A 144,179-nucleotide genomic window follows, 5' to 3' on the forward strand; every position below is an offset into this window, starting at 1 on the left:
TTGTGTTCACCGTTCCCACAGAAAGATTGGACTCTTGTGAAATTCCTTGACAGGTTATGCATCAATCATCTATCGTTGAAATGTTTACACTATTTAAATGTCTTACTGCGGCTGAGCGTCCCATCACCGTAATGTGCTTGAAGTCTTCTAAAGATATCAGCGGGTTGTATGCCTTTGTTCACAAGCAATTTCATCAGCACACGCTGTTCCATGCACACACTATCGCTGTTGTCTGCCATTTTGATTAACGGTCTCTAGATTGCCCCATGACATGTGCCTTCACTTATCAGTAATAGGAAACACTTGACACTTACTACTGCATGAAGTACCGCCATGCTAGCATCCCTTTTTATACCTGTAAAATGTAAAAGTCCCAGTTTGAACCCGGTGAACATCCCTTGTGTGTGTGTGTGTGTATATATATATATATATATATATATATATATATATATATATATATATATATATACTGTAAGTATATTTCTAGTTAGTTAAATGTAAAATACAGCAATACAGCATACTAATATAAATATCCAGCCTGCAAGCAGATATTTAGTCTTTTTAGTCATCATAAGCCTCAAAGCTTATAATGTTTTCAACAAAGTGCAAAGGCTTCAGTGGTGAAGCATTGGGTTGAAAAACCATTCACTATCAAAAACAATTTTTTTTTTATATACTTAAAATGCTGGTCAACTCCCTCACATCAAATTTAAAAATGAAACACCACCTGAATTCAAACAATTTGTCAAAGATTTACTGGGAAATTTGTCAGTGAATATCCACTCAAAAGATTCTCCCAAATGTATTTTTCCCATTCATTTTTTGATGACATTTATTGTATTTATTATTGAATATCTAAAATACATAGGAGAAAAGAGCATTCCAAAATGTATACATGAACAAGGCAGTGTAGACTGCAATTTATCATTAAAAGATAAGGCCTATAAGACCTGATTACAACTGTCTTATATAACTGGAATCCTTTCAAGTCATGCTAAAAAAGTGTCTGGATTCATTTACAGGTAAAAATGTAAGGGTTAGGACAACCGTCCAATTATTATTACTGTCTATATCTTTCTGTCCTGTTCACAACTGATTCCCCACATTTAATTTTTTTTCATGTTGTCACAAGGGCAGAAAGTGAGGTGAAAACTTTCTAATTGGGAGGACAGTCTGACAGAGGGTTTAACCCTACCCCAATCAATTCAAATAGGATAAAAATATATTGACTGTAGTTAGACTACCTGAAGTTTGTCCTGTTATTAAAATTGCAATATCAGTTCTCCCATAATATTACTAACACTAAATTAAACCTAACGTTGCAAGTTAAACCAGAATTAAAGAGAGGTCTAGGTGCCATTCCAAAACCCTAGGTGAGGTGTAGGTCTAGGTTGGGTTTTAGAAGGTACATTTTGCAATCCTAAACTGAATCGGCTATTAGCCCAAATGGCTAAGGTAGTAAGGAATTCTGGAATCATTGTAAGAGCTAGAGAGTTACTGCACGCATGTGCTGCAGCTCTGCAACAGTTTTCAGTGGGCAATGGCCAGCCAGACTGTGGGTCCAAGAAATGTTGAATTGTTGACTTAAAGTGATTGTAAACGATCACCTTGTAAAACAACCCATTCAGTTTAACATTGAAACAAAAGGCTAAATATTTATGTATAGATATAAAAAATATATAATAACCCTTTCTTCCCCTTTTTTTATAAGTGATCACATTCCCTCAATACAAAGAGAACAGGATACTTTCTCATATAAGTACATTGTACAACAGGCACATATCAGGAATATGAAATGCTGGGGTAACAAAGGAATATAGGATGAGAAAGATGCCATCATGATTCTGAAGTTTTCAGGACTGCAGACTCCCAGCCTGTGTGGGACATTTTGGTGAAGCAGTGATGCCTTTGTTATAACATTCTTGTGTGGAGGAACTGTAGGCTCTGCTGCCAAGTGAGGCATTTATTCCCCTTCTGCTTTATTTCAAAATCCCTGTTCTCGAGTAAGCTGGAGAAGGTCTAATCCCTCCTAGTGTGTTCCACTGGAAAGACTGTTTCTATTGCCCCGTTGTTGACCTACAGTAGTCCACCCCCCAATTATCAGATGCTGTTGTGTGGCTTGCTTAGGTAATAGATGAAGGTGCAGTTCAGCTAAAGAAGAAATGATAAAGAAACTCTCACTGAAGCTGATCATTTCCCAATTACTAACTTAAAGAGGTAAAGACAGTGAGCAGCATGGTAGGAAGGTGCATAGGACACACGCACGGGATTCCCGGCAGAAAAAAGTCAGCCGAGAATCCCAAGGGGAAAACCGAGAACCGACAGGAAAACTGCAATGGAGCTTTGGTCGGGAATCCCGGCCGCGTGTATGCTCCATCAGTTTTTCACATAGGAAAACTGCCAGGAAAAAGACCGCCAGGAATCCCGGTGGGATAAAAGAGAGCTGCGATGGGGAATACATACGGCCGGTTTTCCCAGCCAAAAGCTCTCATGGCAGTTTTTCCAACCGGAAAACCCGTCGTGTGTACGAGGCATGAGACTAAGGCCCCGTACACACGGTCGGTTTGGTCCGATGAGAATGAACCGAAGTTCATTTTCATCGGACCAAACCGACCGTGTGTATAGGCTATCGGTCTGTTTTCCTTCGGTCCAAAATTTTAAAACATACTTCAAAACCGAACCGATGGACCGCTGCCCCATCGGACGAAACCGATGGTTAGTACAGAAAAGCATCGGTTCAAAACCCGCGCATGCTCAGAATCAAGTCGACGCATGCTTGGAAGCATTGAACTTCGTTTTTTTCAGCACGTCGTGTGTTTTACATCACCGCGTTCTGACCCGATCGGATTTTGAACTGATGGTGTGTACACACATCAGACCATCAGGCCACTTCAGCGGTGAACCGATGAAAACGGTCCATCAGACCATTCTTTGTCCATGGTTTCTGCCATCAGAGATATTTATCCCAACAAGTGTTTCTCCTTTTGCCAGCTACCCAGTCAGTGTGTCTTCAACATCTGTTCATGTGACCTGGTTTAGCACTGGAGGAATATTTCTGATGGAATGATGGTGAAAGGTATTTTTCATCTAGATATATATGGACTTTGATTTAAGAGAGATTTCACGTTTTGGCACATTGAACACTGTTTACTTATTTATTATTTATTTTTGTATGTTTTTGTTATATTCACTGGCATTTTTAGGTTTGGATATAGCAAACTTTGTTGGCCAGCAACCACGCGTGGTATTACAATGTAGATTCATTGCAATACGTTTATTATTCCTAATTATATTTCCTGGTCAAGCCACCCTATTGTAAGTGAAATTTAAAAAAAATGTATTTATTAAAAAGTTGTTGTAATCTGCACAATCTGGTGAACTCTGTTTTGTGTTTCTATCAGAGGCATTAGTACCTTGGATTTCACATATCATATATATATATAGCTAGTTAGCTGAGCATCCCCCTGCCTATCTGGTAAAAAGTCAGCAGGACAGTAAGTGAGCAGAAACCTCTCTAACAGAATCCCAAAATGGCAGTAAAATTAAACAGCGGTTTCAACTCTTCTGCACTCTATCCAAAACTAAGAAAATAAGTTAGGGCTAAACTTACCCTTTAAATATACACTCACAGGCCTCTTTATTAGATATACCTGTTCAATTGCTTGCTAATCTGCAAATCACATAGCAGCAACTCAAAACATTTAGGCATCTAAACGTGGTAATGACTTGCTGAACTTCAGCTGAGCATCAGAATGGGATTTAAGTGACTTTGAACATGGCATGATTGTTGGTGCCAAACGGGCTGGTCTGAGTATTTCAAAAACTGCTGATCTACTGGGATTTTCACACGCAACCATCTCTAGGGTTTACAGAGAATGGTCAGAAAAAGAGAACATATCCAGTGATCGGCAGTTGTGTGGACATAAATGCCTTGTTGATGTCAGAGGAGAATGGGCAGACTGGTTTGAGATGATAAAAAAGCAACAGTCACTCATATAACCAATCGTTACAACCAAGGTATGCAGAATACCATCTCTGAATGCACAACACATCGAACCTTGAAGCAGATGGGCCATGGCAGCAGAAGACAACACCAGGCGCCACTCCTGTCAACTAAGAACAGGAAACTGAGGCTATAATTCGCAAAGGCTCACCAAAATTGGACAACAGAAGACTGGAAAAACATTGCCTGGTCTGATGAGTCTCGATTTCAGCTGCAACATCCATATGGTAGGGTCAGGATTTGGTATAAACAACATGAAACATGAAACATGGATCCGTCCTGCCTTGTATCAAAGGTTCAGGCTGGTGGTGTAATGGTGTGGGAGATATTTTTTTGGCACACCTTGAGCCCCTTAGTAGTAATTGAGCATCTTTTAAATGCCACAGCCTACCTGCTGACCATGTCCATCCCTTTATGACTACAATGTACCCATCTTCTGAAGGGTACTTCCAGCAGGATAATGCATCAGGTCACAAAGCTCAAATCATCTCACCACTGGTTTCTTGAACATGACAATAAGTTCATTGTACTCCAATGGCCTCCACAGTCATCAGATCTCAGTCCAATAGAGCACCTTTGGGATGTGGTGGAACAGGAGGTGCGCATCATGGATGTGCAGCCAACACATCTGCAGCAACTGTGTGATGCTATCATGTCATGACCACAAGCTGTGAGGAATGTTTTCAACACCTTGTTGAATCTATGCCCCGAAGAATTAAGGCAGTTATGAAGGCAAAGGGGGTTTCAACCCGGTACTAGCAAGGTGTACCTAATAAAGTGGCCGGTGAGTTTATATTACCTACTGTATCTTAAAGATAATAATTATGGTTACTAATTTCTATTCAATCAACACATTTTTTTTTATCAAATATTGTGTTGTATGAAGTTTTTTATGTGTGAATGTTGATTGTTAAAGGTCACATATGTTTGTGTGTTATTTTTACTTACAAACAATTATTAAAAAATGTTGGTTGTGCACACAATAAAGTGGCAAGTATTTTTGAGTCCACTGATCTGAACTTTCGTCTGAATTCTTTAAAGGTTTCTCGCTCAACTGCCCAAACCTGTGAAGTTAGCATAGGAAGAGTAACCATAGCAATCAATATTATCTGTATCCTCCACAAGTTTCCTTCTTCCTCTCATTGCCAGTAACACTTCTTCCCATTTGGAAGTAGAAAGTTACATTTATTTTTGATGGATCTTTGATGAAGTTGTTCACGAGATTATGAAACTCATCTGATGCAAAAATGTTTTTTTGGATATGTTCATCTTTTTTACAGAAATGTTACTTTTGTGTTTCTTTTCTCATTATTATGATGGAAAGAGAAAATGTTGGTGCAACCAATTCTTCAGACTCCAAACTGAAAAGCTCCTATAGTTTTGGCAAAAGCTTTCTTGGACTGGACAAATGTAATGCTTGCATTGGAACTTCTGCATGCAAGAAATTCTTTAAAGAAGAAATAAGGTTAGCAGCCTACTCTATCTATCTATTTATCTATCTATCTATCTATCTATCTATCTATCTATCTATCTATCTATATTTCTTCTATCTATCTATCTATCTATCTATCTATATTTCTTCTATCTATCTATCTATTTATCTATCTATCTATCTATATTTCTTCTATCTACCTACATTTCTTCAATCTATTGATCGATTTATCTATCCGCACAATATATTTTATCTAACCTCTTTATTGTTCTGTCTCTCATTTCATTATGTGTCTATAAAAATATCTATCTGTATAAACTACAATATGTTTCTTTTTTCTATCTATCTTTCGAATTAATATATCTTATCTAACCGATTTACCAATTATGGTTTAGTATTGTTCGAATAAGATATCTATTTGTATAATGTACAATATTTTTTACTTTTACTATCTATCTATCCATCTGTTTCATATACAGTGCCTTGAAAAAGTGTTCATACCCCTTGAAATTTCCCACATTTTGTCATGTTACAACCAAAATTGTAAATGTATTTTAATGAGATTTTATGTGATAGACCAACACAAAGTGGCACATTGTGAAGTGGAAGGAAAATGATAAATGGTTTTCCATTTTTTTTCCAAATAAAGATCTGAGAAATGTGGCGTGTATTTGTATTCAGCCTCCTTTACTCTAATACCCCTAGCTAAAATGTAGTGGAACCAATTGCCTTCAGAAGTCACCTAATTCGAAACTAGAGTCCACCTGTATGTTATTTAATCTCAGTAAAAATACAGATGTTCTGTGAAGCCCTCAGAGGTTTGTTAAAGAACCTTAGTAAACAAACAGCATCATTAAGGCCAAGGAATGCACCAGACAGGTCAGGGATAAAGTTGTGGAGAAGCTTAAAGCAGAGTTTGGTTATAAAAAAATATCCCAAGCTTTGAACATCTCACAGAGCACTTTCAATCCATCATGGAAAGCGTATGGCACAACTGCAAACCTACCAAAACATCCACCTAAACTGATAGGCCAGGCAAGGAGAGCATTAATCAGAAAAGCAGCCAGGCCCATGGCAACTCTGGAGGAGCAGCAGAGATCTACAGCTCAGGTGGGATAATCTGTGCACAGGACAAATATTAGTCGTGCACTCCACAAATCTGGCCTTTATGGAAGAGTGGCAAGAAGAAAGCCATTGTTGAAAGAAAGCTATAAGAAGTTCTGTTTGCAGTTTGCAATAAGACATGTGGGGGAACCTTTTGGCCTAAAAGCAAAACGCTACTGTATGTGTAATGGAACACTAACACTGCACATCACCCTGAACACACCATCCCTACCATGAAACATGGTGGTGGCAGCATCATGTTGTGGGGATGCTTTTCTTCAGCAGGGACAGGGAAGCTGGTCAGAGTTGATGGAAAGATGTATAGAACCAAATACAGAGCAATCATAGAAGAAAACCTGTTAGAGTCCTGCAAAAGACTTGAGACTGGGAGAGAGGTTCACCTTCCAGCAAGACAACAACCCTAAACATACAGCCAGAGCTCACATAGTTAGTCAGGTTAAAAAAAGACACAAGTCCATCCAGTTCAACCACAAAAAATAAAAAAACAAAATAAAAAACACAGTAAAATCCTATACACCCAACTCCATACCCACAGTTGATCCAGAGGAAGGCACAAAACCCCAGCAGAGCATGATCCAATTTGCTACAGCAGGGGAAAAAATTCCTTCCTGATCCCCCGAGAGGCAATCGGATTTACCCTGGATCAAGTTTACCTACAAATCTTAGTACTCAGTTATATTCTGTACATTTAGGAAAGAATCCAGGCCTTTCTTAAAGCAATCTACTGAGCTGGCCAGAACCACCTCTGGAGGGAGTTTGTTCCACATTTTCACAGCTCTTACTGTGAAAAAACCTTTCCGTATTTGGAGGTGAAATCTCTTTTCCTCTAGACGTAAAGAGTGCCCTCTTGTCCTCAGTGTTGACCGTAAAGTGAATAACTCAACACCAAGTTCACTGTATGGACCTCTTATATATTTGTACATGTTGATCATATCCCCCCTTATTCTCCTCTTCTCAAGAGTGAATAAATTCAGTTCCTCTAATCTTTCCTCATAGCTGAGCTCCTCCATGCCTCTTATCAGCTTGGTTGCCCTTCTCTGCACTTTCTCCAGTTCTCCGATGTCCTTTTTGAGAACTGGTGCCCAAAACTGAACTGCATGTTCCAGATGAGGTCTTACTAATGATTTGTACAGGGGCAAAATTATATCTCTGTCTCTGGAGTCCATACCTCTCTTAATACAAGAAAGGACTTTGCTCGCTTTGGAAACCGCAGCTTGGCATTGCATGCCATTATTGAGCTTATGATCAACTAAAACCCCCAGATCCTTCTCCACTACAGATCCCCCCAGTTGTACTCCCCCTAGTATGTATGATGCATGCATATTCTTAGCCCCCAAGTGCATAACTTTACATTTATCTACATTAAACCTCATCTGCCACTTAGTCGCTCAATTAGACAGAGCATTGAGGTCGGCTTGTAAATTGGAGACATCCTGCAAGGACGTTATTCCACTGCATAGCTTGGTGTCATCTGCAAAGACAGAAATGTTACTTTTGATCTCAGACCCAATATCATTTATAAATATATTGAAAAGTAAGGGTCCCAGCACTGAACCTTGGGGTACACCACTGATAACCTTGGACCATTCAGAGTAAGAATCATTAACCACGACTCTCTGAATTCTGTCTTTCAGTCAGTTTTCTATCCATTTACAAACTGATATATCCAATCCTGTAGACCTTACCTTACACATGAGCCGTGTGTGCGGAACTGTATCGAACGCTTTTGCAAAATCCAAATATATCACGTCCACAGCCACTCCTCTGTCCAGGGTTTTACTTACCTCTTCATAAAAGGAAATCAGGTTTGTCTGACAACTTCTGTCTTTCATGAATCCATGTTGTCTGCTGCTTAAATAGTTTTTTTCCAGCAAGAACTCATCGATGTGGTCTTTTATTAAACGTTCCAGTATCTTCCCAACTATAGAAGTTAAACTAACAGGTCTATAGTTACTTGGTAAAGACTTTGTTCCCTTTTTAAATATGGGCACCACATTGGCCCTGCGCCAATCCAGTGGTACTATTCCTGTCTTTAATGAGTCCCTAAATATTAGATACAGTGGCTTTGAAATGACAGAGCTAAACTCACCTAGGATCCGTGGATGGATGCCATCAGGTCCAGGTGCTTTATCCACCTTTATTCTGTCTAAATATTTCTGGACCATATCACTTTTGAGCCATTGTGGATTTGAGGCTGTGTCACTCCCACCCCCATTTTGGACATGAGCTCCCCCATGCTCCATTGTATACACAGAGCTGAAGAAAACATTTAATAAATTTGCCTTCTCTTTGTCCCCAGTCACCCACTCTAGATTATTTTGTAAGGGGCCTACATGCTCAGACTTCACCTTTTTACTATTAATATATTTAAAGAATTTTTTGGGGTTTGTCCTACTATCTTTTGCAATCTGTCGTTCGTTTTGAATTTTTGCATCCTTGATTTCCTTTTTGCATATCCTGTTATATTCTTTGTAACATTTAAACAACACTAGTGTTCCTTCATTTTTATATTTTTTAAAAGCTACTTTCTTATTGTTTATAGCTTTTTTAACTTTGACCGTGAGCCACATAGGTTTTATTTTTAGCCTTTTAAACTTATTGCCCATGGGAACATACTTTGCAGTGAGGTTCCACACAGTCTTTTTGAAGAATTCCCATTTCTGTTCTGTGTTCAGCTGTGCCAATAGTCCCTCCCAGTCCAAGTCCTGGAGAGCAGCCCTCATCCTTGGAAAATTTGCTCTCTTAAAATTTAGTGTTTTAATATTTCCTGTATGTATTTCTTGCTTATAGTTAACATTAAATGAAATCATGTTATGATCACTGCTACCCAGGTGTTCCTTTATCTGAACATTAGTAATAAGCTCTGCATGGTTTGAGATTATCAGGTCCAACAGGGCATCATTCCTAGTTGGGGCCTCAATAAATTGCACCATAAAATTGTCCTGCAATAGGTTTTTAAATTTTTGTCCTTTAACTGTCCCAGAAGTGCCATTAATCCAGTCAATTTCTGGGTAGTTAAAATCCCCCATTATTATCACCGTCCCAGACCTTGCAGCCCTTTCCATCTGTGCAAGGAGCTGAGTCTCCACCTCCTCATTAACATTGGGTGGTTTATAACAAACTCCAATGATTAATTTTGAACTACGCACATCTGTATGCAGTTCCACCCATAATTCTTCAGCCTCATCACACTCTCCATCAACCAGGTTCTCTTTCACGCTTGCTTTGAGGTCACTTCTCACATAGAGACAGACCCCTCCACCTTTCCTTTTTACCCTGTCTTTCCGAAAGAGAGCATAGCCAGGAATATTAATAGCCCAGTCATGTGAGGATTGAAGCCAAGTTTCAGCAATACCGATTACATCATAGCTCTCCTCATGCACCAGAGCTTCCAGCTCACCTGTTTTGCTTGGCAGACTTCTGGCATTGGTGAACAAACACTTAAATGTATTGTTACATTTTTCTCTGGTGTTTTTCATATAATTTATAGTAGTACAAATGGCACTACAATGGAATGGTATAGACCAGGAGTCTCCAAACTATTCAAAGGGCCACTTTATTGCCCTTCAGACTTTAGGAGGGCCGGATTGTGGCCAGCAGGGGAAGAAAATGTCACGGGCCTGGAATCAGTAAGAACAAATATGGCCTCAGGGTTGGTGGTCAATAGGAGGAGGAGTATTCCCCCTATTAGTAGGAGGAATAGTATCACATCATTGGTATCGGTGGACGATATAGTGCCCCATTGTTGGTGTCAGTGGGAGGAATAGTGCCTCATATCAGTTGGAGGAATTGTGGGAAGAATTGTGCCCCAAGGACCAGATAAAGGCTAGCAAAGGGCCACATCTGGCCCTCTGGCTGCAGTTTTGAGACCCCTGGTTTAGACTAAAGCATTGTTATGTATTAAAATGGCTCAGTCAATATCTAGACCTAATTCGAACTGAGAATCTGTGGCAAGACCTGAAAATTGCTGTTCACAGATGTTCTCCATCCAATCTGACAGAGCTTGAGCTTTTTGCAAAGAAGAATGGGCAAAAATGTCACTCTGTAGATGTGCAAAGCTGGTAAAGACATTCCCAAAAAGACTTGCAGCTGTAATTGCAGCGAAAGGTGGTTCTACAAAGTATGGATTCAGGGGGGCTGAATACAAATGCACACCACACTTTTCACATATTTATTTGTAAAAAAAAATGAAAACCATTTATCATTTTCCTTCCACTTCACAATTATGTGCCACTTTGTGTTGGTCTATCACATAAAATCCCAATAATATACATTTACATTTTTGGTTGTAGCATGTCAATATGTGGAAAATGTCAAGGAGTATCAAGGAAAATCAAGGCACTGTAATTTAAAGTAGAACTCCATCTAAATCTTATTTTTAGCTTTATATAGTGTGCTAAAGGATTATGGTCAAAGTCAAAAAGAGAGGGGAATTGATGATTTCTTGGCATTTTTTCAGAGAATATGAATTATAACACAACAACATTTCTTTTACTCATGGTTAGTGTTTGGCTAACACTAAATGACAACAGATACTACCCAAATTATCCCGATCAAAAGTTTACATACCCTGGTGATTTGGGCCTGATAACATGCACACAAGTTGACACAAAGGGGTTTAAATGGCTATTAAAGGTAACCAAACCTTGCATCTTTCATCCAGTGCTGCAATGACGTTTATTGATTCAGAGTCATGGGGAAAGCAAAACAATTGTCAAAGGATCTGCGGGAAAAGCTAGTTGAACTTTATAAAACAGGAAAGGGATATAAAAATATATCCAAGAAATTGAGAATGACAATCAGCAGTGTTCAAACTCTAATCAAGAAGTTTAAAATGAGGGGTTCTGTTGAAAGCAAACCATGGTTAGGTAGTCCAACTAAAATTTCAGCCACAATTGCCAGGAAAATTGTTCGGGATCCAAAGGAAAACCCACAATTAACATCAGGTGAAATACAGGACTCTCTGAAAACATGTGGGATGGCTGTTTCAAGATGCACAATAAGGAGACACTTGAAGAAAGATGGACTGCATGGTATATTCAGCAGAAGAAAGCCATTACTATGAAAATGCCACAAAGTATCCTGCTTACAATACATCAAACAGCACAGAGACAAGCCTCAAACCTTCTGGCATAAAGTCATTTGCAGTGATGAGACCAAAATGTAGCCTTTTGGCCACAACCATAAACGCTACATTTGACAAGAGTCAATCAGGCCTATGATGAAAGGTACACCATTCCTACTGTGAAACACGGAGGTGGATCGCTGATGTTTTGGGAATGTGTGAGCTACAAAGGCGCAGGAAATTTGGTCAAAATTGATGGCAAGATGAATGCAGTGTGTTATCAAAAAATTCTGGAGGAACATTTGCATTCATCAGCTAGGAGTCTGCGCATGGGACGTACTTTGACATTCCAACATGACAATGATCCAAAACACAAGGCCAAGTCAACCTGTCATTGGCTACTCAGAATCAAGTGAAGGTTCTGGAGTGGCCATCTCAGTCTCATGATCTCAATAACATTGAGCCACTCTGGGAAGATCTCAAACGTGCAGTTCATGCAAGACAGAACAAGAATTTACAGAAACTGGAGGCTTTTTGCCAAGAGGAATGGGCAGCTTTACCATCTGAGAAGATAAAGAGTCTCATCCACAAAGACCACAAAAGACTTCAAGCTGTCATTGATGTTAAAGGGGGCAATACACGGTATTAAGAACTGGGGTATGTAAACTTTTGATCAGGGTTGTTTGGGTAGTTTATGTTGTCATTATGATTCAGCCAAACACTAACTATGTGGAAAAAAAAGTTTTTGTGTTATCATTCATTTTCTTTAAAAAAATGGCTAAGAAATCATTAATTCTGCCAGGGTATGTAAACTTATGGGCACAACCGTAAATGTGTGTGATTCTGCACTCCCGCCTTGGGGGCGTGTGCAGCACCCAGCTGGCCACTCCTACTCATGATTACTCACAGCAGAAGACGATCTGTGGGTGCCGGGCAATGGATGTCCGCCAGCACCCACAGAAGAGGGGCAGATACACAGTAAACATGGTAGAGCTTTGTTCTGCTGGGGGAGGGGAGTAATCCATAACTATCCTTAGTAAAAGCACCTAACACAGTACACAAAACACTGGCTAAGCACACAGTTAACCCTTTGATTGCCCTAGATGTTTAACTCATTCCCAGCCAGTGTTATTAGTACAGTAACAAGTGCATATTTTAGGCACTGAGCACTCTATTAGTGTCACTGGTTCCCACAAAGTTTCAGTTAGAGTCAGCCTCAATATCGCTATAATGGCGCGTACACACCATCACTTTATGTGATGAAAAAAAATGACATTTTTAAAAACGTCATTTAAAATTACCGTGTGTGGGGAAAACGTCGTTTTATGTCTTCTGAAAAACGACAAAAAAAAATTCAAACATGCTTCATTTTTTTGTTTCGTTTTTTGTGTCATTTAAAGTGATAGTGTGTGGGCAAAACAACGTTTAAAACAACGTTTTTAAACCCGGCGCATGCTCAGAAGCAAGTTATGAAGCGATCTTGAATGGAACAGAGTGCCGTCGTACGTGCTGAACGTAACCACGCTTTGCTAGAGCATTTTGAAAAAACGATGGTGTGTATGCTACGTCGTCAGGGCCGATCCCAGACGGGGTGCAACGGGTGCTCTGCACCCAGGCGCCAGAGGGGAGGGGGTGCCAAAGTGTCAGAAGCATCAAGTGACACCATCAAGTCGGCACTGTGCTTTCCCGCAGCAGCAGCCGCTGTATCGTCCGGGGCTCCGGGCGTCACTAAATGGCGCCCGCAGCCTCGCCTGTGTGTCCTCTCTCGCCTGCCTGTCGCGCCCGCTGCCGCTATATACACAATAGCATAGCAGGCGCGCCTGGCGCGGCAGATCCATTTGTGTACACTGACTGTCCCTTCCCCACACTACCTACATGACCGCGCTGGACAATGGGCGGGACTTTTTAAGTTAAAAAGTGGGTGATTGGTTGCTAGGCAGCGGGGCAGTCCCAGCAATAAATCACTCACTTTTAATGGGAAAAGTCCCGCCCATTGTCCTGAGCGGCCACGCTTCATGTCCTGTGTGAGTAAGGTAGGTTTTCTGTGGGGAGGGGGGCTGTGCTGTGCAGGATAAGGGTTTGATAATGAGTGAGGACTGCGATGGCAGGGGGAGTCAGTCTGCGATTATGGTGGGAGTCAGTCTGCGATGAAGGGGGGGTCGGTCTGCGATGGGGGGGTCAGTCTGCGATGAAGGGGGGTCGGTCTGCGATGGGGGGGTCAGTCTGCGATGAAGGGGGGGTCGGTCTGCGATGGGGGGGTCAGTCTGCGATGAAGAGGGGTCGGTCTGCGATGGGGGGTCAGTCTGCGATTATGGTTGGAGTCAGTCTGCGATATGGGGGGAGTCAGTCTGAGATATGGGGGAGTCAGTCTGCGATATGGGGGGGAGTCAGTCTGCGATGAAGGGGGGGTCGGTCTGCGATGGGGGGGTCAGTCTGCGATGAAGGGGGGTTGGTCTGCGATGGGGGGGTCAGTCTGCGATTATGGTTGGAGTCAGTCTGGGATTATGGGGGGAGTCAGTCTGCGATATGGGGGGAGTCAGTCTGCGATTATGGTGGGAGTCAGTCTGCGATGAAGGGGGGTCGGTCTGCTATATGGGGGGGAGTCAGTCTGCGATATGGGGGGGAGTCAGTCTGTGATATGGGGGGAGTCAGTCTGCGATATGGGGGGGAGTCAGTCTGCGATATGGGGGGGAGTCAGTCTGCGATATGGGGGGGAGTCAGTCTGCGATATGGGGGGAGTCAGTCTGCGATATGGGGGAGTCAGTCTGCGATATGGGGGGAGTCAGTCTGCGATATGGGGGGAGTCAGTCTGCGATATGGGGGTAAGTCTGCGATGGGGGGGTCAGTCTGAGATATGGTGGGAGTCAGTCTGCGATATGGGGGGATATATTGACCCCAGACGATGTGCTTTTGACCACGAAACGCGTCGGGAGGACTACACTGTCGCCCCATTTACATGCAAGAGCTCTTTTACTTCCAGCCAAATTATAGCTTCCGGCTTACTCCTGGGGACCTATTCCATATAAGGACCTACCCACCAGTTGGACCTACGCTTCCTGCCAAGGACTGCTGTTTGACAATCGTCATATAAAGCCTTGACTGACCTCTTTTGGCATATGCCACCAGTGGTCAACAAGTTCCGGTAAGCCTGCACTTTTTCCGGTGATGGGATTGTCACGTTAAAGGAGTCACGCTTTTTCTATTTATTCACCTTTTCACTTGAATGACTTGTGGATGTTGATGAACTTTGCTACATACCTCGGATCATCACACTTAGGAGTTTTTGTTGGACTTTGTTTTTATGTTTGATACCACCTTAGGTGCATCAGTTCACGTGCCAGTTGGCACTGTTGTCACCCCTCGCTACAGAGGAATCTCACATGTTTCACAATTTGTGTCTAACATTTATTAATGTTATATGTGTTTTATTTTTTACTATACACATTTTTTGGTATTTTGATATTCATTTATTAATTTTAGCGCTACACATACGTATTTCTTTGGTTGTTTTGCTTTTTTGAATAAGCCGTGTCAGCAGCTACCATTTACGCACACCTGGCAGCGCAGGGTATCCACTCTCTTTCTGCGATATGGGGGGAGTCAGTCTGCAATATGGGGGTAAGTCTACGATGGGGGTGTCTGTGATTGGGGGGGATCAGTCTGTAAATTTGGGGGTTCAATATGTAATTGGGGGGGTTTAGTCTGTGATGGGAGGGTCTGTGATGGGAGGGTCTGTGATGGGAGGGTCTGTGAAGGGTCGGTCTGTGAAGGGTCGGTCTGTGAAGGGTCGGTCTGTGATGGGTCGGGTCGGGTCAGTCTGTGATGGGTCGGGTGAGTCTGTGATGGGTCGGGTCAGTCTGTGATGGGTCGGGTCAGTCTGTGATGGGTCGGGTCAGTCTGTGATGGATCAGTCTGTGATGGGTCAGGTCAGAACTCTAGAGTTCCTTTGGCACTTTTTCTAGTCTCCTTGAGCAGTGAACAGTTGCTAATTGATTTCCTGCCTTAGAGTCTCTTCATAACTTCAGGACTAACACCACTTACCGAGGACACCTCTACCACCGATCGTCAATGTAACAGAGCACTGCACTAAACACCAATGTAAAGGGGGGACCTCGCCAGCTAACCACTTATGTAAGAGGACACCATACTGGGCAATAATGTTAAAGAGCATGCCTTTACTTGGCCACCAATGTAAGAAGGTGCTTCTCCAACTTGACATTTGAAGCCCCCTCTCTCTGTCCACTACCCTCTCTCTCAGCCCAATTGGTGAGCAATGGTAGGCTGCATTTGGAGGGCACTGGTGAGGCTGCATTGATCTCTTGTACCATGTCTGCAGTCTCTGACCATGTCTGCAGTCTCTGACCATCTCCTGTATTGTGTATGGGGGCTCTTTCTAAACAGACTCTCTAACAGAAGCCCTCTCTGTGTCCATTAGAGAGACCCCCCTCCAGGTTCAATTAGAGTACTCTGCTTCTCTTCCTGTATTTTGTTTATTGTTAAGAGATCATGGGAGGATCCCAGGGTAACAATGACTCCTTAGGGGAGCATCTCTGTGTTTGAGTCGTTGCCATAGAAACAATTGCAAAGGGGGAGGGGTTAGTAAGATGACCACCCCCTTGTAGGGGCACCAGAAATATTTCTGCACCCAGGCACATATGACCCTAGGATCGGCCCTGTACGTCGTTTTTAAAAATGAAGTTTCAAAAACGTCGTTTTTTTTTCATCACAGAAAATGTCGTTTTTTTCCATCACAAAAAACGACCGTCTGTACGCGGCAATATAAGCTTTTTTTTTTTTTTGACCAGAAATACAGTATGTAGCAGAATACATATTGGCCTAAATGTATGACGAAATTAGATTTTTGTTATTATTTTTTTAATGGATATGTTTTATAGCAGAAAATAAAAAATATTGTTTGTTTTTTTAAATCGTCAGTTTTTTGTTTATAGAACAAAATAAGTGAAAACACAGTGGTGATCAAATATCACCAAAAGAAATCTCTAGTTTTCAGGGGAAAATTACATAAATTTTATGTGGGTATAGTGTTGCCTGATCGGGGATTGCTATTATTATGAAATTAATTTATAAAGTCTATATATATTAATATATATATGTATATGTATATGTATATATATATATATATATATATATATATATATATATATATATATATATATATAAATGTGCGTATTTTTGCACCTTTATTAAGTTTACTAATTTTTCATTTGAATTTTATGGACACTCTTTATTGATTGATGGTTTAAACAGATATATACAGTAGTTATTTTGGCACTTGCACTTTATTTTTGTTAATGAGTTGCACTATTCTAGGGGTTTATGATTGCTAAGCATTTACTTGAAGCATTTACTTAAAGATATATATATTTATAATTTTTTTTCAGAATTGTTTAGAATATTGATATTGGATTAATATCAGTTTTGTATGTATGCATAAGGGGATGCACTGATTACAATATACACATTTTAAGTATTAAAAATGTCCCAGAAACAGTGGTCAGTGGAAAAAAAATTACCCTGGTGTCAATGATCAGTTGGAGGAAAAAATAACCTAATCTCCGTGGGAAGAAAAATATTTCCATGTGTCAGTGGTCAGTGGAAGGAAAAATACCCTTCTGTGAATGATTATTGAGAGGAAAAAAATATCATAGTGCTTGTAGTCAGTGGGAGGAAAAATTCCTTGGTTTCAGTGGAAATAAAACATATCCAAGTGTCAGGGCTCAAAATTTCAAGTCCTGAGCTACTAGCCAGGCCTCAAGAGTTACTCGCCACCAGTTGCCCCACCTAATTCATACACTGCCCTGCGCCCAATTGCACCCGTAAACACGCCCTCGTAGATTATCTCATGGAATGACAATGTTTTATGCAGAATCAAGTTACAAAATTAAATATTACCAACAACAACTTTAACAAAATGGGACAGGGCACTGGGGGCAGACCAGAGGGACAGGGCACTGGGGGCAGACCAGAGGGACAGGGCACTTGGGGCAGACCAGAGGGACAGGGCACTAGAACTGGGTCTCTTCCCCATTCTCTTGCTGTCTCCTCTGCAACTCCCATCCATCCTCTCTCTCTCTCTCCCATTCATCTCATCATCAGGAGCCTGTGTGTGCGGCTCCACGCTTGCATGTCCCCACTTCCCCCTTTTATTCAGGCTGGCAGAGAGGAGAGGAGCTGCAGCACAGCGGGAGGAAGTACAATCCAACGCTGAGATCCACACAACTGCACAGCCATTGACACCATAGCACAGCGCACACTGACAGCGCACAGCACACATTGAGACCAGTCTGTTCACAGTGCTCAGGCTGAACTGTTGGACACTTACATAGAGCACAAGGAGAAGAAAACTGCACAAACTAGAAGGCTGCCGCTCTCATGTCAGGGCAACTTTCAGTGAGCGCTGCACCGGAGTGGTAATTTTGGCAATCCTCCACCTCACTCATTACTTTCTGCTCTCCAGCTACATTGGTCGGGGCCCGGGGGCAGGCTCAGAAAGGTCATACTGTTAGGTCCCATGGCTTAATGAGAATTGTAAGGAGAGCACCTGTGTACTGCTCTGCCTGTGCGCGGCTCACCAGACTACTTTTCCCGAGCATGCACCTTTCCTCTTCGGCCGCCAATCTCATCAGGACTCTAAGGCCCCATACACACGATATAATTTATCCGCGAATACGGTCCAGCGGACCGTTTCCGCAGATAAATCCTCTCGTGGATTTCGGCGGATTTTCATGCGATGGTGTGTACACACCATCGCATTGAAAACCGCGCCGAAATCCTCTTGCGATGACGTGTCGCGCCGTCGGCGTGATTATGACGCGACGACGTGCGCGACGCTGTCATATAAGGAATTCCACGCATGCGTCAAATCATTACGACGCATGCGGGGGATCCCTTCGGACGGATGGATTCGGTGAGTCTGTACAGACCAGCGGATCCATCCGTTGGGATGGATTCCAGCAGATGGATTTGTTGTGCATGTCAGCGAATATCCGATCTGCTGGAATCCATCCCAGGGGATAAATATCCGCGGAAAAAGATCCGCTGGCGTGTACACACCATAGGATCTATCCGCTGAAACCCATTTGCTGGGATTTATCTGCGGATGGATTCTATGGTGTGTATGGGGCCTAAGTGTAGGCACAGATTGGAGGAAGATTGGTCATGCAGCCCTGTCATCACTCGCCCCCAGCTTAAATCCACTCGCCAAATGCTAGTAGGCGAGTGGAAATTTTGAGGGCTGCAAGTGTCATGGGTAAATGAGCTAAAAACACTACTGTTAGTGGTCAGTGGAAGTAAAGTATACCCTGGTGTCAGTGGTAAGTGAGAGAAAAAAATGTCCTAGTGTCAGTGATAAGAGGAAGTAACAAAATACCCTGGTGACAGTGAAAGGAAACAATACTCTGGTGTCAATATGAGGACGAAGCACTCTGGTGTCAGGGGGAAAAATACCCTGGTATCAGTGATTGGTAGGAGGTATAAATGTCCCAGTGTGAGGCCTCGTACACACTACCGAGAAACTCGTCGTAAATGAAACATCGTTTTCCTCGACGAGTTCCTTGTTAGGCTTGTCGAGAATCTTGATAAGCTTTCTTTGCGTACACACTGTCAAGACCAAATCTCATCGTTCTCAAACGGGGTGACGTTCAACAGGTAGGACGGAAGGCAGGGGCGGGCTGGGCCGGGATGCAAAGTGGCACTTTCCTCCCGGGCCACTCTGATTCCCTGTAAAAAGGGCCGCTGTACTGCCAGCTCTGAACTGCGCATGTCCGGCTGTGCCCGCAATAGATTAGAATAGGCCGCGGACCCTGCAGTGCAGTACAGTACCGTACCAAGTCTGTCTGACTATAGTACCACTACCAGCACAGATTTGCTCCCAAGTCCCGCGCACGCCGCACATTGGCTGGAGATCACACCGTTATGGCTGTCATGTGACCAGTGGTGGGCGGGGCTTCGGATGGTACACAGGGACGGGGCTCTTGGGGAGAAGGCTGCTTGACTCATGTGACAGGCTGCTGTCGGACGGGGCTGGAAGATGGCAACCTGCGGGAGAGACATGTGCTGTGCTGTGTTGCTGCTGTCGAGAGAGAGAGAGAGAGAGAACAACCCCAGAGGAGCTGGTAAGTGTAACATAACTACTACCACAACCTGCATACACCCACCCTGCATTCACCCACATACACCCACCCTGCATACACCCATCCTGCATTCACCCACATACTTTCACCCATCCTGCATTCACCCATCCTGCATTCACCCACATACACCCACCCTGCATTCACCCATCCTGCATTCACCAACCCTGCATTCACCCACATATACCCACCCTGCATTCACCCACATACACCCACCCTGCGTACACCCACCCTGCATTCACACACCGTGCATTCACCCACCCTGCATTCACCCACCCTGCATACACCCACCCTGCGTACACCCATATTCACCCATCCTGCATTCATCCACATACACCCACCCTGCATACACCCACATTCACCCACCCTGCATACGCCCATCCTGCATTCACCCACCCTGCATTCACCCATCCTGCATTCACACACATTTACCCATCCTGCATTCACCCACGTACACCCACCCTGCGTACACCCACCATGCGTACACCCACAGTCACCCATCCTGCAATCACCTATTCTGCAATCACCCACATTCACCCATCCTGCATTCACCCACATTTACCCATCCTGCATACACCCACCCTGCATTCACCCATCCTGCATTCACCCACATACACCCATCCTGCACTCACCCATCCTGCACTCACCCACCCTGCACTAACCCACCCTGCGTACACCCATCTTGCATTCACCCACGTACATCCATCCTGCATTCACCCATCCTGCATAGACCCATCCTGCATTCACCCACATACACCCATCCTGCAATCACCCACATTCACCCATCCTGCATTCACCCATCCCACATACACCCACCCTGCATACACCCACATACACCCACCCTGCATTCACCCACCCTGTATTCACCCATCCTGCATTCACCCACGTACACCCACCCTGAATTCACCCACATACACCCACCCTGCATTGGTCACCACCCATCACACCTCTCTATTACCCTTCAGGCCAATGTACACTGCATTATATGTCACCATTAAGGATGAGCTCCGACGTGTTCGCACAGCCCACGTGCAGAGTCCGCCAAGAAGTCGGCACCGCGCTGCGCTAATCACAGGCAGGGAGACATTGTCCCGATGCTCGGCTGAGACCGGGAAATGTCTCCCTGCCTGTTATTAGCGCAGCGCGGTGCCAACTTCCTGGCGGCTCTGCACGTGGACTGTGTGAACACACCGGAGCTCATCCCTAGTCACCATACCCTGTGTGTACTCCTCATACCCTGCACATATCCATTACACCTGCTCAACTACAGGCGACTAATGCACAGCTATCCACTCCCTGCAGAGCCCTGACACCACCCAACTAGGGTTGCCACCTCATCCCCTTAAACCCGAACACATGTTAATTACACAGGTTCCGAGTCTAATTTGATGCTAAAAGGGACCAAGTGAGTTTAATTACCACCTTAATCAGCCTCAGAACCTGTGTAATTCATGTGTGTTTGGTTTAAAGGCATGAGGTGACAACCCCAACCCCACAGAACATTTCCTGTATTAGGTCCACAGTCTCTAGGCATCTCTAGTATCATGCCTGCAGTCTCTGACCATCTCCTGTATCATGTCTGCAGTCCCTGACCATCTCTAGTATCATATCTGCAGTCTCTGACCATCCCTAGTATCATATATGCAGTCTCTGACCATCTCTTGTATCATGCCTGCAGTCTCTGACCATCTTTTGTATCATGTTTGCAGTCTTTAACCATCTCTAGTATCATGTCTGCAGTCCCCGACCACCTCCTGTAGTATGTCCACAGTTTCTGACCATCCCTTGTATCATGTCTGCAGTCTCCGAATATTTCTTGTACCATGTCCCCAGTCTTTGACCATCTCCTGTAATATGTCCTCAGTTGCTTACCAGCTCTTTATATAATTATCTCAGTCTCTGACTATCTCCTGTGTTATGTCCATAGACTCTGACTATCTCTTGCATCATGCCCATGGTCTTTGACTTTATCCTGTTGTGTGTCTGCTATCTCTGAAGCTCAATATTCACTAAAATTTAATGTGCGATCCCTTGGTGATATAGAAGGCCACACTTGAGGGCCCCCATATCTAGAAAGTTGACCACCACTGTTGGTTTCTGATATCACATGACCAACATAAGGGGACACAAATGGAAGTGTTTCGCCATTTGCACTTGAGGCTCGGTTCACATCTAAGTCTGATCCGTCGTACGGCAGGGGTCCAGTGCATGCTGGTTCAACGTTTCAGGTCCGATTTCAGCCCGAATTCCTGGCTGAATTCGCACAGCGTTTTTCTGCAAAATGCACCAAACCCGCTGCGGAGATATGACAATCGGCTCCATAGAGAGACGATCAAAATCTCCTGCTATTGTGAATTGGCTGCAGGGATCCAATTCGCAATGGTGTGAACCCAGCCTGACAAAATTGTTGTGAAGGAGGATTTGACTATAGTAACAAAATATGATTTTAATGGACTTTGAAATGGTGGAGCTAGAGCATTTGTGACCACTGCAACCCCCGCGGCTCCCACACTAATATGGGAAGTGTTTATCGGAGTTCTTCTTTAGAAATAAACTATTTAAAGCTTTTTTATTTATGTATACAGGCATTTTATCAGTAAGTGCTATAAAAGACAAGCCTGAATTGCATCAGCTTCTGTACTGAACTAATAGCAGCTATTTGCTAAGTGTTTTAAGCCCCTGACCTCTTTTTATAGTTAAATCCAAATATGAAATCTGTTTCCAGTGTGTAATGTAAGCTAATTTAATTTAAGATACTGTAATCTTCTCCTTTGATCATGCTTTTCTAAGTATCTATAAGTCATCTCCACAGTGATTTCACATAAATGCTTCTCAAACTTCTCCTACAAAGTAAGCTAACGATTAGTTATAATTGCTAATCTATGGAGTTGCACTTTACAATTTACATTTTATTCAGCTCTCAAAGTATATGTGTAAAACTCTATTATAAAAAAAAATGAAAAATCGCCTTATAAAAGTCTTAAAATACAAAGACAGAAGTTTAATCCTCTCAAAACAGATTACATATTAATCTATTGCATGTTCTTTTCTAAATCATGTTCCAGACAGGCAATTTAATTTTTAATACATTATATCTTTTTTTACATTAAACTTACCTATATACAGCTGATTGATAAGTATATGAGCTGTTATGAAACATCACCACTCTTAGCCACCAATCAGGTCAACATGGCAAAAATGTAATTGGTGGAGCTTGGTGATGTCTGAATATTAGCTTCCTTGCTGCATGGTAGGATGAGCAGAGTGAGTATGGCATATTTATTTTGCTGTGAAATGACTGAAAAAGTTTTCTTTTAATATATAGGGTGTACGTTTGGGGGTGTATTTAGGGTATATTCGCATATTTAATTTTCCTTTTTCAATTTTCTTTGTATATTTGATCATTATTTATTAACTGTTGGTTTAAAGTGGTTGTAAACCCACTTTTTCACTTTTACCTACAGGTAAGCCTATAACAAGGCTTACCTGTAGGTATAAAGAATATCTCCTAAACCTGTACGGTTTAGGAGATATTCCCCTCGCAATGCGGGCGGCGCATGCGCAGGGGGGAATCCACGGCGAAAGAACCGGCATCCGCCGGACCATGCCGATTTTAAATCTCCCGCGCACGCGCGGGAGTGACGTCATCGCCGCTCCAGCCAATCACAGCGCTGGAGCGGCGATACCCGGAAGACACGCCGGAGCAAGATGACATCCTGCTCGCGTGGACCAGGTAAGTGGTGTTCACCTCGTTCCGAGGTAAGTATTTCATAATCGGCTAGTATGCGGTGCATACTAGCCGATTATGCCTTTTGCCTTGCAGGTTTGAAAAAAAAAAAAAAAGTTTATGTGGTTTACAACCGCTTTAAGTTTTCTACTTTTACTTTTTTTTCTGCATAAAAAAAAAGATAATTAGAGCCCATTCACACAGGGGCAACACGACTTCCACCTCAACTTTGGGAGGCAACTTGGACACTTGAGTATGAATCACAGCGCGACTTGGGGCGACTTACAACGCGACTTGAAGTCGCCTCCAGGAGGGGGAACTTCACGCCAAATTTTAAATAAAAAAACGCCAGATCCCAGCCCCCCACCCTATGTGAATGAGTATGGGGTACATCTTACCCCTACCCATTCACCTGGGAGGAAAAAGTGTCTAGAAAAAAAACACACTAGACAGGTTTTTAAAGTAATTTTTTAGTCAGCTCCGGGGGTCTTCTTCCGACTTTGGGGGTCTACTTCAGACTTCTCCGCTCTCTTCTCCCGCTCTCCTCCTGCCGGGCACCGCTATCTTCTTCCACCTCTTTTACTAGGGGTGGCCCGGTCTTCTCCCTTCTTCCGACTTCGGGGGTCTTCTTCCGACTTCTCTGCTCTCCGGTTCTTTCTGCCTTCTGCCGGGCACCGCTATTTTCTTACAGCTCTTTTACTAGCAGCGGGCCGTTCTTCTGCGTCGTCTTCTTCCCTCTTCTCTTCTTCAATGTTGACTCGACGCTTCCTCCCACTGTAATGCCGGGTGCGCAGTGCATGAAACGATTTTTATAGGCCTCTTATAATGTCACAGTCCCATCATGCTTCGGGTGGTGATGAAATAAGGGGCGGGGTCACCGGGGGATATCACCTGGTGACCACGCCCCATGCCTATATAAATTGTTGCGCACCGCGGGAGGGGGCTGTGGTTGCTCATGCTCGTGCCCATGCGTGTGCATGGCCCACCTGTGTGCAGGCACCTAGAGGACTAAGACCTAAGACTCCTACTCTTGTGCAGGTTGTGCAGTGAGCTAATATTTGTGTATTGTAAGACTATAGCACAACAGTGATTGCATTTTTGTGATAGGACCTCTGCTTTACAGTGAGGACTATGTCCCCCAGAAGAGGTACAAGGGCTAGAAAAAGAGGCACTAGGATACCCCCGCTTATGGCTAAGGATTCTGAGCATGCCTGCAGTTTACCATCCCCCTCTGTCAGTCTGGTAGGATGATCATGTGCCCCTGTCTGGTTTTGCAGCTTCTCCTATATACATCACTGAGGATGCTTTAAACGTTGCTTTGGATGGCTTAGAAGGAAGGATTGCTACTATAATTGCAACCTGCTTAAAAGGTGGCAGAATACATAGTAGATCCCTTTCATCTGCTCTGGCTCTCTCAGATGAGCATTCTGAGGGTGAAAAATCCCTCTGGAAATGAGGATCAGGTCCAGTCTGAGGACTCAGAGGATGACAGAATTCCTTCTACCTCTCAGGCGCTAAAGATGCAGATGCAATAATATGCAGAGATGGTGCATGTCACTTACAAATTGCCTCCTGTTGAAGCTTCCATGTCCTCTGTTTCCTCCTTGGGATCTTGGAAATCCCCACAGGCTGCATGCTCCTTTCCAGTTCATCCCTTGTTGGATAAACTGATGTATGATGACTGGGTTCACCCAGACAAACTGTTTTCTCCTCCTACGCAGTTTTCCCTCCTTTATCATATGGAGGAAGGTTTCTCTAAGAAATGGGGGGTACCTGCTATAGATGCAGCTATTTCTTGTGCAAAAAAAAGCCTGACCTGTCCTATAGACAATGCTCAGGGCTTTAAGGATCCAACTGATAAAAAGCTGGAATCTTTATTGAAACTCCTCTATGGCCGGTGCTGTAGTACAACCTGCATATGCAGCGATTGGCATGTGTCAGTTCCTCAAGGAACAAATGAAGCAGATGGTTAACCTCCTCCCTACAGAGGAGATTGAGGTTTATGAGGACCTTCCTAAGGCCCTGTGTTTTACGATTGATGCGATTATGGACTCTGTTTCGCAAGCAGGCCCGGATTTACTCCCTTTGCCGCCCCAAGGCCAGGTGCTTCAATGCCGACCCCGCCTGCGCAGTACAGGGGAGACATTATCCGCCGGGGGACATTTTCGTCAGGACACTGAGAACCGGGGGGGTGTTGCTGCCAAAAATAACATTGAGCATTGGGGGGGTGCTGCTGCCGAAAATGACAAAATTACATTGAGTGCTGCCGCCATTATAAAAACTCAACACACAGCCATTAATGTCTAAACCACTGGCAACAAAAGTGAGTACACCCCTAAGTGAAAATGTCCAAATTGAGCACAAATTGTCAATATTTTGTGTGACCACCATTATTTTCCAGCACTGCCTTAACCTTCTTGGGCATGGAGTTCACCCGAGCCTCACAGGTTGCCACTGGAGACCTCTTCCACTCCTCCATGATGACATCACACTGTTGGTAGATGTTAAAGCACTTCTCCCCCTTCAATTTGAGGATGCCCCACAGATGCTCAATAGCAGTGGCGGTGCATCCAAAGAGGGAGCAGGAGCGCCGCCCCCTCTCTCTCCTGCACCGCCACTGAATACAATACATAGATTCATGCATTGCATGAATCCATGTATTGTTGCTGCCGCCCACTATTCAGATGGCCGGCCCCCTGGTGAGCGCCGGCCATCTGAATAACGGCAGCTGGTTGGCTTTGGAAGTGCTTATGAGAGCCAGTGGCTCTGATAACTATTTGGAAGCTGATTACAGCCCTCAGGCTGTAATCGGAAAGCCTAACCAGGAGACGCACGGGGGGTGCGTTCCTTGGCTAACACTGACAGGCGTCTCAGCCAATCAGGTTCACCGATTCTGGTTACCGGTAACCTGATTGGCTGAAGCGTCATTGAGGGCGGGAGAAGACATCAAGGGACTTTGGAAGGAGGATGGCTGACCCCAGAAAGGTAAGTGCCGGGCGGGGGGCAATCTGGCAGCATTTTACAGGGCGACAATTGATGGGCACAGTGGCGACAATTGATGGGCACAGTGGTGACAATTGATGGCACAGTGGTGACAATTGATGGCACAGTGGCGACAATTGATGGCACAATGGTAACAATTTATGGCACAGTGGCTGCATTTGATGGCATGGCACAGTGACTGCGTTTGATGGCACAGTGGCTGCGTTTGGCATGGCACAGTGGTGACAATTCATGGGCATAGTGGCGACAATTGATGGCACAGTGGTGACAATTGATGGCACAGTGGCGACAATTGATGGCACAGTGGCTGCGTTTGATGGCATGGCACAGTGGTGACAATTGATGGGCACAGTGCGATAAATGATGGCACAGTGGCTGCGTTTGATGGCATGGCACAGTGACTGCGTTTGATGTCATGGCACAGTGGCTGCATTTGATGGCATGGCACAGTGGCGACAATTGATGGCACAGTGGCTGCATTTGATGGCACAGTGGCTGCATTTGATGGGCACAGTGGCTGCGTTTGATGGGCACAGTGGCTGCGTTTGATGGGCACAGTAGCTGCATTTGATGGGCACAGTGAGGCTACAATTGTTTTTTTTGTTTTTCGAAAAATTTAAAGCACCAGCCGCCACTGCTCAGTAGGGTTTAGGTCTGGAGACATTCTTGGGCAGTCCATTACCTTTACCTTCAGCTTCAGTATAGATATATGAATGTTATGCCGCGTACAGACGAGCATACATGTACGATGAAACCGGTCCGCCGGACCGTTTTCACCGTACATGTATGCCCGGGGATTTCTGTATGGTGGCTGTACTCACCATCATACAGAAATCCGCGCATAAACAATACGCGGGGCGTGGCCGCGACGTCGCCGCGACGATGACACGGCGACGTGGGCGGCCCTGCCAGTTAAATGCATCCACGCATGCGTCAAAGTCATTCGACGCATGCGAGGGATGGCGGGCGCTCGGACATGAACGGTAGGTCTGTACAGACGACAGGATTCCAGCGGGCTGTTTTAAAACAAGTCCGGAAATATTTGCCCGCTGGGAAAAGGCCCGGCGGGCAAATGTTTGCTGGAATCCTGCCCGCTCGGGCCTACACACGACCGAACATGTCTGCTGAAACTGGTCCGCGGACCAGTTTCAGCAGACATGTTCGGTCGTCTGTACGGGGCCTTAGTCTTGCTGAGACAATTAGAGGATCAAGGGTCACTTGAAGTCCAACATTTTTCTGATCTCACACATTCTGTTCTATTTTCTGAGTGTAATTAAGCTGCACATGCTGTAAAATTAAGGCAAGACACACTGCAAGCTTCATTTTTCAGTTATAAATAATTAATAGCAAAAAATAACAAAATGAAAGAATAATAGCAATATACAGCGGGTAAAATAAGTATTGAAGACATCACCATTTTTCTAGGTAAATATATTTCTAAAGGTGTGATTGACATGAAATATTCACCACATGTCAGTAACAACCCATGCAATCCATACATACAACATAACCAAAACAAATAAGTTCAGAAATTAAGTTATGTGTAATAAAATGAAATGACACAAGGAAAACGTTTTGAACAGATGAAGAAAGGGAGGTGCAACAATGCATGGGAAGCCACCAGCTGAAATCAATAATTACAAAGCAATCTTGCCCCTTGTCAGCGCAAATAAATATCAGCTGGTTCAGTCTCAACTGATGGCCTAAAAAATGGTATCTCATTACCAAGGTGTCACACAAGAAACATCTCATGGTGGGTAATAGCTAAGAGCTCTCTCCAGACCATCACAATAGTATTGTTGCAAAACATACTGATGCATTGGTTACGGAAAGATTTCTAAACTCTGAATGCTCCAGCGAGCATTGTTGGGGCCATAATCCAGAAGTGGAAAGAACATAATTTCACCATAAACTGTCCACGACCAGGTGCTCCTTGCAAGATTTCTGACAGAGAAGTGAAAAGGATTATCAGAAATTTTGTCCAAGAGCCAAGGACCATTTGTGAAGAGCTCCAGAACGACCTGGAATTAGCAGGTACAATTGTTTAAAAAAAAAAACAATAAGTAGTGCACTCAACCAACATGGCCTGTATGCACTCTCACCACGCAAGACTTCGCTGCTGAAGAAAAAGCACGTTGAAGCTCATTTAAACATTTAGACAAGCCTGTAAAATACTAGGAGAATATAGTCTAGTCAGATGAGACCAAAATGTAACTCTTTGGATGTCATAACAGACACCATGTTTGGAGGACAAATGGCACTGCACATCCCCCTTAAAAGACCACACCAACTTAACTTAAAGTGGTTGTAAAGCTTTGTTTTTTTTAACTACTTACCCCCCGGACCATATTGCTGGTCAAAGACCAGAGCACTTTTTGCGATTCGGGACTGCGACGCTTTAACTGACAATTGCGCGGTCGTGCGACGTGGCTCCCAAACAAAATTGGCGTCCTTTTTTTCCCACAAATAGAGCTTTCTTTTGGTGGTATTTGATCACCTCTGCGGTTTTTATTTTTTGCGCCATAAACAAAAATAGAGCGACAATTTTGAAAAAAAATAATATTTTTTACATTTTGCTGTAATAAATATCCCCCAAAAATATATAAAACATTTTTTTTTTCCTTAGTTTAGGCCGATACGTATTCTTCTACATATTTTTCGTAAAAAAAATCGCAATAAGCGTTTATTGATTGGTTTGCGCAAAAGTTATAGCGTTTACAAAATAGGGGGTATTTTTATGGCATTTTTATTAATATATTTTTTTTACTAGTAATGGCGGTGATCAGCGATTTTTTTTCGTTACTGCGACATTATGGCGGACACTTCGGACACTTTTGACAAATTTTTGGGGCCATTGGCATTTTTATAGCGATCAGTGCTATAAAAATGCATTAGATTACTATAAAAATGCCACTGGCAGTGAAGGGGTTAACACTAGGGGGCGGGGAAGGGGTTAAGTATGTCCCTTGTGTGTTCTTACTGTGGGGGGGGGGGTGGCCTCACTAGGGGAAACACTGATCTTCTGTTCATACATTGTATAAACAGAAAATCAGCATTTCCCCCGCTGACAGGAACGAGAGCTGTGTGTTTACACACACAGCTCCCGTTCCCCGCTCTGTACCGAGCGATCGCGTGTGCCTGGCGGCGATCGCGCCCGCCGGGCACACGCACGGGAGTCGGGGGCGAGCGGGGAGCGCGCGCCTCCGGCGGCGCGCACGCGCCCCCTAGTGGCGGCTATACGATAGGACGTATAGCTACGGGCTCTCGCCCAGGAGAGCCGACCTGACGCCGTATAATGACGGTGCGCGGTCGGCTAGTGGTTAAATAACAAACGTCATACTTACCTCCACTGTGTGGCTTGTTTTGCACAGAGTGGTCCTGATCCTTGACTTCTGGGGTCCCCGGAGGCTCTCATGGCTCCTCCCCACATCAGATAACCCCCTGGGAGAAGCGTTCTCCCGGGGGGTTACCTTGCGGGCGCACTCCTGAGTCCATCATTCGGCATCCATAGCCACTGAATATATGACTCGGCCCCGCCCCCGGGCACCCACATCATTGGATTTGATTGACAGCAGTGGGAGCCAATGGCTTCACTGCTATCAATCTATCCAATCAAGAGCCGAGAACCCCAGGCAGAGGAAGAGCGCGTCTCCACCGGATAAAGTTCCAGAGCTCAGGTAAGTAAAACTGGGGGGCTGGGGGGCCGGTGACTGCCAGAAGTTTTTTCACCTTAATGCATTGGATGCATTAAAGTGAAAAAACACAGGGGTCTACAACCCCTTTAATTTCTGAACTTATTTGTTTTGGCTTCTTTGTATGTATGGATTGCATGGGTTGTTACAAACATGTGATAAACATTTCATGCCAATAGTACTTTTAGAAATATACAGTATTTACCCATTGTATATGTATGTAATAAATAGCACTGTTCCCCTTCAGTTGGCATGCATTGGCAAAGTGGTGAGGACAGGGAGAGTGACCCACATGCTAGGGACAGTTGTCTAGCACTGTCAAGCTAGGAGCTGGTCCTTGTTGCCATGCTGTCTTCCAGGTCGCCTCCTCTGTCGCATCCTGTCAGCATTATTAGTGTTATTAGGAATCCTCTGCAACTCTTTGTGAGCGCTGCTGTGCCAGCCTAGACATGTTAACGTGACTCTGTTACCACCTTGTCATAACTTTTCTGTCAATTCTATGCTATCACAATTCCTGGTCTCTATGTGCTTTCTCTCCTCCCTTCAGGAGAAGCTGCAATGAGTAAGTTATGATTCACTCAGCTTATTATACAGGGCTATGAACTATGACATCACTGCTGTTTGGTAGTTGACCCAGTACTGTCAAGTGGCGTGAGGCATGCGCTGCTATGTACCCAGAAGTATTGGGTAGCTTCACTTCTGACAGCTCAAAGGAACTGCAAAGGAAAATGCTGTTTTATTTTTTTCAGTTAACTAAAACATATTAAAAGGCACAAAATAATAGCAATACACTACAGAAAAGAATTTAGATCATATCATACAGCCGGGTAAATATAAAAATTGGAACTAAATTACAGCATTAGTATCATCATTTATCTTTTAAGCACCTAAAGTATTTGGGGAAAGATCAACCAAAAATTCCTTGAACAGTGCCATCTAAACTGTTAAAATAAATTTAAACTAAATGGAATGACCTCTATCACCATCATCAGCTTCAATTACTACTGTACTTACTGAAAGTAAAATATGGCAGTTGCATTGTTAACAAGTTATGTAAAAGGAAGGGTTCCAGGGATGTAATTGTACTGCTCAGTAAGTCAGTGACCTGAAAAACATGCGAATACAGACAAAAAATATTCAGACTTTTCAGATTTCATTGGCATCATGCTTGCTTTGGTTATGCAACTCACTAGGTAATAATGTTAACACTAGGATGATATGGCTATAGAACATGCACTATTCAACTATGCAGTTACAATATTTATATCCTCACAAGTTTCTTTTAAAATGGAAGGTCATCCAGTGCCCAGGTCAAAGATGCCAAACTGCCCCTTTCCCCCCATTGTGCCAGTCTGATCACATGAAAACGAATCAGTTTTCATGTGGCCCAGCATGAACAAGCACCGTTTTCTCGTGTGAAACGCGTCAACTGTAATCTTTGCAAGTTGGTCTAGCTCATGACAATAAAGAGAACTTCAGCAGCATCCTTTGGATTCAAGTGTGCAATCAATTATTTTTCTTTGTCATGTTGGAATGTCCAAGTGCATCCCATGCTCAGCTTCCTGGCTGATGATCACAGATGTTCCTCCAGTATTTTTGATAACATACTGCATTCATCTTGCCATGAATTTTGACCAAATTACCTGTGCCTTTGTAGCTCACACGCCCCCAAAATATCAGCGATCCACCTCTAGTAGCTCACACATTCCCAAAACATCAGCAATCCACTTCCGTGTTTCACAGTAGGAATGGTGTACTTTTCATCATAGGCCTTGTTGACTCTTCTCCTAATGTTGTATTTATGGTTGTGGCCAAAAAGCTCAAATTTGGTCTCATCACTCCAAATGACTTTGTGCCAGAAGGTTTGAGGCTTGTCTCTTTGCTGTTTGGCATATTGTAAGTGGGATACTTTGTGGCATTTGCATAGTAATGGCTTTCTTCTGGGGACTCGACCCTGCAGTCCATCTTTCTTCAAGAGTCTCCTTGGTGTGCATCTTGAAACAACAACACAATACATGTTTTCAGAGAGTCCTGTATTTCAACTGAAGTTACTTGTGGGTTTTTCTTTGCACCCCAAACAATTTTCCTGGCCGTCTTGGCTGAAATTTTAGTTGGTCTACCTGACCGTGGTTTGGTTTCAACAGAACCCATCATTTTCCACTTCTTGATTAGCGTTTGAACACTGCTGATTGGCATTCTCAATTCCCTGGATATCTTTTTATATTCTTTCCTTCTTTATACAGTTCAACTACCTCTTCCCACAGATCCCTTGACAATTGTTTTGCTTTGCCCATGACTCAGAATCTAGAAACATCAGTGCGGCACTGGATAAAAGATGCAAGGGTCTGTCAGGAGTCCAGAAACTCATTGACCTTTTATGCACACATACTAATTACAAGCAAACAGATCACAGGTGAGGATGGTTACCTTTAATAGTCATTCAAACCCCTTTGTGTCAAATTGTGTGCATGTTATCAGGCAAAATCACCAGGGTATGTAAACTTTTGATCAGGGTCAATTGGGTAGTTTCTGTTGTGATTATGATTTAAAAGAGTAAACACAGTTGATTGATAAATGGCTTCAGCCAAACACTAACCACGAGTGAAAGAAATGTTTTTGTGTTATCATTCATATTCTCTAAAAAAATATTTCTGCCAGGGTATGAGCACAACTGTATATCCTCTTGAAAAACCATGGATTTACTGTACCTGACTGACCCAGGCATCTTTTTCTTTTTCATACGATACTTCAATAACAAGATTTTTTTAACAAGATTTTTGGAAGTGCAGCCTCCCGGGAATCATTTCCTTCTGATACACAGCATGCAAGCTGGGCTAGCACCTGACTAGTGTGTTTTTTTTGATTAACTAGAGACTCACTCACCTGGAGCCGCCCCTGACACTCGATCGCCGCATCGCTCATCCGTCGCCCTCCAGCCCCGCACTTACCCCAGCCAGGTCGCAGCTTCAGAGGCTTCCCCCCATGCGTTTCTTCCCGACCCCTGATAGTCCCTTCTCCTTCCAGCCAATCAGGACTTAGGACTCACGGCCAATCAGGTCTTAGGGCTCCCGGACAATCGGGTTTCAGGACCCGCTTTCTGATTGGCTGGGAGGAGAAGCAGGAAGACATTAGCAAATTAATGTCACACAACTAGGTAGACCCTGAACATAGATTAGGGGTCGGGTGCATGGATTAGGTGGGGCGACACCCCTGTCCCCTGACCCCTGCTTGAGCAGCCACCACTGCTGCCCATGCTGACATGGGGCAAGATTCGTAGACCACTGTAGGGAAGACAGTATCGGTGCTGCAGTGCATTTTCTTCCAGCAAGGGTATTTTTTACAGTTTTCCCCACATGTGATGAGCAGGAAGCATGGCCACACAAGGCACACCCCCCACACACATGAAAACACTGCATCTGAGCAGCTGGTTCCCCTTTACCCCCCTTGCCCTGGCCCTGCATGTAATGTATCAGTACAGTTATGTCCTTGTGTTTACATTTTTTCCCGTGTTCACAAAAACTTTTAAGTTGCTCAATAAGCACAGAGCAAATCACATGAAAAAAAAAACAGGCCACATAACACCAGAGTACAGTTTGCTAGAGGACTTTAGAGCTTATATTTATGCCGTTATACTGATTAGAAAAAAAACTTTGCATCTTATTATGTAATAATAGACCTAGATCACTTGACACAATCCCATACCAAGAATTTTGTATTATATAGCCCTTCAGAGACCTAATATTCTTTATATGCCTGGCAAAGTGACACTGACTGGACAGTAAACAGTTTAACTATCTGCTTCAGAGAGTTGAGGAGAGTTACCTGGGAGCATGGCTCATGCAAGAGAACATTCAGTAAAGCATTTGAATCACTTTTCTAGTGGTAGTTCCTTTTAAAACCACCCGTGCATGATATTTGTGCCGGTTGCAGAAACATTACTGAGACATGTAACAAATTAAGGTAGTGCTTATTACTGCCACTTTAGGAACCTGTTACTGTGGCTGAAACAGATTCTTATGCCCCGTACACACGATCACTTTTTGTCATGAAAGAAAACTAAGTTTTTCATCATAAAAAAAACAAAGTTTTTCCAACTTCATCATAAAAAACGACGTTGCCCACACACCATCGTTTTTTCAAAATGCTCTAGCAAAGCGCGGTGACGTACAACACGTACGACGGCACTATAAAGGGGAAGTTCCATTCGCCTTTGGGCTGTTTTAGCTGATTCCGTGTTAGTAAAAGACGATTTGCGCTTTACTGTCTGTTACAGTGTGATGAATGTGCTTACTCCATTATGAATGGTAGTTTTACCAGAACGAGCGCTCCCGTCTCATAACTTGCTTCTGAGCATGCGCGGGTTTAAAATGTTGTTTTAGCCCACACACGATCATTTTTTACAACACAAAAAACATTTTAAAAAACGACATAAAAAATTGAAGCATGTTCGATTGTTTTTGGGCGTTTTTCAGAAGACGGAAAACGATGTGAAGCCCACACACGATCATTTTAAATGACGTTTTTAAAAATGTCATTTTATTTCATGCCAAAAAACAACCGTGTGTACGCGGCATTAAAGAAATAACGCCAGTTCACAAATTAAAAACCCTAAGATTTTAGAAATTAAGACCATCTGAAGGTCTGCCAGTCTCCAGAGTATGGCATGTCTGTGTTGGGAAGCTGAATAAGACTCTGTTATGGCCCTGTTCATCTCTCATCTGTAGACTGGGAGATTCCCTGGCCCAAAAGCTAAATGTAAGCACAGGGGCAAGGGCTACTGGTGATGTCATTACCTATATATAGAAATGTCCATATTTGGAAAATGATGAGCTCTCAGAAGAGGCAGACCTGATGGAGGAATAGTCCCCATGTTCGTACTCGTCTGTTTGGTGAACATGATGGGGAACTGAAAGGCTAGTTCTCGATCAGGCCCATGGGCAGATTCAAAAGCCTCTTTTGGACTGACTTTAAATCAAAAGGAAGACGGACTTGGTAGGAAACTAGTTTCTCAGTTCCCCATCAGACTCACCCACCCCACTAAAAAATGCATCAGCCATATGCCTGTTTGTGTGGTGGATGCAGTGGCTGAGCAGAGAGTGCACTAAGGAAGGAATGTCCAACCTCAGTTTCAGACTCCCACAAATTACTTTTGCATGTTTCTGACAGATACATGAATCTTGGTTAAGCAGCAACAGTTTTCGTTCGAATGCCCAACAGAATTCCAATAGGTATCTAATGAATTTCCCCCCATTGTGTTTTTCTTGTGGAAAATTGAGAGCTACGCAATGTCATTGGAAATGGGACAAATTATAGGACAAAATGTGTACTATCTACAGTGCCTTAGTTGTTTTTTAAACTAACATTGGTCAAATTAGGAAGGTGCATTTATTTATTTTTTTTGTTACATTTTTTGTCCATACTGTATATTGCATAGAAAGTATATCATTTACAGCATATAAGACACTATTGTCAAAAGAAATCCTTATTTGTACTGAAAAACAATATGCATTTTACATTATCTTAAGTAATGAGAAAGCTATTTCCAAATCAATAGGTCCATAGCAATAATAGTCCATAAGGGAAATAGACGTAAAACCTAAAGTGATTAAATTACATTTATATAACACTGAGTATTAAGAGGTTACATTCATTCCAAGGTATGTAATCTGCTTTCCATTGTTAAATACAGTAATTCACTGCAATTCAAAAACCTTGATGAAGAAAAAATAAGGAAAAAAGTATTTTAACCACTTGCCTACTGGGCACTTAAACCCACTTCCTGCCCAGGCCAATTTTCAGCATTAATTGGCGGCACTGGTGGGCATTGATAGGTGGCACTGTGGGCAAAGGTATGTGGCACTGGTGGGCACTGTGTGGGGTACTGATGTCCCTCTTATAGAAGAAGTCGGTGATCTGCTTTTTTTCCCCTCACACTGTCAGCGTGGGGAAAAAAAACAATTGCCTATCTCTTGTTTACATCACGTGATCAGCTGTCATTGGCTGACAGCTGATCATGTGGTAAGGGGCTGGGATTAGTCCCTTACTCCGATCTGTGATGAGCCGAGTCTCATAAACTCGGTGATCACAGAGCGTGCCACGGGCACCTCGCAGGGACACGCAGACAGCGCATGCTCAGGAGGACGTCTAGTGACAGCCTCCCAGCAATTAAGGCCCATGCTGTAGCCGTCATTTGGCTATAGCACGGGCAGGAGGTGGATAACCCCAGAAAAAGTGAATACACAACCTTAAAGTTCAAAAAGTTTTATTCACATCATTATTCATTAAAAATATACCAATATAAACAAGCTAACAGACACAGACTCATCAACAACTATGTACATTTTCCTGAGTGAGAAATTACTACTGTAATGTAAGCATATAATACTTGTAACTGGCCAAAATGGTCTCAACGTTTTTTTTCTGTTTTACTGTATATGCTTCATCTGGAGATCCAAATGTTCCAAGCAATAGATCACAGTTATCGTATATCATGATATGTAAACAAATAACACCTCTGAAGTATTATCACATGGTGGTTGTGTACTGACTAAAAAATTACCATAAACTTGTTTATGTAGTGCTGAATCCGAACAGGAAACATCAAAAATTGCCCTAAACAGGATGAGACACAATAGGGTATGGATGGCTATATGGACTATGGAGCCCTTGAGTGAGTGGCTTTACCCTCTAATAAACCCTTATGCAAATGATGTATAAAAATGAAAAAATATATCCAAAGGGAACAGGGGTGAGAGAAAAATGCAAGCTATAAGAAAATCCGGAGGGGGATTTTAACTTATAGTAGCTTGGTGGATGTTGCGCCCCACGCTCCAAAAAGTGGGCCCTCTTCTTGTATACATGATGATCTTTACAGGGTGTGCTGTGGAAAAGTAACAGGTAATAATTATAACAAGCCCTGTAGGTTGGACCCCCAAAAAGATCAGTCCCAAAAATACTACACAAGCCAAGAGTTTAGAGAAAATTAAAAAATCTCGAAAATAATACCCAAATCTTCCACCACAGTCCAAAATACATGACTCTTTGTATAATCAATGAAGAGGGGCCATAAAACCAAGCTTGTCATAAGCTGCTGTATATGCTCATCCACTGGTCCCTCAGCAAGAGAATGCCCCAACAAGATACCAGAGCCACTCAACCCCCGGCATTGTTTGGCAGCCTCCTTAAATGTCCAAAAGATGGCCACCACTCTAGGGCTCCTCCCTGTGCCTACCATGCCAGCTTCTATTGTTTCTCTATGTTTATATTTATTATTCCATTTTAAGTATAACTCTACAATAGTTATCTAATGGTGAACTTGACATTATTTGTGAGTGGAGGCGGGGGGGAAATGTCCATTTAAAATTACCTGTATTAAGTGGCTTTGCTAGGGGTTGGCCATTGGGGCTATAGCCCCAAGTCTGGGGCCCCAAACCCCCGAGTCTCTTTCCGGGTGGGTGAGGTCCCGCAATTAGCAGGTATGTCCCAGTTGGGAATGCAGGGAATAGGGGCAGACTAACCTGTGGTATCGCTGGCTCTGCCCCGCATCTACCTGACTCTACTCTTGGCCACTGGTTGCTAGAGCTGCCTAGTGTCTAGCAACCAGTGATGTCCCTGCCCAGCATTCAAAGCGGAGGAGGATTCCATTTCCTCCTTCTCTGTGCTAGTGCTCATGGGACCTAAAGAGTTGAGCACAGCCCCCTTGTCATCATGGTCCTGGACTGGATCGTCCCCCACTTGTCCGGTGGGGTGCAGGGCAGTGGATTCTTAAAACAGGAGGGGGAGGCCTGGGCAGTCAGGAAGATCCCAGGACGGAGTGAGAGAGAGAAGACAAAGCCTCACCGCCACCCTGAGCAGCATCCCCGGTGCCTCCCAGAGCCTGCACTCCTTCTCCAACCTCCTCTTCCAGCTCACTGTGACTGTCCTGGAGCAGGAAGAAAACAGGCTGACCGAGGATGGGTAGGAGGTAGGTGGATCCCACACGCCTACCCACACAGACAGGGGCTGGGACAGTAAGGACTGCAGGCAGGGCTAGGGGTGTCTATCATTCCTACCCCCTCTCTCTTTCACCCCCTCTTATCCACCCCACTTTCTCTCACCCTCCCTTATCCCCTCTCAGACATCCCCTCTCTCTCTTTCACCCCTTTTCATCCACCCCCTCTCTCTTATCTGCCCTTACCCCTCCGCTCTGATGCAAGGGGGGACTCTCTGGGGACCCTGATGTAAGGAAGGGGCTCTCTGTGGACCCTGATTTGTGGGTAGGCTCTCTGGGGACTCTGTTGTATGAGGAGGTTCTCTGGGGACCCTGGTGTATAGGGGGGCTCTCTGGGGACCCTGATGTAAGGAAGGATCTCTCTGTAGACCCTGATATATGGGGAGGCTCTCTGGAGACCCTAATGTAAGGGGGGGCTCTCTTGGGACCCTGATGTAAGAAAGGGGCTCTCTGGGGACCTTGATGTAAGAGGAGGTCCCCTGGGGACCCTGATGTCAGGGGAGGCTCTCTGGAGACCCTGATGTAAGGAAGGGGCTCTCTGGGGACCCTGATGTAAGGAAGGGGCTCTCTGGGGACCCTGATGTAAGGGGGGATCCGCACTCAGATATGTAACAATATTTTATACACACACACACACACACACACATATTATATACATGTGTATGCCTGCCCAAGCATATGACTTTCTTTACTTTGCTATGGGCTCTAGCCCCAGATCTTTTGAAGGACCTAGCAACGCCTCTGACTGTATTTATGTTAAAATATAAAAAAGTGACTAGGTGGCTTTGTGAGTTAGTAAGGCACAACAAGGAAGAGTAGGCTTTATGCACAAAGCTATAACATATGCATGTTTTGCCATAATGATCAGGTGTTTTCAAGCATGTAACTGTTTTTTTCAACATTTTAAATGGCAAGTAACAATTGTTATAGCGTATTGAATTGAGCCTAATTTTAATAACCTATTTCAAATTATCATTACACATTTATTTACTGGCTGTTTTAAAAAAAAGTATGTTGTATATGTTGCCTAATTCCAGTAATTATTGTAGTCGTTGTGCTAATTGTGATAATTCCTGACTTTTTAAATTCAAACAAGAAAAATGTAAATTTGTTTTTGAAATGTATTTTTGTCTTGAAATATAATCAGTAATACAGTCATCCTAATCATAGCCTGGTGTTTGTCTCACCTATGTCAGGTTTCAGAACTGGCTTGCACCTCATTTAAGACTTCCTCCTGCTGATCTACAGAGCTATGCTGGAAACCACAGTGATGATGGGGAAAGCTGGAGACCTGTTGAGATTTATCGGCTATCTAGTAAAAGTCAACACGATCTGGCAGACAAAAGAATCTGCAGCACCTTTACTAAGAAGAAAGTGTGCAGTATAGAGATGATATTGAGAAAAACAGAGAGATTCCAAAAGTGGAAGACAGCAAAACGTCTCACCCCAGACTTAGTACAGGCAAGTGGGTATATAAACACAACATTAAAGCTGAACTGCAGACAAATACCTTTTTAAAATATATTCCACATTAGTTACCCCAGAATTAAATCCATTTTGTCTGTTCTAAATGTCTTTGCAAACCCAGTTATTAACTTCTACACACCTGTGCGGGTAGCAGAACTATGGGAGGGACCCAGTAGGCCCCACCCACCACAGGTTGCCTGCAGAAAACTACACAATGAGAAAGAGCAGTGGGGGCTGGTCTTCATTACAGGAAGTTCTTGCACAAAGAAAAAGTTTTAGGATTACTACACAGATCTAGTAGAAATAGGTCTCTTTCACACCAGTGGATCAATTGGGTCTGCCTCAGTGGCGGTTCGTCCATAGAGGGCGCTGGAGCGCCGCCCCCTCTGGCTCTCACCGCCACTGAGTCAAATAACATAGATTCATGCATTGCACGAATCTATGTTATTTTCGCCGCTGCCGCTGTTATTCAGATGGTCGGCGCTCAATGTCCGGCCATCTGAATAATGCCAGCTGGTTGGCTGTACGGAAATGTCTATCAAAGCCAACAGCTCTGATAGGCTTTCCCAATACAGCCCTTGGGTCCCGGAAGCTTATTCTCGGAGCGCACAGACTGTACGCCCCTTGAATAAGATGACAGGCGTCTCAGCCAATCAGGTTGGCCGGTTCTGGCTAACGGTAACCTGATTGGCTGAGACGCCTGTCAGTCATCGAGGGCGGGAGAAGACATCGTGGGACGTGGATGCCTAAAACCAGTAAAGGTAAGTGCCGGGCAGGGGGGGGGAGAAAGCAATTTACAGGGCACAGTGGGGACAATTGGCACAGCGGCGACCATTAAAGGGCACAGTGGCTGCGTTTAATGGCATGGCACAGTGGTGACAATGTATGGCACAGTGGTGACAATGTATGGCACAGTGGCTGTGATTAATGGCATGGCACAGTGGTGACAATGGATGGCACAGTGGTGACAATGGATGGCACAGTGGCTGCGTTTAATGGCATGGCACAGTGGTGACAATGGATGGCACAGTGGTGACAATGGATGGCACAGTGGCTGCGTTTAATGGCATGGCACAGTGGTGACAATGGATGGCACAGTGGTGACAATGGATGGCACAGTGGCTGTGTTTAATGGCATGGCACAGTGGTGACAATGGATGGCACAGTGGTAACAATGGATGGCACAGTGGCTGCGTTTAATGGCATGGCACAGTGGTGACAATGTATGGCACAGTGGCTGCGTTTAATGGCATGGCACAGTGGTGACAATGGATGGCACAGTGACTGCGTTTAATGGCATGGCACAGTGGTGACAATGTATGGCACAGTGGCTGCGTTTAATGGCATGGCACAGTGGTGACAATGGATGGCACAGTGACTGCGTTTAATGGCATGGCACAGTGGTGCAAATTGATGGCACAGTGACTGCATTTGATGGCATGGCACAGTGACTGCGTTTAATGGCATGGCACAGTGACTGCGTTTAATGGCATGGCACAGTGGTGCGAATTGATGGCACAGTGGCTGCATTTGATGGTATGGCACAGTGGTGCAAATTGATGGCACAGTGGCTGCATTTGATGGCATGGCACAGTGGTGCAAATTGATGGCACAGTGGCTGCGTTTGATGGCATGTAACAGTGGCTGCGTTTGGGCACAGTGAGACTGCACATTTTTTTTTTCCTTTGCGCCCCCCCAAAAATTTTGAGCACCAGTCGCCACTGGTCTGCCTGTCGGTTTTTCAGAGGGGCCCGATCAGACCACCTATTGTTCTCTATGGGGCAGCGAATGTCAACGGACACCCGCTGGCATCTGATCTGATCCGCTAAAAACAGATGGATGGGGATGCCTTCACCATCCATTGGGTGGATTGGATGACATTCGGATGGAAATGGACATGAAGTCCATTTCCATCTGACCAGTGGATCCGCTTGGACTTATTCAGCTCTGAGTAAAGGGGCCTTACACAATGCATAATGCTTAAGTTAAAATATACATGCCTATTGTATTTAGACAATACTGTATTTGCTTATCCTGGAGTTCAGGTTTAACAAACACAACATTATATCTCACTGGGCTTCATATTTAAAAATGAAAGAAGAAATATATTTTAGAACTATTTTTGTTGTAGACAGCATTCAGATGTTTAATTTCATGTATCAAGGGCAGAAATGGGGGAATAAAAAGGATAATTGTTTTTGTTAAAAAGAATGGGTCAGATTCTCGTAGAACGGCGTATCTTTGCGGCGGTGGCGTAATGTATCCGATTTACGTTACGCCTCCGCAACTTAGACGTGCAAGTGCTGTATTCTCAAAGCACTTGCTCCGTAAGTTGCGGCGGCGTAGCGTAAATCTGCCGGCGTAAGCCCGCCTAATTCAAATGTTGAACATGGGGGCATGTTTTATGTTAATGTGCTGTGACTTGACGTGATTGACGTTTTGCACTTATGGCGCATGCGCCGTCCATGGAATATCCCAGTGTGCTTTGCTGCAAAGTACGCCGCAAGGACGTATTGGTTTCGACGTGTACGTAAATGACGTCCAGCCCCATTCACGGACGACTTACGCAAACAACGTAAAATTTTCAAATTTCGACGCGGGAACGACGGCCATACTTAACATTGGTACGCCGCAGTTATGCCTCATATAGCAGGGACAACTTTACGCTGGGAAAAGCCTAAAGTAAGCGGCGCAAATGTACTGTGTCGGCCGGGCGTACGTTCGGGAATTCGCGTATCTAGCTAATTTGCATACTCGACGCGGAATTCGACTGAAGCGCCACCTAGCGGCCAGCATAAATATGCATTTACGATACGACGGTGTAACACAGTTACGCCAGTCAGATCTACGGGAAATCTATGCGTAACTGATTCTAAGAATCAGGCGCATAGATACGACCGCGCAACTTAGAGATACGACGGTGTATCTGGAGATACGGCGTCGTATCTCATTTCAGAATCTGGGCCAATGACTCTTTCCACACATAATACTTATCATGATTCCCTCTGTGACTTATGCCATGTGCACACACATTTTTTTTCTTATATATATATATATTCTGTGGGAGGAGTAAAACGCATCTAAGGGGGTCAGTTTTACTCCTGCTACGTTAGCTTTTGATAAGACATTTAAAAGGTGACTTTACCAGTGTGCGACCATTCTATGACATGCGTAAATAGGAATTTGGTTTAAAGCAGGAATCAGTTATATGTATATATATATATATATATATATATATATTTATATATATATATATATATATATATATATATATATTTTTTTTTTTTAAAAATCAATAACAAGATACTGTATGATAGCACAAAATTAAGATTGATATTTATAGGTGAGTTTTTTTTTAATATACAGTATGTAGCGCTACCCCCTCAGGAGCCGCTGGTTAGATTGGGATGGCATGTTATGTTACCTCTATGATGTGTCTAGGGATGATGATGAGAGTAATGACGGAATTTCCAGACAACAGGGTGACGTTTTCTGTGCTTTTATTACTGGTCCAACATGAGCAACAGTCAACTCGAGGTAGATAAAGGGAGAAAGGTTGGTGAAAGAAGAAATTGCAGATTCAGGCTATGGATAACGGAAGCAGTCCTGCCTCCAATGATAACTCTTGCTTCGTCGCCACTCCAGCCGGAGTGGGTATAGTGCCCCTGGACAGGTCTCTCTCACAGGCCTGGCAGCCAGGGTGTCACTCGGAACCGTTGAGAAGGAACAAGTCTCTGCCACCGACTTGGCTCAATAGGAACAGGATTATGAGTGTAGCCCCCTGCCACAGGCCTTAGACTCAGGGACATGGAAAATGGAGCTAATCCTCTCAGTTAGTAATTTGCCTGAATCTCCCTCAGGTAGTCTTCCTCTATTTGGGGTCACCGACTAACAGTTTGCAGCATACAACCTGTCAGTGTCCAGCCACCCAGATCTCCGATGGATCATCTAAGCCCTGTTGGATCACCTGCCTCCGGGTTCACCTCAGACCGACTCCCCACCGAACAGCATAACTCGCTTGGGATCCTCCTCCTAGAAAGTGGGAACCCAGTAAGTCACTGGGGTCCCTATGCAGCATTAGTCGCTCCGGGCCATGAGGGCCCAGAGTCAGGAGTAGCACGTGCGCCCGGGTCCTGGTAGGCCATATCGCCGGGGGCCCGTGATGTGCGCACACCCTAAAGGTGGGTGCCGCACCTCGAACCAGGAACGCGCGAAAACCCCACAGAATGGCTTCCGCCCCAGAAATACCCTCCCCCAGCATGCCCCGCGAGGAAAACACTGCTCTGATTGGCTGCTGGAGAAAGGCGCCTCCGCCTGGACCCCTCTGGTGCCACCTGTTATCCAAAGAAGGAACTGTATCTTTGGAACACAGAATAAACCCACAGGACAGTCCAGGGCTGGCAGCAGCCCAATTTAAATAGATCAACATGGATGAGAGCAATGTAACTCTCTCATCCCCCCATTAAATTTTACATAGCACCTGTACGGAAAGTACACAGGCGCTACAAGTAAATTGCCAAGATATCACCACAGGCGCTGATTTGACCACAAATGTGAATTTAATATGGTAACAAACACATATTTAATTCGATATTTAAGTTAGTTCAATACATTACATTTACATTTACATCTAAAATAGACACTGCAGAGAATTTACAACTAAGTTGTATTGATCATAACCAGCTTATTGAGATTTTCATATACTACATACTGACTTAAAGTGGTTGTAAAGCCAGAATGTTTTTTAGCTAATTGCATTCCATTTTTTACCTACAAAAAATTGTGCCGTTATTTAAATTTTTTTAAGGGAGAACTTATTCTTTAACCAAAACAAATTGCACTAATGTCTGTAGCCCTTTTTATAATAGATGGATGATCTTACATACCTCCACTCCAAGAAAAAAAAACCAGAAGAATTAAGTGGGGAGAGAGAAAAAGTCTCAGCCACATACCTTGTCCATGCTGTTAAATACAGACCAGAAGAGACTATTATGAAAGTATTTGTATGTCAAATATGTTAACTGCAGCTGCCCATAGCTTCTTGAGTATGTTTATAAATCCCTGTGACAGACAGAGCATCTATGTCATTATTAATATTATCTCACAGGCACGGTGCCAGATAGCTCGATCTGCCCTACTGTACATATGTAGTGGTCACCTTCCAGTATTTTAGTTGGTGAACCTGTTTATTGCAATAGAGTTTATAGGAAGCTCCTGTTATTTTAGTTAACTTCTGGTCTGGGATTCTATAGCTAGTCTTAGCTCAGGGCTTGAAAATCAGCCTAGGCTACAACCAGGTTAGGCACCGATTGGCACTTCTGGTAGTCAGAGGTCCGGTTGCATGTCAAGATAGAAACTACTAAGATGAACTGGGCCCCATATTTTGTAAAAAAAAATAACATTATGTTGTATATTATTAAAAATTAAACAAACCTAAAAAACATTTATTTCAATCAACTCTTATGTCCACGATACATTTCAGCATATAGTATGTGTTGGTAAACTATTTGTATTATAAAGAAGCCCAAATGCAAGTGTTGATCCTGCCAGCCTGCTGTATAATATCAAGCTTTCTCTACATATCATCAGACCCAGGGTAGCATTAACAGACATATGCAGAAACACTTGTCATGTAAGCTGCTGTCCCATTGGACAATAACAGCTCTCTCATTATGTGATGTCGTGGAAACTGCCAAACCTCACAAGCAGTCTCCACACCCCATTCCTTGGATGCAAAAATCCTTGCCTTGGAATTGGATTCATTTATTTTTATTTTTTAATTATTTCTTATCCTTCTTTAGAAATGGGCAACAAATTAATAAAACTTGCAGTTGATAAGTATAAAAAAAAAACTGAGAAGTGGTCATGTGTTTTTTTTTTTTAATGTTTTTTAAAATGTGCATTATAAGGTACTTATGCTGTATATAGAACTTGTTTTTATTTGTATACTTTAAATATCTTTATTTAAGGGCTTATGAGTTTTAAGGTTTACATACACTGACTAAAAAAACTGAAAAGTGTGGGGCTTTTAAGGTGCTTTGACTTCAACCTTGGGAAAAAAACAATAAACATCCTTCATTAAAATAATATCTATTTTAAAGCCTATTAAAATCGCAAAACATAGTAAAAGAAATATACATCAGTACTGATGTGTAGTACTCTATTTAATAATTTGGGGGATTTTTGTATGCTTATAAAACATAAATGATTTTAATGAATGATGTTTATTGTTTTTTTTCCTAAGGTTGAAGTCAAAGTACCTTAAAAGTCCATGTTTTTCTGTACTCATTGTCAGGAATGTGGTGCTGAGGATACCAATTAATGCTAAATCTCAATTAGTAAGGTTGACATACACGTTAGTCCTTTGATCACCATGTCAGCACTTTTAAAGCAAATTTCATCTATGCAGTCTGCAGTATGAAATTTAAAGCTAATTTGACAATTTCATCAAAATCACTCCACTCAACCCTGTTAATGTTCATACAAAGATGGGAAGTAATATTACAACAGGAACATCCTGCAACTGCTGTGGGTTTAACCATGCAGTCTTTAAAGGGTAACCCTTTTGTTGAGAATTTTTATTTTCCTTCTGGGAAATCAATGTACATTGCAGGAATCTTACAAAACTTTGTTGCAGATTGCTATCTGTATCTATTTTGAAGGAAAAGCAGTTTGCATCACTATGCATTTTGGATATATTATTATTATTATTATTATTATTATATTATACAGGATTTATATAGTACCAACAGTTTACACAGTGCTTTACAATATATAAAGGGAGACAGTACAGTTACAAGTCAATAAAATACAAGAGGGTTAAGAGGACACTTCTCATAAGAGCTTACAATCTAATAGATCATGTTCTGAATAAGAGGGAGAAAAGCTGCAGGGTTGGCATCCCTTTAGAACTATTTAGCCGTTGGGGAGTATCTCATCAAAACTAGCATTTCTATTGCAGGGAGTGCCTGAAACATGACTTGAATTTTAGTGCACACTTCAGGAAAACATCAACTGAGCAAATTACAAGCAGAAAAGTACATTTCTGGGGATGTTCTGTTCACCAACAATGTTGCCAATTTGCATTTACAGAAAATGACAGCAGCTTCAAATTGAAAATTAGGAGTTTAGTTACAGGTATGGCTTATGTAGCAATTGTATATGCTATATATATATTTTTTACATTTTTATTTTTTTCAGGAAAGTGGAGTTACATTTAAACAATTTTTTAGACATTAATCTTAATTCCCACTTGAATGTTGATGACCACTCATTACGAGACTTTACTCAGTTATGTTGTGGACTTTTTCCTCTATGCATTATCTTGAAGTGATCAAGTGTTATTATTGCATGCATTAGTTGTTACTATTTAGTTCTGCTCAATTCTTATTTAACTAGTGTAAGATTGGGTGTTGTTAACTCTCGTGGTATGTGTTTTTTTCAGTGATTCACACCAGTCAGGAACTATGTTTTAAGGGCATGGTATCCCATTTTTATTAAAAAGGCAAAAATAAAAAGTTCAATCAAAGGTTTCCCACGCAGGGGGTTCTTCTCCACCAAATGCAAACAGAAAATACTAGCCCAACTGGCTCTCTGTAGCAGTACTTCTGCACTTTATCCTGGTCACCCAGACCAGCGGACTCCTCAACATAGGCGGCTTCCCTTCAGCGTCTATAGCTCTGCCTCTTGCAGTTACCAATTTTCTGGCTGTCTCCTACAGCCTCTCTGACTTCTGGAGACCTCCTGTCTCTTCCAGGAGCTGTCTCCAACTGGGAGCTATGAGGTCTTAGCACACTCTCATTATAAGGGCTGTGCTCACCTGAGCACACACCCTGCTGGTAATCACAAAGTCTGGATACAGGGTTGGAGATTCCGTCCCACCCCAGACACTGTGGAATCTCCAAACTACAGAGCCCCATGACTCAGTACCAAAACCTGGAGAAAGCTGCACCAGCAGTCTTCTCCAGTCCACATCTACGCTCTGTAGAGTTGCACTCAGCAAGTGTGCATACCCTGTGTCCATTTTAACACAATTTTTATTGGGACAGAGCCTCGCTCTGCCACACTAGTTAAAATTTTTTACTAAGGCACGGTTCCCCTGTACGACCTGTGGGTTGCCCTACCAATGAGAAATGTGGGGAATGTAGTCCCTGACCCTGTTTGAAATCATACCGCACTGAATCGCATGGTGCTGGGGCACCACGTGGTTTAGTGTGCACAATTTTTTTTTCTGAGGTTAGCAATATGTTGGGGTACCATAAGAATTAATGGCAACCCCCACACATCTGCTAAATTGCAGCGCATTTCTCGGCAGGTTGGGAATGCGTGCAATTTTACAAGTGTTTTATTTCTGCTAAAGTATTATTTTTGGGAAGATTACAAAAAAAATCATACGGTATGCATCTGATATTGACACTGTAGAGCAGGGGTGTCCAAACTTTTTTCAAAGAGGGCCAGATTTGATGAAGTGAACATGCGTGAGGGCCGACCATTTTGCTTGAAATTCTTTGAATCATTAAAATTCGGTTTAAGTGTGTACGTCTGAGCACTAATACACTGTCCAACAAGACTTCTCTTGCCTTTGTGGCTGTGTGTGGTGAAGAGATGAGCTTGGGCGTGTTATTTGGATATACCGTATTTATCGGTGTATAACATGCACCTTCACTTTAAGAAGTAAGTTTCAGACAAAAAAAAACCAATTTTAAATTAAGAACTGTGAAGCAAAATAAGGGTCAGTGCCCATAAAAGCAGCCTAATCAGTGCCCATGAATGCAGCCTCACCATTGCCATAAATGCAGCCTCACCATTGCCATAAATGCAGCCTCTGAATGCAGCCTCACCTTTGGCATGAATGCAGCCTCACCATTGCCATCAGTGCAGCCTGATCGATGCCCATCTGCAGCCTCGGATGGGACAGGGAGGGGGGTGGGACTAGCACCAACAGATTGCATACAGGAGAATCTCCTGTTTACACGGCAGCCTCTTTAATACAAAGTACCGCCTCCTACGATAGACAGAACAGTCATCCAATGGCAGCCTAGGAGACGGGACTTCCTATTACAGACATCGCAGAGTAAACAGGAGATTCTCCTGTATGTAATCTGACGGCACTCATCCCGCCTCTCTGTCCCATGCGAGGTAGTGCCAATAAATACAGTATATATCCAAATTACCAGGGGGGCCACATTAAACCAGAATGCGGGCCGCAATTGGCCCCCGGGCCGGACTTTGGACATGCCTGCTGTAGAGTAATATAATTTTTTTTACATAGAATTAAAAGACACGCTAGTAGGTTAATCGAATCCTGTCTAAATTAGCCCTAGTATGTATGAATATGAGTTAGGGACCGTAGGTTGTAAGCTCCTTGAGGGCAGGGACTGATGTGAATGCTGCGTAAGTTGACAGCGCTAAATAAGTACCTGAAATAAATAAATAAACATAAGTACTGGCTCACTCTCCAGTGGGTATTTGACTTAATTTAACTAAGCTCAAAAATCAATTAATCAATCAATGTGTCTGATTCATTGGTGGGGAACTAATAAGAGATTCAGTGGCTATATCACTTTAAAGCGGATGTGCCACTAAAACAATATATTAAAAGCTAGCAGCTACAAATACTGCAGCTGCTGACTTTTAATATAAGGACACTTACCTGTCCTGGAGTCCAGCGGTGATCGCAGCAGAGGATGAGCCGATCGCTCGTCACCCTGCTGCTCCCCCCTCCATCCACGGTGAGGGAACCAGGAAGTGAAGCGCTGCGGCTTCACTGCCCGGTTCCCTACGGCGCATGCGCGAGTCGCGCTGCGCCCGCCGATTGGCTCACACGCTGTGTGCTGGGAGCCGAGTGTTCCCAGCACACAACGGGCGACAGACGGGATGTGACGGAATGCCCGTCTTTCGCCCGTAGCGTGTGGCCGGAAGTGGGTGCAAATACCTGTCTTTAGACAGGTGTCTGCACCCCCCTCCCCCCTGAAAGGTGTCAAATGTGACACCGGAGGGGGGGAGGGTTCCGATCAGCGGGACTCCACTTTAGGGTGGAGGACCGCTTTAAGGAATCTTTTAGGCATCAACCATCAATCAACCATCTGCTCAGTATGTATGTTAGATAGTTTTTGTCTGTTCTTGCTATTTTCAACAAATTTCCCAATTCACTTTTTGTAAATATTTTGATTGTTGGTATTTACATAGAATTTTCTTGAGAATCTTACAGTAATTGCAGCAGTAGCTAATGAGGACATGTGCAAAATGTAATTAACATAACTATGAGAAAAAGAGACTTGGCTTTATAATATTTTCAAGTTACATTTCCTGAAAAGGCAAGCTGTTTGCTTTTCAGCAATTAAGCTAAGATGTATTTGATGTGATTTGAATATGACTGAAGTATTTATTTATATCAGAATGACACATTTGTTTAATAAAAGTCAACATGTGGCATCTGTAACGATTAACAAAAGAGGCGCTATCAACAAACGATGGCTCACAATCAATGTATTCATTCGTGCTGAACGTTTGATGTCCCCTCCTGCATGTGGAAATCAGTTGTGTTGATCTCTGCTTACTATATTAATCAGTTCTGTTAAGTGTTGCAGTTGTGAATGCTACTGCTAGGACTCCCTGTTTCCACTGATACTGCCAATGTGGATCATTTGCATGATTGCAGTAAAAAGGCAGCAAAACAGAAACAACTAGGCTTTCTATGTTCTGGCAGTGCTAAAATTACTTGTAGTTTATTAAAAAATTGTTAACTGTGTTCCCTTAAGGCAGTGGTTCTCAACCTGGGGGTCGGGACCCCCTCGGGGGTCGAATAAAGATTTGGCAGGGGTCACTGCATCGGTCACTGCATCCTGGACTGTTCCTGAGGCCCGCACCGCTCTCCCAGCCTTTTTGCGGCCGCCCAGCAGGGCAGTCTTTGGAGCCTGTGGCCGCCCAGCTGCGCTGTTCCCGGAGCCCGCGGCCACCCACTCAGCCTCTTCGCAGGCGCCCATTCAGTTCACGGCATGGCTGGGGGGCAGAGACTAGAGGTCAGCTGACTGGTGAGGAATGTGAAGTGGGAGGGGCTGGAGGAGACCCTATCTCTTGATTTCAGCATAAGTGTCACTGCTACGAGACACCACAAAGTCGGGGACACTGAAGCTGGAGACAGCAACACTACCTGTAATTATAGTTGCCATTAAAAGGACTCAGGAAGAGCTAAATGTCCGCAGGTTAAGGGTGTAAATTATTTGTCTTGCCTTGGGTGCTGACAACCCACGCTACGAAAATAATTTTACTGTTAGGGGTCCTCACAACTTGGGAAAGTTTATCAATGGGTCACGGCACTAGACGGTTGAGAGCCACTGCCTTAAGGCCTTATGCAGTTGTTGAGGCTCATATAGCGTGAGCGGGCCATTTTTCGAGTGTCTAGACTTTTTTTCCCATTTTGGATTAGAGTAGAAAATAGTTAAAACCTTGGTTTGCTTTTTTTTAATATTATTATTTTCACATCTGTTTTCCATTGTAGATATCATTCTACCTCCTGCCCCGTAGACAGACACAACACGAAGTGAGAAGAAATCTCTCGAAAGTGAGGTAACTGCCCTCCAAAGCCTCGTACACACTGTACGATTTTTGTCCAACTGAGCGTGTGATTTTTGTCAAAAGGGCGTGTGCCAGGATCTTGTCTTGCATGCTAACGGTAAACAATTGTCGTGCCACAAACACGAAAGTAGTGCCGTGCTACGTGGAATTTCAGCTCTTGAGCGCCACTATTTGGTGAGCATTGATTCCGAGCATGCAAGTTTGTACTTTTGACTTTCGTGTGACTGATTTGTGTACTGACCATATGAAAATCAGACGTGGAGCCATTGTTCGCCGAAATTTACTAGCCTGTTATCCAACATTTGTTGGCTGAAATTTGGACAACAATTGTCAAAAGGAGCGTACTAACAGTAAGATTTTAGGATAACAGTCTGTCAACAGACAATCCCCTTCCAACAATCAAACCATGTGTACGAGGCTTTAGTTGTCATTGGAACAAGAGTACCCTATGGAAGATTTCCCCAACAAAACATGAGAATTTATTTCCTTTTCAGTCCCAGTGACATTAGTCACTAGGGATAAAAGAGAGAGTGGATCTCCATAGTAGAGACATATCCAGCATTAAAAACCTCACAGAGGTTTCAGGGGTTCTAGCCCATCACTGCTATATAATAAAAAATGTTTTGGATTTAGATAAGGCTGGATTCACACCTATGCAGTTTTAGTGCTTTTTGCATTTTGCAGATTTGCACTACAGAACGTGTTCCATAAGAAACCATGTTAAATGGACTACAGTGCAAATCTGCAAAATGCAAAAAGCACAAAAAATGCATAGGTGTGAATCCAGCCTTACTGCTGATAAATGAAGCTCACACTAAAACTCAACTGAATGTGAAAAAAGATGCTGACCACCCTACAGCAGTTTTACTGCTACAGGGCAGCAGCTGTGCACTGGATTAAGTGTATATATACATGATCCGACTCTTCCGTGTATTGCGCGCACATGCCCACTGCCGGCAGCTCACTTCCACCTGTAAGCACACACACAGCGGGAACCCAGCAACAGGTACCATGGACTCAAAAAAGGACATACATTTTATTTGGGTACAGTGTCACATGACCACGCAATTGTCAGTGAAAGAAAAGTAATGTCGTATCGCAAAAAAATGGCCTGGTCGGGAAGGGGGGTAAATCATGCGGAGGCCAAGGGGTTAATGAACCCCATGAGGACTGTAAGAATAAAGCATAAGCACTTAGGTAGCAATGGACCCATTTGTTCATAAAATCTTAGTATGAGCTGCCTGACTGTGACTGTATATGGTTTGTTTTGTCATCGCAAGGAATCTGAAATCCCATATAGCTACTGTATATAGAAATACCTGAGCAGAGAGACTGTAGTAAGCTTGGTATTGCTCTCTTACACATGTCAGGCCGTGTACACACGATCGGTCAAAACCGATGAGAATGGACTGAAGTTCAGTTTCATCGGTCCAAACCGACCGTGTGTACGGCCCATCAGTCTTTGGTCCTTCGGACCAAAATTTTAAAACTTGCTTTAAAATCGAACCGATGGACCGCTGACCGATCGGTCCAAACCGATGGATAGTACACAAAAGCATCAGTTCAAAACCCGCGCATGCTCAGAATCAAGTCGACGCATGCTTGGAAGCATTGAACTTCATGTGTTTTGACCCGATCGGTTTTTGAACTGATGGTGTGTACGCACATCAGACCATTGGTCTGCTTCAGTGGTGAACCGATGAAAACGGTCCGTCGGACCATTTTCATCGGATGGATCGACCGTGTGTACGCGGCCTCACAGCTCTTTATCAATCCTTAGATAGCAGCTGTGAAATTTCTTTGTGCAATGCACATCTCTCCTTTGCAATTGGCTGGAATTTTCATTTAGGAAAAAAAATTGATTCCAGTCAATCAGGAAATGAAGGATTATGTCACCATGTTCAATCAGACTGTGTACAGTCTAACGTTACTTTTAATTCTGGATTTACATTGTTGCAGGGTGTTAACACATGTGTGTTGTACTTAGCAAATCTATTAATTTGAGTGGGTTACTTAATACACCCAAGACACCAAAAAAGGTAGTGCGTGGTAACGTAGTACCATGTATTGTGGTTTGTTGGCAAGATGTGTAAGGGCTCTTCACACGGGCGGACCGTATGTCTGCTTTTTCATCAATCCGTGTACGGATGAAAAAGGGACATACATTGATCCCAATGAGATTGCGGGTGTCAGCGGATGAACATCTGCTGACACCCGATCTCACCTGGGTCCGCAATCCTCCGATTCTGCAGAAGGGGGAAAACCCTATTTTTCTATCCATCTGCGGATCGGGTGAACACGGACAGACGGTGTCCCCATAGGGGAGAGCGAAGATCTGACAGGGCGGTCCCTGCACAGTGTGCGGGGACCGCCCCGTCATCCGCCGGCTCAGCGGGGATCAACAAAGTGATCCCCGCTGAGCAAGCAGAGGTTCATAGGGCGGATCATCACAGATCCTTCCTGTGTGAAAGGGGCCTTAGGGGGATTAAGAATAAAAGGCACGGCAGCTCACCAACATGTTTTCACACATTTACGCAACAATGTAAACCCAGCCTTAAAATCAGATTTACAGTTTTCACAGCTGCTATCTAGGGAGTTCCAGAGAGAGGGAGCAATCAAGAGAATAAGGCAGTGTCTACATAGAAGGACTGTTAGATGGGATAGCAAGAGACTTGGCATGGTTTACTTATAGTGCAGCTATATCTCAAAAGTGAAGTTTGACGGTCTTATAAGAAATATTTTATAATGTTAATTGGGCCTATATAGTGCCATGATAAATCCTGATGAAAAGTTTTTGTGTATCTGTCATGTGCGGAATACCTAGGCACTCCTTTGCAGTAGGAACTCATCTAAGGCAGGTAACACCCATTTCTGATGACTATTTTCGAATTTGGAGTGACTTCCTAAGCACTTTTGTGCTATTTTGTGATTTTAATACTGTGGTTTATATTGTCTGGTGACCTGCTGGAGAGTATGCTGTACAGGAGAACATTCTGTGCAAGGACCTCTTTTCTCCAAATATAATCATTTTGAGCATCCGTGCCTTCTTCATCTCTATTGTTTTTTGATCACTCCTCCCAGTAGCGAACAGTTTAGCATTTATGAGTTCATTTGATTTCCAGCCTTTAGAGTAGTGGGACTGACATGAGGAAACAAAGCCTTGTTCTTTGGCTAAAGCCATACAGAATAACAGCAAAGAACAAGACATTGTAGGTCAGTCCTGGGAAAAAGTTCACCTCTAAGGAGCCTTTTGCCAGTACTTCCTGCACACATTGCCCTGTATAGACTATACCCCCACATGATGTGTGTTCTTCCCTCATTGAATTGACCTGAGCTTCCTTGCCAGACACAGCTAGCAACACATGGACGGAGTACCTGGTCTGTCAGTTCTGCCACCCGGCTCAGTGTTTCCACAGTTCCACATGACAGCAGAGTTCTTCCACCTGCTCCTACAGCCTCTGGTTCTCAAACTGCAGGTCGGTAACAGAGAGGGGCCCTACAAGGTGCAGCACAGTCCTCCAGCTGCCTCTCCACCCTGTGCCTTATCTCCTTCATTGTGTCCCCCATAGTGGACATTCCCTCTCCTCCTCCAGTACACTCTTGCAGACTGGCCACACCGACATCTCCACCCCAAGCTCCATGCTGGTTGGTGATGACAGGTGGCCATCAGGGCTTTGGGCTGATTTCAGCTGCAGTGAGCCGACAATCTCAGCTCACTTCTGCTGTGTACAGGTGGCTCTAGAGGGGCTTTCTTTGCTGGATTGTCAAGGTGTGAGGTTGATCCTGTCAATAATACAGTATACTGTTTGACAGCGGACATTATTAGGTCTGTTGCGGATCTCATATAATCAGGGACCTCCATCCTAGTCCCAGTATATCTCTTCTGGCCGATCCACCGGCTTCTCGATCTTTGGAATAATTTCTCCCTAACGGGATGAACACTTGTTCCTTATAAATGTCCCTCTCAAACTTGCATTAATTGTATATCCTTTTTTTTTTTCATTCAAATTTAAGTTTATTTTCAATAAAAGTACATACATTTGTACTATAACAGCAGTATACAATTCAGTAATACACAGAAAATAATAAATCCAATGCATTGCTTTACATAGAAGATGGTCTTGTCATAGAAACTGACTATCATATACAGCCATATCATATGCTATCACCATACGGTGAGAGTATAACAGATTGTAATAGTTAAAAAGAAAAGCTAGGTATAACCAATAATTTATAATTAAATAAATAAAAGGATATTTCCATATACTATATAATTCCTTAGGCTTATTGTTGTCACACAATAAAAAACCCCATGTGTGTACTGGGTCTAATTTCATGGAACGAATAAAGGACAGGATTTCTGGATAACAATGACCTCTCTGACACCCCCACTGGGAACTGTCTGTGTCCAAGAGGTTAAGCAAACCTTTCAATCCCCCTTCCCTCCCTCCAATAATTATCACCAATACCCACCAGTATCTGTAAATATATATTTTCAAAACCCTTAACATACCTAACATCCCCAAAAATTTGGTGGAATCTTTTGATAACCTAAACATAGGCTAATACAAATGTTTATATATATCTTTTTTTTTTTTTTTTTCTAAACATAACACTCTGAGAATGAGAAATAACAAGGATGTTATCCTCGTGTAAAAAACAAAATTATCAAATCAAATAACAATCAATGAAAAGAAGAGAAAAAGAGAAGAAAAGAAAAAAAAAAAAAAAAAGAAGATCAGGGGAAAGTAAAAGGAAAAAGAGATGGCAGCCTGCCTGCCAACGAACAACATCGTCCTAAGGATATAAATATCACCACAGCCTTTATGGGATAAAAGATATTCCCATAAATTTCATCCACGGTTCCCATATTTCATGGAAAAGAGTAGACATATCCAACATGGAACAGACCCTCTTTTCTTGTTCCATAATCCATGTAACCTTTTGTTTCATATACCGGATGGAGACAGTAGATTTTTTCCACGTAATTGTATATCCTGATACCCATTTCTTGTTTGACTGGCAACCTCAATGATTGAACCCAGCTTGCTGTTAATATTTTCAATTCTTTAAAAAAAATCATATCCAATGAAATATTCATCATCCTTTATAATTCATTAACTAATTGTCCTTCTCACACACCTGAAGAAGGTTACGCCGAAACACGTCGGGTGTAAAGAAGGTTCCTCATGTATTTACTTATATGGTGACAATCATTGGAACTGTATATTTTAATTCAATATTTCATTTTTTTGATAAATATGTACAATTGTGAATAAAACTATTTTTTTACTCTCAATATCCTGTATATATTACTGCCTTAAAAGTCCACCCAGGGGAACCCATTTTTTCTAGTAAGAAGACATGGGCTGACTTTTAAGATAAATGTTTTAGATGATCTAGTCTATAACCGTAACTTTTCCCCTGCCATAACCTGTAAGTTATAAAGGAAAGAGCAAATCTATGAATGCAAATATAGGTTTCCCCCTGGAACTCTCTGACAGGATGAGAAGTTATTCAACCCAGAATATCTGGGTATAAATTAGCAGCTGCTTCACATTCAAAGGAACCAACTGGGGTGATTTGGACATTCTCATCTAGATTTTTATGGAAAGCTCTTACTGAAGCCGCACAAAGCATCTTAAATAGTGTGAAACCGATTCCAAAGTGAATATTTGCTATGTTATTATAGGAAAAAATGTATAAATTATTTATCTTCATATACATTTTTTATATGCAGTAGGTAAAATGTGTCAGTGTTTAATTTCTCATTCCCTCACTTCTTGTTCCAACAAACACACAACAAACAAGAGCAGACATCCCCAAAAAGTAGACGTGCAACAAGTTATAACCCTGTATAATGGGGAAGACACATATATGGGAGAAAGAGTGGCGCTGCACGCCCCTGATAATGCAATATGGGAAATTTCCCCCCACAGGATGGAAAATGGGAGCCAAAGAGAGTCAGCGGATCTGTTGTAGAAATTTAGAAAATTTAATGGTATGTGTGATCAATATGCTCAGGCTGCTAAACAAGGCAAGTGCTTTGAGAGTTGATACACTTACATGTGGGACACCAAGGGATGTCAGACCGTCCAAACGTGATGCTGGGGATCATTTCATGGTCCCCAGACATTCTGGAATTTATATAGGAGACCTATTAATTGAGTGGGTTGTGCCCTGGGTTTGCCGCAGGTGCTTGCACTTCCGTCACATACTCACTCGATAGGGGGGTTGATTCCGCAATGGTGGCACTCCTCGTGTGGCTCCCTCGGCGTTCCAGAGGACGAAAGTCCCATGAACCTTCATCGTTTTCGTTGAATTTATGTGACATCATGACGTCACGTACAGCATGAAACGCATGCGCGCTCAACATCCGACCATCCGGGAATGATCAGGGACGCTGCTGGCAAGTGAAGTGCCCACACAGGGAGGTCTCTCTTACCCACAAACCATAAGCGATCAACAGGGGCACAAGCAGTACCTAGACGGGCAAAACAGAGGCAGTATTAATAAAAAAACATTGATCGATTGCTCAGGGGAGGACCGCTGACTGTGTACAGGATTTGGTTGGGGGCTTTGCCCAGGAACTTTAAATGCTTTTCATAGAATACCACATCCAAATATTGTCCACAGAGCTCCTACATTGCCGCTGAAGATAATAAAACGCAAAGCTTTGCTTCCTGGACATTGCCGCGGTTGTTTTTAAAGGGGACACACCACGGATTTTGAGATTATTTCACTGGGTGTGTACTAGAGGTATCGTAGGCCGACCTGGGGTTCCTCTTTAGCCACAGCATCCCACACACACCACAAGTTGTTGAGGAGTCTGTTTAATCTGTGCATATTGTTACGTATTGCTTTCATTGGTTGCATAGTGTTCCTGATTGTTTCTTTAAACTGTTTCAGCCAAGTCCTGGGTACTTATACAGGTCTTGGCTGACAAATGTTAACCTGAACTTTGCTTTTCTTTAAGTGAACTACAAACGGAAATGTGTTGTGTATTCCTGTGGAGTTATTCCATTAATAACATTGCTAGGTGTGCCAGAGGGGCTGGGACAGTTCTTTGGGGTTGAAAGGCAGAGTAACAGACTGAACAAACAAAAGCAGCTCCTTCGGGGGTTTGCTACATACACAATTCCCCACTCCATAAGATTTCCCACACCTTGGCACATTTTTACACTATTGACCATCACCAAGTCTTGGTAATTTTTATACTGTTGCATTCATTTCACACACACATTCCTCACATGGCATCTTAATTTATATTGTATATTTAGCACTTCTATATATTAATACATATAGCTCAATACGACTTTAAGAAAATTCCTATCATTACATAATCTTGCATAGTCTAACATTGCTCTACATAATATAAGTACAGACGCGCCATGGTAGATTTTGTGACTGCCCACCCTATTATTTTATAATGAATTTTAAACGTATGTGTGTGCATACCTAACACGCTTCATAATGTTATCCCTGGTGATCTGCTGCAGGTGCCAAATTCCCGTTCGCACACGATACCCTGAGGGGTTTTCGCCAATTAGTGTGACTCCTTGTAAGCCACATACGGGTCAGTGACGCCCTTTCCTGTACACGCTGGGTGACCGGGACGCAGGTGGGATCCTCTGAAGGCTTTTCAGAGGACCTCTGATTATGAGATTCCTTCCAATACATTTACTGGTAACTATATGCCATTTTTCTGTCAAAGCATCAATAATCGTTCTTAGTAAAGAATTTGAATTGTTAAAAGCAATCTCTTTACAGCAAACCAAGCCTCTCAAGAAGACCCTGTATGAAAGGGTCGAAACGCATCAAGAATTGTATACTAACAAAAAAATTTGACATATAATGTTGTGTCCAAAACTGTGTTTGCATTTTTGTATTGGATCTCGTACCCCTTGTACCATAGCTCATATTTTAACTGTAATCTGTACAATAAATGTTCATTGTCAATAAAGAAAAATTGATTTTTAATTTTAATCAGTGTATTGCGACAATCATTCTACCCTTGCTGCCTTGAAAGCCCCTCCTGTGGGGGGACATTTCCCATATTACAAGTTATAACCCTTTCCCACCAGATCCAGAAAGACTACCACGTTTTTTTCTGGCATTCCAATTTGAGTTTGGTTACACAGTATAAAAAACACCAGAGGCCTCTGGGGCACTAAATCATAGTGGACACATATTAGATATACAGACGTAATACTTTAGTGTGCAAGCTACTGTAAAAAATTGATTGAGGTAAATGTAGATTTATGCATTTGTTCTTATGTTTTTTTCTAACAGTTTCAGATCCTGTTATGTGATAAGACTACAATGTTTGCAAGCAGCCCTGTCCCAGATTGTAAGTGTATATGTTTCTGTCTAGAGAAACTAGCTGGCATCCGTTGGAAGTGGTAAACCACGGGTACTAAATATCTCTGAGTCTGACATACAGGTTATTTTCCAGGAACAACATACCATTTCTGTGTGTAGGAAACGCAAACTACTACATTTCAAAACACATATTTTATTTATTTTACTTATCTTTTACTGGGAAAAACCTAAAATGCTGGAGCCATTGACAATAAAAAGAGAGGCACAGTGACCTTTGTGTTACAAGCTTTGGCACAAAAACAAACAAGATTAATACCGGTAGTTACAGCATATCTATACTCATTTTTTAAATTTACGTTTAGATTTAGAGCAGGGAATGTTTAAAACACCTATCATATAAAATAGGGTTTAAAGAGAGATGCAAAAAATAAAAAGCTAAACTATTGTACTGTAGACCAGAGAAGTTAGGCCTCATAAACACGGACGGACTGTCTGCTGAAAACGGTCCGCCGGACCGTTTTCAGCGGACATGTCCGCTCGGAGATATCTGTCTGATGGTTGTACACACCATCAAACAGAAATCCGCGCGGACACGATACGCGGTGACGTGGCCGCGCCGTCGCCGCGACGATGCGGCGACGTGCGCGGCCCTGGAAGTTTAATGCTTCCACGCATGCGTCGAATCACTTTGACGCATGCGAGGGCTTTCGGTCGATCGGACATGTCCGGTGAGTCTGTACAGACGACCAAACATGTCCGACGGACAGGCTTCCAGCGGACATGTTTCTTAGCATGCTAAGAAACATTTGTCTGCTGGAAACCTGTCCGATCCGCCAGAAAATTGTCCGGTCGGACTTACAGACGACCGAACATGTCCGCTGAAACTGGTCAGCGGACCAGTTTCAGTGGACATGTTCGGTCGTGTGTACGGAGCCTCAGTCTTATCCTTTGTCCTCTGAGTATACTTAAACATTATAAGAGATAGCAGACACTTTTATTTAAAATAAAGAACTTTACCAGCATCTAATATTAAATTATCTATTAGTGATGAATTATAGGTGATTTTTTTTTCATGATTAAATTAAATTACATTTTTCCAGGCGTCTCAAACTTCAAATAAAAAAAAAAGAGAGAACAAAAGAACAAGGGGCCTGATTCCCAAAAACCTGTGTAAATTTAGGATTATCTAACTTATGTCATTTAAGTTACGGCGCCCTAAGTTGGTGTCGTAAGTACCGTATCCACAGCGCATTTCCGCACAAAATTGCGCCATCCTTAACCTAAGTTCCAATGCGTAAGGCGTGGTTATGGCAAGTGGGAATGAAGTGGGCGTGCTTCATTTTAATGAGCCGTGACCCCATGCAAATGAAGGGCCGGCCGTACTGCGCATGCGCGCACGAATCTGGACCTCACTGCGCATGTGCAGAACTTTGGTCATCGCAATCAGTGAGATAGGTAAAAGGCCAAGCGTACTTAGTTTGAGGATCGCCCTGTGTCTAAATAGCCCCAGTCAAACACACTTCTATTGCAAAAGTATTTCCCTGTGTTCCCTTCCTAAAGCAAGTTGCTTCTGCTTTGAACGTTTGTCAGTGTTTGTTGGTAAGATTTGTTTGTGAGAAAAGTGTTTGTGGAGTTGGAGGGTATAGTTGGTGTTTGTTTTTGCTAATTTGTTCTTTGTTTTGATTGTTTGCCTGTTTGTTTTTGAGAAGTGTTTCTTTTTTGGTGTGTGATTGTTTTTTGTTTCCCTTTTTTGCCTGTTTGTTTTTGATAAGTGTGTCTTTTTTGGTGTGTGTTTTTTTTGGTTTCCCTTTTTTGCCTGTTATTTTTTGAATTTATAGTAGCTGTCTGTTTTTTTTTTTTTTTTTGATTGTTTTTATTTTCTTTGTTGTGTGTGTGTATTGTTGTTTGTTTTTTGGGTGAGTTCCCTGTTGCTGGGTGTTGTCTGTCATGGCTCCCAAGCGCAGGAAGCTAAATTTTACACCGGCAGAGAAGCATATACTTGCTCAGGGCGTCATTAAATATGGGCGATTTCTCCATGGCCCTGAGAGCCACAACACCACCCCGGCCAGGAGGAAGGAGATCCTTAAAAATATTACCGATCGGATCAATGCGGCGGGGGGGGGGGGAGACCAGGACCATCGCTGGAGTTCAAAAAAAAATCAATGACTTGAGGAGCGTGTCCCGGAACAAGCTGGCAACGCTGCATGCCCATACCAGGGGCACTGGAGGAGGGGGACCCTGCCCAGTCAGGATGAGTGAGGAGGAATGGGCAGTGGCCCAGTGTTTCCACCCACAGCAGGTGGTGGGCCTGCCTGGCTTTGACAATGATCCTCTTATGAGGACAGGTAATTTTTTGGAATTTCTATCTGGTGATTAGCATGTGTGGGTGGGGGAAGGGAAGATGTGCCAAGTGTGTGGATCCACCAACCTGTGATTGTTTTGTGTCCTCCCCAGATGGCCAGGAGGTTGCAGCCCCATCAGCCCAGGAGGTTTCTGGGTCATCAGCCCAGGAGGTGGCAGGCCCATCAGCCCAGGAGGTTGCTGGGTCATCAGCCCAGGAGGTGGCAGCCCCATCAGCCCAGGAGGTGGCAGCCCCATCAGCCCAGGAGGTTGCAGCCCCATCAGGTCTGGAGGTGGCAGCCCCATCAGGGCAGGAGGTTCCTGGCCCATCAGGGCAGGAGGTTCCTGGCCCATCAGGGCAGGAGGTTGCTGGCCCATCAGGGCAGGCTGCTGCACCACCCCCAAGACAGGCTGATGCAGAGTCCCAAGAAGGGCAGGATTCGCCATGGGAGGGGAGTGCCTACAACTCCCCTAATTTGGATGTTGAGTGGGAGGAGGATGAGGGGGAGGAAGATGACAATATTGAGATTGGGCAGCAAATCATGATGGGCCAAGATATGACCTTTGAGTCATCCCCTGAGGGAACCCCACAGGCGCCCAGCAGTCAGGCCACCATCATGGGTGGCCCCTTCCAACCCTCCTCCAACATGCAGCAGCACCCATGGCTCACTCCAACTCCTCCTCCAAGGCCACAAGCCTCCGGGGCCAGTAGGAGGCCGACCCCGGAAACCAGGGGGGGGTTGGTGCGTCTGCCGGTCAGTCTGTTGAGGGACAATGTCCGGCAGACCCGCAGTCTGGCTGAAATAAAAAAATCTATAACCAAGGTGGAGCGCAGCCTGGGTGCAATGAGGGAGTCACTGGGTGAGGTGGCCACCAACTCAGTGGGGGTCATCACGTGTTTGTGGGACCTGAAAAACGCAACAACAGGCGTGGCCCAGGAGGTGACTGCCCTCACCCAGGCTGTGCAGGCCAATACCCGGGCTGTGCAGGCCAATACCCGGGCTGGCCAGGCTAATACGGCTGACATTACTTCCTGTCTGACAAGGATAGCCGTTGCCTTGGAGGGAAGGCCAGCAGGAGGACAGACACCAGGGGAGGCTCCTTCTTCTCCTGCACAGACCCCCCCCCCCATGAAAATACTCCCTCCCCTGCACAGACCCCCCCCATGAAAATACTCCCTCCCCTGCACAGACCCCCCCATGAAAATACTCCCTCCCCTGCACAGACCCCCCCCCCCCCCGTGAAGATCCCCCAGTCGGCCGTGGCCGTCCCTGTGGCCGTGCCCGTGCCCGTGCCCGTGCCCGTGGGCAGCCCAGAAGGAGCACTCGGCAACATCCTTAAGTTGCAGGGGTACTTTTTTTTTTATTTTTTTTTATTTTTTTTGCTACTGTACTTATGATTTGGTTTATGTGTGTGAATGATGTGTGAATGTGGGGGGGTGGCATTCCTGAAAACATAAGGGTGTCACCCTCAGTTTTGGTGGAGTATGGATCCCCAGGACCAGGGAGAAGTCATCCTAGGTTCCTGAATGGTGTATGAATGCACAGTGACATAATTGGAGCCGTGGCGGGGCGTTACTGCTCCCAAGTACCAAAGGGGGGGGGGGGTACTTGGATCTAATCCAATTTGATGTGCATGTGATGTGTCTGTGCTAGGGACCACAGTGACGTGCATTCATGCATTCTCATTGTGAGATAATTATTGTGCGTTTTCTACCCAAAAAAAAACATTCTCATTGTCATATAAGTAATGTGCATTTTATTTGCAAAGAAAATTTTTACATGTCACATAATCTCTGTGATTTTTTCTGGGGAAAGCCAAAATAAAAAGATAATTAGGGTCCATTTACTGGGCAAAGATGCCTTCAGACAGTTGTCTCCTTATTGCCTGGCCCTCAGCAGACCGGGTAGAGGGGTTTGGGGGGGGGGATTGCCTGGGTGGGGGGTTAGGTCAGGACATATCTCAACATGCAGGCCCCTTCTCACAGCAAAATTATGGAGGATGCAACATGCCCCAATAATTTGGCAGACAAAGTCTGGGGAATACAAGAGTGTACCCCCAGTCTTGTCAAGGCATCTAAATCTGGACTTGAGAAGGCCAAATGTCCGCTCTACTATTGCCCGGGTCTGGATGTGCACCTCATTGAATTTGCGTTCTCCGGGTGTTTGGGGGTTCCTAAAGGGGGTCATCAGGTGGGGTCCCAACGCATATCCAGAGTCACCTGTAAGGAAAAGACAGGAGGATATTAGTCATGCATGTGCCCCTTGTGATGTCTGCATCATGGGGGGGGCATACCTGACTCCAATGTCACTCACCAATCAGCCAGCTGTCTCCATACACATTCTGCTCCAAGTCTTGGTAGATCTTGGTCTGCCGTAGGATGTAACTGTCGTGGCACGACCCTGGAAACTTGGCACAAACGTGCCAGATGAGGCCATGGGCATCTACGATCACCTGGACGTTTATCGAATGCCAGCCTTTCCTGTTTCTGAACAGGTGTTCAGTTTCATGGGGGGGCTGTAGTGCCACATGGGTGCAGTCTATCGCCCCGATGGTCCTTGGGAAGCCAGCAATGCTGTAGAAGTCTGTCATGGCTTGCAGACGCTGCTCCTCCTGGGTGGGCATCACAAACTGGTTGGTCATGCGCCGCAGTATGGCAGGGACCACCTGATGGACACATCTACTCATTGTCGACTGCACCATCCCAGCCAGTCCTCCAGATGCACGCTGGAATGAGCCACTGGATAAAAAATGCAGGGTTGCCATCACTTTATGAAGAGGTGTCAGGGCATGGGAGCGTCTGGTTGGGGTGATAAGATCCTCATGAAGAAGTTGGGTGATCTCCAGGATGGCTTCCCTATCGAACCTGTAGTTGCCATACACCTCATAATCTGGCATTTGCAAAAGATCACGCCGTGGACGATAAACTCTCGCCTGTGCCCTCATCCTCCTCCTCTGTGCCCTCCTCCTCCTTTGTGCCTGTAAGGCAGCAAGTGCCGTCAGAATCATAGCTGGCCCTGGCATTTTTCAACAACGACCCTTCTCAACTATAGCTCTAAGCTCTAGTCACTACCTACAGCAAACCCTTCCACGGCATGTGTAAAATTAGGGCTGGTTTTATAATGTGGAAATTTAGTCAGGAAAACTAACAGGTGCGCACAGGGCGGAAAATACGGCGCACACACTTAATTTTGAGAATCGCCCTAACTCCCTCATTTGCATCTTTGCCTATCAAAAACAGCGGCGAGACTAGCGTAATTTGCGCCCGGGGATGCGCTGGTGTAACTAATTTAAGTACGGCTGAAAATACGGAAATCTTTGCTTAACTCGTTTTGAAGATCGTGCGCAAATATACGCGCCGTGTAAATTTAGAAAACTGGAGTTAAGTCTGCGTATCTCTTTTGGGAATCAGGCCCAAGGTTAATATTGTGTCGAAACAAATAGGAAACAGTTGTAAGGCTAAAATATTACAAAGGGTGTTGCTGGGCATAGTAAGCACAACATACCAAACAAAAATGAAAACCAAGAATAAAAGAAAAAAAAAGTAAAAAGTATTTTTTCTATGTGTACATGACAAAATCCTCAGTCTGTAAGATGAAAGTGTCTTTAAAAATGTGGCTATTTTTTATGATCTATGGTGGATATTTATTGGGCTCTGAGTAGGTTGATACTATCAATTAAAGAGGCTCTCCGGGACTCTCCCTCCTCATCAGCTGAGACAGCAGTCAAAGTCAGTGAGCCAAAAAGAAGAGAGGGGGCGTGGCCGTGCCACTGCTCTGAGTCTGAATGAACACACAGAGCAGCGGCTCGGCTTGGGTGCCCCCAAAGGCAAGCTGCTTGCTGTGGGGGCACTTTTGTCAGGATGGAAGGAGCCAAGAGTGCCAGCAAGGGACCCAAGAAGAGGAGGATCTGGGCTGCTCTCTGCAAAACCACTGCAACAGAGCAGGTAAATATGACATGTTTGGTATTTTTAAACAAAAAAAATAAGACTTTAATATCACTTTAAGAAAATCCCTGGAAAATGTTAACTGCTGACTAGGAAGAAGCTCAACACAATTAATTCAAATTTTTATTAAAATGTCTAAAATATTCTAAGCACTTTGCTTTAGTTATGGCATAGCCAGACTCAAGAGCTTTTAAAAATAGGACATTTTATTGAGAAAGGTGAAACACTGTGAATTTTTACACATTTTTAGTCAGTTTGTTAATGCTTACTTTGGAAGGAGAAAGTTCACACCTAACAGCAAAGAACACGTGTAGCAATCAATTAGAGCACAGCTATTTCTGTTTGCAGAGAAGCACTTTTTATTTATTGCAGAGCATTTGGAATATAATGCTTTTTTTTAAGATGTTAGCTGCTGTATAAATACCAGAAACCTAATACAAATAGTCTACTGAATGTGAAAAAAATAATAATTTCAGAATTGACTAATAAAATGAGTACCGTATTTTCCGGAGTATAAGATGACCTTTTGGGCTTAAAAACTTGCCTCAAAACCCGGGGGTCGTCTTATACGCCGGTACCAGACCTCGGGCATCCATTATTCAAAAGCCACACCTCCTCCTTGTGATGTTCCATGATAGGCAAAACACTTGGTTTCCCAGCAGAGCCTCTGTTCGGTGTTCCCCCTATCACGGATGTCTTCTTATCCTCGGCTTCGGACGAGAGGACCCCCGTGATAGGCGGAACACAGGCGCCTATCACGGAACAGCATGAGGAGGCGGCGCAGCTTTTGAATAATAGACTCCCGCAGTACAGGACTAAAGGTATGGCACAGTGAGGCATGGGGTGGCACAGTGAGGCATTGGGTGGCACAGTGAGGCATAGAAACATTTGTAATGGGGAGGAGTTAGTAAAATGACCACGCCCGTGTGGGGGCGGCAGAAATATTTCTGCACCCAGGCACCTGTGACCCTAGGATCAGCCCTGATAGGCCGCCAATAGTGCACCAATAGTGCAGCAAGATTTTATTCATATAAAATGTATAAAAACAATGGTAATACACTCACAAGATTCAGTGTGAAACAGGCATAGAATTAGCTTAATGTGAAGCCATCAGTAGTGGTAATAGTCACAATTGGAGCCACTGGGATCATGGAGAGGCAGTAGATACTTGATGAAGGAGGCATGGTTTTGCTTCTGAAAGGGTTCCTGATTGGCTACTAGCACCCAGGCTTTTGACAGCTCCATCTGACAGTTCTTCTGAGGTTCCCATGGTGGCTCTCTGACAGCTTCACTGGTTCATTTCACCAGTATTAGTATTCAGAAGCAAAACCATGCCTCCTTCATCAAGTATCTACTGCCCCTCCATGATCCCAGTGGCTCCAATTGTGACTTTTACCACTACTGACGATTGACATTAAGCTAGTTCTATACCTGTTTCACACTGAAGCTTGTAAGTGCATTACCATTATTTTTTGTTGGTTCTGATTTTTAGCAAGTGAAGCACTAATTTTTTGTTCTTTTGTTTTATATTTTAAAGTTGCCATCCTGTTTTGCCAAAAAAGCAATATTCTTGTAACAAAACGTTTAGTTATATTTATAAATACATTATACAGTATATCAGAACGGCTAAATATGTGTCTGTAGTGCATGCACAAAAACATTAATACCATAAATAATAACACGTGATTTGATTTTTCATTTGGAAATTCTAGAGAAATGCTTAACCACTTGCCAACTAGCCGCCGTTATTCTACTGTGGCAGGTCGGCATGTTCCTTCAAATTGCTGTAGCTGTACGATGGCCCTATAGCAGACGCACGCCCGGTGCACGGTGGGGGAGCTGATGACTGTGGCTGGCACCCGCGATCGCTCCACAGAAAGGCAGAATGGGGATCTGTCAATGTAAACAAACAGATCCCGTTCTGTCAGGGGAGTAGAGAGTGATCGTCTGTTCCTAGTCAGTACACTGCCCCCAAATTTAGAAACACCTCCCAGGAAACACATTTATCTCTTTTACCCCTTGATAGTGTTAACCCCCTGTAACGGAAGCCCATATGGGACAGGGGTTAAAGCCGTTTAGGATATTCCATTCCCGAACACAAGGCAGCTACTGATACACCACAATCCAGCAAACACGACCCTGAAGAATTCCCCCATTAACGAGACACACAGCTCTGTTTGAGGTTCAACAGGTCTGGCAATCTTTATTGAGAAAGCAGGCTCTTATATACAGAAAAGGAATACTGCAGTAACCCAATGAACAATGACCCAACTCCACCCACAACATCACACAGTGTTTACCTAATGAGCCCCCTCAATACATCTTTTAACAGACATCCTGTCTCCAGGGCCTGACCTAATTTACATGAGCTAATTAACTACAGCTGATGACTCAGCCACCTGACCTTTAGGCTGTCTGTTAACTTACAATACACATTTATCACAGTAGCAGACTTAATTACCACAGTAGACAATAGAATGCAATCACACTCCACCTCATCACAGCAAGCTTTTAGTACACTACAGCCAACACACAATATATATACAATATATACAATGTATACCGCATTAAATCTGACTAGCACAGATCATAGTGGGGTTCTCATTCACCCTGTGCCCCTATTAGAGACACATGGTGATCTACACAAAGGAGGCATCGGGGAAGCTGAAACAGGAGTATCTCATACTTTCTAAGAGCTTCTGGATCCCACGGCCCTTCCGTTACACCCCCTCCCTGCCAAGAACATTTATACAGTAATCAGTGCATTTTTATAGCAGAGATCACTGTATAAATGTCAATGGTCCCATAAAAAGTGTCAAAAGTGTCCGATCTGTCTGCCGCAATGTCACAGTCCCGCTAAGAATTACTGATCACTGGCATTACTAGTTAAAAAATCTATTAATAATAAAAATGGCATAAATATCTTTCCTATTTTGTAGACGCTATAACTTTTGCGCAAACCAATCAATATATGCTTATTGCCATTTTTATTTTACCAAAAATGTGTACAAGAATACATATTGGCCCAAACTTATGTTGTATCGCAAAAAATGGCCTGGTCATTAAGGGGGAAAAATTTTCGGTCCTTAAGTGGTTAACCACTTTCATACAGGGCACTTATACACCTTCCCGCCCAGACCAATTTTTAGCTTTCAGCGCTGTTGCACTTTGAATGACAATTGCGTGGTCATGCTACACTGTACCCAAACAAAATTTTTATCATTTTGTTCCCACAAATAGAGCTTTCTTTTGGTGGTATTTGATCACCTCTGGGATTTTTATTTTCTGCAAAAAAAATAAAAAAATTACTGAAAATTTAGAAAAAAATACGTATTTTTTTGTTTCAGTTATAAAACATTGTAAATAAGTACGTTTTCTCCTTCACGGATGGGCACTGATGGTACTGCACTGATGGGCACTGATAAGCACCGATGAGGTGGCACCGATGTGGTGGCATTGATGGGCACTGATGATGGGCACTAATATGCGGCAATGATAGGCGGCACGGATGGGCACTGATAGGCGGCACGGATGGGCATGGATGGGCGGCATGGATAGGCGGCATGGATGGGCACGAATTGGCGACATGGATGGGCACGGATAGGCGGCATGGATGGGCAGGGATAGGCCGCATGGATGGGAACAGATAGGCCGCATGGATGGGCACGGATAGGTGGCATGGATGGGCACTGATAGGCGGCACGGATGGGCATAGATGGGCACTGATAGGTGGCACTAATGTATGTGTTGTACTAATGGATGCCAATCAGTGCCAAACAATGCCTGCCAATCAGTGATGCCCATGGTGGGAACTGATTGGCATCCATTGTGGGCACTGATTGGCATCCATTATTTGTAAATTTTCATCCCTGGTGGTCTAGGGTGTCATACCTGTGGTGGGCATCCCTGGTGGTATAGTGGCATCCCTGGTGGTCCAGTGTGGGCATCCTCGGGGGGGCTGTGCTGATAATCGTTCAGCACAAACCCCCCCTGTCAGAGGAGCAGCCGATCGGCTCTCATCTACTCGCGTCTGACAAATTACCGATTACCGGCTTTTCCTGTTTACATCGTGATCAGCCGTGATTGGACACGGCTGATCACATGGTAAAGAGTTTCCGTCACAAACGGGCGGTTGCTGGACAATTGGCTGCTCAACCTAAATTGCCCGGGCCTATTTTTTGTCCCAGTCCGGGCCTGGGTACAGATGTGCCACTTTGCAGGCAGACTAAGGGGACCACCCTGGCACTATATTTAAAGGAATTTTAAATGTTTATTGTTTCACTTTAAGCATCAATAAAATCACTGCTCCTTTAAAAATGTTATTTTTTTAAGTTTTTTTTGCATTGGTACATGTCCCCCCAGGGCAGTACCCGGGCCCCCATACCATTTTTATTGCCAATAAGCCTTCAAAATGATTTTTCACATTCAGGTCCCATAGACTTTATTAGGTTTGCAGTTAAGGTCCGAAACTTTGCGATGTTTGAGAGTTCTGGCGCAAACCGAACCAGAGGGGGTGTTTGGCCCATCTCTATATGTAAGCAGCTTGGTTAGGCTGCAAAATAAGAGCTAGAAAGGAGGTAGGTTTTATCTTGAATTAAATGTTAGACTGTATTATTTAAGAGACAATAGCTACAAACATGGTACAGTGGCTGAACAATATGTAAGCAGCTCGGTTTGGTAAGATCACAATGTATGAAGTAGAGACAAGGCAAGTTTTATCTTGAAATAAACATTAGAGTAAATCATTTTGAGACAATAGCCATAGATTATGTATAGCTGCTGGACAGTATGTAAGCAGTTTGAATAAGCAAAGGCAGGTTTTATTTTGAAATAAACATTAGAGTTTATTATATGAGAGAAAGGAGCTTCAGCTAACATTAAAAATTTAGCTATCTGTAAAAGCATTGTGTGGGAACGAAGAGGCTGCAAATGTTGAGACATATAAAGTGGTATTTACCCTGCAGTAAACAGTGACATTTTGATTGCTGAGGTCCAACTGCAAAAATATTCTGTGTCATCTTTACACTTCTGGAACCCAGGAATAGGCTGCAAACTTCAAGATGCAATGCAGGATTTACTCTGCAGCAACAGCTTAGTCTGTACAACATGGTTTAAAACCCTCTTAAAAAACAGCATTGAGGAAGCACCACCAATACTGCTCCTATTTTCAGGTATCAGAGCATCAGAGACACTTTGGTCATTAAAGGAGATCATGCTACTGTCCTTATACATCACTGCCTCAGTGTCACATTTTCAGTTTCATCTGGGATAGTGGTAGTAGGTCGGCCATTTTACCTGTCTCTTTAGTGCTGGAAGTAGCACGCAAAATTTGGAGAGGAGGTGCAGGCTGTGCATAGCAATGGCTATCAACTCATGAACCTTTTTATTGTCAAAAACAAAAGTTTATGTTTATTTTATGAACACCAACTTTGAGGTGGCCAGTAAAGATATCTTGATTGTTCACAAAGGACTACAACATACCAACCACTTAAGCATGAAACATACATATGCACTACCGGTAGTTTATTATTTCAAGGGAAGAATAATACCTGTAAATGTACGAGTGAGATTGAGTTCCCTCTGTCACAGTATAGATCAGTATAGATCTTGAAAATGCACCCCTTCCCCCGATCAATATTTGACAAAAACATTCTTGGCTGCAATTATTGTTGGGATACATCTCTACTAGCTTTGCTCATCTAGCTCCTGAAGGTTTTGTCTATTTTGCTTGATAAAAAATGTCCTGTCAGGTTAGATGAAGATATTTGGTGAACAGTTATTCTTTCAGGTCTCGGTATAGATTCCTAATTTGATTGGAGTGGGCTTTGATTAAACCATTTTATTTAATTCAGGCTCTTGTTTTTAAACCACTCCAGTGTAGCCTTGGTTGTGCATTTGCCATTGTCCTGGTGAAAGGTGGCCCTCTGTTCAGGTCTTTTGTCAACTATGAGTTTTCTTACAGAAATCACCAGTATTTGGCTCCATTTATATTGTCCTTTATCCTGACCACTTTCTTAGTTCCCACAGAGCTATAGGCCAAACAACCCTTTTACACATTTGCCAGGTTCCACATACAATCTGGCAAACCACAAATGTGATATAAAATGATTTTCTTTTGTCCACATTTCCATAAATCCCAACTGGGTTAGAATTGTTTTTTTTCTGCATAATTTCTTTCACTGGAGCTGTGTTTCTCTGCAGCATCTTCGGAGTTACCATTGGACTCCTGGCTGCTTTATTGACAAACCCTCTCTTACCTGATCATTAGAGTTGTGATTGTGTCACATTATTTACATTAATTAAAAACTGATTTAAAGATTATCTAAATTGAAGAGAATTTACAGTGCCTTGCAAAAATATTCGGCCCCCTTAGCATTTTTCGTGTTTTGTTGTCTCACAACCTGGAATTAACATGGATTGTTTGAGGATTTGCATCATTTAATTTACAGAACATGTGTTATGTACTGGAACGTACCTTGTAGCCAGAGCCTAGTGTGCAGGAAGAGGCCTCTCTTACAGCCCCGTCTCTGGAGCTGCTGGAGTTGGGACAGCAAGCTCGGGAGAGCGGCGAGGTAGGAGTGCCTGGTGATGATAGCAGCTCGGCACGGTGGTTGGTCCTTCGGGACGGTGGTTGCAGGAGACAGCGTCTCTGGAGCTGGCACAGGCACTGGATAGCAGGAGCTGGCGAAGCAAACCGGGTCAGCAGATATTCAGGTGGGTTAAGCAAGCGTAGTCAGATTCAGGCACAGGGTCTGGTAACGGTGGGCAGGAGAGCAGAGCGGAGTCAGAGCAAGCCAGGGGTCGGAGTGGAGAGGGTCGGATGGTCAGATGGAGCCGGGTCGGTTTGAGGTAACAGGTTACAACAGGTCACAGATTTCACTGATACAACGCTGCAGATCAGACAGCAAAGTGTCACTGCAGCTGCTAGCTTTTTAAAGGCTGAGTGGCGCCAATCGCGCATTAACAAGCACGCGCGCATTCCCGCCGTCGTGCACGTGCGCGTGTAGTAGGCGCATGCGCGCGCACATTTGGCGCGCAGGTGCGCGCATTTGGCACATAACCGTGTGCATGTGGGGCGCGCCTTTGCACATGAATAGGTGACTGGTGCTGATTCCGGCCATTAGTATGTGTGCGTATGCGTGCACGCCGGAGCCTATTGGCAGGTCCCTGACAACATGCCAACAACTTTGAAGATGTTTTTTCTTTTCTATTGTGAAGCAAACAAGTAGGACAAAATAACAGAAAAAAGTCAATGTGCATAACTATTCACCCCCCCCCCCTAAAGTCAATACTTTGTAGAGCCTTTCAAAACTGCTCCAGCTCCTTCAAGTTGGATGGTTTGCGCTTGTGAACAGCTATCTTTAAGTCTGACCACAGATTTTTGAGGTCTGGGCTTTGACTAGGCCATTCCAACACATTTACATGTTTCCCCTTAAAATACTCAAGTGTTTCTTTAGCAGTGTGTTTGGGGTCATTGTCCTGCTGAAAGGTGAACCTCCATCCTAGCCTCAAGTCACACACAGAGTGGTACAGGTTTTGCTCAAGAATATCCCTGTATTTAGAACCATCCATCTTTCCCTCAACTCTGACCAGTTTCCCAGTCCCGACTGCTGAAAAATGGGATGGTGTTCTTTGGGTGATGTGATGTGTTGGGTTTGCCCCAGACATAGCATTTTCTTTGATAACCAAAAAGTAGAATTTTGGTCTCATCAGACCAGAGCACCTTCCTCCATATATTTTGGGAGTCTCCCACATGCCTTTTTGCAAATTTAAAACATGCCATTTTGCTTTTTGCTTAAAGTAATGGCTTTCTTCTGGCTACTCTGCCATAAAGCCCAACCCTATGGAGCGTTAGGCTTATTGTCGTTCTATGTACAGATACTCCAGTCTCTGCTGTGGAACTCTGCAGCTCCTCCAGGGTTACATTAGGTCTCTGTGCTGCCTCACTGATTAATGCCCTCCTTGCCCGGTCCGTGAGTTTTGGTATGTGGCTGTCTCTTGCCAGGTTTGATGTTGTGCTATGTTCTTTCCATTTGGTTATGATAGATTAGATGGTGCTCCTAGAGATCATCAAAGATTTGGATATTTTTTTATAACCTAACCCTGACTTATACTTCTCAACAACATTAATTGTTTGGAGAGTTTCTTGGTCTTCATAGCAGTGTTTGGTTAGTGGTTCCACTTGCTTGGGTGTTGCAGCCTCTGGGGCCTTTCAAAAAGGTGTGTATATGTAATGACAGATCATGTGACACACAGGTGGACATCATTTCACTAATTATGTGACTTCTGAAGGTAATTGGTTGCACCAGAGCTTTTTATGGGCTTCGTAACAAATGGGGTGAATACCTACGCGCATGAAAATTATCAGTTTTTTATTTCTGAAACGAAGTTTTATGCATATATTTTTCAAATTTTACTTCACCAACTTAGACTATTGTGATCTGATCAATCACATATAATAACAGTTTTTTTTTTTAATTTGCAAACCATTAAGAAAACATGCTTTTTATTCATATAGCCTATTTTGTGACATATGCCCCATACACCCGATCGGTTTTCCCGTCGTAAAAAGTCTGATCCCGACCGTGTGTTTGCTCCATCTGACTTTTTTCAACAGAAAAACTGCCGGAAAAACATAGAGAGCAAGTTCTCTATTTTCCCGTCGGGAAAATATCCGATCGAAATTCCCAATCGTGTGTACAAATCCCGACACTCTAAATTCCAACGCATGCTCGGAAACAAATCGGCGCATGCTCGGAAGCATAGAACTTAATTTTCTTGGCTCGTCGTAGTCTTTTACGTCACCACGTTCTTGGCAGTCAAAAGTTCACCAAACTTTTGTGTGACCGTGTGGATGCAAGGCAGGCTTGAGCGGAATTCCTTAGGAAAAACCATCCAAGTTTTTTCCAGCGGGAATTCCGCTCGTGTGTACAAGGCAATCGAATTTCCAGGAACATTACAAACTATGGGAAAGGGCAACGGGGTGGATACTTATGCAAAGCCCGAAAGCTGCAAAGAGAATACATGCTATATACAATAGTACATATTACCATTGTGAGAGCAAAATCGAAATCTTTATTTTGTTCATTTTTATTTTTTAGGGTCTACCTGTGCAGTTTCTTCGCTGTCCCTCACAGCGCCTCTTAGATCGAATAATACGACGTTACACCGAAGTGTTTGATGCTTGCAGTGTGTACATGACACACCTAACTGACAAGGATAAAATGAGACTGCTTTACACACTTTCTGTGAATGCTCATCCCATTGTCCTTCAGGTAATTATTAGATGATCTTTTCTTGGCAGAGTAGTATAAATGTATTGCTCATAAAAAAGTGGAAGTAGTTTTTTTAATATTAAACCCAATTCATCCTTTTATTTTTCTTGGTTATAGAATGAAAGCTGATACCTAAATTCTATGGACAATGGCCCAATTTTTCCTGGCTTTCATTTTTGTAAATGTTTCCATTAGACCACGGGTAGGCAACCTAAAGAGGTGGAGATCTACCTGCACAACATGGGAGAAGTCAAAAATACAGGGCATGGTGTCACCTCACACCTGATTGAAACCTTTAATTGCCATATTACCATGTCGCAATCTCATGCATTGCACAGCAATTATGGGTTTAAATCAGATACCAAGAAGGCAACATATTGCCTCCTCACCACCCGTCAAACACACTTAGGTCGCTTTTCACAGGAGCAGCAGTGCCTGATGCACTTGCAAATTGGAAGACAGAAAAGTGCCTCTAGGTGTAATATTTATTTAGCAAGGGGTAACAGTAATGCCAATTAAAAACCCACAGGATGGAGGGAAAAATAAGGCTCATCTGTGGAGATGAGTTTTCTGATGGAGTAGATGTGAACTAGGGTTGTCCCCAATACCACTTTTTTAGGACTGAGTACAAGTACCGATACTTTTTTTTTATGTACTCGCCGATACCGAATACCGATACTTTTTTTAAATGTGTCCCCAAATGCAGCCATGTCCCCCACATATTACAGCCATGTCCCCCACATATTGCAGCCATGTCCCCCACATATTGCAGCCATGTCCCCCACATATTGCAGCCATGTCCCCCACATATTCCAGCCATGTCCCCCACATATTCCAGCCATGTCCCCCACATATTCCAGCCATGTCCCCCACATAATGTAGCCATGTCCCCCACATAATGCAGCCATGTCCTACATACCTTGATGATGCCGCACGTGCCACCGTTAATCAGCGTGCGGGGAACATTACAGCTTTCGTTTGAATAGCTGTATCCCCGCCGCGTATAGACACTCCCCCTTGCGCGGGATTGGACAGATCATCCGTCCAATCCCGCGCAAGGGGGAGTGTCTATACGCGGCGGGGATACAGCTATTCAAACGAAAGCTGTAATGTTCCCCGCACGCTGATTGGCGGCGGCTTTGCGGTTTGCGGCGACGGGTTTGCGGCGGCGGCGGCGGGAACAAGTATTCTATTTCAGTATCGGGGTATTTGCGGGAGTACGAGTACTCCCGCAAATACTCGGTATCGGTCCCGATACCGATACTGGTATCGGTATCGGGACAACCCTAATGTGAACCACACTATTCAAAGTCTGTTGTACATACACTGATTAGTGTATGAGTGCATACATGGGTGACATTAATGGTAACAAAAATAAAGGGGTATATTTCTTCAAGTCCTTAAGAAAACCAAGAAATATAAAGCATACAAATAAAATCTCAAGATTTTTTTTTAAATTAGCATGAAGCCAATAGCAACATCATACTATACGCTAATCTAATCTATAATAAAAAATCCATAAAATAATGTGGCATTATGGTTGAACATACATAAAAAAAAAGGACTTCCTCTACCTCTCTTACCTGATCCCACCCCTCCTCCCCCCTTTCTCTTCCCTCCTAGAGAGGAACCCTCAGTCCCAAGGTTGCTTGTGAGTCAACTCCTAACCACCTCAAGCCTTAGCAATGGCTTCCTTTAATGTCCTAACACTTAACGTTGAGGGCCTCAATTCCCCAAACAAACGTACTAAAGCATTTCACTCATTCTCTGTCCTCTCAACCCACAAGTGGTTTGTTTACAGGAGACGCATTTCTCCACGACCTCTACCCCCAAATTCTTTGGTCGCCATCCCAAACCAAACAAAGGGAGGTCCTTATCGCATTCCACCGCTCCACACCATTCACACCCCTGGCGGAGATCAGAGACCCGGAAAGCCGCTACTTAATACTCTCGGGCACTCCTAGAGAGTGAGGTTACAATTGTCTCCTATTATGCTCCCAATGAACATCCGGTCCCCTCCCATTTGATGGGCACAGGGATGTGTTTGATGGGCACAGTGAGGCTGCAATTGATGTGTTTTTTTTTTTACTTTTTCAGTTTGTTTGCGCCCACCAAAAAATGTTGATCACCAGCCGCCACTGTTGCTCAGCCACACCCTTTTCAGCACCATGTAAACTGCATGGTCTTCCCCAGGCAGAAATGTTCAGATACTTACAAATCAAGCACTTATTTTCCTCTTACGCTCCTCCTGCCTCTTCTGCCCCCCACTTTACCACCTTTGAGTAGGCTTGCAAGATGGATCCCACAGATGTGGTCTCATCTCGGACCTCTGTGCCCATCTCCTGACACACTCAACTGCCTCCCTACCAGCATACACAAGCAAGTGGGAAAGCAACCTCAACCTAACTCTTGATCCAGCCTCTTGGGCACATATATGGCAGGCGATCAAAACGGCCTTACCCAATATTTGTAGCTTTGGAGACTAATTACAAAGTGCTCACCAGATGGTAGCTGGTCCCTGCCAGGGTTGCCAAATTCTCCCACCAATATTTCCTGCTTTGCTTTTGAGGCTGTACCACACCTGACACACATGTGCACATTTGGTGGGAATGCCCTAAGGTGCAAACATTCTGGACATAAGTTTTCAAGATCCTCTCTACCCTATTTGAGACACCATAACCACCTGACTCCATAATAGCTCTCCTGGTAATAACCCACTGCCAATTTAAACTCCTCCTACTCATCACTACTGCAGCTAAGCAGATAATTTCCAAAGCTTGGAAAACACCTTCTCTGTGCATCTTAGCAATGAAGCACAGAGTCCCTCAAGCTATGGTCCATGCCAAAATTGAGGCATTCCTCCTGGACAAAGTTTCTGTTTACAAAAAAATATGGGGACCCTGGAGTACCTAGTTTTCCTAGTGTGACTCTTTTCTGGCCTATAACAAACTACAATGATTACCTTTGTAGTTTACACACCCATGTGCAGTTCCACCCATAATGCTTCAGCCTCATCACCCTTTCCATCAACTAGGTCCTTATTCAAACTCGCTTTGAGATCACTTCTTGCAAAGAGACAGACACCACCAGTCCTCAGTTTTACCCTGCCTTTCCGAAAGAGAGCATAGCCAGGAATATTAATAGCCTAGTCATGTGAAAAATAAAGCCAAGATTCAGCAATACCAATTAAATCATAGTTCTCTATATGCACCAAAGCTTCCAGCTCACCTATTTTGCTTGGCGAATCACACAACTAATTTCCAGGGCACACCTCCTTAGTAGTGTTTGGCGAACTGTTTGAGCAGAGCAAAAGTTCAGCCCGAACATTGACTGTTCGCCTTTTCGGCTGGGGTTTTCGACTGTTTGTTTGGCACGCTGAACACCCCACAATTCACTGCACGCCTCACAGTGCATTCTAAGTCCCAATTGGCTGAAGCAATGAAGGCTTTGCCCAATTAGGGCACAGAGCACTGTCAGAGCCATGATTCGAGAAAGTCATGATGACTTGGACCAATCATGACTCATTGCACATAGACCCATGCCATACTATAAAAGGTTCCTTCCCAGAGCAGTCAGAGCAGCCATGTGTGATGTTAGAGTAGAGATAGATAGAACAGGGCTCTGTTTATTGCTACTAGCCAGTTAGTGTGCTACAGTGTGCTATTGTGATTTTATGGTGAGTGTAGAGTGTCAGTGTAGTGTGAATAAAGTGATAGTGCACCTTCAGTGTAGTGCATCTGTGCAGTTTTACTGTAGTGTCAGTGTAGTGTGTCAAGGCAGTTTTACTGCAGTATATTGAAGTGTGGCAGTGTAGTGTGTCAGGGCAGTTTAACTGCAGTATATTGAAGTGCGTCAGTGCAGTTTTACTGCAGTATATTGAAGTGCGTCAGTGCAGTTTTACTGCAGTATATTGTAGTGCGTTACTGCAGTTTTACTGCAGTATATTGCAGTGTGTCAGTTGAGTGTATCTGTGTAGTGCAGTGTTTTACACCATATTACATAACATTTAGTGCTGTATACAGTGCTGTTTACCCCCTTTTTTTTTGGTTGCTGCATGTTGTTATTTTTTTCCTGTGCCTGCCCCCTTTTCCAAATTGTAAGCCACAGTTTTTCTGACTGTGGTGCTGTTGTTCCTCCTTTTTTTAATTTTGATGTTGACATTTCTGTCCGTGGAAGTCCTCAAGTTAAAGTGCACCAAACATCACTTTCCATTAATTAAAGTGCATCCAATTACACATTTTCCAGTCTCTATTACATTTCAGTAATAAGCCCCCTTTCCATCATGTCTGGGAGGCCAACAAGGAGAGGCAGATGTTCCCATGCAGAGGAAAGTGAGGGTGAGGTACAACCCCAACGAGGCAGTATGTCCTCCAGAGGCAGCCATCATGGAAGAGTTAGGAGAAGCCACCCTATTCCATCAGATTGTAGAGCTGTCTCCTGGCCCACTTCTCACAGCTGTCTGGCCCTTTTTCTAGCACATGTGCAGCCAATTGCTCTGTTGCAATTTGCAAACCTAGCCTCAAGCAGATCAAGCATGGCAAAAACACCAGCCATTTAGGTACCACATGCTTGACAAGGCATTTAACCTCCAACTACTCAGCCCTCAATTCTTCTTCTCCTCACTCCTCACCTTTCAGGTCTACCCCTGCTATATCTCATGACCTCTCAGTAGCCTCCATTGACAGGGATGTTGGTAAAGCGAAGGGTGTCACAGGTTCTAGCAGCACGTCTGCTAGCAAGCAGTACACCACCAGCTGTAGAGTATAGCAGGCAAATTTCTCTGCCTCAGCTGCTGCGACAAAAAAAATCATTCCCTGCCACCCACATGCCCTGCATCTAAATTCCAGCTTGTCCAAATTGCTGGCTTTACAACTCCTGCCTTCCCGTCTGGTGGATTCTGCCCCTTCTGTGAATTTGCAGAATGTGCTGTACCACAATGGCAGGTTCCCATCTGCTATTTCTTTGTACGTAAGACCATCCCAGCTCTGTACCATAACCTTGATGGTAATGTTGTGACATCATTGGGAAAGGCAGTCAGCAGCAAGGTCCATGTTACTGCTCACACGTGGTCCAGCAAGCATGGTCAGGGATGCTATATTTTGTTCACAGCACACTGGGTAATTCTGCTTGCAACTAGGAGGGATGCTGGGCAGGGCTCAGTGCTGGAGCTTGTTATTCTGCAACATCTTCGTACAGCTGGTGGTGATGATGCAAGATTTGTCAGCATCTACCCCCTCCTCCGCCTCCATTGCCCTCCTCTGTTGAATTGTTCTATGAACCACCAGTACCCCCTAATCAAAGGGCTATTCAAGTAGTCAGGCTAAAAGCTTCAGCTGGTCTGTCTAGGGGACAGGTGCCACACCAGAGCATAGATTTATTCAGCTGTGCAGGGGCAGCCCCAGAGGGTGTTCATGGCATGCCAGCTTGAGCCAGAAATGGTGGCGTGAGATAATGGTACTAACCTCCTGTCCGTCCTTCGACAGGAAAAGTTGACACATGTGCCATGCCTGGCATATGTCCTCAATTTGGTGGTGCAGAATTTCTTAAACAGGTACCCAGGGTTGCAAGATCTTCTAAAGCAAACAGAAGAGTCTGTAGCCATTTCAGGCGGTCATACACAGCCAGTGTTCGGTTGGCTGAAATTCAGTGGGAATTCCACCTGCCTGTAAACCGCCTGATTTTTGACATGCCCACCAGGTTGAATTCAACTTTGGCAATGCATAAGCAGGTGAACATGCAGCAGAGGGATTTCAACGAGTACCTGTGTGAGTATGGCACAACATTAGACTCAGGGCGGCTCAGCATTTGAGGAGGCGAAAAGGATGGTGAGCCGTGACATTGAATGAATCAGTGACACAATCCCGGTAGTGTTCCTGCTGGAGCATACTATGCATGGAATTATGGACAGGGCACTTGAGGCAGAGCAGTGGGAGGAAGAGGAGGACTTCCTTTCCTCTCAAGGCCCGCTTTATGCAGACACCATTCTTGCGACACCACAGAACACACAATAGAAGAGCGAGGAGGAGGATTCTGGCAGTTTTGGAGACATTGAAGCAGAGGAAGACATATGTCAAACCTTAAAGGGGTTGAAAAGGTTTGTTTTTTATTTTCTAAATAGGTTCCTTTAAGCTAGTGCATTGTTGGTTCACTTACCTTTTCCTTCGATTTCCCTTCTAAATGCTTTTTTTCTTTGTTTTCTTTGTCTGAATTTCTCACTTCCTGTTCCTCCTCAGTAAGCTGTTCAGTAAGCTGTTCTGGCTGACTAACCACCGCTCGGATGATGGTGGCAAGTTTACTTAGGAGAAACAGAATGTGAGAAATTCAGACAAAGAAAAAAAAAATTTAGAAGGGAAATCGAAGGAAAAGGTAAGTGAACCAACAATGCACTAGCTTAAAGGAACCTATTTAGAAAATAAAAAACAAACCTTTACAACCTCTTTAAGAGATGGTTTACTGTCTGCAGCAGGGCCATCTTAATGCATGGGCGCTCCTGAGCACTGCCCAGGGGCCCCAGGTGCATGGGACCCCACAATAATCTTGCATTACATCATATTTGGCAACTGTCTGGGACATTCATGCTTTTTACTTAACTGTCCCAAGATGGCCGCGTCCCAGGAAGAAATCCATAACCTATGCTGTGCCCTCCTGATCCCAGTATTGTGCCCTACTGACCCCTCCTGTACTGTGCCCTTCTGCATTCCCCCCTGCACTGTGCCCTTTGTGTTGATTAGTCTTTGATTTATGTAGTTTTTTCCTTTTGTAAAATGTATTTTATTGAAAGTACTAATGAGTCTATGTTTAATTATATCAACTATTTATACTTTATTTTTTTGAAAGTAGGTGTGTAAATTGGGGCAAGCTGGTAGGGGTTCCAGGGCATTACTTTGCCCAGGAGTAGGGTTGAGCGAACCCGAACTGTAAACAATTTGCTGTAAGTTCGGGTTCGGGTCCGGTGTTCGGCAATGAAATGGTGCGCTGCAGGGCAGCCAATCACCATTTGTTTTACTCCTGTGACCTAGAAGCCATCACAGCTATGCCTACTAATGGCATGGCTGTGATTGGCCAGTGCAGCATGTGACCCAGCATGTGACCCAGACTCTATATAAGCTAGAGGGACATAGCACAGCTCGTCACTCTGCTTTAGATAGGGTAGGGAAAGGCTGCTGCTGTTCTGATCTGAGGGAGAGAATTAAATAGGAGTCAGACGGTCCTGCTACAGAAATCATATTACACCAGCGCTGCATATGTTCATGTGAGATACTCTGCATTAGATACTTTAGGGAAAGGTTCCTGATTGTTCTTATAGGGAGAGAAATATATAGGAGTCAGTCCTGCTTCACAAATCAAATTGCAGCAGCACTGCATATGTTGCTGTGAGATACTCTGCATTAGATACTTTAGGGAAAGGTTCTTGATTGTTCTTATAGGGAGAAAAATATATAGGAGTCAGTCCTGCTTCAGAAATCAAATTGCAGCAGCACTGCATATGTTCATGTGAGATACTCTGCATATTGCACCAATACTGCATATGTTCCTGTGAGATACTCTGCATTAGATACTTTAGGGAAAGGTTCCTGATTGTTCTTATAGGGAGAGAAATATATATGAGTCAGTCCTGCTTCACAAATCAAATTGCAGCAGCACTGCATATGTTCCTGTGAGATACTCTGCATATTGCAGCAGCAATGCATATGTTCCTGTGAGATACTCTGCATATTGCACCAGCACTGCATATGTTCCTGTTAGATACTCTGCATTAGATACTTTAGGGAAAGGTTCCTGATTGTTCTTATAAGGAGAGAAATATATAGGAGTCAGTCCTGCTTCACAAATCAAATTGCAGCAGCACTGCATATGTTCCTGTGAGATACTCTGCATATTGCACCAGCACTGCATATGTTCCTGTGAGATACTCTGCATATTGCACCAGCACTGCATATGTTCCTGTGAGATACTCTGCATTAGATACTTTAGGGAAAGTTTCCTGATTGTTCTTATAGGGAGAGAAATATATAGGAGCCAGTCCTGCTTCACAAATCAAATTGCAGCAGCACTGCATATGTTCTTGTGAGATACTCTGCATATTGCAGCAGCACTGCATATGTTCCTGTGAGATACTCTGCATATTGCACCAGAACTGCATATGTTCCTGTGAGATACTCTGCATTAGATACTTTAGGGAAAGGTTCCTGATTGTTCTTATAGGGAGAGAAATTTATAGGAGTCAGTCCTGCTTTACAAATCAAATTGCAGAAGCACTGCATATGTTCCTGTGAGATACTCTGCATATTGCACCAGCACTGCATATGTTCCTGTGAGATACTCTGCATATTGCACCAGCACTGCATATGTTCCTGTTAGATACTCTGCATTAGATACTTTAGGGAAAGTTTCCTGATTGTTCTTATAGGGAGAGAAATATATAGGAGCCAGTCCTGCTTCACAAATCAAATTGCAGCAGCACTGCATATGTTCTTGTGAGATACTCTGCATATTGCAGCAGCACTGCATATGTTCCTGTGAGATACTCTGCATATTGCACCAGAACTGCATATGTTCCTGTGAGATACTCTGCATTAGATACTTTAGGGAAAGGTTCCTGATTGTTCTTATAGGGAGAGAAATTTATAGGAGCCAGTCCTGCTTTACAAATCAAATTGCAGCAGCACTGCATATGTTCCTGTGAGATACTCTACATATTGCAGCAGCACTGCATATGTTCCTGTGAGATACTCTGCATATGTTCCTGTGAGATACTCTGCATATTGCACCAGCACTGCATATGTTCCTGTGAGATACTCTGCATATTGCACCAGCACTGCATATGTTCCTGTGAGATACTCTGCATTAGATACTTTAGGGAAAGGTTCCTGATTGTTCTTATAGGGAAAGAAATATATAGGAGTCAGTCCTGCTTCACAAATCAAATTGCAGCAGCACTGCATATGTTCCTGTGAGATACTCTGCATATTGCACCAGCACTGCATATGTTCCTGTGAGATACTCTGCATATTACACCAGCATTGCATATGTTCCTGTGAGATACACCCTTTATATATGTTTCTTCTATTGTTCTATTAAAAAAACATCCATTTAGGGAAATAAAATAAATGTTGCAGTGTTTCCTCCAGTGTTTGCAGTGTTTCCTCCATATCTGTAAGTGTGAGATAAACACTTTAGCTAGTGTTCTTCTATTGTTCTATTCAAAAAACACCCATTCAGGGTCCTCCTCTACCGCAGCTTCCACCTACACCGCCACATCCACCGCCACCTCAACCTCCTACTCCATATGGACCTCGTCCTCCTAGGTCAAGATTATTATTTTTTTATGTTATTTTAAATTATTTCCCTATCCACATTTATTTGCCGAGTACTTGCCATGCTCTTACCATCATTTTGCTGCCATTTGCAGCCCTCTAGCCCTTTCCCTTAGTCTTTTAGAGACATTTTAGTAGTCAAAAGTTCGGGTCCCCATTGACTTCAATAGGGTTCGGGTTCGGGGTCAAGTTCGGGTCCCGAACCCGGACTTTTTTCCGAAGTTCGGCCGAACCCGTCGAACCCGAACATCCAGGTGTCTGCTCAACTCTACCCAGGAGCCCATGATGCTATTAATATTGCTCTGGTCCCCAGAAAGTGACTGGAGTTGGCTGGGAAGAGGCAGTTCCAGATACTGTAATCCTCAGTGACCCAGAGGACTCTGCTTTTCATGCCTCCACAAACTTGTGATGCATGGCCTCCCATATTCTTCAAAGCCTGCAAAAGAACCAGAGAATTGGCGGCATCAAGGCAAAGGATCATTATTGGTTGGCAATTTCAATTGAGTGAGTGAGTGAGTGAGTGAGTGAAGAACTTATATAGCGCAGCACATGCAAGCTAAATCGCTTCTGGGCGCTCGTTGTTCCTTTCTCCTTTGACATTAAAAGAGATGAGTTTTGATCTTTCTTCTGAAGGCCAAGTGGTTCTCCTCCAACTGAATGCTGGTTGGTAAAGCGTTCCATAGTCTGGGACCCTGGAATGCAAACCTTCTTTCTCATTTGGACTTGTATCTGGCTTTGGGTATCTGTAGCAGATTTTGGTTGGTGGATCGCAGAACGCGATTGGGGTTGTGAGCTTTTATTTTTTCGCATAGATATTGGGGGGCCTTCCCATGGATGCACTTATGTGTCAGACAGAGAGCTTTAAAAGCAATTCTGTCTTTTACTGGCAACCAATGAAGGGTTCTCAGAGAAGGTGAGATTGATTCCCAGGGTTTTTTCCCCGTCACAAGTCTGGCGGCCGTGTTTTGAACGACTTGCAGATGAGAGATTTGGTACTTTGGGAGTCCGAGATAGAGGGCATTGGCATAGTCTAGTCTGGAGTGGACGATTGTACCCACCACTACTGCTATGTCTTCTTTAGGAATAAAAGGAATCAGTCTGCGTAGTAGGCGCAGCAGATGGTGAGATCCGCTGACTACTGACCCTATTTGTGCGTCCATTGTCATGTAGGTGTCAAAGGTGACCCCGAGACTTTTGACTTTGGCGCTAGGGGCGATTGTTTGGCCCAGAATGGGCTGGGATGTCCAAGTTGTTGCAAGTTGGTTCTTGCGATTGGCGTGAAACAGAAGAAGTTCTGTTTTGGAACTGTTGAGTTTAAGATAACTCTTTGTTATCCAGTTTTCAATCAAAGAGAGGCATTTCTCTAGACTGAGATGATGATCCTTTTTGTTGCAGATACGAAAATACAGTTGTGTGTCATCTGCATAAGAGTGATAGAGTCGTTTTTGACTGCTAATGATTTCAAATAGAGGGCGAAGATAGATGTTGAACAGCACCGGTGAGAGGGGGGATCCTTGAGGGACTCCGCATGACACCGTGCGTTTTTTAGAAGTGAAAGGTCCCAGTTTCACTGTTTGTGATCGGTTTTCCAAAAAAGAGGAGAACCATGATAGATCACCTTCTGCGACTCTCGCTACTTCTGCTAGCCGAGTCAATAATAGTTTGTGGTCTACCGTGTCGAAAGCTGCACTTAGGTCCAACAGAACTAGGAGACAAGATTCTCCTTCGTCTGCGGCCTCGAGAGCGTCATCCCATATTTTGAGTAATGCAGTTTCTGTCCCGTGTCCGGGACGGAAACCCGATTGCAATGGATCGAGTAGATTATAGGTATCCAGATGCTGTTGCAGCTGTTGTACCACTACTTTCTCCATTACCTTAGAGAGGATGTTTAGGCCTGTTATGGGTCGGCTGTGAATTGGATCTTTGGGGTTGAGGGTGGGTTTCTTTAAGATGGGTTTGATTATGCCTTGTTTCAGCTGGGAGGGCACTAAGCCCTCTTTGAAGGACAGGTTTATAAGCTGCGTGATAGGCAGTGCCAGGATATCGGCACATTCCTTCAGCAGTTTAGTGGGAATGATATCATTAGGCGCTGTGCTATTTCGTAGAGTACCGATGATATTTTTAGTGGAATTGATGGAGATGGGTCCAAGAGTGAACTTTGTTGATTGCGGTGAATTTGAGTGGTTATTGGGCGAAAGATTGGGGGGGGGGAGTTTGGGGGGATACTGTTTTGCTGAATGCTTTCCCGGATTCCATCGATTTTGTTGATGAAATAATCTGATAATTCATTGCAAAAATCTTGGGTGTCTTAATTGGGGGGTTCAAGACAGACCGGATTCATGGTCTGGGTGACCAGCTTGAAGAGTTTGCGGGGGTGGTTTAGGGCATTAGTGATGATATTGGCGATGTGATTTTTTTTGGCTTTGAAGATTTCTTTGTGGTAATTTTTTGTTATTACCTTGTAGACAGAAAGGTTTTCTCCAGTAGAGCTTCTTTTCCAAGCGGCTTTCGCTCTTCTGCGCTCTTGCTTCAGCAGCACCAGCTGGTCATTAAACCAGCTGGAGTTGTTTTTTCAGATGCGGGTTTTGCGTTTGGGCGCTACTAAGTCGGCTGACTGCAGTAGAGCTGTGTTTATGGCATCCAGGGTTTCTGTGGCAGTTTGGTATGATTGGATTGTTTTTATTTTTTTCCCTAAAGTAATTTTAAAGAGCTCTGAATAGAGCTTCTTTTGCGATCTAGTCCAGTGTGTTGTCACCGGTTTTGATGTTTTTGTTAATGGGGCATTTATGGTGATTATGAGTTTAATTGCATGGTGGTCTGTCCATGGCAATGGTTTATTCTTTTGAATGTTTATTTCCAGATCTTGTCTGAAGACAAGATCGAGCGTGTGACCAGAAATATGTGTGGGCCCACATACTAATTGCTGCAGGCCTAATCTTTCCAGATGGTCAATGCAGGCATCGGCCACGGGATCCTCAGGGGAGTTGGCCCATAGGTTAAAGTCCCCCAGTAGCAAAAGGTGTTTGCTATTTAGGTTGTAAGTGGACATGAACTCTGTCAAAGCTGGGAGAAGTTGCGATTTTGGACCTGGTGGTCTATAGCAGAGTAGAATATGAAGGGTCTCTTGGGGGTTTGTTTGTAGTTGCAGAGAGAGGGTTTCCATGAATGGAAGTGAGTACTGAATGGCTGGTTTGGTGATCGAGAGGTGAATCTTGTGGATCACTGCCAGGCCTCCGCCTCTTTGCCCCACTCTGTTTTGCATTTGAATGCGGTAGTTTGCTGGCACTAATTCTCCCAGAATGGTGTTACAGTCGACTGTGAGCCAGCTTTCTGTAATAAAGAGGCAGTCTAAGTCGCATTGTAGGATGAATTCATGAATTTCTTGTCGGTGCTTCACTGCTGATCGGGTGTTGATCAAAGCGCATGATATGCGCTTGGACTGAGGTGAGGGGGTATACTGTTTGACTGTCGATCGTTGATCGATTCTTAACCGTTTCAAAGTTCTTAGTGCTTTTTTGGTGGCCTCTGGTAATATTGAGGCGAATGGTTTTAAATCCCAGATGGTCCCTGCGATATAGCTTATATTAGGCATAGTCGCAAAGAAAACAGGGAGGGTGAATATTGATCGGGGGAAATTGTTGATTGATGGGAGGAGGATTTGCAAGTGGGCCACCACTTGCAGAATGCCTATTCCTCCCCGTTGATCCAGAGGAAGGCGAAAAAAAACTATGGCCCAGCTGTGCCAATCTGCGGCGATAGAGAAAAAAATTCCTTCCTGATCCCCTGAAAGGGCGATCGTGCAAAGCCTGGATCAAGTAGAAATGGTGGGCGTCCCTAGGTTTATATGTGAAGAGCGGATGAAGAGGGGGGGGGCTGGGGTATATGGACCCCTAGATTCAGGGGTAAGAACGTGGCCCCCAACGATAGGGCTCGGGGAGTGTGAGGGGGGGGTGACTTGGAGGGGTGTCACTATTATTGGTGTAGTAAGATGGCCACTGACCGGGAGCTAGGCCCGAGCCGGTGTCTGAGGTACTAGGAGAGGGGGTAGATTAGGTGGTGGAGTTCCTTCTGGGGGGCCGGAAGCTTGTGGAGGTCTAGTGAGGGGGATTGGTGGAATTAGGGATGTTTTCCTAGTATGTCCATGGCGCGCCGCTAGGCCTCGGCAGAAGCCAGGGGCTTTCCCAGCAGCGGCCGCCGTGGGACTATTGCGGGATTTATGCGATCCGGGCGGTGCGGTGGCGGGGAGAGGCGTGGCAGGACTGCGGGTGCTGCTACATGCACAGCTGGGGAGATGTGGAGGAGTCCCGCCTGTTAGACCAATGTGCCTCCTGACTGTCTACAGGACTCAGATCAGCGCGCACTCGTCAGACGTCAGCTCAGTTCAGTTCACTGACATGGCTTCCCAAATCAGACATCTGATTCCAGATGCTTTGTGGAGCCATTTGGTTCAATTGTTTTGGAAAAGGTTTCATGGGCACAATTAACACCTAAGGACCAATTTTTCCACACCTGTTTGACAGGTGCATATAATTTCAATTTTCATCTAGAGTACCTCTATAGTGTTACAGGTTTGAAGGCACCACTGACACACAAAGCCCAATTTTTCCACACCTGTTACTTCTATCCAAAGTCTGCGAAACAGACACCTGAATTTATCCAAAAAAAATCTCTAAACTTGTTCTGAGTGAACTAAATTGTGACCTCATCATACAGACTGGCTGTTGTTTAAAATAAGGAAAGCTTGCAGAGAAAGTTGTATTTATTCTCTTTATAGATGCCATTTTTGCTGCAGCAGGTTCTATACAATGTACAGATGCTATGAAAAATAGGGGTGTACTGCGCTAATTCTATAAATAGTAAAGTGGCAATTAAAATGTTATACAACACTAATAATAATGGTCAAAAGAAGGGCTGCGCTGTTGTAAGCTAAAATGTGACACTAGTGATAATGAAGTGCTAGATAAATATCAATCAAAATTATGAAACACTGACTCAGTGAAAAAAATTATATCTGTAATATATTTACTCTAGTGACGAAATGTTGGGAGGAACAACGTTCTGACGTCACCGCGTTGTGCGCCAGACCCGGAAGATACGGGCTGCTAAATCGAAGAGCCGGCTGACCATGCTACAGATGCGCCAGCCAGACTAAGGCGACCTTCCAGGCACTATATTTAAAGGAATTTTCTTGTTGTCTCACTTTAAGCATCATTAAAGCACTGGTCATTTAAAAAATTATATTTAAAAAAAACTTTTTTTGCATTGATGTCCCCCAGGGCAGTACTCAGACCCAAATACCCTTTGCATGCCCAATAACTCGCATATAAGCCTTCAAAATTGGCACTTTTGAGTTTTCTAGTTTGGGTCCCATAGGCTTTAATGGGGTTCGTTGTTCAGTTCCGAACTTTTGTGATGTTCGAAAGTTCTTGCGCGAACCGAACCAATGGGGTGTTCGGCCCATCTCTACTCCCTAGGCACAGGGTTCCTCCTTTCCCTATGAGAGCATTTTAGACCAGGGCTGTCGGTGTCTTTTGGGCTTTTTATCATTAAGCATCTTCTTCCCCGATTTGCAAGACCACCACTTGGTCCTCTGTTCACACGTTCTCCAAGTTTTTCCAGGTGGATGTTTAGGCAGTGGCTCATGAAAGCTTTGGCCGCAAGGTGCTTCAAGCTGTCGTTGAGTGTTTTATTAGGGTTTTAAATACTTGTATTTGAGGGCAGTTCTGTTTGCTATGTTGTTGCCCACTCCTCAATTTATTGCTTGTGTATGCCCCATGGACTAAGAATACAAGTCCGGTGTCTTGTACTATACGATTAAGAGAATATCAATTCAGCCCACCGCTGTAATCCCCTGCTCATTTGTCCCACAAATGTACCTCTTTCTCCTCTACCCCAACACTGAACCCCTACTGCTCATATGCCCCACCACTATAACCCCCTGCTCATCTGCCCCATCACTGTATTCCCCTGCTTTTCTATCCCACCGCTGAACCCCCTTCTCATTGTCCCCACCAATGTACCCTCCTGCTCATCTGCTCCACTGCTGTACTCTCTTATCATCTATGATATGTGTGATATGCAGAGTGGTGAAAGGAAGCAGAGATAAGACAAATCTACCTGTCCAGGCACACTCATCCTACTGATCCTCCTCTCGCATCCAGCACACGGGCTTGTATGTGATGTACGGGATGTATGTGATGTATGTGATGTCACATACAAACATGTGGAATGGATGCACAATGATGAACTCAGGTCAGGGGCATTTTCTGAAAGTGAGCCTGTGTGCAGCTGATAAAAGCAGTGAGCCTGTGCCGCAGCAAAAGTTGGGTGTCATTTTTATTGCACTGAATACTGGCTGTGGCTTAAAGGGTCACAGAGTGCAGAGGGGTTCAGTAGGAAATGACGCAAAGGTTTAGGAATAATTGCTCAACAGTAATTCCACAAACTGTCACCCTTCTTTCTGAGATTGGTAGTGGCAACCAAGCGAGTCATCTTCCTCCAGATGGTAGACGGGGCAAGTAGAACTGTGATGGGCTTTAGCAGTGGCCAAGACAGTCCTCCTCCTCCTCCTGGAAACAGGGACCCCCCCCCCCCCCCAGCAGAACTGCACCCAATCAGATCCCTGTCACAAAAGCGGATGATCGCAGCTACAGCAAAGTTAGAGAACAAAACAGTGTTTGCCATCTTTTACAAATTGTGGGGGCACAATGCTTCCCCCTTAGTGCAGGTAAGGTGGTGGGGAATTCTGAAATTAGAATGCATTTGTGTCACACTGACACTTCCCTGCGCTGCTCTGCTGATGGGGAGAGAGTCGAGTGTGCTTCAAGTGCCGAGGGTTGCCTACCCCTGATCTAGACAATACAAAGCCCACTATCTATCGCATTAAAGGGTAATTGGCCAATTATTGAAATTGCACTCATCAATGGCAGCTGCAGGGAAGTTATATAAACAACCTCCTCTCCCAAAAGAAAAAGGGGGAGAAAAACAAAAATGTATTAGCACATATATATTTGAATGTGTGTGCCCCACGGGGTACAATATGTGTCAGCAAAATCAATAATTATGTACGAATGCCTTTTACAATAATAAGATAATACTTTATAGCTCCTAGCTGAATTTTGCAGAAAATCCCTTAGAAAGGGATTCTATGGTGAATTATATTCCAGAGCTAGTTGGAATTAAATGTTATACAAAGTCCATCAAAAGAACCTTCACCTGGATATGTAAAAAGTAGGGATGAGCCGAACATACCCGGGTTCGGTTCGCATCAGAACGTTCGAACAGACCGCGGGTTCGCGCGAACATTTAGAACCCCATTGAAGTCTATGGGACTCGAACGTTCGAATTCAAAAACGATCATTTTAAAGACCAATATTCAATTTAATGTTGGTAAACGTCTTTCAGAACCCGGGTCTTGCCCCAGGGAACATGTATCAATCGAAAAAAATATTTTAAAAACGGACGTTTTTGCGGAGCAGCGATTTTAATGATGTTTAAAGTGAAAAAAAAAAATGAAAAATTCCTTCAAATATCACACCTGCTGTGTGTCTCTAGTAGTGGCACGTGTTTAGAAATGTCCCTGCACAACATTAAATTATTATAAGAACAAAGTAATTTAATACTGGTTGCGCACGTGCTGTGTGGGAACAATATCTCGATTATTTTAGGGGTGGTGGGGGGGTGGCATTATCTTTTTGGGAAAGCAAAATTGTAGAAAAAAGGGCACCCCTCAAACATACTGTAATTGTAGCGCAACAAAGAGCCACGTGCAAAGTATTGCATCAAAAATTGTTATTAGGCGCCCTTGTTACACAGGGGCATAAAAATGTGTCCGTAGGCGCAACATAACACTGCAACCCCTCCCAATATCTGTAATTGGAGCGCAACAAGGAGCCACGTGCAAAGTATTGCATCAAAAATTGTTATTAGGCGCCCTTGTTACACAGGGGCATAAAAATGTGTCCGTAGGCGCAACATAACACTGCAACCCCTCCCAATATCTGTAATTGGAGCGCAACAAGGAGCCACGTGCAAAGTATTGCATCAAAAATTGTTATTAGACGCCCCTGTTACACAGGGGCACAAAAATTAGGCCTTAGGCCACGTGCAAAGTATTGCATCAAAAATTGTTATTAGACGCCCCTGTTACACAGGGGCACAAAAATTAGGCCTTAGGCCACGTGCAAAGTATTGCATCAAAAATTGTTATTAGACGCCCCTGTTACACAGGGGCACAAAAATTAGGCCTTAGGCCACGTGCAAAGTATTGCATCAAAAATTGTTATTAGACGCCCCTGTTACACAGGGGCACAAAAATTAGGCCTTAGGCCACGTGCAAAGTATTGCATCAAAAATTGTTATTAGACGCCCCTGTTACACAGGGGCACAAAAATTAGGCCTTAGGCCACGTGCAAAGTATTGCATCAAAAATTGTTATTAGACGCCCCTGTTACACAGGGGCACAAAAATTAGGCCTTAGGCCACGTGCAAAGTATTGCATCAAAAATTGTTATTAGACGCCCCTGTTACACAGGGGCACAAAAATTAGGCCTTAGGCCACGTGCAAAGTATTGCATCAAAAATTGTTATTAGACGCCCCTGTTACACAGGGGCACAAAAATTAGGCCTTAGGCCACGTGCAAAGTATTGCATCAAAAATTGTTATTAGACGCCCCTGTTACACAGGGGCACAAAAATTAGGCCTTAGGCCACGTGCAAAGTATTGCATCAAAAATTGTTATTAGACGCCCCTGTTACACAGGGGCACAAAAATTAGGCCTTAGGCCACGTGCAAAGTATTGCATCAAAAATTGTTATTAGGCGCCCCTGTTACACAGGGGCACAAAAATTAGGCCTTAGGCCACGTGCAAAGTATTGCATCAAAAATTGTTATTAGGCGCCCCTGTTAAACAGGGGCAGAAAAATTAGGCCTTAGGCACTGGTGGCGGAGCACAGAAAAACAAAATTTCTTACTAGCTAACAGCATGAAAAGTGAGGAGGAGAAGGATATTCCATCAGCAGCACAACAGGACAGTCACTCAGCATCAGCAGTCTCAAAGGGATCTGATATTTCAACACAAAATTCTTATTCAGTAACATCAGCATCAGGTGCTTGGTAGCCGGTGTTGATCCAAGCCTGATTCATTTTGATGAAGGTCAGTCGATCAACAGAGTCGGTGGAGAGGCGTACCCTGTGATCGGTCACAAAGCCTCCAGCAGCACTGAATGTACGTTCTGAAAGAACACTGGATGCAGGGCAAGCCAGTAGCTCAATTGCGTACTGTGCAAGCTCTGGCCAGTGATCCATCCTCAAGACCCAGTAAGCCAGAGGATTTTCCGTGGGGAAGGTGTCCAAGTCGGATCTTGCCGCTAGGTATTCCCGGACCATGTAAACCAGACGCTGGCGATGGTTGCTGGAACCGGTCAGACCTTGGGGCTGCGGATTAAAAAATTGTCTGAACGCATCGGTCAGACGGCCACCTTCTCCACCGCTCCTTCTCTGACTCACCGAAGCCTCAGCAAGACGTTGTCCAGGGCCAGGTTTTGGTAATCCCCCCGGTTCTGGGAACGCATTGCACAGACCCTTCTGCAAGGCCTCCCGCAGTAGTTTCATCTTCTGCTCCCTCTGCGATGGCAACATAAGATCCGTTACCTTACTCTTGTAACGTGGATCAAGGAGAGTTGCCAGCCAGTAATGATCCCTCTCCTTGATAGCACGTACACGAGGATCCTTACGCAGGCTTTGCAGAATCAGGGAGGCCATGCAGCGTAGGTTTGCAGAGGCATTCGGGGCACAGTCCTCTGGGTCACTGAGGACGACAGGATCCTCAGCCACCTCATCCCAGCCACGTAAAAGTCCACGTGTTCCTTGGGACTGTAAATGATCCTTTGAAGACTGCTGCTGTTGATGCTGAGTGCTAGGCTCCACCTCCATGCTGCTGATACAATCCTCCTCCTCCTCCTCTTCCTCCTCCTCCTCCTCCTCTTCCTGTGTTCCAGGTGGGCAAGCAGGAACAGTGTCTGGATAAAGGGGGCCTTGAGAGGTAAGGAAGTCCTCCTCTTCCTCCCTCTGTTCTGCCTCAAGGGCCCTGTCCATTATTCCACGTAGGGTGTGCTCCAACATGTGAATAAGCGGGACAGTCTCACTGATGCATGCACTGTCACTGCTCACCATCCTCGTGGCCTCCTCAAATGGTGACAGGACAGTGCATGCATCCCTGATCAAGGCCCACTGGCGTGGTGAAAAAAACCCAAGCTCCCCTGAGCCAGTTCTGCTGCCATATTGGCACAGGTACTCATTGATGGCCCTCTGCTGCGTGTGCAGCCGCTGCAGCATGGCCAACGTAGAGTTCCATCTGGTGGGCATGTCACAGATTAGGCGGTTCTTGGGCAGGTTGTATTCCCTCTGGAGGTCTGTCAGCCGAGCAGTGGCATTATATGACCTCCGGAAATGCACACAGACTTTCCTGGCCTGCCTCAGGACATCCTGTAAGCCAGGGTACCTGCCCAAGAACCGCTGCACCACCAAATTGAGAACATGCGCAAAACAGGGCACATGGGTGAGTTTTCCACGTCGCAGGGCAGAGAGGAGGTTGGTGCCATTATCGCTGACCACCATTCCAGGCTTCAGCTGGCGTGGCGTCAACCACCTCTGAGCCTGCCCCTGCAGAGCTGAAAGAACCTCTTCCCCAGTGTGGCTCCTGTCTCCCAAGCACACCAGCTCTAGGACCGCATGGCATCTCTTGGCCTGCATTCCTGCGTAGCCCGTCGTACGCCTACGGAGCACGGCTGGTTCTGAGCCAACATCACCACAGGAAGAGGCCACAGAGGAAGAAGAAGAGGAGGGGGTGGAGGAGAGAGGTGTGTCACAAGCAGTTGTAGTGTTTTGGAGGCGTGGTGGTGGAACAACCTCCAAAACTACTGTGTCTTGACCTGCGCCCTTCCCAGCTGCCAGCAGAGTCACCCAATGGGCCGTAAAAGACAGGTAACGTCCCTGTCCATGCCTGCTGGACCATGAGTCAGCGGTAAGATGCACCTTACCACTGACCGCCCTGTCCAGCGAGGTATGGACATTGCCTTCCACATGCCGGTAGAGAGCCGGAATCGCCTTCCGTGAAAAAAAGTGGCGTTTGGGTACTTGCCACTGAGGTACTGCACATTCCACAAACTCACGGAAGGGGGCAGAATCTACCAACTGAAAAGGTAGCAGTTGAAGTGCTAGCAATTTTGCTAAGCTAGCATTCAACCGCTGGGCATGTGGATGGCTGGGAGCGTACTTCTTTCGGCGCTGCAGCAGCTGGGGCAGGGAAATTTGTCTGGTAATATCAGTAGATTGGCCGGATGTACTACCACTACTACGTTGTGACACACCTATTTCTACACCTTCGGTGCAGGCTGCAGAGAGGACTAGGGGTCTAGTGGGGTTTGAGGTCACAGAAGGGCAAGGGGAGGACCGCTTTGGTCTTTGGTGTGGGTCTTTCTGGTATGCCTGCCAACGAGCTGCATGGCAGGTCGACATATGTCTGGACAAGCATGTGGTGCCCAAGCGGGTGATGTTTTGGCCACGCGAGATACGCTTGAGACATATGTTGCAAACAGCAAAGGTAGCATCTGATGGACAGGTTTCAAAAAAGGCCCACACCAAAGAACTTTTGCTGTACCGTTGAGACACAGCAGCGCCACGTAATGCAGTTGGTGTACTGCCCTTAAGCTGACCCCTGGAGGGCTTCCTGCCTCTTTGAAGATGTGCCTGTGCCTCGTCCTCTTCCTCCTCCTCCTCTCTCCTACCAGGCACCCAGGTAGAGTCAATGACCTCATCATCCCCTCCCTCCTCATCATCACTGGCGACAACCTGGCAGTATGCTCCAGCTGGGGGAACATCACTCCCAGATTGTTGTCCCTCTCGGCCACCCCCTCTCCCTGGGCTCACATCAATGCCTTCCTCTATCAGTGTTCCGTCATCGGAGTCTTCAAAACGCTGTGCATCTTCAGCTAGCATGTACCCAACACTGTGTTGAAACAGTTCGGGGGACTCCTCAGCTGCTTTGCCAGACAAACTATAATCAGTCTGTGTGAGAGAGGATGAGGAGGATGAGGACGGCTTGGTCATCCACTCAACTAATTTCTCAGCATGTTAAGGCTCAACACGGCCAGCTCCCGAAAAGAAGGACGAGCGGCCACGGCCACGTGCTGAAGAGGATGCACCACATCCATCACCAGCGTTACCTCTAGATGCAGAGCCTGCTTGCCCTTGTGACTCTCTGCCTCTCTTTGTCCTTCCAGCCATAGTTATGCGTTCAGGTGTTATGTAACAAAATAGTCGCTGTCACACCGACTGCGTTCAGATGGTATTAAACAGCAATCACACAGTAAGAGCGACTTGGTTCAAGTGTAAAGTAACAAAATAGTCGCTGTCACACCAACTGCGTTCAGATGGTATTAAACAGCAACCACACAGTAAGAGCGACTTGGCTCAAGTGTAAAGTAACAAAATAGTCGCTGTCACACCAACTGCGTTCAGATGGTATTAAACAGCAACCACACAGTAAGAGCGACTTGGCTCAAGTGTAAAGTAACAAAATAGTCGCTGTCACACCGACTGCGTTCAGATGGTATTAAACAGCAATCACACAGTAAGAGCGACTTGGTTCAAGTGTAAAGTAACAAAATAGTCGCTGTCACACCAACTGCTTTCAGATGGTATTAAACAGCAACCACACAGTAAGAGCGACTTGGCTCAAGTGTAAAGTAACAAAATAGCCGCAGTGACACCAACTGCCTTTAGTTGCTATTAAACAGCACGCACGCAGTAATAGCGACTGCGGTCAAATGCGATTTAACAGCACGCACGCAGTGACACCAACTGCCTTTAGTTGCTATTAAACAGCACGCACGCAGTAATAGCGACTGCGGTCAAATGCGATTTAACAGCACGCAGTGACACCAACTGCCTTTAGTTGCTATTAAACAGCACGCACGCAGTAATAGCGACTGCGGTCAAATGCGATTTAACAGCACGCACGCAGTGACACCAACTGCCTTTAGTTGCTATTAAACAGCACGCACGCAGTAATAGCGACTGCGGTCAAATGCGATTTAACAGCACGCACGCAGTGACACCAACTGCCTTTAGTTGCTATTAAACAGCACGCACGCAGTAATAGCGACTGCGGTCAAATGCGATTTAACAGCACGCACGCAGTGACACCAACTGCCTTTAGTTGCTATTAAACAGCACGCACGCAGTAATAGCGACTGCGGTCAAATGCGATTTAACAGCACGCACGCAGTGACACCAACTGCCTTTAGTTGCTATTAAACAGCACGCACGCAGTAATAGCGACTGCGGTCAAATGCGATTTAACAGCACGCACGCAGTGACACCAACTGCCTTTAGTTGCTATTAAACAGCACGCACGCAGTAATAGCGACTGCGGTCAAATGCGATTTAACAGCACGCACGCAGTGACACCAACTGCCTTTAGTTGCTATTAAACAGCACGCACGCAGTAATAACGACTGCGGTCAAATGCGATTTAACAGCACGCACGCAGTGACACCAACTGCCTTTAGTTGCTATTAAACAGCACGCAGTAATAGCGACTGCGGTCAAATGCGATTTAACAGCACGCACGCAGTGACACCAACTGCCTTTAGTTGCTATTAAACAGCACGCACGCAGTAATAGCGACTGCGGTCAAATGCGATTTAACAGCACGCACGCAGTGACACCAACTGCCTTTAGTTGCTATTAAACAGCACGCACGCAGTAATAGCGACTGCGGTCAAATGCGATTTAACAGCACGCACGCAGTGACACCAACTGCCTTTAGTTGCTATTAAACAGCACGCACGCAGTAATAGCGACTGCGGTCAAATGCGATTTAACAGCACGCACGCAGTGACACCAACTGCCTTTAGTTGCTATTAAACAGCACGCACGCAGTAATAGCGACTGCGGTCAAATGCGATTTAACAGCACGCACGCAGTGACACCAACTGCCTTTAGTTGCTATTAAACAGCACGCACGCAGTAATAGCGACTGCGGTCAAATGCGATTTAACAGCACGCACGCAGTGACACCAACTGCCTTTAGTTGCTATTAAACAGCACGCACGCAGTAATAGCGACTGCGGTCAAATGCGATTTAACAGCACGCACGCAGTGACACCAACTGCCTTTAGTTGCTATTAAACAGCACGCACGCAGTAATAGCGACTGCGGTCAAATGCGATTTAACAGCACGCACGCAGTGACACCAACTGCCTTTAGTTGCTATTAAACAGCACGCACGCAGTAATAGCGACTGCGGTCAAATGCGATTTAACAGCACGCACGCAGTGACACCAACTGCCTTTAGTTGCTATTAAACAGCACGCACGCAGTAATAGCGACTGCGGTCAAATGCGATTTAACAGCACGCACGCAGTGACACCAACTGCCTTTAGTTGCTATTAAACAGCACGCACGCAGTAATAGCGACTGCGGTCAAATGCGATTTAACAGCACGCACGCAGTGACACCAACTGCCTTTAGTTGCTATTAAACAGCACGCACGCAGTAATAGCGACTGCGTTTCTGTGCAATTCAATAGCCCAGTTGCATTAACAGCGACTGCGCTTCTGTGCAAATAAATTGCACACGTGCAGTAACAGGTAATGCGTCTGTGTGTGCAATTAACTAGCACACGTTAAATAACACAGAATAATTATATTTAAAGTAAATCCCTAATGCAGGCAATACAACACGTTAGAGCGCTGCATGTAGAACAATCTCCTGCCTGATAGATAAACTAGCTGAGCTGTACAGTTTATAAATATATTGACAACGCCTAAGGATGTGAATATATTCTCTACAAACTGTACTTTTAACTATACTGACTACACTTCCTACTCTATCTATCTATCTATCTATCTATCTATCTATCTGGTTAAGACACTGTGTCTCTATCTCTCTATCTCTCTCTGTCTGACTGACTGATCTTCTCTAGAACCGCCAACACACTACACTAGGCAGCCGTGCAGGCTGCCTTTTATAGTGGGGGGCGTGTACTAATCCCCCTGAGCCATAATTGGCCAAAGCCACCCTGGCTTTGGCCAATTATGGCTCTTCGTTTTTTGAGCGCTGTGATTGGCCAAGCATGCGGGACATACAGCATGCTTGGCCAATCATCAGCGCTCAACGCCCCAGTGAATTATGGGACGTTTTGCGTCACTCGAATTTGGCGCGAACGACCCGTTTTGTTCGAGTTTCGACGAACGATCGAACGACCGATGTTCGAGTCGAACATACGTTCGAATCGAACGCGGAGCTCATCCCTAGTAAAAAGATTCAAACCACATGTGGACAATATTGCCCACCGTGTGGCCAACACTGTTTGGACCGTGATGTGAGATCTACCCAGCTGAGGGTGATAAAATGTGCCACTGCATGTGGTTAGTAGCCTATGAAGACCATAAGGATATCCTATGTGGGATCAGTCCTTATGTATCCAGCGTGAAATGAGAGTGAAGTGATGGCTTATATGGTAAGCGTAAAATACAAATACAGCTGGAAAACTCCCAGAGAGGGATGTCCTTGTTATCACATATAGTGCTCTTACATACAGTACCTCCCAACAGTCCTGGATTTGGCTTTGTCCCGCGGTCCCGGTGTACAGGGACTTTGTCCTGCATTACAACATTGCTGACAGCCTTAGAGCTAGGGTTGCCACCTCATCCCTTTAAAACAGAACACATATGAATTACACAGGTTCTGTGGCTGATTAAGGTGGTAATTGAACTCAAGTGGAGCCTTATCTAAATTAAATTAGCCTCAGAACCTGTGTAATTCATATGTGTTCTGTTTTAAAGGGATGAGGTGGCAACCCTACTTACAGCACAGCCATGGATTGGTGGGCAAGCCGTGAGCATATAGCTGCAGTGAGAGGAACTGTGAGTGCAGCTGACAAATTGAAGCTCTGATGTCGGGGATGGGCAGGGCCGATGTGAGGGCTACTTTGTCCCCTGCATAGACAAAACAGCCGATGTTATTACACTGCTGGCTGGGAAGAAGGTAGCAGGCGGGATGACCAATTGTAACTACTGTATGTGCACTCACACAGGTTTATTATACACCGCTGTGGGTGCACAGTCAGTAATTATAATTGGTTCTGTCCCTTGCCACCTACTTCCCCAGCCAGCAATGTATAAACGCCAGCTGTTTTCTTTATGCGTGGGACAAAGGGGCAGAGCTCTGCACATCGGCCCCATCCATTCCTGACATCAGAGCTTAGATTTGACAGCTGCACTCGCTCCCATTGCGACCAGTCTCTGGCTGTGCTGGATGGATGTTTACACTGCTGTATGTCCTGCTAGGCTGGATTCATTTATTATCCATCCAATGCCGCCATTCTTGCCTCGGCTCCTGTATGCTGTTAATCAAGATTTTAGAAGATAAGTGTGCTATGTTTAATTAATTGGTGTCTTTGCAGTTTAACTAATTCCTGAACCTTACACTCTGTACAACACACTCCTGAACCTTGCACTCTGTACAACACACGTCTGAACCTTGCACTCTGTACAACACACGCCTGAACCTTGCACTCTGTACAGCACACTCCTGAACCTTGCACTCTGTACAATGCACTCCTGAACCTTGCACTCTGTACAATGCACTCCTAAACCTTGCACTCTGTACGTATTGTATTTCTGAACCTTGCACTCTGTATAAAACCCAATCTTGAACCTTGCACCTTGTACCTGAACCTTGCACTCTGTATGAAATGCACACCTGAACCCTGCACCTTGTACGCAACGCATTTCTGAACCTTACACTCTGTGTGAAATGCACCCCTGAACCTTTTATCTTATGTGTAACACATTCCTGAACCTTGCACCTTGTACATAATGCATTCCTGAACCTTACACTATGTATGAAATGCACACCAGAACCGTGCACCTTGTATGTAACGCATTTCTGAACTTGCACTATGTACGAAAGGCTCTCCTGAATCCTTCCACACTCAGCTTAATACACTCTTCCACAGTTTGTGCAAAATCATTTGTAATGGAAGCTTTTTATTCATTTTTTTTTTAATGATTGTACTGGGGTTTGTGTCATTGAGACTCCAGCTAGTGGCACAGCAATTTTAAAAGTACAAGGAAGCGCATTTTTTTTTTTACCACACCCCTTCAGTCCCTTTCACTCTAAAGCATTTGGGCACACCCATTTTGCCACACTACGCATGCCACAGGTCACTTCCTCCCTCAAGTGTCCCTCATCCTGAAGTTTAAAAGTTGGGAAGTATGCTCTTATGGTACATAAGCAAGCGTCTGCTGTCCTAACTTAATTGGCAAATTAATCACATTTGAAACTTCTCCAATCATCTGACATGTGGCTTATCATTGTTCAGTGTGGGAGCCATCAGTATGATTTGAAAAAAAAAAACAAAGCCATTCAACACTCAAATCAAGAAGTTAATATCCACACAAATATGCCGCAATCAACTAAATTCACTCCATCGACACCACTAAAAAAATCATTAGTACTCTGCGAGACAGCACAGCGCCTAATGATATTGGCCCAGATTCAAAAAGCAATTGCGTCTGCGTAACCATAGTTACGCAGCGCAATTGCTTACTTGCAATTGCGTTTTTAATTCTCCTGATTTAGGAACCTCGTTACGCCGACTGCAGCCTAAGATATGACTAGCATAAGGCTCTTATGCCAGTCATATCGTAGGCTGCATTCTTACGATGGCCGCTAGGGGGCGTTCCCGTAGTGGTCAGCGTATAGTATGCAAATTGCATACTAACGCCGATTCACAACCCTACGCGAGCCCTGCGTACGCAGTTTACGTCGTTTGCGTACGTCAGTTTTTGCGTAAGGCTGCCCCTGCTATTAGCAGGGGCAGCCAATGCTACGTATACCCGTCGTTCCCGCGTCGCGTTTTTGAAAAATTACGTTGTTTGCGTAAGTGAATCGTGAATGGCGCTGGACGCCATTCACGTTCACTTTGAAGCACATGACGTCCTTGCGACGTCATTTACCGCAATGCACGTCGGGAAAGTTTCCCGACGGAGCATGCGCACTACGCTCGGCGCGGGAACGCGCCTAATTTAAATGATCCACGCCCCTACGGGATCATTTAAATTACGCGCCCTTACGCCGGGCAGTTTTCCGGAGCGCACACGCAATTTACGGAGCTACTACTCCGTGAATCAAGCATAGCGCAGGAAATTTACGGAGGCGCAGCGGCAAAACGGCGCGCTGCGCCTCTGTAAAAAATGGGCAAAGCTACCTGAATCTGGGCCAGTATTCCCACCAAACTGCTGAAAGAATGTGCCGATATTGTGGCACCGGCGATCACGTACCTCATAAACCAATTCAAGGAAGGCATGGTGCCAACCTTGCTGAAACAAGGCATAATTAAACCAATTCTAAAAAAACACCCTTGACCCCAAACAATCGTCGACCCATAACAGACCTAAATGTCTTCTCCAAGGTAATGGAGAAAGCAGTTGTACAACAGCTACAACATCATTTAGACACCCACAAATTACTCGATCCGTTTCAATCGGGTTTCCATCCTGGTCACGGAACTAAAACAGCACTTCTCAAAATATGGGATGACGCTCTCGAAGCAGCAGACGAAGGAGAATCTTGTCTTCTGATACTGTTGGACCTAAGCACAGCATTTTATACTGTAGACCGCAAATTATTGCTGACTCGCCTAGCTGAAGTAGCTAGAGTCGCTGTGTCGGATTTACCCTGGTTCTCCTTCTTGGAAAACCGATCTCAAATAGTGAAACTGGGTCCTTTCACTTCTGAAAAACGCACGGTGTCATGTGGAGTCCTTCAGGGATCCCCCTTGTCGCCCGTACTATTCAATATCTATCTCCGCCCTCTTTTTGAAATCATCAGTAACCAGAAGTTACTCTACCATTCCTACACGGATGACACGCAACTATATTTTCGCATCTGCAACAATAAGGATCATTATCTCGGACTAGAGAAATGCCTTACTTTGATATAAAATTGGATGACTGAGAGTTACCTTAAACTCAACGGCTCAAAAACAGAACTTCTCCTGTTTCACGACTACCGAAAGAGACCGCACCAATATGGACACTGCACCCATTCTGGGACAAACCATCACCTCTAGCACCAAAGTCAAAAGTCTCGGAGTAATTTTTTACACCCACATGACAATGGATGCACAAATAGGGTCAGTAGTCAGCGGATCCCACCATCTGCTGCCCGCATTCCCTTTATCCCGAAAGAAGACATAGCAGTCCAAAAAGAAAAGAATTGTACTACAAAAAGTAGCGACATGGCGGACTTTAGAGGGCAATCACAGGGACGTATATCGTTATAAAAATAAAGTTTAATTACAAAATAGTACATATACAGAAAAATTCATATAAAAAATGTTATCAAGAAAGAGAACATAGATACATATTCGAGCAATAAAACGTCTCGCCGAGACGTTTTATTGCTCGAATATGTATCTATGTTCTCTTTCTTGATAACATTTTTTATATGAATTTTTCTGTATATGTACTATTTTGTAATTAAACTTTATTTTTATAACGATATACGTCCCTGTGATTGCCCTCTAAAGTCCGCCATGTCGCTACTTTTTGTAGTACAATTCTTTTCTTTTTGAACCTATACTTCGGATGTGGGCCAATGTGAGTGCCTTATTGTTTTCTTCCCCCCTGACCCTCTTTTGAAAGACATAGCAGTCGTGGTGGGTACAATTATCAACTCCAGACTCGACTATGCAAATGCCCTCTACCTCGGACTCCCAAAATACCAAATCACTCGTCTGCAAGTCGTTCAAAATACGACCGCTCAACTCGTGACTGGGAAAAAAACATGGGAATCAATCTCACCTTCACTGAGATCCCTTCATTGGTTGCCATTAAAAGACAGAATCACTTTTAAGGCACTCTGTCTGACACAAAAGTTTGTTCAAGGAAATGCCCCCCAATATCTATGCGAAAAATTAAAATGTCACAACCCCAATCGCGTTCTGCGATCCACCAACCAAAATCTACTCCAGATACCCAAAGCCAGATACAAGTCCAAAAGAAAGAACGAAGATTTGGAATCCAAGGACCTAGACTATGGAACGCTCTACCAACCAGCATCTGGTTGGAGGTGAATCACCTGGCCTTCAGAAAAAAACTCAAAACTCATCTTTTCTGAAGGCAAAAGTACAGTAGGGAAAGGATACTAAGCGCCCAGAGGCGATTCAGTTTGCATGTGTTGCGCTTTATAAGTTCCTCACTCACTCACTCAAAGTGTACTTAGCCATTCATGTGGATCTTGAAATGTCCAAGCTGTATTTGTGGTAGTAAAGGTGTATCAGTCCATATCAAGGATTATAGTAGTCCCTTAAAGGAATGGAGAAGGTAGGATAGGAGATACACCAAAAGCTGGCTGTATGGGACCAAGCTGGAAGCCTGTTTGGTTTCACTGGACACACAAGCTGCTTCAGAGGCAACTGTCACCTTTCCATGTGAGGGATTGTCTTTAAATAACCCGAACTTAATTTCCTTTACTTAAATTAATTTCCTTCCTTCCCCTCTTTTTTTTCTCCTTTCCCCTAGCAGAGTTATTGTGTTCTCCTCTGGGGGCGAGCCGGGAGGTTAAGCTGTTCCTGCAGGGAGAACAACATGATTATTGCCTCTGGTAATAATCGCAAGCCGAAAAATCTGACATGTTGGTTGTACCGATGGATTGACTTACGGCCAATCAGCCTGCCCATAGATGGTTTGAATCTTAGCTGGTCCCTGCTAAATCATCTATGGCCAGCAATACAAGTCCTGTTTACTGTACTATACTTAAATACAGAAAAATAAGCGAGCAACCCAAGAATTCAAAGTGCAAAAATTAATAAGTGCATATACATCAAAGATATATGTATAAACATAAACCCAAAAAAATATATATACATATATATATATATATATATATATATATATATATATATATATATACACATATATATATATACAGTATATATATATATTTTTGGTGTTCTCCGTCACACGTTTTTTCACGTTTAATGGTTTATGTTTATACATATATCTTTGATGTATATGCACTTATTCATTTTTGCACTTTGAATTCTTGGGTTGCGCGCTTATTTTTCTGTATTTATGTTTTGTTGAGGTTTAGTATGTAAACTTTTATAGGCAGCAGCATCCCTCATCCTGGAACACATACTTTTTAATTTTTTCACTGATTTCTTATTTTTAAGAGGCTTTTTTCATTGTTTTTTTCACATGTGAGTGGGTTTAGCGCAGAGTTTTTTATTTTTGTTTACTGTACTATACTGCAAGATAGGTATAATGACATTTCATTCAGTTCTGTTGGCCACACGAAATAGATTGTGTCACACTATGCTGAACTAAAAAAAATATATATATTTTCAGTGCGCATGGTGTTGTAATCTGTCACTATAGGTAACAAGGTATTTTGCTTTGTCTTATGCATTGAGATTGCATTGGGCAAGGTTGACCAGCACAGCCCAATGCATCTGGTCTGAACAGGCGCTTGCTAGCATTGCCGACACTTTGATACTGAAACTAAATAAAAAAATTACACATTACAGTATTTGTAAACCATAACCTTGTAAAAAAAAAAACATCCAGTTTAAAATAAAAATGAAAGGAAAAACATGTGTATAGCTATATAAACCCTTTTTTATAAGTGATCACATTCCCTCTGTTCTCAGCTGCATAAGGAGTTCAGGGAGTATACTGGTCTTCCAGCGAATGGCATGCAGGGAGGAGGCGCCTGTCAGGCCAAGTCCGATCATTGGCGCTGTGCTCTCATACCTAGTTTTTGATAGGAAAGCAGAGGGACTGACAGGAGCACCAGGTATTTCACATAATGGATGCAATACAAGGGGAACAGGAGACGTTTTCATACAAGTACATGGTACAGTAGGCACATATCAGGAAATGTTGGATTTACATATTCTTTAACCTTTTTTTCCTTAAATACTATCCTTAGAATATTTTATTATTGTTGTTTTAGATTTTTCCTGGAGCAGAGGGATGGCCTTTCCCAAAGTACTTAGGTTCCTGTGGGCGCCTGTTTGTAAGCACAAGTTCCCATCCACTAATGTCCTTCAACAACTCTGCTCCTGAAGTAGCAGCGGACCTGGTATACCAACTTCTTCAAACCATACACCATTTGAGCAACAATGATTTGAATTACTTCTTTTATTTTACAAAAATTGACGGAAGCACTTTTGGAACATTTAGTGATGGGCGTTTATTTATTAGAGATATCAGCAATCTTGGCATCATCGACTTGCAAAACGGTAAAAAATAACTAGTGATCTATATACTATAATATATACTCTAAAGTAAATGTATGCAGATACAGAAAACACATGTTGACCTTGCCAGAGTTTCAGTGTCCTTGAAACACAATTTGCACTAAACTGGAATTTCATAAAATGTTATCAGATTTTCCAGCTATCTGTAATCTAAACTACCCCTTTTTTGTTTCAATAGTTTTTTATTAATTTTATATATTTCAAATACAAGCAAGTTGTAAGAGTAGATATATCAAGTACACACATATCATATCGTTATAACAGATGATAAATGTTATTAATCCTGCTCAAAAATTCAGAATAAAAAAATAAAAATGAATAAAAATGAATAAATAAAAAAAAAAAAAAAAAAAAGGGGAGAAAAAAAAAGGAAAAAATATAACGATCACATAAGGAAATTATCAAACAATTACCGTCTGTAGTTATATTAGTAACTAAAAAAGGGGAGGATAAGTTAACGTTTCATACAAGAAATTATAAAGAAAATTAACCGATTAGTTCCTCTTAACGTTTCCTCATAAAATACATATACGGGAAAAGACAGTGTTCAAAAAGGTTAGCATTTCAGAAATATTAAAATAAAGCGGATCTCAAGTATTGTCGTTGACCCATGACTTCCAAGGGGCCCATAAGACATTGTGTTTGTGCAATGTATTAAGGGATAAAGCTAATAAGCGTTCATATGTCATATGCAGATTAGTCAGATCAATAGCTTCAATCACTGATGGAGGGCAAGGGTCTTTCCACCTCCTAGTGATCGTCAGTCTGGCAGCAAGAAATAGGTGTACCATTGCATTACGCAGGTGGAATTGAAATTCGTCTATTCTTAAAGATAGTAAGGCAAGTGCTGGATCAGGTTTTAACTCAGTTCCTAACATAGCCGTTAATATATCGAATATATTTCCCCAGTATTCTGTAAGTTTAGGGCATGTCCATAAAATATGGAACAAGTCACCCTTAGCACCGCACAACCTCCAACATTGATCAGTGTGTTGACTACCAAACTTGGACAAGATGCTTGGTGTATAATACCACCTCAAAGTTATCTTGACCGATAGTTCCCATAGAGATGCACATTTGGAGGCCGATTGATTCATTCTACATGCAGCTTGCCATTGGTCGCACGTAAAAGAATGATCCAATTCTTTTTCCCATTGCAAGTGAGCAGAGGATTTATAGAAATTTTTCTTTTCCTGAAGTAGATTGTAAAAAAGGGTGATACCTTTTTTCTTTTGAACTATCGATGTCAAAAAGGACCATGCATGTGCGTTTATGTAAAGGTTGGCATTGGTCAAGTTATTTAAGTATCGTGTTATTTTTTTATAATGACCGTGGCATGTGTGAGGGAGTTTATATTCGGATTGGATGGTTTCAAAAGATTTAATTTCGTAACCATAGTAAAGGTCATGGACGTTTTCAATGCCACAATTGTACCAGTCATTTAGGGTAGTAGGATTCATCACAAGTTGTAAAACTCTAAAAGGAATATCTATTCTATGTTTGGTATCAGAGTATTCCGTTGTTTTTAAAAACCTAATCCATGTTGAAATGGAAACTTTCATTGAAGGAGGAAGATGAGAGGGGATTTTAAATCCTATCTGTGCACCATATAACCATAGTTTAGTCGGTCTTTGGATGCAGTAAGAAGATTCAATCAAACCCCAATTTGTCGTCGGGGATGGTTGAAACCATTCTTTTAATTGTGTCAAGATTGAGCTAAAGAAGTAGTCCTTAAAATCTACGTAACCTACTCCCCCCCACATCCTGTGTATTATTAGTTTATGATGGGCGCATCTAGATTTCTTTCCTTTCCAGATAAATTTTGATAGAATAGATTGTAGAGATTTGAAAAAGCTCGTGGGTATCGGGATGGGAAGACATCTAAAGAGGTATAATACTTGTGGTAGATGGATCATCTTGAAGGCTGAAAGCCTACCCCACCATGAGAGCTCGTGTCTACCTAGAGTCGTCAAATCTAATTGAAGTTTCTTTTTAAGGGGTATATGATTGTGTAGAAACAGAGATTTAGTGGATTTGGTTAATTGGATTCCCAGGTATGGGATGCTGGTATCAGTCCAAGTGTATGGAAATTGATGTTGTAGAAGATTATTCGCCACAGCGTCTATACCTATATCCAGAACAGATGACTTGGATGTATTTACCTTATAATAAGAAATTTTACTGAACCAAGATAGTATTTCCTGTATTTCAGTTAGGGAAGCATATGGGCAGGTCAACATTAAGATCACATCGTCTGCAAACAGGCTGATTTTATGTTCCTGTGAGCCTATGGTCACTCCCGATACCTTGGGGTTAGATCTTATGTGTTCAGCTAAAGGTTCCATAAGTAAATTAAATATTAAGGGCGACAAAGGGCATCCTTGTCTGGTACCATTGGAAATGCGGAAAGGTTGAGATAACAGATTGGAAACCAGAACTCGAGCAGTGGGGTTGGAGTAAAGGGCCATTATGGATTTAAGGATAAGGCCATCAAAACCAAACTTCTGAAGAGTCAACGATAAGTATTTCCAATTGATTCTATCGAATGCCTTCTCCGCATCTAACGAAAGAAGCAGAGAAGGCGTTCCTGTAATATTAACATTGTGAATAACGTTTATTAGTCTTCTAGTTGCGTCAGATGCCTGGCGTCCTTTGGTGAATCCAGTTTGATCCATATGAATCAGATCTGGAATAATGTCGACTATTCTATTTGAGATCATTTTGGCGAAAATTTTAACGTCAATGTTAAGCAGGGATATAGGACGAAAATTAGGGGGGGATGTCGGATCTTTTCCAGGTTTGGGAAGCGTGATTATTAGTGCAGATAACATCTCATGTGGGAAAGAAGATATGGAGGCAGAGTGGTTAAACATACTTCTCATATGTGGTATCAGTAATTTTTTAAACTGTTTGACATATTCACCAGTGAAACCATCCGGACCAGGTGCTTTAGCTCCCGGCAGGGCTTCAATGGTGTATGACAATTCTGAGTCAGTGAAGGGCGTGTTAAGTGCTGCAAGATCCTCCCTCAACAACTTGGGTAAGTCAATACGAGAGAGAAAAGTTTGAATTTCCTCTAATGAAGGATGATGCATAGAGACATCTCTTTCAAGATTGTAAAGTTTGCCATAATAGGAACTAAATTCGTCAGCTATCTTTTGGGGGTTAATTATCTTATTCTGAGTAATAGGGTCTATAATATAAGGAATATTAGTCCTAGTTCTGTATCCTTTAATACGATTAGCCATCACCTTCCCTGCTTTATTACTAGTGGCATATGAATGCGCTTTCAGTCTCCGGAGTCTAAAATCATAAGACTCCATAAGCGTAGAGCGCAATTCATGTCTTAATTTAAAAATTTCAGATCCCAGGGTGGGTGAGGGGTGATTTTTATTCATCATATCCAATGCGTTTAGCCTATTAGTTATGTCTGTAAATTTTTTATCCCGTCGCTTTTTAGCTTGTGAGCCCAATTGTATAAAAAGACCTCGTATAAAAGACTTATGCGCGTTCCACAGCACAGCCGGGTCGGAAACAGAACCCACATTGTCGCAGAAAAACTCCTCAAGTTTCTGAGAAATGTATTTAATATTTTCAGGCTGCTGTAAAAGATAGTTGTTCATACGCCATATGTAAGATTTTTGATGAGAGTTCGCATTCTTCAATTTGATGCTGATAGGGGCATGATCCGACCAGGCAATGCTATGAACGCGCGAGTCAACTACATTTTGAAGTAGCCATTTGTCAGAGACAAACAGGTCTATTCGGGAATATGTGTTGTGACGCGGGGAATGGAATGTAAAATCCCTCTCCGCTGCGTGGTAGCATCTCCATATGTCATATAAGTCATTTTCTAGAAAAAAATTGGATAGAGGAGAAGAAAACCTCTTTGCGCAAGAAGTAGAGTCAATATCCACATCTAAACTACCCCTTGATCCTATGTAAAAGGAATGTGTAGAGGGTAGGTGTTTGTAGTCCAAATCGAGAGGGCAACCTAGGCTGACATCATCCTTCATGGATAAAGCATGGTAAGTGAGTGTTGCCACTATAGAAAGAATAACCAGGTGAAAATAAAGGGGAAAAAAGCCTGAAAAAATTGACTAATTCAGCCACCACATCTAAAGACTGGTAAGCTGCAACATATTACCTTTATAATTTTTGGTTTGAATATGCTTTTAAGACTTTATTCAAAGCCTGAGGAAGTATATAAAAACAATATCTTTCTAAAGGGCTCCGTTCACACTGGAACCCGCTGCGTATCGCACAGGTACGCTGTGCGTCCCTATTCTCCAGTTCAAGAACGAATCAGGGCCAAATCTTTGCCTGAATTCAGCCCTGAAATGCACTCCGCAGCCACCCCGGAGATATGTGAACTGGCTTCATAGAGAGTCGGTTAGATTCTTCTGCTATGCAAATTGGATGCAGTGAAATCCACATCCAATTCGCATAGGTGTAAACCCAGCATTAGGAGAATATAGAGGCTGCCATTGTTGACCTTTCCTTCAGAAAAATACTAGCTATTTGAACATGCGGACTCTCTTGCTTCACTAATTTGAGCCACTGATCCAGAAAAAGTATGCAGATAATGTCTTTTGGTCTTTCTGAACTGTATAATTGCTCTGTGCTAGGGATTCAGAATATAAGAACCCTTCAGAAACTACAGAATATTTGTTTCTAAAAAGGAATTTTCAGGTGCTACAGTGATAACAACATACATTAAAGTGGTTGTAAACCTCAGTCATGGAATCTGAGCAAAGCACATATAGGCCCGGATTCACAAAGCACTTACGCCGATGTATCTCGAGATACGCCGCGTAAGTGTAAATATGCGCCGTCGTATCTGTGCGCCGTGCCCACAAAACTAGATACGCCTGAAAATAGGCTTCCTACGACCAACGTAAATTTCCTACGCCGGTGTATCGTAGGCGCATATTTACGCTGGGCGCATTTGCCGCTCCCATTGATTTTGTATTCAAATATGCAAATGAGGGAGATACGGCGATTCTCGAACGTACGTGCGCCCGGCGCAGGCTACGCGCGGTGCGCGTAAGTTTAACGTCCGGCCTAAATTTTTTCCACATAAAGCAGGTGTAACTCAGCACCAGACGTGCACAGGTCAGCTGGACAGCAGCTGCAGCAGCACCGTTACGGACGAGCTGAGCAACCACACTTGCAGGACAACACCTGTATGCCAACATGTCAGGAATTATGGGGCCCCTTACACAGCTTCAGGCATGGGCCTGGGGGGTAATTGAGAAAAACGAAATAAAGAAAAATATATATAAAAAAATAACTAAAAAGAATAAAAAAAAAATTTTTTTAAATATCAAAACCATTTTTTTTTTAAATAAAAAAGGTGACTTGCCATTTGGGGTCCTGTGCTCACACACACCACATCCACTTTACATTGGTTTAGCCCTAGTCCACCATGCAGGACTTGGGAGCAGCAACGCCACGCCAAGGCCCCAATGGTGTTGCTGTCCATTCATACCACATTCGCACGGTCGTGGGGATAACTTCTCCCTGACGACCCAAGGTGACACACCTTGCTGGCAGGCATGTCACCCACATTCACACACCAGTCACACTGTAGCCTGCACTACTGACCGTGTGCAGTCACTACAAAAATAAAAAAGCTCATAACCTGAGCAAACAAAAACAAAAAGCTCATAACCTGAGCAAACAAACCAAAAAAAATGAATTGCCCTGTCGTGGGCCAGGCCTGGTGACACGACTCTGGCTCCTCAGTTGTCTGGGGGAGCCTCAGGTGGGGGGGTGGGGCATCAGGAGGAGGATCATCCCCTGCTCTGTCCCTCCTGGCAGATGCGGGCTGCCTGCCCTCCAACGCAAGGGCAATGTGGGTGAGGACTGCATTCGTCTGCGCCTGCATCTGCAGCTGGCGGGTGGTGGTGTGCCGCTGGTAGCGCCTGGTCTGCCGCCCCTCCGCCTCGATGGCAGCCGTGTTGGCCTGTATAGCCATTCCCAGGCTCTTCACCTCTGCCATGAGGCTTGATGTTGTGGCCTGCAGCTCCCCAATGCAGGTCACTATAGCAGCGCAGTTCGCACTGACATCCTGCAGACTGTCACAGATTGAGGTGCTCTGCTCAGCCTGCTGTTTCAGGCCCTGCACAGCCAAGGTGCATTCAGCCTGGGACTTGGCTGAAGAGACCAGGCTGTCTGCCACACGGCGCATGTCACCGACAATTGCACCCATGTGTTGCGTCTGGCGGGCCTGTTCCCTCGCAAGCCCTTCCTGGAGGGATTCAGGAGCACACCTTGTATTCCGCGTAGCCTTCCTGGGGGCAGGAGAGGCTTGGGGACGTATGTACGGGGAGGCCCTTGAGGGGCTTTCCCTGATGGGGTGGACCCTGAGGGGCTTTCCCTGATGGGGAGGAGGGGGAGGGCCTTGCCCTGATGGGGGAGGAGGGGGAGGGGCTTCCCCTGATGGGGAGGAGGTTTGGGAGGGTCCAGGGATGATGTTATCCTCCTCGAGGTATACACCTTCCTCAAGGTCACTATGCTCCTCCTCAACTTCCTCTAGAGGAGAGGTGTGGGCACACTTCTCCGGGGATGGTGTGGGTCGTCCAGCAGTTGTCGATGGCCCAGCTCCCTCCAGCACATCTGTGGATGACACAAAGCATTCACATGTTGGTGGAACCACACACTTGTCACATGTTCCCTTCCACCGCCTCACATGCTACACACCGGATAGGGGATAAAACACTTACCTGTCCTCAAAGCCTGGTCACAGTCAAAGCCCTCCATGCCCTCCACCTGCTCCCGCTCCAGACAGCTGGCGATGACCTCCTCCTCATCCATCAACCGCAGAGCAGAAGCTGGTCCTCCTCCCGTGCCCCTGTTGTGCCTCCTCATACTGGCCAGCTTATCACGGACCCGACGTCTCATGTCATTAATCTTTTTGTTGACATCGTCAAGGGTCCTGGTCTCATGCCCAAGGGCATTGACCTCCAGGGTGATCTTCTCCAGGATCTCCCTCTTACGTGCCCTGCTGGTCCTGGCACTGTGGGCACCATGGAGGTACTTATCAAATTTGGCTATTGCCGAAATCAGGACAGCCCTCTCCTCCTTAGAAAAATTCCTCTTCCTCCTCTCCTTGCCAACATTTGCAGCTGCCATCGCTCAACAAAATGCCAGATGGTGTATGGCTGGGCGTATTTATGCGCTCTGCGTAAGCCAGTGGGCCGGCGTATCCCAGGAAGTTGCGCCGGCAGAGTTGTGAGCATGCGCACAGGGGAGCGGTCATACGTCCGCGTCACTGCGCATGCGCCGTTCATGATACGCCAGGCGTAAAACACTGCTCCACGCTTGGACCATCATTTGCATGGGGTCACACCCACTTCCACCTACGCCGGTTTACATCTTCGAAATCTAAGCCACGCAGATGCAGCTTTGGGAGCACTGGCTTCCTGAATTCCATGCTTGCCTCTCTGCGCTGCGTCGGCGTAGCGCAAATGAGATACGCTACGCCAGCATAAATATGCGCCAATGTATGTGAATCCGGGCCATACTGTATATCTAGTGTTTACTCATCTCTCTCCAAAGCTCTAAGTGTGGTTTCGCTCTAGTGCTTCATTCTTTTGTTTCGCTCTAGTGCTTCATTTTTTTGTTATCAGCAGCATGGAACATAACATACCCAACAATTGCTCTAAGGCCGAATATTTTAAAAAGCTCTGTGAGCTAGAAACTTACTGGATATTCTCTCTCCAATACATTCCTATCATTAGAGTTAAAGGGTCACTAAATGAAATGTTTTTTCATGTTTCATGTTTTTTCACCTTAATGCATAGATTGCATTAAGGTGAAACATTTTTTTCCTTTACAACTCCTTTAAACAAAGAAATATAAATCAATACAGTTATCTAAAGTGTTTTCCTTTTTCTTTTATTAGTCAGTTACAGGCTCCTTTATTGTGCAGTAATAATTTTATTATTTAATATACCTCACATTTGCAATCAATATTTATAATTTCCTTATGTACTGTGCTTTTATTTCACCAATTTCAATTGCCCCTTATACCCTTCCTATACGTGCCCATGTACAGAGTATTTATGGTTCATTTATTTATTTATTTTTAAGCTTATTTTAACTTTTTTACATTTATTTATTTAAAAATTGACATACAATTTGTTTTCATTGAAGATATGCTGCTTTAGTTATGTATAGCCTTTCCTTTCTCTGTATTTAATTTCCAGCCTGGGATATTATATATCATACTGTTTTATGCATATAGTTTGTTGGTCCAAGCTGATCCACCACATATATACAGTGGCTTGAAAAAGTATTCATACCCCTTGAAATTTTTCACATTGTGTCATGTTACAACCAAAAACGTAAATGTATTTTATGTGATAGACACATAATTGTGAAGTGGAAAGAAAATGATAAATGGTTTTCCAAATTTTTTACAAATAAATATGTGAAAAGTGTGGCATGTATTTGTCAATACTTCTTAGTACCACCTTTCGCTGCAAGTCTTTTTGGGGATGTCTCTACCCGCTTTGCACATCTAGGTAACAATAGTGTAACAATTTTGCCCATTCTTCTTCGCAAAATAGCTCAAGCTCTGTCGGATTGGATGGAGAGCATTTGCGGACAGCAATTTTCAAGTCTTGCCATAGATTCTCAATTGGATTTGGGTCAGGACTTTGACTGGGCCATTCTAAGGCCTCATACACACGATAGGTTAACCAGAGGACAACGGTCTGATGGACCATTTTCATTGGTCAAAACCGATCGTGTGTGGGCCCCATAGATTATTTAACCATAGGTTAAAAAAAAGCCAACTTGCTTTAAAATTAACCTATGGATTCCTAACTGATAGGTCAAAACCGATCGTTAGTAGGCACGACCATCGGTTAAAAATCCACGCATGCTCAGAATCAAGTCGACGCATGCTTGGAAGCATTGAACTTCGTTTTTTTCAGCACGTTGTTGTGTTTTACGTCACCGCGTTCTGACACGATAATTTTTTTAACTGATGTTGTGTAGGCGTGACGGACCATCATTCAGCTTCATCGGTTAACCTATGACAACGGTCCTTCAGACCGTTCTCATTGGGGGGTTCTCACTGGGGAGACTATCTATTATATAAGCATTTGGCTTCCAGTGTACAGTATTTGATTTAATTTCTTGATCACTGTGGTGACAACATTCTAGAAATGACAGAAGATTATCGGTTGGTTGCAATGGATTGAACATCAGTATCATTCTGCCTCACTGAATAATCTTTATTTGATTTTTTTATAAAATTTACATACAATATAATTACTTTGCTGTCAGTATTGTTAATAATATAGATGCATCCTAATGCATTATTGACTTTATTTTTCAGAAAAATCAAGCAGAGACAGAAACATTGAAGAAACCGATTTATTTAGTTGCTTATCGTCTGACTGTCCACCAATATTATCATCTTGTTCCAACATAACTGAGAGGCAGAATCTTATTTTGGTGTGCAAAAACATTCTCCCATATTTATTATCAGGGAAGTTTTCTCATTCCACTCAGCAAGAAATCGACAAGTTTATTGGGGTCTGTTCAGACAATCTCATCACTGACCTGGAGGCATGGAAAATATCTGAGAAACTAATGAACATCTTGAGGCCATGGAGAGCATGTGATCCACGATTTGCATACAGATATCCAGAGTGTAAATATAGTTGAATGACACTAAATGCTCAGAAAATGTGTTATAGTACAAAGTGTGATTTCGGAAGCAGTACGAGTAGCAACATGTGCAATTTATACGTTGAGCCACTCTAAGTGTTTATAGTACATAAGGTAGAGGACATAATGCATGGTAACTTTATTACTTTATTTGGATTTAACAAAACTCGTGGTTTGCTCATGCAGGGGCAAAGCAACAGATTCACTTTAATCATGGCCCCATCAGCATGTTATATTAACCTTTCTTTTTCTTCCCCGCTACTTCGATTGGCTAGTAGGATGTAGAAGAATTACCCAATCCTTCTGAGCATAGGGAGTAGGGATGGGACAAACACCCCCTGGTTTGGTTCGCACCAGAACATGAGAACAGGCAAAAAATGAGTACAAACATGCAAGCCCTATTAAAGTCTATGGGAAAAGAACATGAAAAATGAAAAGTGCTAATTTTAAAGGCTTATATGCAAGTTATTGTCATAAAAAGTGTATGGGGACCCGGGTACTGCCCTAGGGGACATGTATCAATGCAAATTTTTTAAACAATCGTTTTTTCAGGAGCAGTAATTTTAGAATGCCTAAAATCAAACAATAAAAATGAAAGATTACTTTAAATATCGTGCCTTTGTATTCTGTGGCTGGAGGTACATTAAGCTATTCACCGGATACAGAAGTAAGTGCCGCCCATTACAGGCCCCAAAAATTAGCCCACAGGCGTTCACCTGACAGCAAACAACTTTGTATTCTGTGGCTGGTGGTACATTAGGCATTCACCGGATACAGAAGTAAGTGCCGCCCATTTACAGGCCCCAAAAATTAGCACACGGGCATTCACCTGACAGCAAACAACTTTGAATGAATACAGCCTGCCCCTGCTCCAAACAGTACCCTCTCCCTACACTGACAAAAAGCAGAATGTAAGATGGCCGCCAGATCAGGTCTATTTATAAGGTAGGGGGTATGTCCATGTGCTGAAATGTCTCAATTGGCTGTCCTGCACCACCTGATGGATGTGTCATAGGTCAAAGTTCTTACCCATGTAACATTGCGGACCGCCGCAAACATCGCCAGATGTCCGCCGGTTTGGCGTACCACGATCGACCAAAATTTGCCGCGAAATGACCCCTGGGCGAACCGGTAGGCCATCTCTACTGAAGGCCCTAATCCCCAAAGTTGGTATCAGATGAGGCCTGAACATTCACCTAGTAGAACTTAAGGAATGTGTAAGCAGATAACCAGGAGGCAGGAACCAGGAGGCAGCCTTGCAAACAGACACTAAATGCCTAATAGTACAAAAAAGCACACAAAGATCAAGAAGAGTGCACCTCGACAGAAATGGCTAAAACCCGATAGTTGAGACCAAAAGTTTAGAGCAGGAGTCTCCAAAGTACGGCTCGCCAGGCTCCCGGCGTCTCACTGTGTTGGTTGCTGGGACCACAGGCATCCTAGGAGCCAGTTAGGTGCTTTAGTGCAGACCTGTTGCCACCTCCTGGCTCCCAACGGGGCGGGAGTCGGGAGAAGCAGCAAGTCTGCACAGCCAGTGTAAGCAATGTCTGAGATGTGCTGGTAAAGTACACATGCAAGTGGGAACTGAGATGGTTACAAATGTGTGGGGGGTGGGACTGATGGCTTTGATGGGGACACAAACATGTGGGGCGGGGGGCTGGTGGCTCTGATGGGTACACAAACATGGGGGCTGATGGGGACACAAACATGTGGGGGGGCTGATGGCCCTTATGGGGATGAAAACATGTGGAGGCTGATGGCTCTGATGAGGACACAAACATGTGGGAGGCTTAAGGCTCTTATGGAAACACAAACATGTGGAGGAGGCTGATTTCTTTGATGGGGACACAAACATGTGGGGGGGGCTGATGGGGACACAAACATTTAGGGGGGTTGATAGGGGCACAAACATGTAGGGGAGCTGATGGCAACACAAACATGTGGGGGGCTGATGGCTCTGATGGGGACACAAACAAGTAGGGGGGCTGATAAATCTGGTGGGGACACAAATGTGGGTGGGGGCTGATGGCTTTGATGGCGACACAAATGTGGGGGGGGGGGGCGCTGATGGCTCTGATGGAAACACAAATGTGGAGGGAGCTGATGGCTTTGATGGGGACACAAATATGGGGGGGGACTGATGGCTCTGATGGGGACACAAACATGTGGGGGCCTTATGGTTTTGATGGGAACTCAAACATCTGGGGGGCTTATGACTCAGATGGGGAAACAAACATGTGGGGCAGGGGGTGATGGCTCTGATGACACAAATGTGGGGGGGGCTGATGGTTTTGATGGGGACACAAGCATGGGGGGCTGATGGCTCTGATGGAGACACAAATGTGGGGGGGGGGTTGTTCTGATGGGGACACAAATGTGGAGGGAAGCTGATGGCTTTGATGGGGAAACAAACATGGGGGGGGGGTTGATGTCTATTCTATTCTATTACTGTGGATTTATTTATAAATGATTTTTCCGGCCCAGGAATATGTGTAAAATAATAGGATTTTTTTTACAGTTCTTCTCTATTGTTTTGGCTCATTTCTTAAAACAGAAATTACATTCTCAAAACTCTAAGATCATTTGGCAAAACAGTCTTACAGTTCAGCACAACACTATAACTCACGTGCAAAAGCTCATATCTCTCCCAAAACTGTTCACTCGTGCTTCAGAACCATATTCCCTTCCCATATAAAGAGTCAGTGCCCTCAAAATGGCAAAGATTCTTCTCAATGGCTCTGGCTCATTTCTTGAAACAGACCAGACGTTCTCAACTCTCTTGGTGCTTTTGCCAAAATAACCTGGATGGTTCAGCACAACCATGGTTCACCTTCAAAAGCTCATATCTTTCCCAAAACAGTTCACTCATGTGTCAAAACAAAATTTCTTTCTCATTCAAATAGTCAGTGCCCCCAAAATGCTTTGTCCCTTTGGCATTATGTAAGCACTGCAAGTCAAAATGTTTAGATGTTTTGTCTCTATGGCAGAGGACCATTGAAATATCCCTCATGTCCACCTTTCAGTCCTAGCCCAGTCCTTCATTGACAATGGTTACTGAACAGTTTTTGTCTAGCTAAATGAATACAATTGTGTATAAAACTGAAAAAAATAAAAGATTTTAGGGAAAGAGTAGCCTCCAAAGTTTGACATCACACATTGCACTCATACTGCCAAGGAAAAAATACTTTACAGTATTGTAACCATTATCATTCACACACAAAGTAACTTCCATACATCAGAGTAAAAAGAAAGGGCCTGATTCCCAAAAAAGCTGCCTAACTTAACTTTCAGCAGTTAAGTTACACTGACTTAAAATCTCTACGTAAGTGCCTGATCTTCAAAGCACTTACCTAGAAATTTCAGGCCGTGTAACTTAAGTGCCTCCGTCGCAAGGCGGTCCTCCTCTCCGGGGGGCGTTTAAAATTTAAATGAGGCGCGCTCCCGCGCCGGCCGTACTGCGCATGCGTGTGACGTAATTTTCCCGACGTGCAGCGCGCGAACGTAATTGACGCCGGGCGGCTTTGTGGATTGCGACGGGACACTAAAGTTGCGACGGGTGAAAAAAAATATACGCGCCGGGAAAACAAATAATTAAAAAAAAAAATGACAGCGTCGCTCAGCATGCATTCCTGAGAGGGAGAACTCCATGCCAATTTTCAAAGAAAAAACCGGCATGGGTTCCCCCCCCAGGAGCATACCAGGCCCTTAGGTCTGGTATGGGTTGTAAGGAGACCCCCCCTACGCCGAAAATTCGACGTAGGGGTCCCCCTACAATCCATACCAGACCCGTATCCAAAGCACGCTACCCGGCCGGTCAGGAAGGGAGTGGGGACGAGCGAGCGCCCCCCCCCTCCTGAGCCGTGCCAGGCCGCATGCCCTCAACATGGGGGGGTTGGGTGCTCTGGGGCAGGGGGGCGCACTGCGGGCCCCCCCACCCCAGAGCACCCTGTCCCCATGTTGATGAGGACAGGACCTCTTCCCGACAACCCTTGCCGTTGGTTGTCGGGGTATGCGGGTGGGGGGCTTATCGGAATCTGGGAGTCCCCTCAAATAAGGGGGCTCCCAGATACCGGCCCCCCACCCTAAGTGAATGGATATGGGGTACATCTTACCCCTACCCATTCACCTGGAGGCAAAAAGTAAAAGTTAGTAAACACACAACACAAGGGTTTTTAAAATAATTTATTATTCTGCTCCGGAGGCCCCCCCTGTCTTCTTTATAAGACACCAGTCCTTCCACATGGGGTCTTATATACTCATCCACCAACTGACTAGCTTTTTCAGTTAGGGAGCCATTGCCAGAAACGATAGGTCTTCCAGGGGATTTGTTCCAAGCTGGCAGAATTCTGCCCTGTAACGGCCTTGAGTGAAACTGGGCGTAAGAGACAGCCTCGAATGAGGCTACCATCTTCCCCAATAACCTCATGTATAGAGATGGAAGGCTTTCTCTTTGCCCTTATCACTCGGACCAAGTCTCCTTTGGCTAGGGAAGTAATACCTGGCTTCGGGACGTGTCTATAATCGTGCCCAAGTACTCCAGCCTTCTTTGAGGCTGCAAGGAGGATTTCCCAAGATTGAGGACCCAGCCTAGGTACTCTAAATATTCCACTGTACTGTGCACATAGTGGCCCAATCGTACAGCAGACTGATCTATGATCAACAGATCATCCAGATAGGCTGTTACTGCTATGCTTCGTGCCCTTAGCCTTGCTAGGGCCAGGGCCAGTATTTTTGAGAACACTCGAGGTGCTGTAGCAAGCCCGAAAGGAAGGGATACAAACTTAAAATGGTACTGAATCATCGCAAACCTTAGAAACCATTGGTGAGTGGAGAATATTGGCACATGCAGATATGCATTTCTGATGTCTATTGATGCCAAGAATTCAGGTGGAAACTACTAAACGGACAGACTCCATGCGAAAGGAGCGAATGTTCAGAAACTGATTCAGGCCTTTCAGATCCAGGATAGTTCTGAGATCCCCGTTTGGTTTTGGAACCGTGAAAGGTTTGAGTAAAACCGTGATCCCTGATCCTCTGGGGCTAACTCCATGATTACCCCTTGGGACAACAGGTGTTCCAAGGCCAACAGTAAAGGCCTTCTTTTTTTTATGGATCTTTGACAACTCTTGATCTCAGAAAACTGGGTGATGGAAGTTCTCCGAATTCTAGCTTGTAGCCTGAGGACACTGTGGAGATGACCCACTTGTCCTGAACTTTCAGACGTTTGCAAATTGCAGCAGCCTTCCCCCCACTCGGCCGAGCAGGGGCATCCCTCCATAGGGAAGTTTTGGGGGTCTGCTTAGACTTTGAACCCCAAGTCCTTTGAAGGATGTTTACTCTTCTTTTTAACCGGCAACAGAGTAGACTTGCCTCCGGTAAACTTTTGGATGTATTTATCCAGGTCATCCCTAAAAAGGCATCCTTTCCCAGGGGAACACTGCCAAGTATCTTTTGCAAGAAAACTCGGCCTCCTAATGTTTTAACCAAAGGGACCTGCGCATGTGTACCTGCAGGGGATTCAAGCGGGATGCTTGCTGAACAGAGTCCATAATCGCATCAACCGCAAAACACAAGGCCTAAGAAGGTCCTCTTAAACCTCAATCTCCTCTGTAGGGAGGAGGTTAATCATCTGCTTCATTTGTTTCTTGACATACACCAATAGCTACCACTGCAGGTTGTACTACAGCCCCAGCCATGGAAGAGGAGGCTTTCAATAGGGACTCCATCTTTTATCAGTTGGATCCTTAAAGCCCTGAGCATTGTCTATAGGACAGGTCAGGCTTTTGTTTGCACAAGAAATAGCTGCATCTATAGCAGGTACCCCTCAATTCTTAGTGAAACCTTCCTCCATAGGATAAAGGAGGGAAAACTGCTTAAGAGGGGAAACAGTTTATCTGGGTGAACCCAGTCATCATACATCCGTTTATCCAGCAAGGGATGAACTGGAAAGGCGCATGCAGCCTGCGGGGATTTCCGAGATCCCAAAAAGGAAACAGAGGACATAGAAGCTTCCACAGGAGGCAATTTGTAAATGGCACGCATCATCTCTGCATAATATTGCACCTGCGTCTTTAGCGACTGAGAGGTAGCAGGAATCCTCTCATCCTCTGAGTCCTCAGACTGCACATGATCCTCATCTCCAGAGATGGATTTTTCACCCTCAGAAGTCTCATCTGATGAGAGAGCCAGAGCAGATAAAGGGGATCTACCCCGTTTTCTGCTATTATTTAAGGAGGTTGTGATAATAGCAGCAATCCTTCCTTCTAGGCCATCCTAAGCAACTTTTAAAGCATCCTCAGTGAAGTATACAGGAGCTGCCATAGGCAAAGCTGCAAAAAAAAAAAAGACAGGGGCTCAGCCTATGAGGCTGCTATCAGGCTGACAGAGGGGGATGGTAAACTGCAGGCAAGCTCAGATTTCTTAGCCATAAGCAGGGATTATTATTATTATACAGGATTTATATAGCGCCAACAGTTTATGCAGCACTTTACAATATAAAAGGGAGACAAAACAGTTACAATACAATAAAATACAAGAGGATTAAGAGGGCCCTGCTCAGAAGAGCTTACAATCTAATAGGGTGGGGGATCTTCTGATGCCTCTTTACCAGCCCTTGCCCCTCTTCTCGGGGACATAGTAACCTTGCTTTACAGTAAGGACTATCCACAAAAAAGTGCAATTACTGTTGTGTTATAGTCTTACAATACACATATATTAGCTCACTGCACAACCTGATGCAGAGTAGGAGTCTTGGGTTTGCCTGGTTCAATCCACAGGGATGCTTACAGCCCACAGCTCTGTGTCCATGCCACTTACAGAAGCTTTCATCAGCCTCTTGGCGCCTGCACACAGGTGTGCCGTGTCCCCGCACGGGCAACCACGGCCTCCCCCTCTCCAACTGCCCATTTAGACAGCATAAAAATGCGCATGCGCCACTGTCATGGCGGCACCCAGGGCGACGAAGAGGGGGGGGGGAGAGATTACTGGGGCATCATTCGGGGGACCCCTGTATGCAATTGTGGCAGAGCCTGCAGCGGAAGGAGGTGAGTGGCGTTTTTTATTGACGGACTTCACTGAGCTTGTCCCTGGATGGCTATGTAAGAATACACCAGGTTTGCACTTACTCCCTCCAGTGGTGAAAACCAGGAAGACATCCTACTCCAAAGAAGATAATACATAAATAAAATTATCCTCTTCTTACCTGATCCACCCCGCAGGAAAGGCTACTAAAAGTAGTTCCAGCTTTCACCCATCACTGCGGGCAAGTTGTGCCAACCTTCAGGTTTACAGAGGGGTTTTATTAGAGAAAACCTCATACCTGGAACTGTAGAAGACTCTGCCAGAAACTTTTCGTGCCACAGATGTATTAGTACACCAAAGGTCTGGACCCCAGACTTCCACAGAGAGACATTACAGGCAAACCTTGTGTTTTCTTAGACGAGGCTCGGGTACCAACCATCTTAGGCCTTTGATATCAGCCCAATGTATGGATCCGGTTATAGCTCCTAGGTCTCCGCAGCCAGACCATCAAAAGAGCATTTTTCTTCTAAGCACATGTTGAACGTGACCAACCACCTTAACACTGGCAAAAAAAACTGAAGCACTCTCCCTTTGGGAGGAGTTATATAGGGGAGGAACTCAATTCTAATTGGGTTAACCAGTGTCCAATCACCTCTGGTGACTACATAACCCATTAAGGCTCTGTGTCCCGAGATGTATGATCAAGAAATAGAATGTGGCCGTTGAAGTAAAAGTTTGGAGACCACTGGTTTAGAGCTGCGTTTCTCAACTCCAGTCCTCAAATCACCCCAACAGGTCATGTTTTCAGGATTTCCCTCAGATGAAACAGCTGTGGTAATTATTAAGGCAGTGAAACTGAGCAAACCACCTGTGCAAAATAATCGAAAACCTGAAAACATAACCTGTTGGGGCGCCTTGAGGACTGGAGTTGAGAAACACTGGTTTAGAGAATGGTTTGTCTGAGCCAGTTAGAGATGGTGAAAAAAAGGGTCCTGGGAACAGTTACAGGGACAATCCCAGAAGACAAATACATATGTTGAAAAAAGACACACGTCCATCTAGTTCATCAAACAAAAAAGTCACTGCCTCTACCTATGACTGGTCTATACATTAACCCCTTAACGCCCGCCGCACGACTATTTACGTCCGCAGAATGGCACGGACAGGCAGAAGGACGTATATATACGTCCTTGCCTTCTAGCGGGTGGGGGGTCCGATCGGGACCCCCCCGATGCGGGCGGGTTCCCTCGGGGAGCGACTATTCGTTTATAGCCGCTCCGTCGCGATCGCTCCCCGAGGCTGAAGCATGGGGAGAGCCGTATGTAAATAAATAAATAGTGCAGCGCAAGTGAATATGCCTAAAAATTCAAATAATCAAAAATAGATACATAATAAAAAATAAATACATAAAGTCCATAGAGTGCAAAGTGATAAAGGTGCTCCAAAAAATATACAGTGGTGATATATAGTGCAGAAATCTTCATCAGATCTGTGACCCATAGGACAGGATAATCCTCCACCAAGGCTAATGGATGGCCTCTCACCTCAGCGATTCGACCTGTGGCTAGGTCAAAAAGCAAATATCATATCCTCCACACAGTAAATGGCAAGCAGCTTTCAGGGTTCAACTCCAAAAACGTCCACCAGATGGAACCAGCAAGCAATAAACAAATAATCTCCACCCTTTTGTGTATTTACCATTACAGGCCCTCCAGGGGGCGCTCGCGTGCCTCCAACGGTCCGCAATTCATTATAAGGATATGGCCCCTCCATTGAATGGAGGGGCCATATCCTTATAATGAATTTGTATTTATTTTTTATTATGTATCTATTTTTGATTATTTGAATTTTTAGGCATATTCACTTGCGCTGCACTATTTATTTATTTATTCACTTTGAGATATTTTTTGGATTATATCTGCAGTGCTGGCTTGCAATCTATTTTAGTTTAGTCTTATATTATATTTTTTTCCAGCGCTGAATCACTTTATTACTTTTTTCGAGAGCCGTATGTAAACACGGCTTCCCTGTGCTTCACTGTGGCGGCGTATCGATCGAGTGATCCCTTTTATAAGGGAGACTCGATCGATGACGTCAGTCCTACAGCCACACCCCCCTACAGTTGTAAACACACACTAAGTGAACACTAACCCCTACAGTGCCCCCTGTGGTTAACTCCCAAACTGCAACTGTCATTTTCACAATAAACAATGCAATTTAAATGCATTTTTTGCTGTGAAAATGACAATGGTCCCAAAAATGTGTCAAAATTGTCCGAAGTGTCCGCCATAATGTCGCAGTCACGAAAAAAATCGCTGATTGCCAATAGTAGTAAAAAAAAAAAATTATTAATAAAAATGCAATAAAACTATCCCCTATTTTGTAAACGCTATAAATTTTGCGCAAACCAATCGATAAACGCTTATTGCGATTTTTTTTTACCAAAAATAGGAAGAAGAATATGTATCGGCCTTAACTGAGGAAAACAAAAATGTAATATGTTTTTAGGGGATATTTATTATAGCAAAAAGTAAAAAATATTAAATTTTTTTCAAAATTGTCGCTCTATTTTTGTTTATAGCGCAAAAAATAAAAACCGCAGAGGTGATCAAATACCACCAAAAGAAAGCTCTATTTGTGTGGAAAAAAGGACACCAATTTTGTTTGGGAGCCACGTCGCACGACCGCGCAATTGTCTGTTAAAGCAACGCAGTGCCGAATCGCAAAACCAGGCCTGGGCATTTAGCTGCAAAATGGTCCGGGGCTTAAGTGGTTAAGGAGCGCTGGAATGGGCGCATATACATACAAAAACATGGAATATCAAGGCTCAAACTTACTGACCAATCAGCAACCAACCAAATTCACCTAACAGTGTATGTTATGTGCTCCTACTGAGGAGACTTAAAATGCAATGTTATAGTTAAGACTGCAGTATACAGAGAGCCTTGACGGGGCCTGCAGCTTACACATGCATTTGCAAATGCGTGCAACTAAACCGTTTTTTAACATACACTGTTAGACAGGTGAATTTGGTTGGTGGCTGATTGGTCGGTAAGTTTGAGCCTTGATATTCCATGTTTTTGTATGTATATGCGCCCATTCCAGCGCTCATTATATAGACTAGTCAGAGGTGGGGGCAGTGACTTTTGTTTGTTGTATTTATGTCATTGGGGTCAGGCAGCGCACTGGTACCTTTGCTTCCGTGTGCTCCTGCCCCTTTAATGAGGGCTGGGCTACCTCCAGTCACCTGCCCCTTATCTATCCATCAGCAATCATGTGCTCCTACTGAGGAGACTTAAAATGCAATGTTATAGTTAGGACTGCAGTATACAGAGAGCCTTGACAGGGCCTGCAGCTTACACATGCATTTTCAAATGCGTGCAACTAAACCTCTGTTTTTAACATACACTGTTAGACAGGTGAATTTGGTTGGTGGCTGATTGGTCGGTAAGTTTGAGCCTTGATATTCCATGTTTTTGTATCCATCTAGTTCAGTGTTCATCAACCCTGTCCTTCAGGGCCCACTAACAGGCCAGGTTTTATGTATTACCTTGGGGAGATGCAGTCTAGAATACTGCAATCACTGAGGAGCAAATTATAGGAGCAAATGTGATGTATTTCAGTTATCTTGCAAACCTGGCCTGTTAGTGGGCCCTGCAGGACAAGGTTGATGACCACTGATCTAGTTCATCCAATAAAAGCAGGAGGGGAATCATACAATCCCACATGCACAATCCTATAACCACCGTTGATCCAGAGGAGGGCAAAAAAAAAAAAAAAAAAAAAAACAGCAAAGCATGATCCAATTTGCTACAGCAGGGGAAAAAAATCCTTCCCAATGCCCCTGAGAGGCTATTCTCTATCAACTTTACCTATAAATGTTAATATCCAGTTATATTATGTACATTCAAGAAAGAATCCAGGCCCTTTTTAAACAATCTACTTAGCTAGCAAGAACCAGCTCTTAATGGATTATATTCCACATTTTACAGCTCTTAGACCCCTTTCACACTGAGCCGCCCATAGGGTCAACGGTAAAACGCCACTATTTTTACCGCCGACACTATGGGTGGATTTTGGCCGCTAGCGGGGCGCTTTTAACCCCCGCTAGCGGCAGAGTTAGGGTAAAAACCACCCGCAATGCGCTGAAGCAGTACATTGCGGGCGGTATAGCCGCGCTGTCCCATTGATTTCAATGGGCAGGAGCGGTAAACACACCACTCCAAAGATGCGGCTAGCAGAACTTTTTTTACCGACGCTTCAGTGTGAAAGCCTTTGGGCTTTCACACTGGAGACAATGTAGCAGCTGTTTGAGGGCGGATTGCAGGTGCTATTTTTAACGCTATAGCGCTTGCATGTGTGAAAGGGGTCTTACTGTGCAGAAACCTTTCCAAATTTGGAGATTAACTCTCTTTTCTTTCAGACATAAAGACCTTAAAGTGAATAACACCAAGTTCACTATATGGACCACTTAGGTAATTGTACACGTTGATCATATCCAACCTCCTCTTCTGAAAAGAGAATAAATAGATTTCCTCTAATCTATCCTCATAGCTGAGCTCCTCCATGCCTCTTATTCGTTTTTTCCCCAATATCGTTTTTGTGAACTGGTGCCCAAAACTGAACTGCATATTCCAGATGAGGTTTTTATAATGATTTGTAGATGGGCAAAATGATCTCTCTCTGGAGTCCATAACTCTCTTAATACAAAAAGGACTTTGCTCACTTTGGAAACCGCAGCTTGGCATTGCATGTTATTATTAAACTTATGATCTACCAAAACACCCAGATTTTTTTTCTCCACCACTGATTCCCCCAGTTGCGCTCCCCCTAGTATGTATGATGCATGCATATTCTCAGCCCTCAAGTGCATAACTTTACATTCATCAACATTAAACCACATAGTTTCAAAATTAAACAGTGCATTGGTGTCAGCTTGTAAGTTGGAGACATCATGCAAGGACATTTTTTCCACTGCATAGCTTGGTGTCACCTGCAAAGACTGCAATGGTACTTTTAATCGCAGACCCTATATCATTTATAAATATATTTGTAGCGCCTGGCTACTTTCAGAGCCGGTGCTATGGTAAATTTAGAGGGAGTTCAGAGAGGTAGTTGGCTCTGAACCTGTTTGGTTAAATTTCTGCTCCAGCATACTGTTATTGCCTGGGGTTGTGTTCTCACCCTAGCCCGACAGGCAGCAGCAGTAGGGTCAAGTGCAGTTGGATATCTCTTCCCGGCAGCCAATCAGGAGGGTTGGTCACCTCGCTGTGCATGCTGGGAAGAGGTATTTAAAGGGCAGACGCCATTGGTTCAGGGTCGCTGCGTTCCCACCCTTGAGCTAGGCAGTCGTCCCACCACCCCCCCCCGTGAGGCCCTCCTTGCCGGGGTGTGTGCGTGTCGTAGTGTTCCTGGCTCTGGGACCACATTGGTCCGGAGCGCATTCACCTAGATCGGGGATAAGCAATTAGCGGACCTCCAGCTGTTGCCAAACTACAAGTCCCATCATGCCTCTGCCTCTGGGTGTCATGCTTGATGCTGTCAGAGTCTCGCTATGCCTCATGGGACTTGTAGTTTGGCAACATCTGGAGGTCCGCTAATTGCCTATCCCTGACCTAGATTGTGGATCCAGTGAGTTGACTGGGTCCCTATTTCGCCAAGTGGTCCTGGGCTGTCTGTTCAATGGGAGGAAGCTGACTGATGAGGAACCTGTCCGGGAGATACCGAGCACGAGGCCGGTGTTTCAGGAGAGGCCTGTCTATTCATCGCAGGACACTTTGGTTCTGAGAGGCTGGACGTGGGTTGCCTATCAGCTTTTAGTTAACTCGGCAACTATGTAGAACCGGGTGCTGAATCCAGTCAAGAAGGATTTTGGACAGCAATTGTCTCCAATCTTCAGGAGGGTCTGGGGCAGAGACTTAATCCTATTCATCCGAGTGACATGCTGGCTGCCAGGCTGGTAAGAGAGGCCTGTCCAGATGCACTATACCCACTCCGGCCGGAGTGGTGAAGTAAAGTTGTCGTTGGACGCAGGACTGTTTCCATATCCAGTTACACCTGAATTTGCTGTTTTCTATTTCCCTTCACCTTCCTACTACTTATCATTTTTACCCAGCTGGGTAACAAAAGCACAGAAAAGACATCTGTTGTGTGGACATTGACTTTACTGCAGCTCTCATCCAGTACCCTGTCTAAGGTTACCTTACCCCCTAACAAAAATAAATCAGATTTGTTTGATAACTTCTGACTTGGGGAATCAGGCTTTTTTTTTTTTTTTTTTAAAAGGTGCAGTTGCCGAGAAAGCGACTCCAAGACCTGGTTCACACCTATGCATTTTTTTGTGCGTTTTCAGCTTTGCAAAAAAAAAAAAAAAAACACACTACAGTCCATTTACCATGGTTTCCTATGGATCATGTTCACATTTGTGCATTTTATGGAAAGGGCCAGGTACTTTTTTTCAGATTTTTTGGTTTCATAGACTTCAATGCATCAAAAACGTGTATTGCAAAATGCACCTGGAATATGCAAACCGCAACCTGCATAATTATCCCACAATGGGTAGGTACAGAAATTGCAGCAGGGCTAGTACTGAGGCCAGCACTTGGTGACCACCAAAGGTGCAGACAAAAGGCCAAATGGTAGGTCACCTGGTACACTGGGCTAAAGCTTCTTCCAACACTTCTCCCCAGCAGCTCCGTAGACATTACCTTCCAGGTGACTGGGAGAAAGGACCTTCCTTTCCGCAAGTTCTCAGTCTTTAACCAACAACCAAGGCTTTGGCGCACCTGTGGAGATAGGCGCATGGGTAAATCCAGAGCTTGGCTTTTCCTGTTCCAGGCAGCTAGAATATTGCCTTGCAGTAGTCTAGAATGAAACTGGGCATAAGGAACGGCCTTGAAGGAGGCCACCATCTTCACCAATAGCCTCATACAGAGGCAAATCGATGGTCCCTTCTTCACCCTGACACTGTAGATCAATTCTCTTAAAGACTTGATCTTTGGCTCTGGCAGGAATACCCTGCTTTGGGCTGTGTCTATGATCATGCCCAAATACTCTACGCTTCTTAGGGTTTGTAGGGAGGATTTCTGTAAGTTTATGATCCATCCTAAATGCTCCAGGTATTTTACTGTATTGAGCACGGCGTGATCTAATCCTGCCACTGACTGATCTATCACAAGTAGATCGTCTAGGTAGGCCATCACCGATATGCCCCGTGCCCTCAGCTTTGCCAAAAGAGGGGCCAGAACCTTTGTAAATACTCGGGCGTGGCTGCAAAACCAAAGGGCAGTGCCAAAAACTAGAAGTGGCGGTGTTCTACCGCAAACCTTAGGAACTTTTGGTGTGTGGGATGGATAGGCACATGTAAATATGCGTCTTTGATGTCTATAGACGCCAAGAATTCTCTGCCTTGTAGGGTGGCGACCACGGATCGAATCGTCTCCAGTCAGAAATGGTTCAAAAACCGATTCAGAGATCTTAGATCCAGGATGGGTCCGACGTCTCCATTTGGTTTTGGAACCACAAAGGTTTGAGTAAAAACCTAAACCTTCCTCTTTATGGGGTACTTTCATGATTACCCCTTGGGACACTAAGTGATCCAATCCTTTGAAGAAGGATTTTCTTTTTAATGGATCTTCGGAGAGCCTTGAACTTCGAAAACGGTAAGGTGGGATTTTTCGAAATTCCAGCTGGTACCCTAGGGATACTGCGGAAACTACCCACTTGTCCTGGATCTGTCTGCCATACCGCTGAAAACTGCCAAACCCATTCCCCCCTCGGCCGAGCGGGGGCGCCTCTTCATAAAGAGGCTTTGGGGTCTTGCTTGTTAGCTTTTGAACCCCACGGCTTCTTGTTCTTCTGGGCCTGGCTTTCCTTGGCTTTTGTGACTGGCTGAAAATGCCGACGCCACAGGTTGGCGGCAGACCTTCCGGCAGCCGGGTAGAGAGAACGTTTAAAACAAGGATGCTAGTTTTTCTTCTTCTTCAACTATTGCAACATAGGTCAGAGATAGCAGTTTAAATTAGTACCTTTCCTTTAAAGCGATTTGCCGTTTTCCCTAAGGCAAGTATGATAAGTTTTCTCTGTCTATGCTCTGAAAAAACTGAACCTTATTAGTGCAATACTCAGGTTTCAATAAAAACCTAAAAATAACAATTTTAGTTATGACTATGGCAGAGCAAACCGTTCTTTAAAAAAAAATCCAGACATTGTTTTATGCATAGCATAGGATTTTGTACACAATACAAAATAGGCAAATACAGCTAGTAGACTACCACACACAGAGTGCAAAGTTAGGCAAGTGTGCTCTGCAGTTGCCAATACAGAACATTGTATGTACAAGACACACAGAAAATACTGCCACTACACACATATAAAATAGTGTGAAAGGCAGGATACTGTACAGCAAAGCATGAAATGGGCAAAAGTGAAAAAATAGAATGACCAAACCGCTACAGAGGATGCAGAAATGTGTGAACTTGAATCTTTCAACTTGAGAATGCTTTGTCTACAGTGTTGAAACAACCTTAAAGTGTTACTAAACCCAGTAATATGAAAATGGTTCATACGCTGCCCCCCCCCCCCCAGCTTATAAATCTTTTTACATTAAAATACTGCCACTATATACCTTTTTGGATGATCTGTATACCACGGTTACATGATAAACTGCAGTTTCTCCAGTGTTGAGAGCTCAGGTAGGAGGATATTTCCACCACATCCTGTATACACGCCCACATGTGTGATGTCAATATCATGCGACTTGGCTAGCTCTGAGAACAAGTAAAAGTTCTCTCCAGCATAAAAAGAACGGAGCATGTGCAGGTTGGCTAACCTGCCCATGTTAGCTTGTCTTCTCCAGATAGACTGTGCAGGAGGGGGAGGATCTGTGCATACAGGCTAAAAAGGCCGTTTGACACAATGCAGAGGATTAACCCCTTAAGTTCCACAGTGAGTATAACAAGTATGCTATGCTGCAAATACAGACCGATTTTATGGTTGTGGGTTTATTAACACTAAGTGCTGAGTGACAAACTATGGGGTTTATAACCCGCTCTGTGTAGAAATGTATTTGCCGCAACAATTGACAACTCTGAAAAGAACACTACACAACTTCTCAACATAAATTAAATTATGTTGTTTTATTTGCATTGCGTTTCAGGCTCAAAAATAAAGTCCAATTGTTTTTCAGTGGTATCTGGGAAAAAAAAAAAAAATAGATAGAGAGATGAATTTAAAAAGCATAAGTGATGCACGAAAACCAATATTAAAAGAATATAAATTCTAGAATCAGGAGAACTTTATTACATATTTCTTTGGGATACACTGCATATTAATCAAAAATAGGTACTTTTTAAAGAACTCTTCTCAACAGGTCATTGTTACCCCTTTCCTAAAATTTCCTGGGTTCTTTTGGAATGTAAGCCAATGTAGCATTCTGAAGTGCAGAGATAAATATCACCATCTTATGCCAGGAAATACAAAACAAATCTAAGTTATTGGACAGCTATTTCATCATAGTTGACAGGGCTTAAATGTTTTGTTTTATTGCATCTTTAACAATTAAAAAAAAATCTGAGGGACACTGCAGATTATAACGTACTATATATATTTATAATAAAAAACAAACAAAAACAGTTTTGTAAGCAATACTTACAGTAGACATCTTATCTACTAGTGATATAGACCTTATATAAAACGTAGTCGGCCTCCCACACAATAATTGATATCTATTTACATATATACACACACACGTGTATATATAAATATATATATTTATATATGTAGATCTGAACATGAATAAAAGACTAAGCACTGTACATTGATTCTGGTAAAATTCAAACAGAAAAAAAAAAAAAAAAAACGTTTTAAACATTAAACAGTTTTAATAAAAGTTTCTGTACAATGCTAAGCAGTTTTATTTACACATAGAAAATGTAACAGGAGTAGTGTTTCAAATGACAGAACTCCTTAAATTTCAATGGCAGGTAATCTGGAAAAAATAACAGCATTCCATTCACAAATATTTTCAAGCAATAAATATGTATTTATAAATAGTGTAAATTTACATCAAGATTAGAAACAAAAATCACAAATCTGAAGTTTATTCCTTAGTCTATGTGCAACCCATTTATCTTTGTGACTTGGCTGTTAGTTTTCTTTTTTATATATTTTTCATACTTTTTTTTCTTTTTCTTTTTTTTAGGAAACATAAATTGTAACCGTCATGGTTTTCAAAACAAAACAGAAATGAAAAACTGAAAGCTGGTTAAAAATTGAAAAAAAAAGAAAAAAAAAATCACATTTCACATTAAAAAATTGCCCAAAAGACATAAAAGTTCGAACTACCATACAAAGACAACCAGCTAAGTTAGTACTTAAATCAAAACTGGAAAAGGATGTGGGATAGAAATTAAACAGTTTTAAACAGAGAAAGCGGGAGAAAAACAAAAATTGTAAAAGGAAAAACCCTAAAGTGATTTTCAAGTCAGTAGTCTGTATAATGTTGCCAGTTTTGACAGAGAATATATATATTATATATATATAATGTATATATTCACACAAAACGTGGATTTCTTCTTTAATGAATAGCTGGATCAGCATTTATTTATAGTAAAGTCCTGGAATAGGAGCACATCTCCTGTCCAGTTGGTTGACACTCCGCACTTGGAAGGTTGCATAGACGCAGCTTTCAGCCAGCAGCCTTTATGGAACAGCTACCTAAAAAAAATAAAAAAAAGGAAAAAAAAAACTAAAAATAAAAACAGTGGTGCAGAACTGGGTTGCTTCCTGAATATCAGAAATGTCCGTATTTACTGTCCACAGAAAAATGTCAAGAAGATGGTGAAGGCATTGGAGGAGCCTGGAAAGAAGAAAAAAAAAATTGTATTTCAAATTCATGCATTTAAAATTAAAAACATGTATTCTAAAGCACTGCTCTCTTCATATGCTACTACAAGCGCCTAACACAGCAAGGCTTTATTAACATTTATGTATTATACCCACTTGTCACGTGACAACGCTTCGGGCATATGTGTCACTAAAGGCTACTCTCACTAAAGGCGCTTTACAGAAGATATAGTGCTAAAAATAGCACCTGCAAAGCACCAGTAAAGAGCCTCTCCTCTCACTCCAGTGTGAAAGCCCGAGTGCTATCACACTGGAGCGGTGCGCTGGCCGGACATTCAAAAAAATCCTGGAAGCAGCATCTTTGAGGTGCTGTAGGAGCGGTGTATACACCGCTCCTACAGCACCCCTGCCCATTGAAATCAATGGGCAGTGCCGTCCAAAGAGCAGGCAAAGCGCTGTTGCAGCGGCACTTTGAACCCTTTTTCGGCCGTAAGCGAGGGGTTACAAGCGCCTTGCTACCATCCAAAACCCATGGTAAAGCGCCGCTAAAAATAGCGGCGCTTTACCTAGTGTGAAAGTAGCCGAAACGTTTTCATTTATCAGTACATGTACAGTGGGTACAGAAAGTACTCAGACCCCCTTACATTTTTCACTGTTATATCGTAGCCATTTGCAAAAAATCATTTAATTTAATTTTTTTCCTCATTAATGTACACACAGCACCCCATATTGACAGAAAAACTGAATTGTTGACATTTTTGCAGATTTATTAAAAAAGAAAAACTGAAATATCACATAGTCCTACGAATTCAGACCCTTTGCTCAGTATTTAGTAGAAGCACCCTTTTGATCTAATACAGCCATGAGTCTTTTTGGGAAAGATGCAGCAAGTTGTTCACACCTGGATTTGGGGATCCTCTGCCATTCCTCCTTGCAGATCCTCTCCAGTTTTGTCAAGTTGGCTGGTAAACGTTGGTGGACAGCCATTTTTAGGTCTCTTCAGAGATGCTCAATTGGGTTTAAGTCAGGGCTCTGGCTGGGCCATTCAAGAACAGTCACTGAGTTGTGAAGCCACTCCATTATTTTAGCTGTGTGCTTAGGGTCATTGTGTTGTTGGAAGGTAAACCTTTGGCCCAGTCTGAGGTCCTGAGCACTCTGGAGAAGGTTTTGGTCCAGGATATCCCTGTACTTGGCCGCATTCATCTTTCCCTCAATTGCAACCAGTCATCATGTAGCTGAAAAACATCCCCACACCATGATGCTGCCACCACCATGCTTCACTGTTGGGACTGTATTGGACAGGTGATTAGCAGTGCCTGTTTTTTTCCACACATACCACTTAGAATTAAGGCCAAAAAGTTCTATCTTGGTCTCATCAGACCAGAATCTTATTTCTCATCATCTTGGAGTCCTTCAGGTTTTTTTTTTTTTCTTTAGAAAACTCCATGCAGGCTTAATGTGTATTGCACTGAGGTGAGGCTTCCGTCGGACCACTTTGCCATAAACCCCCGACTGGTGGAGGGCTGCAGTGATGGTTGACTATCTACAACTTTCTCCCATCTGCATCTATGGAGCTCAGCCACAGTGATCTTTGGGTTGTTCTTTACCTCTCTCTCACCAAGGCTCTTCTCCCCCGATAACTCAGTTTGGCCGGACGGCTAGCTCTAGGAAGGATTCTGGTCGTCCCAAACGTCTTCCATTCAAGGATTATGGAGGCCACTGTGCTCTTATGAACCTTAAATGCAGATTTTTTTTGTAACCTTGGCCAGATCTGTGCCTTGCCACAATTCTGTTTCTGAGCTCTTCAGGCAGTTCCTTTGACCTAATTTTCTCTGATATGAGCTGTAAGGTCTTATATAGACAGGCTTTCCTAATCAAGTCCAATCAGCAAAATCAAACACAGCTGGACTCAAATGAAGGTGTAGAACCATCTCAAGGATGATCAGAAGAAATGGACAGCACCCAAGTTAAATATATGTGTCACAGCAAAGTGTCTGAATACTTCGGACCATGTGATATTTCAGTTTTTATTTTTTAATAAATCTGCACAAATGTCAACAATTCTGTGTTTTTTCTGTCAATTTGGGGTGCTGTGTGTACATTGAGGAAAAAATGAACTTAAATGATTTTAGCAAATGGCTGCAATATAACAAAAAATGAAACATTTAAGACGATCTGAATACTTTTCGTAGCCACTGTATTCTTTATATGATTTTTTTCTTGAGTTTTGTAATGGGTAAGGGCGCACCATTTTCTCTTATATACAATTTGTTTAGTGGTTGCGGCAGTTTGTTTTTTGCACATTTATTCATTTTGTGCCATTTAATTGGCTTAGCAGCACATATGTAATTGAGAACTTTTCACTTCTAGTTCATAGTTTGTAGACGCTATAAGGTTTGCGTAAACCAACATACGCTTATTGGGATTTTATTTACCAAAAACAGGTAACAGAATGCATATTGGCCTACATTTATGACGATATTAGATTTACATTATTTTTACTGGACTAGCAGAAAGTAAAAAATAGTTTTTTTATTTTTTTCAAACTTGTCGGTCATGTTTTGTTTATGGTGCAAAAAATAAAACGCAGTGGTGATCAAATGCCACCAAAAGAAAGCTCTATTTGTGGTACAGTGTTTTAAGACCATGCAATCTTCTGGAGGTCAAGTGGTTAAAATTCTTTACATGTTCGCCAATGGCTATAGTCCTACCTCAGAATTTGAGGTGTAAGCAGACTTCAGTCTTACACAATTGTACAGTATCCTCTCCTGTAGTGAAAACTACTTACTGTAAAATTGTCACAGTACTTATTAGAAGCTACAGAAAGACAAATAAAGCCTGACACATTTCATGGCTGGTGAACATCCAGTATTAACTCTTTTTTCTCAGATACTTTTTCCTGCTTAATACAGCGTTCCACAGTGTAAGCAAGTTGTATAAGAATAACAGAATTACCCGGATTATTATAAATGGATGAGTGTATGGGAGTAGGAACACGCCAACTAGCTTTTTTGCTTGAAAACAGACTCAGCCTACTGATGGGTGGACCCCAGATGTAGGAATCGGGTGAGACCTATATGGTTTGTTTATGTGTCTTTAAATGGCTTTTGTATAAAAATAAAATGGTTTTCTTTACAGAAGCTAGCTGATGCTTGGACACTATTACTGATACATCTTAATGATATCCCAATAGTAGTAGTGACATTTACAGTTATACTGAATACAAGGTTTTGGTCAAACTTGTCAGACCCAGTGATGATTAGGGATCTGCCTGGGTGAGTGAATGTGTTCAGAGCCTAGCCTTAACGCATGTGAATGAGCTCCGAAAGAAGCGGTTTCTTGCACTGGGCCAATCTGCAGCTTGCGCTTTTCCCAAGCTGCATGTTTACAAGGGGCGCATGTAGGTGCGTGGCTGTAGGGATGTGGAATACCTGGGCCACAGTCGATTGGGCACAGAAAAGTGAGAGCTTCCTGGCAGGTTTTCTCATGTAGATTTGAACCAGGATTCAAACACAAGCAAGTTTACGTCTAGTGATGACATAACTAGGTATTAAACAAGGGTATGTGATAAAAATAGAGTTTTTTTTTTTTAAATTGAGGCTCTTCAAAAAACACTAAGAAAACTGAGCTTGGATTTAAATAGTATATGCGATAGCACTAGAAAAGAGGATTCACAATTCTTATTCTGAAAATATCTCACACAAACAGTAAAATCATTTTAACTGTTGTGCAATTACAGTTACTACTGAAATAAAATACTTACTAATGTAAATAAATCATAAATTTGCATTAGTTCCTCAATTTTGTACTGTTCTAGCACCACAAAGTTTTCCAGATCTGGATTCGTTTTTCGTGCACAGTCATGGCAATGAACTATATAGGTCTTCCGAGAATTGCTTTCTTTTGTAATAAAAAGCAAATTGAGTACTTCCACCTGTAGATAAAAAAAACAATTAGTTACATAAACCATATATTTTTTTTTTTACTCTAGGAAATATTAGAATAAAAGTATAGATGTCTACTACTGAACTGATTAGTAACCAACCTCACAGATGTTACAGTAATGTGCAGGTTCCTCTTTTGTTCGTCCATGCCATACAACCTCCTTGCCTGTGGCTATAAGAGCTTCTCTTAAAGCCTGGCACTGCTTCAATGTCCTCAGTAAGCAGTACCTAAATAAGACAAAACAATTTTTGACCTTTAAGAATATAAAAAAATTACATTGCAGGCGCAGTAAAATCCCCATTCATAAAAACTGCAATGCCGTATTTGACTGCTCCCGCGCGCATGTGCAGAAGTGACGTCATCGCTACTCCGGCCAATCACAGCGCCGGAGCGGCGATACCCGGAAGTAACCTTCCGGGCATCTGTGAAGAGATGTCTGCGACCGGGGGGGGGGGGGGGGGGGGGGGGGGGGATTGGCGGGGACGGACGGGACAAGGACGGCTTTGATTTTAAGGCAAGTAATGCATAATGAGCTAGTATGCTAGTCATACTAGCTCATTACGGCTTTGTCTTGCAGGTGTTTATTTTCTAAAACATTTTTTCAAGGGTTTACAACCGCTTTAACATGAGTTTGAATGTGATTGCTAAATTCTGAATGCAGCTACAGCCTCATTATATGCACTTATGCAACCACATTAGTTTTTTTTATTTTTAACCCACCCCTCCCTAATTGAGTTGTACACAGTTTATAGGTCACATTGAAAAGGTGGAAAAAGTTCTGAAATTTCAGATTTTAACAGTTGTGTAGACTTTTTATATCCACTGTCTCTCTCTGCATGTAAATATCAGCCAGCACTACCCCAAATGTACAGGGAGCACCTTCTAAAGGAAATACTGCCACACTCTCCACTACAGAGGCACTCGGCAGTCCATGCTGCATGGCCAGAAGGTCTAAAAAAACAACAACTGGGGCTTAGCTCAGCTGGGAGGCTTTATGCCTGGGTGGGGAACTCATGCTTTTTTGCCCAGTGTCCATTCACCTGAAGATGGCAGTATAACCCCAGTAGTCATGAATATCTTGTACTGAGCGATTAGGAATTTTTGCCAAGACAATTTACATGGTTAAAAGTGTTACCAATCTAATGGGATTAAAGCTGAAATTTAAGAATTGCTCTAGTCCATGAGGGGTATACAGGTGTGGGAGTGGTAAATGCACTGAAATGATTCAGAATTGATAACTAGAAAGACAATTTGTTAAAGTGGTTAAGCCACTATAATATATTCATCCTATCCCCTCTTATAACAAAATGTGTGTCTGGTCTATATAAAAAAAAAAATGCCACTTTCTACCTTATATCAGAGCGTCCTCCTGGCACTCACGAGACTCCTCGTCTTTCTCCTAGCCCCGGCTGTCAGTAATAGTGCAAGGGGCTGACGACTCACGCTGATGTCAGCCAGGGAGAAGAGGAGAGAGAGCTGAGCGGTCACATGAGTGCCCAGAGACGCTCTGATGCAAGGTACAAATCAGCTTCTTTTTTATGTAGATCAGAAACTGGGACACATTGTTATATAATAGGAGGGGATGGAATAGATTATAGTTTTTAAAGCAGCAGGAGGGGAGGGTGGGCAGTTTCTGGAGCTGACAGGCAGGGAGGAGGGGGGGGGGGGAAGGAAAGAGCAGGGCTGAGGTTGAAGGAGGCACATAAACTGACCATGTCATCAGGGCTCTGCAGCCATGATAAACTGTGGTCAGTTATACAGGGGGCCAAATGACACAGCACTTGAACACACACTAAGCCATTTTTAAAAATAGGAAATGTAAATGTTTTCCAAGTTATGCGTTTCACTTATAGCACAATTTATAAAGCTAAAACGATTCAGGTCTGTAATTAAACTAGTATGCACAACTACAGAATGAAAAAGGCAAATACATAAATACACTGAAAGAAAGCGCCAACAACTTACTTAATCATTTCAAAGAGTTTTGGATCAGACACTTTGATGTTCCTTGCCATGTTCCAGGAGAGATGAACCATTGGTACTATAGATTTTACACACTGCAATTTATTCCATTCGTACCTTTCCACAGCTAGCTTATACTGGTAAGCTGAAAAAAAATAAAAATTACCAAATCATACAAATGGCATCAAAATCACAATGCAATGTGGGAATTGACCATTTGACAGTGAAAGTATTTAGTGAGCTACTAATTATAAGTAAACACATCAATTGTACCCACGTCAGAAAATACAATCCAGACAAACTAATTGGGATGGACTGGTGCAGTAAAGTTAAATCTAGATAAATATTTATACAATTTAATTTACATGAATAGATTAGCCTCATGTGAAAACTGTACAAACCTGTAAGAGGACCAACATTCCATGCAATGTTATTACACCAGCCGATTGCCTGAACCCAATGGACTGTTCCAGCATTTATCCAAACTAAATCCCCCGGTCTTTGAATAAACCTGTAAACTGGAACATTTGCTTCATGCAAGTCTTCAAGGTTGGGCCACCAAGATCCCAAAAGATAATTTATATTATTTCTGCAAAACACATAGATAAAGGTTAAGTCATAAACCACCAATTCAAAACAAAAACAAATAATCAGCAGCACAAATTATCTATTGCAAATTACTGTATTTATCGGCGTATAACACGCACCCTAACTTTAAGAGGGAAATTTCAGGAAAAAAACTTTCCACAGCCCCCTGCGTATAACACACAGGCACAGTTTTACCCTCTATTTTCAGGGTAAAAAAAGTGAGTGTTATACACCAATAAATACAGTCTATTTTATTACTAATCATGCAAGTCAATGACAAAACCGCTAAAAAAGCTAAAGGAATCCTGTCTTGAGAAATACAAAGGCTGCCAATGCCAGTCTTCTGAAATACTTGCTGCCTGACAAATGTCTTAAAAGGGATAATAAAGTCTTGTTTTTATTTCTTTAAAACAGCAAACATGTTATATTTACCTGCTCTGTGGAATGGTTTTGCACAGAGCAGCCTGGCTTCTCTTCTCGGGTCCCACGCCGGTGCACCTGGCAACTCTCCCTTCTGCTGGGTGCCCCCACAGCAAGCAGCTGCTGCCAAAAGCCAATCAGGTGTGCAAGTCTCCGTAGAGACTAGGCTCTCGTGGACATTGCTGTATCGAGAGGGGGCTCAGATAGGTATTAGAGGGGCTTGTGCACACAAATTTTTCTTTTGCCTTCATGCATAGAATGTAAATAATCTTGTGCCTTTACAACCACTTTAAAATCTTCTGAGTGATTTCAATAGCTACACGCTCTTATTGGGTCAACATGTCAGAACTCATGATTTGCATACTTGTTCTGGATCAGTGACTCGGAAGTATTTGGATCAGCACAACAACCTGAGAACTAGTCATTGTAAAAGATGGATTGGACGAGAACAGCTACATATTACTAGTACAGGGTTCTTTTAATTTTGTAGCCTAGAGGCATTTAGAGTGTTGGCATATTTGAGGTTGCACCAGCCTTCTATCATCACACACTATATCTTGGCAGTAATTGTATGTATAGCAAAAGGCTGTAGGCAGATGGAACTCATTCAAATATCTTGTCATTAAATGATGTGGCTGTGGAGACAGAATCACAAATAGCCACACCAACCCCCAGATTCAATGAAGGGGGTAGGGCTGCAGGCTGTGACATTGTTTCAGGTTATATATCCTTTAGTCAAATTTTTCTCATTACTTTTTGAAAACAGGAACACACTGCCTTTACATACATACACAATTCAAAAAGACTTGAACTTAATTGGATTTTTTGGCCGAGGTAAGCCGCCTTCAAGTTGACCTGCAATGTGGACAGTGGAGATTGATGGACAGCGTGTCTCCATCCATGAAGTGATTGACGCATCCTATGCATTAAGGTGAAAAAACACCTTGCACTGTCGTGCAAAACCAACTACAGTACCACTTTAATGTGTGTGACCAGCCTTACAACACCTTTTACATGTAAGCCTATACTTTGCCGGCGGTTCAGCAACCCGGTTCTGTTTCCAAACTGTCAAACATTGATACTTGTGTTTTTCTTCTAGACTTTCCTCCACTACCTCTGTTCACCTGTTGGCACACAGATAGTTCTAGTACCTCCCAGATATAGGGAGCACATGACCATGGCTTTCATAATGCAGCACTTGATGCCTGAACAGCCAGTGGTCAGCACTATCAAATAGGCAATGCAGCCAGATAGCTACGGATTTCTGTATGTAGTCGGCAATGGCAGCCTCTGTATTTCTTCATCAGCACATTACTTTTATTGTCACTGCGTTTCAAGTGTTAATACTTACTTTTCACAAAAGTCATTCATCACACACCAGTACGACTCTGGGACCACAAACCATTCACAATCTCCAGGCCCAATATTTATATTCACAGAACAAAAATTATTGTTCTCTTGATGACCTAAAAGAAGGGGACAACAATTATATACTTGTTAGCTTTTTAAATAAACAGTATCATTTAAAAGTTGAGTAGCAATATATCAGCACTAAAATATGAGAGAGAGAGAGAGAGAGAGAGAGAGAGAGAGAGAGAGAGAGAGAGAGAGAGAGAGAGAGAGAGAGAGAGAGAGAGAGAGAGAGAGAGAGAGAGAGAGAGAGAGAGACAGAGAGAGAGACAGAGACAGAGACAGAGACAGAGACAGAGACAGAGACAGAGACAGAGACAGAGACAGAGACAGAGACAGAGACAGAGACAGAGACAGAGACAGAGAGAGAGAGAGAAAAAGAGGAGCCAATGGTGAAGATAAGATAGCTGTCCTATATGTGACATTGTGTCACAGACAGAGGGACATGAGAAATTGTTTTTTTATTTTCAAAATTGTGGCTCAATTTTTTTTTTCTATAGAGCAAAAAATTTAAACCGCAGAGGTCCTCAAATACCACCAAAAGAAAGCTCTATTTGTGGGGGAAAAAAGTACGTGAATTTTGTTTGGGAGTCACATCGCACGACCGTGCTCTGGTCTTTGGCCAGCCAAATGTTCCGGGGCTTAAGTGGTTAACAGGGGCACATACAGCAGCAACTTAATTGGTGTTCTAATGGGTAATGGTCCAACTGGTTTTCTTAAAAAAAAATTATATATATATATAATATATATATATATATATATATATATATATAATATATATATAAAACTTTTGCATTTAGTTATATTTTATTACTGCTTTAAGTTGGCCAACAAAGGGCATCACTTGAATGCAAATTTTTCTACAATAATCCATGGCTACCTGATACAATATCCTACAACTGCCAATCAGATGGTAAAAACTGTTTTTCTTTATACAGTTCAAAATTTTAATGATTTCAGAAAAAAAAAATTCTATAGCAAAGTTTTAACCGCCGTTTCTGAAACCAAGTTATAGCACAAACCTGGTGTTCTGCTGCCTGGTACCTTCATATATAACTGTACGGTGTTCATTCCTAATATGGTGTGACCAACATGACTCAGGAGATTTCCGGCCGATACCACACGTGCAAATGCTGGAAGTTTGGTCAATTCATGTAGCTGTAATTTCCACCTTTGGGGAAAGAATTTTAAAAATTAAAATGGAGATGTGAAAAACACAACTTTGCTAATGCAAGTTTATCTTAATGTGTTTTTTTTTTTTTTTTTTCAAGTTGACTGATAAAGGACACAAAATATTTTGTTTTTGAATGGTTAGCATTTAATACGATCAATCAAAAATTGGCCTTGGGAGCTGGTACCAAACAAACCTGTGTTAACCCTTATGGAGGGCAAACAGGCTTTTTTTGATCCCCCCCTTCTCTAGGAGCACATACTCTTCCCCCTTCGCACTATTCAATTTAGCTGCCAGGAGCAAAAACCAAAACCCATGGGGTAAAGCACAGGCTAGATTCGCACATGTCCAGCTGAGATT

General features: G+C 43.6%; 2 protein-coding genes across 5 annotated transcripts in view; one reads left to right on the forward strand and one right to left on the reverse strand.

Annotated features, from left to right (window-relative positions):
• Positions 1 to 4,750: 4,750 nt before the first annotated feature.
• On the forward strand, positions 4,751 to 116,855 carry DIPK2B (divergent protein kinase domain 2B). The gene is made up of 5 exons (XM_040338055.1): positions 4,751 to 5,468; positions 39,384 to 39,648; positions 74,941 to 75,114; positions 106,465 to 106,753; positions 116,124 to 116,855. Exons 1-5 carry the CDS (start codon positions 5,251 to 5,253, stop codon positions 116,453 to 116,455), a joined length of 1,278 nt encoding a protein of 425 aa, XP_040193989.1. The 5' UTR covers positions 4,751 to 5,250; the 3' UTR covers positions 116,456 to 116,855.
• A 15,741-nt stretch (positions 116,856 to 132,596) lies between these two features.
• KDM6A (lysine demethylase 6A) overlaps positions 132,597 to 144,179 on the reverse strand; it is a 163,224-nt gene continuing 151,641 nt past the window's right edge. For all 4 annotated transcript variants that reach the window (XM_040338057.1, XM_040338056.1, XM_040338058.1 and 1 more), the window contains 7 exons: positions 143,671 to 143,819; positions 142,590 to 142,704; positions 140,632 to 140,819; positions 140,234 to 140,375; positions 138,369 to 138,495; positions 138,087 to 138,257; positions 132,597 to 134,336 (listed from right to left, as the gene is read on the reverse strand). In XM_040338057.1, coding sequence (XP_040193991.1) covers positions 134,307 to 134,336; positions 138,087 to 138,257; positions 138,369 to 138,495; positions 140,234 to 140,375; positions 140,632 to 140,819; positions 142,590 to 142,704; positions 143,671 to 143,819 — 922 coding nt within the window. In that variant the 3' untranslated portion in view covers positions 132,597 to 134,306. The remainder of the gene's footprint in view (positions 134,337 to 138,086; positions 138,258 to 138,368; positions 138,496 to 140,233; positions 140,376 to 140,631; positions 140,820 to 142,589; positions 142,705 to 143,670; positions 143,820 to 144,179) is intronic.

Source organism: Rana temporaria, chromosome 2 (genome assembly GCF_905171775.1).
Source record: "Rana temporaria chromosome 2, aRanTem1.1, whole genome shotgun sequence".
Taxonomy (NCBI): domain Eukaryota; kingdom Metazoa; phylum Chordata; class Amphibia; order Anura; family Ranidae; genus Rana; species Rana temporaria.

Excerpts from the sequence above, each read along its gene's own strand:
- DIPK2B (XM_040338055.1), top strand. The coding sequence starts at position 5,251 with ATGTTTTTTTGGATATGTTCATCTTTTTTACAGAAATGTTACTTTTGT. Across the intron at positions 39,649-74,940 it reads TCACCCCAGACTTAGTACAG|GGTCTACCTGTGCAGTTTCT; the intron begins GCAAGTGGGTAT and ends TTTATTTTTTAG. Across the intron at positions 75,115-106,464 it reads CTCATCCCATTGTCCTTCAG|ATTTTTCCTGGAGCAGAGGG; the intron begins GTAATTATTAGA and ends TTGTTGTTTTAG.